At 42.0% G+C, this 138777-nt stretch overlaps 1 protein-coding gene across 3 annotated transcripts; it reads right to left on the bottom strand.

Moving 5' to 3' along the window:
* Nucleotides 1-20750: 20750 nt before the first annotated feature.
* Nucleotides 20751-106836, bottom strand: F13A1 (coagulation factor XIII A chain). Of its 3 annotated transcripts, XM_069958057.1 has the most exons (15): nt 106747-106836; nt 102616-102780; nt 100018-100206; nt 89636-89887; nt 88746-88864; nt 86630-86737; nt 83910-84084; nt 75485-75623; nt 69024-69127; nt 66036-66124; nt 58218-58371; nt 45878-46165; nt 36149-36309; nt 26673-26809; nt 20751-22951 (listed from the first exon to the last, which is right to left on the bottom strand). In XM_069958057.1, the coding sequence occupies exons 2-15, from the start codon at nt 102767-102769 to the stop codon at nt 22801-22803; spliced, it is 2220 nt and encodes a 739-aa protein (XP_069814158.1). In that variant the 5' UTR covers nt 102770-102780; nt 106747-106836; the 3' UTR covers nt 20751-22800. The 3 variants fall into 3 exon arrangements, with proteins under 3 accessions (XP_069814158.1, XP_069814159.1, XP_069814160.1); XM_069958058.1 differs by lacking the exons at nt 100018-100206; nt 102616-102780; nt 106747-106836 and adding an exon at nt 91029-91135; XM_069958059.1 differs by lacking the exons at nt 100018-100206; nt 102616-102780; nt 106747-106836 and adding an exon at nt 90310-90657.
* Nucleotides 106837-138777: the final 31941 nt, after the last annotated feature.

The raw sequence follows: 138777 nt of genomic DNA, 5'->3' as shown, positions 1-138777 counted from the left end.
TCATACATGTTCATTTTGCTGCCTGTAGATGCAATGTGCTTAAAATATTGCTTTTCAATGCTGCTCATTGCAGTCACAGGCAGGGTAATATATGTATCCTTTCCCCAAGAGCTGTGTAACACTGTCGGCACTTTGCACTTTGGTACTAAAGGGGGATTTCCAAGTCAAATATTTTTGCAAATACATTCATTTAGAAAACTTGCCTCCCACTCCTGATATGGCTTTTTTCCCTCCTATAGTTCACAGCTTGCTGTCTAAAAGTCCCTATACACTTTTAATAACTGACGAACAATCGGCTGCCATTTATTTCTTTCGTCTGTGCATTTCTCCACAATATAATGAATGTGATCTCATACTCATGGCACCAGTCTTCACACGAATGCCATCTTTTCAATGATCGTCCATACATGATTATAAAACTCAGATCCCTATGTGACTCCAGAAGACACTGGTGCTAATGAAAGATAGTAATTTGTGTACTGATCTTTTGCAGGCCTTGTAATGTGAATAGGTGGTTCTGCATCACAATGAACCTAATTGAACAGAGAAATTTCATTGATTTCCTATTCAGCTTTCTCTTGAGCCCACAGGACTTGTGCAGTGGAACTCTTCATCCTTGCTGACTAGCAGACAGAGAAAGTGGAAAACAAATGTAACCATTTTAACCTGTGTGTATCAGAACTTCACCTAATCCCTGCTGGCCAGGCAGCTGTAAATGCTCATGTCAATGTGAGGTGACTGCCGACTTCCTCTCTTGTCAATCTAGACATAGACTGCATTATTAATGTGGTTCAATGCAAACATAGCAACATTCTCACAACTGGACTAATGTGTATGTTTGCTGATAAGTGATTTATAATTAGTACATCTGTATATTAAACTGCACCTTTGTTGATTCATTGCACTTAAAAAAGGAGATGTGAGATTACCGAAACATCGTATGTTTGTGTGATTTTTGCTGTGATTAAATAAACTACACTAGAAGTCTTTGATACCAGAGTGCTGTGGAATATTTATTTACATTGGTCGTGATTCTGAAATGGATCCACTGGCACCCACCTGCAGTGGCGGATTAAATGTACCCTGGGCCCCGGGCTGTCCACCCAACCTGGGCCCCCCCACCAGTCAATTCGCCCACATTATAATCTGCTACTGTGCCCCCCCCCCCCACTGTCCCCAATAAACACTGCCTGCCTCCCCTCCCTGCTGGCCCCAATAAACATAATGTTTGGTCCCTTGCTGCTACCCCCAGTAAGCATTGCCCAACCCACCTCCACTGCCCCCAATAAACATATTGCCACCTCACCTGGTCCCCTGATGTTGCCCCAAGGTCACAGCAGCACAGAGGATGTCAGGAGAGGAGGGTGCTCATCTTATAGGAGAGGTCCGAGCAGCACAGAGGATGTCAGGAGAAGAGGGTGCTGATCTATAGGGGAGGTCACAGCAGCACAGAGGATGTCAGGAGAGGAGGGTGCTGATCTATAGGAGAGGTCCGAGCAGCACAGAGGATGTCAGGAGAGGAGGGTGCTGGTCTTTTAGGGGAGGTCGCAGCGCCCAGCAGCACAGAGGATGTCAGAAGAGGAGGGTGATGATCTATAGGGGAGGTCCCAGCAGCACAGAGGATGTCAGGAGAGGAGGGTGCTAATCCTATAGGAGATGGTCCCCCTTTATAGATGGTCCCCCTCTTTCCCCCTCTATAGATGGTCCCCCTCTTTCCCCCTTTATACATGGTCCCCTTCTTTCCCCCCTTATAGATGGTCCCCCTCTTTCCCCCTCTATAGGTGTTCCCCCTCTTTCCCCCTTATAGATGGTCCCCCTCTTTTCCCCTTATAGATGGTCCCCCTCTTTCCCCCCCTTATAGATGGTCCCCCTCTTTCCCCCTCTATAGATGGTCCCCCTCTTTTCTCTCTTTATAGATGATCCTCCTCTTTCCCCCTCTATAGATGGTCCCCCTCTTTCCCCCTTTATAGATGGTCCCCCTCTCCCCCCTCCCTTATAGATGGTCCCCCTCTTTCCCCCCTTTATAGATGGTCCCCCTCTCCCCCCTCCCTTATAGATGGTCCCCCTCTCCCCCCCTCCCTTATAGATGGTCCCCCTCTTTCCCCCCTTATAGATGTCCCCCTCTCCCCCCTCCCTTATAGATGGTCCCCCTCTTCCCGCCCCTTATAGATGGTCCCCCTCTCCCCCCTCCCTTATAGATGGTCCCCCTCTCCCCCCTCCGTTATTGATGGTCCCCCTCTGCCCCCCCTTATAGATGGTCCCCCTCCCTTATAGATGGTCCCCCTCTCCCCCTCCCTTATTGATGGTCCCCCTCTGCCCCCCCTTATAGATGGTCCCCCTCTCCCCCCCCTTATAGATGGTCCCCCTTTCCCATCTCCCTTATAGATGGTCCCCCTCTCCCCCCTCCCTTATTGATGGTCCCCCTCCCCCCTCCCTTTATAGATGGTCCCCCTCTCCCCCCTCCCTTTATAGATGGTCCCCCTCTTTCCCCCCTTTATAGATGGTCCCCCTCTCCCCCCTCCCTTTATAGATGGTCCCCCTCTTTCCCCCCTTTATAGATGGTCCCCCTCTTTCCCCCCTTTATAGATGGTCCCCCTCTCCCCCCTCCCTTATAGATGATCCCCCTCTTTCCCCCCTTTATAGATGGTCCTCCTCTTTCCCCCCTTTATAGATGGTCCCCCTCTCCCCCCTCCCTTATAGATGGTCCCCCTCTCCCCCCTCCCTTTATAGATGGTCCCCCTCTTTCCCTCCTTTATAGATGGTCCCCCTCTTTCCCTCCTTTATAGATGGTCCCCCTCTCCCCCCTCCCTTATAGATGGTCCCCCTCTTTCCCCCCTCCCTTATAGATGGTCCCCCTCTTTCCCCCCTTTATAGATGGTCCCCCTCTTTCCCCCCTCCCTTATAGATGGTCCCCCTCTTTCCCCCCTTTATAGATGGTCCCCCCAGACAGTAAATAACACAAAAATAACCAAATACAACTCACCTACCCTGCGTTCCCCCGTCGATTCTCTTTCCTTCTGCAGTCTCCGGCTGAGCGCGCCTGCCGGGGGTGTCCCGTCCTCTCCCCGGCAGCGCGCGCATCACACAGCTCCTAGTGCCGCCTGTGCGCTGACTTCCGATACGTGCGCTCCCAGTACCGGAAGTCAGGGCCCCAGGCGGCACTAGGAGCTGTGTGATGCGCGCGCTGCCGGGGAGAGGATGGGACCCCCCGGCAGCTGCGCATCAGCGTGAGGCAGCCGGAGACTCTTGTGACCGCAAGCGAAACAATGCTTGCGGTCACAAGAGTGCATTATAATGTGGGCGGCGTGGCATGGGCCCCCCCGTAGCCTCGGGCCCCGGGCGGCCGCCCAATCCACCCACATTATAATCCGCCACTGCACACCTGGACTGATTAGGTTGTGCTGCTCTTCTGGCATTTAGATAGATATAAAAGGTAAAGGTTTTTAGCACGCCAACATATGATTAAAATGTGGTTTATTTCATCCAAAGGTGTATAAAACAATTAAATCATTTGTTTTATAAACCTTCTGGATGGAATAAACCACAATTTTATCATATGTTGGTATGCTGAGTGAGGACTTTTGCTTTTTTATACTTCAGGCCGAAGGACTACTTCAATTGCCGAAGGACTTAAGGCCCTATTCCACAGGCCGACTAAACGAGTGCTGTGAGCGCGTATTTGCTCCTCTTTACCGCTGAGTGGGTGAGTGCGGGAGGGGCCGTGGGAAGCTGCGGGGGGGCTGTCCAGGTAATCGATAGATTGTTCGGGCAGCCCATAGAGGATAGTGGCGGTCTGCTGCCGCCGCTCTTATGCCACGGAGCATCAGAAGCAGATTGCTGCTATCACAGTCCTTGTTTTTCAACTTGGTTGAAAGACAAACGACTGCAACGATCAGCCGACATGAATGATGTCGGCTGATCATTGCCTTCTATTTCACGGGACGATGGAACCTACATCACCACCTGTCTAGATGTGCTGCTTTTCTCTAGATTATAGGTAGATTGATACTCTGTAGAACAGATAGATAGATAGATAGATACTAATACTAAAGATGGAGCCTGATACTAAGTCTATACACTAGGTATGCAGAATTCAGCTAGTCTCTGCTTAAATCACCCATAGGTGGGGTGCACATGCCGATTGGAGACATCCATTATAAAAAAAAAAAAAAAAATACAATAGCTGATATATTTTATTGCTATATCATTTTATTAGCTCTGTCTATCTGTCAGACCCGGACTGACAATCTGGCATACTGGACAAATTCTTGGTGGGCCGCTCAGTTTGTCATTCACTGTGCCGCTCCCTCTTTCCCAGAGTTCAAACCACAACATAGGCTTCATATTTGTTTTTATGTGTAGTGGTTGCCTAGCAATAAAACTGCTTTAAAAATATCAGACAGCCACTACAGTGCCACACACAAAGGTCTCCTGCTCACACACAATGAGTGAAAGTGGGGAGACTTTACATACGTAACCCCAGTGTCTGCAGCATCACACCGTGGCAGGTCCCAACAGTCTTTCTATGGGTGTTTCCAGTTATATTTGTGCTGTGCCCCTTTCCTCCACTAGTGAGGCCTAACTTCTCCAAACCTGTTCCTGGCTGCACACATCTTCTGTCTCACAGGAAGTGACTGTCCTGATGGCTGGAACATCTTCTATAGTCACCAGGAAGCAGAAGGAATCCCAGTACAGCGGACACAGATACAGACTTAGGCTGGGTTCACACTACGTATATTTCAGTCAGTATTGTGGTCCTCATATTGCAACCAAAACCAGGAGTGGATTGAAAACACAGAAAGGATCTGTTCACACAATGTTGAAATTGAGTGGATGGCCGCCATTTAGTGGCAAATATTTGTTGTTATTTTAGAACAACGGCTGTTATATTGAAATAATGGCAGTTAATTACTGTTATATGGCGGCCATCCACTCAATTTCACCATTGTGTGAACAGATCCTTTCTGTGTTTTCAATCCACTCCTGGTTTTGGTTGCAATATGAGGACCACAATACTGACTGAAATATACGTAGTGTGAACCCAGCCTTAGGAAAGGCTGAAGAGGGTGGGCAGTAACTTGTAAGTGAAGTACTGCAGCAGTGTATTTGCTGAGAAGGATTTGACTTGCACTATATAGGATGGGGATATGGTGTGCCCTATAAAGTCTGTATAGTGTCAGTAGCACTATTATATCCTGGTGGCACATACTGTGGCTCTACTATGTCATGGGCACATTGTGTAGCATTAAAATATCCTAGTGGCACGGTGTGTTGCACCTTAAAACCTGTATAGTGTCACTCGAACTATTATATCCTGGTGGCACAGCATGGCATTAAAGGGGTTATCCAGGGCTACAAAACATGGCCACCTTTCCTCCTCTCTTGTCTCCAGTTCAGGTGTGGTTTGAAATTAAGCTCCATTTACTTCAGTGGAGCTGATTTTCAAACCCCACCCAAGCTGGAGACAAGAGAGGGGGAAAAGTGGCCATGTTTTTGTAGTGCTGGATAACCCCTTTAATATGTCCTGGGGACAAGTGAGTGGCAGTATTACATCCTGGTGGCACAGTGTGGCAATATTTTGTTCTGTGGCTTAGTGTTTGGCTGTGTTATATGCAGAACCCAGAACAGTGTTTGACAGTCTGTGGCAGTATTATGTCCTAGAGGCACAGTTTGTTGCAATATATTGTTCTGGAAGCACAATGGGGTGCAGTATTATGTTCCTGGGAGAACAGTGTGTGCCAGTATTTTGGCCTGAGAGCAGAGTAGGTGGCAAAATTATGGTGTGGGAGAACAGTGGATGGCAGTATTTTGGCCTGAGAGCAGAGTGGGTGGCAGTATTACGGCCCAGGTGTGTGGGGCAGTATTATGTCCCAGGAGAACAGGGTTTGGCAGTGCCATGTTGTAAAACTGGGATTGTTTGCAAAAATATCAATCTGAGACTAAGAGCAGCATAGACCTATATGCTTTTAGTGCATTTTATTTTTGCATGGGATCGCCAGAGTACCCCTTTAAATTTAGGAAAGCAGAGCAAAACTGACAGATTTATTGTGAATCTACTATGTATATAGACAGTAGCCTTAACTGGGGACTGTGATTTACTAGTACATTTGTATGTAATACCTTCTGTCTGAAAATATTTCATTCTGGTAAAATTCTACTGCTGAAAAGTACTGCAGGTTTAATAAACTTGCACTGCGCAAAACTCTAAAACTCGGATGTAATGCAATAATGATTTCTTAGAGCAATCTCTTATGATCCAATAAACAATGTATTGAGAAAACTGTTAGTATAGGTATGCTCTTTGGGTTAATATATGTGTTCAGATACTGTTGGCCAATATATGAAATAAACAGTAAAAAATCAGACAGGAAATTGGCCAATAGAGTTTTAATAACTTTGTAAAAGAGAATATACTGTAGCAAGTTTATATTAACATTTATTTTTTTTCCTTTTTTCATATTTTTCTGTAGAGATATATGCATATTTCTTGTATATCAAATGTAGTGAAATAATGTATTGGTAAAAATGTTGCACCATTATATGATTCAACTAGATTCACAGCGGGGAAGACTCATATATAATAGAGCTATAATGAAATAAATACACCTTAGTCTTGATATATGGCGTGCGGAAATATAATAAAGATATTGTTAGAATAGAATTCTGAAGAATTGGTGGGAGAACGGATTCTTCAGAGTAAGACATTACACTGTTATCTTTAATAAGAGCTGAAAAGCTAGCTGCTGTGTGCAAATATATAGAACAGCTCCATGGCTGCTGTGCCTGCCCAGGGGCCATTCTATGGTTTTACATTGTTTCTGGGCAACTGCACATACTCGATATAAAATAATCAGAACTATTGATGAGCGAGTATGCTCGTCCGAGCTTGGTACTCATTCGAGTATTAGGGTACTCGATGGTACTCGTTACTCGGACGAGCATCTTGCGATACTCGAGAAAATCTCATTATCAGTTTCCTGTAAGTTTGGGCGCTATTTCTCAGCCAATAAACATGCAGGAGACTCTTTGGTACATCCTACGATCACGTGGGACCCATACATGTCGATAGCAGCGATTGTTGGCCAGATCAGATGACCCTGCCATATAAAACACGCAGCCGCCAGACGCATGCTGTGAGAGATTAGGGACAGAGCTGCTGCTTCTCAGGGAGAGTGTCAGTGTAGGATTTAGCGTTCCAGTAGGCAGGGAATACTAGCAATACAAACAAACAGCCCTGTTGCTGCAGTTCCTTAAAACTTACCTCAATGTGGCTGACTTGCTCACCAAGGTGCACCGCATCTGTGCGCATTTCCACAAGTCAACCACTTAAACTAATCACAACTGCTACAGTCAAATTCAAACTCAAAACAACAGTGGGGGGAGAAGTGGGGAGTCACATGATGCAGGGAATGTTATCCCACGCCTGCTAGAGTCAAATTCAATTTAACTTCCTTGTCTTGTCCATTTCGAACCATATTATCTGTGGATGTCATCTTATCTTAGGGGTGTCCTCTGCCATCCTTTCACCAGTACCTTCTACCTTTTTTCGATATTGTAGCCGTTTTGAAGGCAGGATTGACTAGGCCTTTCACCAGTACCGTCTAACTTCCTTGGATGTTGTAGCCTTTTCGAAGGCAGGATTAACCAGGTCTTTTTAATAGACACTTGCCCTCTCTTAGAGACTCTTTAAAGGATTGAAAGTGTTTTCATTCGTTCAAATCAAATCCCGGGGCCTCTTAAGAAGACTGTATTGTTATTCTTCGTCCCTACCTCCAAAGATATGCCTCTCACGCACAACTGCATGTGGGTGTGAGGCTAAATCTAGCCATAATTGTATTTTGGGTTTGTTCAAATGCTAACTCTGCTTTAATGAAACTCTGTGTCCTCACCACCTAATTTTTCAGGCCTAATTTTTGGGAGGCTCACTTGCTACCTCACTTTTAATGGTCCTCTGTGTCCTCACTGGCATGCTCTGACATCACACTACGTCTGCGGAGGAGTGGGACTGGTTGCCAGGGGCCCGTCGATCGCGCCCCCACCAACCAGCCAGCGTTTTTTTTTTTTGTTGTTTTTTTTTCTCTTACTCTACTGTCTCAGGCCTAATTTTTGTGAGGTTCCATGCCTGCCTCATCTAAAGGCCGGTAATGGCCACTTTATGTTTTGTTTTTTTTTTCTAACCTTCAATTTAAGTTTTAAAATCAAATAGACTTCCATTCAAGTGCTATTTTGCAGGGCTGTCTGGTCATCTATTGTATCTCCAAGATACACGCCACTGTTCAAAGGAACAGACAGTGATAATGGTGGATCCTAATTTAGCATCCTTGTGTTGTCCATTTCGTACCAGACAATCTGTGGATGTCAACTTGCGGGTGTTCTCTGCCGTCCTTTCATTTTTTAGCACTGGGCCTCTTAAGAAGACTGTATTGTAATTCTTTGTTCCTACCTCCAAAGAGATGCCTCTCACGCACAACTGCATTGAGGGTGTGAGGCTAAATCTAGCCGTAATCCGGCTATTTTAGTTTTAGGCGCAGCAGCACTGCCGTGGGTAAGCGCCAACAGGCGGTGCTCAAACTGATGAACAGCACCTTCTACCTTTCTTGGATGTTTTAGCCGTTTTGAAGGCAGGATTGACCAGGCCTTTCATCAGTAGCTTCTATCCTTCCTTGGATGTTGTTGTAGCCTTTTTGAAGGCAGGATTGACCAGGTCTTTTTAATACACAGGCTACCGCACTTGCCGTCTTAGAGACTCTTTAAAGGATTGAAAGTGTATTCGTTCAAATTCCAGGGCCTCTTAAGAAGACTGTATTGTTCTGTGTCCTCACTGCCATGCTCTGACGTCACACTACGTCTGCAGAGGAGCGGGACTGGTTGCCAGGGGCCCGCCGATCGCGCCCTCGCCAACCAGCCAGCTGTTTTATTTTGCTTATTTTTTTGTCTGGCCGGGGCCTCACCATCCCCCGGTCGAGAGGCATCAGGTGTACCCTTGATAGTGACTGACAGCTGGCCTAGCCAGTTAACTGTCAGCACCTAGGTTTGTGTCCACTAAAAATCCCAGCCCCTGGACTCACTCCAATTTTTGGGTGGGCTCCCTTGGTTTCTCACTCACTTTTAATGGTTCTCTGTGTGCTCAATGCCATGCAGTGTCTGGCCTAATTTTGGGGAGGCTCACTTGCTTACTCACTTCTAATGGTTGTCTGTGTCCTCACTGCCATGCTCTGACATCACACTACGTCTGCGGAGGAGCAGGACTGGTTGGCGGGGGCTCGCCAATCGCGCCCCTGCCAACCAGCCAGCTGTTTTATTTTTTTGTCTAGCCATGGCCGTGGCCTTACCACCCCCTGTCAAGAGGCATCAGGTGTACCCTTGATGGTGCTGACAGCTGGCCTAGCCAGTTAGCTGTCAGCACCTGGGTTTGTGTCCACAATAAATCCCAGCCCCTGGACTCACTCCAATTTTTGGGTGGGCTCACTTGCTTCCTCACTCACTTTTAATGGTTCTCTGTGTGCTCAATACCATGCTGTGTCTGGCCTAATTTTTGGGAGGCTCACTTGCTTCCTCACTCACTTTTAATGGTTCTCTGTGTGCTCAATGCCATGCTGTGTCTGGTATAATTTTTGGAAGGCTCACTGGCTACCGCTTCTAACTTATTTACTCTGTCCTTACCGCCATGCTGTGTCAGCCTAAAATTTGGGGTGTTTAATCGTATGCTACCTCTGTTTTAATGGTTCCCTGTGTTCGCACTGCCATGCTGTGTCAGACTGAGTTTTTGGGTGGTCCATTTGCCTACCTCTGTTTTAACCAGGCTGTTGGACAGAATTAGGCATAATGGTGCCATTAGGCAGCCTCAGAGGCATGCATGTTTCCATCAATTTCTGAAGTTGACAGGTTTTCACACGACCTTCCCTCTACTTGAGTCTCCTGCAAAAATACTCGAGTCTCCCATTGACTTCAATGGGGTTCGTTACTCGAACGAGCACTCGAGTATCGGGAAATACCCGTCTCGAGTTACGAGCACCCGAGCATTTTAGTACTCGCTCATCACTAATCAGAACCAATGGCGTAAGCATGGCAGCCCTGCAGGATTGTAGCAATGTTCAAAGCCATATATGGTAGAGATTATTCAAAGAGAACTTCGGAAGGATACAGGTACACCTTTGAAACAAGAATATAAAACAAATACAAATTGATTGTGTCAGGAATGTGCACTGAGCCTGGTGTGAACTTGGCCTGTTTTTACCTTTTGTCTGACACAGCTACTTTCCTTACAGCCTCCTGGCAATGCAGGAGTTACACTGCTAGCCTTGATGGCTGCACAGTGTTTTTTGACTGACAGATGTCTGTCCAGGACCGTGAAGATCAGAGCGCCGGAGATCCTCATAAATTACAGCAGAGCCAATTAGTCCCTGCTGGCTATTAGTGTATACTAGTCCCAGCTCCCCTTGTCTCTATCCCAGCGTTCCCTGCCCTCCCTTGCTGTTGTTCTGCTTGTTACTTGACCTCCTGTCTGACCACCGACTATCCGTTCTCTTTCTGAATTTGTACCTCGTTGCCCATTGTTGCTGACTTGGCTTGTTTACTTCTTTTTATTGTGTTTGTTTGTCTGTCTGCGTTTGTGTTGCGCGTATACAGAGTAGGGATTGACTATCCGTGGTAATCCGTGGCTGTTAAGGGCAGTGCGTGGCAAGTAGGCAGGAACAGTGGGTGGGTCTAGCTTCAGGGCCCACTGTCTTGTATTTTATTGCTTGAAATAAATGTTTTACTATAGAAAAACCGATCTTTATATTTGCTACAGAAACCTTTGTTTGCAAAACAGAGGTCAGACATTTCCCGTAGTTCTTGACCAAGTTTGCAGACAATGCAGCAGGGATTTTTTCCCGCTCCTCCATACAGATCACCTCCAGATCATTTAGGTTTTTGAGCTGACACTGGGCAACATTGACTTTCGGATCACTCCAAAGATTTCTATTGTGTTTAGGTCTGGAAACTGGCTAGGCCACTCCAGGACCTTAAAATGGTTCTTATGGAGCCAATTCTTAGTTGCCCTGGCTGTGTGTTTTGGGTTATTGCCATGCTGGAAAACCCAGCATCCACCCATCTTAAATTCTGTTACTAAGGAAAGGTTATTTCTCACAATACATGGCCCCCATCCATCCTCCCTTCAATACGGAGCAGTTGGCCTGTCCTCTTTGCAGAAAAGCATCCCCAAAGTATGATGTCCCCACCCCCATGCTTCATAGTTGGGACTGTGTTTGGGATTGTACTCATCCTTCTTCTTCTTCCTCAAAACACAGCAAGCTGAGTTGATTCCAAAAAGTTCTATTTGGATCATGTGACCATAATGACCTACCCCCATGCCTCCTCTGGATCATCAAGATGCTAATTGGCAAACTTTAAATAGACCTGGACATGTGCTGGCGTGTCCTGACAAAGCGTAAGCGAATCGTGCGTCGGGGTGTTTTACAGGTGTGGGGTCCGCACGGTCTCTAGTACTGTTTGTGGTATATCTGTCCTGGTGATAAATATCTGTTTCCTGTTGTGTTCATATGTAATGTGCTCGGCATTGCTTTAGACTGACTTGACATATTGGCACAGGCACTTTATGAATTCAATTGGTTCCTAAATGCCACGCACATGTTTGATGTGACCATTATATATTTTTCTTTCTATTAACTTACTAGGGTTGACATTATGCACACATCTTACGGCTGATTTATTATATACTGCACAAGCCACTTTGCTCTTTTCTATACAAAGATCAGAATGCTATATAAGTCATTAGATATATGCTCCACTTTATCGTACCGTAACCTCCCTTGCTGTCATTGTTGTTTTTTACCTCCATTATACAAGCAATCATGTTATAATTTTTATTGTCATTTGAATGAATTTTTTTTTCTGTATTAAAAAAATTAATTTTATTATAAGTTGACTTTTTTATGTTATTCTTATTTTGTGTGTTGTTAATGTGCTGGCGTGAGTAGGAGGACTTGCATGCCCTGCAAGATTTTAATCCATGATGGCGTAGTGTGTTACTAACAGTAATCTTTTAGACTATGTTCTCAGCTCTCATCAGGTTATTCATCAGGTCCTCCTGTATAGTTCTAGGTTGATTCTTGACCTTTTTCAGAATACGCCTTACCCTACAAGACGAGATTTTGCATTGAGCCCCAGCTCAAGGATGATTGCCAGTCATCTTGTGTTTCTTCCTTTTTTTAATAATTGTTATAACAGATGTTGCCTTCTCGCCAAGGTACTTGACTATTGTCCTGTATCCCGTTACAGCCTTGTGCAGGTCTATAATTTTGTCCCCGGTGCCCCTAGAGAGCTGGTACTGACAAGCTCCAGGACTTAATATTTTTTTAAAATTTTGGATAGAAACTGGAATACTGTATCTTTAGTGTACACAAACACATAGGCTATGTTCACACTTTTTTTTACATCCATTATTACAGCATTTTAATTGACCTCAATAGAATGCACTGAAGTGAATGAAATGACGTCCGTCCAATGCACACTGTGTATTAAATGATGTACGTTGTCTGCCAGACGTCAAAATAGTGCTCACGATAATTATTCCCAGAGGTACTTTACAAACAACAAATGTTATTTTTTAGTTGTTCACACACATTTTTTTTTTCCACCGTCCTTTCACCATCTTCACTATTAAATTCGATAAACATGTCATTTAACCCCTTCGTGCATTAGAACATAAATATAGGTTCTTATGTAGGTTGAGGGCTTCGGAGAGGGGTAGCCCGGCGACCCAGCTGCTGATAGAAGCCGATCCTCACTTTCTATGAAGTGAGCTCAGCTTCTGAGCACGCTTCATAGAGCCTCTGGACCTACTGGCGTACCTGTACGTCATAGGTCCTCAAGTGACAGATCTCCATGACGTGCTCCTTAAGGACTTAAAATAAAAGAAAAATAGGCTGTAATTTTGATTGAAAATAAAACAAAGTTTGAACAGTTAAACTGGACTGATTACCCTTTGGATGTGTCTTTAATTGAAAAGTCCAAAGAATTTATTAGTAAAGACGATGAAAGCACAGTGAAAAAATAAAAAACGTGTGACCAACAAAAAAATACAAAAATAGTCATGATCATTATTTTGACGTCTGCGCAAATAATGTCCATTATTTAACCCCTTCACGTCAGCAATCTGTATATATACGTTCCTATTGCACATGCCCCGTGCAGTAGGAATGTACATATATGTTCCTGACTTGAGGGGGCTTTCTGATGAGAGCGGGATCGCTGCAGGGACAGCGATCCCGCTCTCATCTGTGTACAGCACCGGAGATAATGAGGATCAGCTGCGATCCCGCAGCTGACCCCCATTAACCCTTAGTGACCGCCGAAACAGCGGTCACTAACGGGCCGGTGCCGCCGCTGTATTTCATCTCCCCCCACCGTGAATCCACTGTGGGGGGAGATGAAATAATTAAAATCAGACCCCAGACCAGTCCCCCTAGTGCCCCAGTCACTATCCCCCCTCCCCGCGGCGGCCATTGGATCCAAGATGGCCGCCACCATCACTGTGAACAGAGTAACGTCTGTTCACGGTGATCAAAAAAGAAAAATGAATGAAAGCCCCATGCTTTCCACCACCGGAGGTAGCGGAGAGCATGGGGCAGTCATCGGGGACCCCCCTGTGGGGTCCCGGTACAAGCGATCAGCGGTATATACTATATATCGCTGATCGCTTGTGCCATTTGCTCCAGGCACTTTTTATCCCGTCACCATGGATGATTGGTGACAGGGGATAAAAACAGGTTGCCCGTAATCATGCCAGATTACATGTAACCCCCCCAGATTGCACGCAACCACCGCAGGTTGCCTCTGACCACCGCACGTCGCCTCTGACCACCGCACCTTGCCTCTGACCACCGCATGTCGCCTCTGACCACCGCACCTTGCCTATGACCACCGCACCTTGCCTCTGACCACCGCACGTCGCCTATGACCACCACACCTTGCCTCTGACCACCGCACGTCACCTATAACCACCGCACGTCGCCTATGACCACCGCACCTTGCCTCTGACCACCGCACGTCGCCTCTGACCACCGCACCTTGCCTCTGACCACCGCACCTTGCCTATGACCACCGCACCTTGCCTATGACCACCGCACCTTGCCTCTGACCACTGCACCTTGCATCTGACCACCGCACCTTGCCTCTAACCACCCCAAATTGTCAGTGACCCCCTCCAGATTGCCCGTAACCACGCCAGATTACAGGTACCCACCTCAGATTACCTATTAGCACTTCAGTTTATCCGTAACCACAGCAGGTTGCCTGTAACCACCCCAGATTGTCTGTAACCACCCCAGATTGTCCGTAACCACCCCAGATTGTCCGTAACCACCCCAGATTGTCCGTAACCACCCCATGTTGCCCGTAACCACAGCAGGTTGCCTGTAACCACCCTAGATTGTCTGTAACCACAGCAGGTTGTCCGTATTCACCCCACGTTGCCCGTAACCACCCCAGGTTGCCTGTAACCACCCCAGGTTGTCCGTAACCACCCCAGGTTGTCCGTAACCACCCCAGATTGTCCGTAACCACCCCAGATTGTCCGTAACCACCCCACGTTGCCTCTAACCACAGCAGGTTGCCTGTAACCATACCAGATTGTCTGTAACCACAGCAGGTTGTCCGTATCCACCCCACATTGCCCGTAACCACCCCAAGGTTGCCTGTAACCACCCCAGGTTGCCTGTAACCACCCCAGGTTGCCTGTAACCACAGCAGGTTGCCTGTGACCACCCCATGTTGACCGTAACCACCCCAGATTACCCGGAACCACCCCAGATTACCCGGAACCACCCCAGACTGTCTGTAACCACCCCAGACTGTCTGTAACCACCCCACATTACCTGTAATCTAATTTTTTTTATTTTATTTTAGTAACTGCGCTACTCTAATAACTATTACTAGCTGCGGTTTTGCTCCAGCAAATTGGCGCTCCTTCCCTTCTGAGCCCTGCTGTGTGCCCATACAGTGGTTTATGCCCACATATGGGGCACCGTTGTACTCAGGAGAACCTGCGTTACAGATTTTGGGGTACATTTTTTCTCCTGTTCCTTGTGAAATTTAGAAATTTCAAACTAAACCAACATATTATTGGAAAAATTTAAGTTTTTCATTTTTACTAGCCAATTTTGAATACTTTCCTCTAATACCTGTGGGGCCAAAATGCTCATCCTACCCCAAGATGAATTCTTTGAGGGGTGTACTTTCCGAAATGGGGTGACTTTTGGGGGGGTTCTATTCTGTAGACATTACAGGGGCTCTGCAAACGCACCTGGTGCTCAGAAACTTCTTCAGAAAAATCTGCACAGAAAATGCTAATTGGCGCTCCTTCCCTTCTGAGCCCGGCTGTGTGCCCATGCAGTGGTTTATGCCCACATGTGCGGTACCGTTTTACTCAGGAGAACCTGCGTTACAGATTTTGTGGTGAATTTTCTCTCCTGTTCCTCGTGAAATTGAGAAATTTCAAACTAAAGGAACATATTATTGGAAAAATTCTAGTTTTTTATTTTTAGTGTCTACTTTTGAATACTTTCCTCTAATACCTGTGGGGTCAAAATGCTCACCACACACCAAGATGAATTCTTTGAGGGGTGCACTTTCCAAAATGGGGTGACTTATTGCGAGATTTTACTTCGCTGGCACTACAGCGGCACTGCAAACACACCTGGCGCTCAGAAACTTCTTCAGCAAAATCTGCATTGAAAAAGCTAATTGGCGCTCCTTCCCTTCTGAGCCCTGCTGTGTGCCCATAAAGGGGTTTATACCAACATATGAGGTACCTTTTTACTCAGGAGAACCTGCGTTACAAATTTTGGGGTTCTTTTTTTCTCTTGTTCCTCGTGAAATTGAGAAATTTCAAACTAAAGGAACATATTGGAAAAATTCGAGTTTTTCATTTTTACTGTCTACTTTTGAATACTTTCCTATAATACCTGTGGGGTCAAAATGCTCACCACACCCCAAAATGAATTCTTTGAGGGGTGCACTTTCCAAAGTGGGGTGACTTATGGGGAGATTTTGCTCAGCTGACACTACAGGGGCTCTGCAAACACACCTGGCGCTCAGAAACTTCTTCAGCAAAATCTGCATTGAAAAAGCTAATTGGCGCTCCTTTCCTTCTGAGCCCTGCTGTGTGCCCATGCAGTGGTTTATGCCCACATATGAGGTACCTTTTTACTCAGGAGAACCTGCGTTACAAATTTTGGGGTACTTTTTTTCTCTTGTGCCTTGTGAAATTGAGAAATTTCAAACTAAACGAACATATTATTGGAAAAAATTAGAGTTTTTCATTTTTACTAATTTTGAATACTTTCCTCTAACAACTGTGGGGTCAAAATGCTCATCCTACCCGAAGATGAATTCTTTGAGGGGTATACTTTCCAAAATGGGGTGACTTATGGGGGTTTTCTCTCTGCTGACACTACAGGGGCTCTGCAAATGCACCTGGCGCTCGGAAACTTCTTCAGCAAAATCTGCAATGGAAAAGCTAATTGGCGCTCCCTTCCTTCTGAGCCCCGCTGTGTGCCCATACAGTGGTTTACGCCCACATATTGGGTGCCGTAGTACTCAAGAGAACCTGCGTTACAAATTTTGGGGTGCTTTTTCTCTCATGTTCCTTTTGAAAATGAGAAACGTTAATCTAAACGTATATATTATTGGAAAATGTGAATGTCATGCTCTTGTTTCATAGCACCATCATGATGAATGTTTCCTATTTAATTTCTAGTTTTTAAAGAGTGTTTTCTATCTCTTAGTTTCCACATTAGACAATGTGTGATAGCTGTTAGTCATCCTGGCACCTAAATAAGTGTGTTAATGACTGGATTAATTGTGAGGTAATGTGTTGCATTCATATCATTTTATATAGAGAATTTATAGGCCCTTGCAGAGGTAGTAAGAAGATTTAATCTTAAAATTTTTGCAAACAAATGCATCTAACAATTGATACACGTTTGACTGTAATAAGTCTCCATACAACCTTCATGTAAATTCTAGAAGCCTATGGGCCCTGCTGTGCCCCTGCACACCTTCATTCTCATATATAAGGGTTTTTCTTTCAGATTATGCCTGAATACAAGAAGGAATTATAACATGCTTAAAGGAGAAGTCCGGCCAAAATTAATTTTTGATATGTTGTTACTTATGAAAAGTTATACAAATTTCTAATGTACATTAATTATGGGAAATGCACATATAGAGCTATTTCCCTTAATTTAGTAGATCAGGAAGTGTTAGAAATATCTCTGAAGAAGTGACGTCACGACCCAGGGTGTAATTCCAATGGAGTGTCCAGCAGGGGGCGCTCTCTATATAGAAGTCTATGGGACTTTATTGTTTCTATGGGTTTCTATGTAATGTAATGTAATGTAGTGTACAGTGCTTTATATACATTGAACTACAGCTCCCATCATCTGCTTATAGTATGAACAGGTGATGGGAGCTGTAGCTGGGTAATGGATATGACATGCCGCCGGGCGCAGGGGGGAGCCGCTCAGTACACAGGAGCGCTCCCCCCTCCTCCTCCTCCTTCCGTGATAACTTCTGCCTATACCAATGCTGAGTCCCTGCCTGGCCGCCGCTCTCCGCTCTCCCCTCCATACATACCGGCTCCCGATGCATCCTGGTGTCCGCGCTGATGCCGGGAGCCGGTATATGTGAGCGGAGAGCGGCGGCCAGGCAGGGAGTCAGCATTGGTATAGGCGGAAGTTATCACGGAAGGAGGAGGAGGAGGGGGGAGAGCTGCTGTGTACTGAGCGGCTCCCCCCTGCGCCCGGCGGCATGTCATATCCCTTACCCAACTACAGCAGATGATGGGAGCTGTAGTTCAATGTATATGGTCCGGATCGGCGGGAATGCGGCGGATCAGCGTGTGGCGGATCGGCGGGAATGCGGCGGAAATTCGGCGGAAATGCGGCGGATCGGCGGGCTTACTGTGTATTGAATGTATTGAATGAATACATTTATGCAATACTTTGGGGAGCAAGGACACTTGCTCCCCAAAGTATTCCATAGATGTATTCATTCAATAAAGCACTGTACACTACATTACATTACATTACATAGAAACCCATAGAAACAATAAAGTCCCATAGACTTCTATATAGAGAGCGCCCCCTGCTGGACACTCCATAGGAATTACACCCTGGGTCGTGACGTCACTTCTTCAGAGATATTTCTAACACTTCCTGATCTACTAAATTAAGGGAAATAGCAGTATATGTGCATTTCCCATAATTAATGTACATTAGAAATTTGTATAACTTTTCATAAGTAACAACATATCAAAAATTAATTTTGGCCGGACTTCTCCTTTAACACCTACCCTTGCCACGGCATACAGTTGTGTCATGGTGCTGGTAAGTGGGTATACTGTAGAGAGGACTCATGATGCCAGCCCTCTCTATACCAAGCGGCTCTCAGCTGATATCAGCAACTGAGGGCTGAGGATAATAGCCTTCACAGAGTGGTCTTTGTTTCTGGCAATTTTAACTGCTTAAAGGGGTACTCATTTTCAGTGTACGGCCGGGGAGGGGGTGGATATAGAAGCCGTTGGTTACTTACCTCCCTGGTTCCAGCGCCGGGTCCCGGATCGCGCCGCTCCGTTCTCCCGTCCAGCTGCCGCTTCCTGGTCTAGGCTGCGGCTTGAGATGTGACGTCTCAAGGCAGCTCAACCATTCAGTGCTCGTAGCGGAGTCCCGCCTCGGCCGCTAAATGACTAAGCTGCCTTGAGACGTCACGTCTCCAGCCGCAGTTCAGACCAGGAAGTGGCAGCCAGACGGGAGAACGGAGTGGCACATTCCGGGACCCGGCGCTGGATCTGGGGAGGTAAGTGACCGGCGGCTTCTATATGCACCCCCTCCCCGGCTGTACACTGAAAATGACCCCAACCCCAGAGTACCTCTTTAAATGCTGCTGTCAAATCGGACTGAGCCTGCTACTAATAGCAGCCAGGATCGCAGTAGTTCAGATCCCTCTCTGACCCCCCCCCCCCCCCACTTGACCCAGGACGGACAGTTATATTCTGGGTCGTGAAGGGGTTAAAATCAGCCCCCTCAACATGTTTCGGCACTAAGCCATAGTTTTTTCTTTCTGTTGGTTGTGCTCTTATACAGTGACTGTGCACCCAGCCCCCTTCCTAGGTGGCTGTGCATTCTCAGTTCTTTTCCAGTTGTATAGGGCACCTAGACTGTGAGTGTATCCGAACTGTAACGGGACACTCGGGGATGCTACTGAGCCTATTGTACAGTACATACTATCTACTATAACTACTATACTACATATGGCCATTGATTACCTCCTTCCGTTTCTGTAAGCTTTTAACACTCGGCGCATGTGTGAATGGTGTTACCAGGAACACACCCACAGAGGAAATCATGCAAACTGGCAAGTTGGTGCATGCATGCAACTACATCATGGCAACAGGGAGCAGGAGGCAGGCTAATGCGTAACTTTTTTTTACCGAATGATGTGAAGACAAAGCATGAAGGGGGTTAAATGTCATATTATAGAGGTACAGTACTCACTATTTATTATGCTGGCATAGAGAGACATCATAAGGCAGAATGTGGACCAATCTACGATTTAAAGGAAGAAAAACAAGCAGCTCTATCTAATGATATTAATGATAATATCTTTTATTATGTAAGTATTACTTTTGAGGAATAAAACCTGGTATTCTATCATATTATATTCATTCTGTGTGTTTACATTTTGGTATAATTTAGGAGCCTAACATGAATTTGTTGTAGCAGGGAAGATCAGCGTGAAGGCTGCACTATTAGCTGTCATCTGACAGCTGTTTAGATTAGTAATTTACATCAAACTGCAGCAGACATAAGGTAAATTGACATCACACCATTCCTTTTGGTTATAAGATTTCTAGCTTTAGCCATTTCTTATCTTTATTGAAGCCTTTGGCATGCTATGTTTCTCTTCCAAAAAAAAAGAGGCCCAAAGTCACAAACTTTTTCTTACTTTTTTCCCCTCAATTGGTCAAAGCTACCTCAAGTTCATCTTTATAATCGCTAAGTACTGACAAAATGTACCAATAAATAAAAGCCTCATTTTGAATTTGACGCCTGTTGTTTGTTCACACAACGTCTACATTGCGGCTGTTTTTTTGCATGTCCGTCAATTTGATGACAAAAGACAGCTGTCTTTTGATAATGACAGCCTTAAAAAATGTTCATGCTCATTATCTACAGCCATCGTTTGGCTTTTAATGACGGAGGTCTAATAAAATAGCATGATATAAATATTCCAAATATTTTTTTTATTCATGGAGTTACAACACTTGAAGGTTTCCCAATAACAGTAATTTATGGCATAACTTCTGGATATGCCATTAAAGTCTGATTGGTGGAGATCGGAAAGATGAACCCTTTCACAATTCAAATAACAGCTGAGCTGGTAAGCCTTCCTTTTGAATTAGTGGCTGTGCATGCACGGTCACTTTTTGTTATATTCTTTGGGGAATATGGAAACTGATTAGTAAGCATGCTAATGTGTAGTCATTATATTTTAGTAGATATATTGATTCCAATAACACCTAAACATACAGAAAGTCTTTACTAATTGTCTACATTTAAGACCACATGCCCTAGATTCAAGGGTTACAAGACGTTTGCTTTATTTTATAAAGAGTAAAGCTATCTGTAATGTTAAATGGTGCAAGAAATAGGCACAAAACACAAAATTAAATTGAAATATGCTTTATTACCAGTATTGACAAGCCTACAAAAAGTGAAAAGCAATAAGAAAGTCATCATAAAGTGAATAATTGGTATACATGTGTGCATTTAAAAAAGATGGTTGGGTTAAGGTTACAGAGTAAACAACTTTGCTATAACTTACTATTACAAAATCACTGCATATGATTGCGAGATACATTTATGCTGACATAAGTGATGCTATAGCATGTAAACCATTTTGGTATTTGATCATTTCTACTTGAACATTTAGAGATAAGATAGATACAGACTTAGTGACTTATTCCTCAAAGTAAGCAGGCTATGCCCTATATTTTCTGCCTGCATGCATGTCTTCTTACGTACAAGCCCCTCCCTTAAACCATGGGGATCTAATGGTATATGAATTGCATTTGACTTAATATGTATCTATCATTGTGGGAACATCTATCTCTCTATGACTATGTTCACACAATGTAATATATCAGTAAAGAACAGACACTGATTGCAATGGAATCGACGTCCGTTCTTTACTGTAGGGGCAGCATTGCATTGAAGTCAATGCAATGCTGCCCGCTATGTTTACACAGCATTATTTTAATCCCTGTTCTTTAGAAAGGCGTTAAAATTATTTTCCTGCCTAGTCTAAGAACAGCATCCGGAAATAATAGCTGTTCACACGATATAAATTGCAGCGGTGGCCGCATGTTACATTGAAGTGAATGGTTAATTGATTTGTGGGCACACTCGACAGTGCTCGCAAGTCAATTTTAAAAAAGAACGTTCCTGCAGCCGATACAGAGGTATCGCCTGCAGGAATGTCCTGAATGCAGCCTGGCGGCCGGAAGTATAGCTGTTAAACACCGTGTGAACATAGCCTATGGCTGCATTCGCATGTAACGTATCCGCAGCAGATTATAGGCTGCAAGTATGTAAGTACCGGACTCATTAACCCCCTGCTGCCGGGAAGATACTTTACCTGCTCCATGATCCGGACGCATCTGAGGCTCCCAGCTCCCGGAGGTCTTGTGCAGCCAATCAATGACTGCTGTGGGGCCATGCACATATTACTATAGAAAAACAGCCATCTGTGCATCTCTGGTCATTTTTCTATAGACTTTAATTGACACAATATTAAATAAGAAAATCAGCTGTATTTTCACCTGACTTTCTGGTCAAATTTTGCTTTTATTTTACAGTGTGTGAACCTAGTCTTAAAGGATATCTATCATATGAACATACAATGCACCAGCAAGATTTTTAAAGTGGATCCTGTTGCTGGCATGAAATGATAGGTTCCATTAAAGGGTTTTTGTGCACATTAAAGAAAAAGCCCAAATATTTGTGAGAGACACCACCTTCAGGCACTGTTCACACTACGTCAAAATGGCAGCTGTTTCTACTGTTTTGAATTAATGGACATTATTGCCCTTATGTTTACATTGTTGGAACATAGCCTAAAGAAGAAGCTGATGGGAACTAAAGGTTTTTCTATAGAACTTGCCCAATGTTAATGCAGTAAAAAATAGCAGCAGCATTGGGTCTCTTAAATAATTGTAAAATATTTCATATGTAACTGTCAGATTTGTCTGGGATTCCAGTTCGGATTTGAATGTGCCCCGATTGCCCTGCAGTTGCCTACACATGTATGCACATGAGCAGGGACTCATGTAAAAGACAGAAGTCCCTGCCCCGTACAATACATTGAGCAGATGAGCAGGGTGTCTGGCCCAGAATACTGCAATGCATACAACATTAGTGCTCACCTACAGGCCTCTCAGTGGACAAGGGCAGGGATGAAAGTAATCCACAGCAAACTAATTCTAACTAGATTCTAATTAATCTGATTTTTTTTTTCGTGTGTGAAATTTTTACCAATTTGTGTTTATCTCGCACAACACAATGGTAATGCAAGAACAAGACTTCCCTTAACCCCTGTTTGTTTCAGTGCGTCTGTACATCCTAGGATATACCACGCAGCGGGTCATGACTTTGACTAATAGTCTTTCTAATAATTTTTGTAATGTTTGGTAAATATATGGATCGGAATAACACGTGATAATACAAAATGCTTTTACTAATTGTCTCCAGGTAATATCTCCAAGTCCAGCTCTCCATATACATGACGAAGATTTTCCGAGTCAAGGGTTGCAATAAGTTTCCTCTTCCCTGCTATTCTTGGAGTGCATGTCTCTTCCCAAGTCACAGATGTATTAGGAGAGATCTCTCTGAAAAAGAATGATACATGTGAGATATTTGGTATGTGTTTCATTACATGATGACATTTTCCCTAATAGCAAATATCTTACACAGATTATATTGAGGTTTTTCACCATAACCTCTTATCCTTAAAGGTATTGTCCCACAAAGCAAAGTTGTTAAAAATCTGATATGTGTCACTTCCATAGAACAAATGTGCTGTTTTTAGTAAAGTAACTTACATTCCTGTACTATTTTTTATTTCCCATGGATCTATTTACTCCCTGGTTTCCTTTCCAATCTGTAAACCTGCTGTTGCCATGCAACAGTGCACACACTTTCCCACAATCCTCCTTGCTTGCATGTGAAGTGAAACTGCAGCTCCAACTGTCAGGACTAACATGTTCATTCTTCAGCGCGGACAGGGCAGGAGTGCGCGCCTCCCATAGACTCCCATTATGAGCGGGAGGCTAACGGCATTCCGCGGCGGACAATTCCGCCGCAGAATTCCGCTAGTTTTGCTCAGTGGGAACGGGGCCTAATGGAACAAATCTGGAGACTGCATTTGAATTGAGCATGAATGACCCAACTTAGCGGATGCCCAAAGGCGGGTCGTAACAAAGGGCAACAGGATATCAAAACATAGCAGAGACCTGGGGGATTAGTCTCAAATGATATATTTTAAGAAATACTTTTACATTTGAAATGTGTTTATTTTAACATGTAGAATCAACTTAGATCTGGTTTTCTTTGTGACACAACCCTTTTAAAGAGGATGTACCACCTGGTACATCCTCTTTAACCTAAATCCACTGATCGAACGGCGCTGGCACGTGGAAGCCGGTGCCGTGGTCCATTTTTCGGACCGAGGCCCGGTTCCCGTGCACAGCGCCGTTTTATGCACCGGAACTAGCCGGTGCTCAAGCACTGGAGGCGGGCCGGGCCGCCCCCAGTGGGAGGGAATTCCCTTCCCTGTTTGACGCGGCTCCCTTAGAATGAATGGAGCCGCGTCATACAGGGGAGGGAATTCCCTTCCAGGAGGGAGTGTCAATAAGATAGACCTCTTTAAGTGTATTTCAAGTGAAATTTCACTGAGAAGCTACCATGTGGTTGTACATGAGGAACAGCACTACATCTTGCTGTTTTTCAGAGATTTCTGTTCATTAAGCTAAGCTTTTTTGGCCACAAATTTCTCCTGTGTTAGGTAATACAAAATATCCTATGCTAGATTTAAACAAAGTATTCTGTAAGAGGACTCTTCCAGTCTTGAGTGGAAGGCATTGAAAATGCATTGTACTTCTAAGCTTTACTTATTAAGGTAATAATATTAAGAAAATATACCCATAACACATGAGGGGAAACACAAAGGGGAAATGAGTAACAGAAACATAAAGTGAAGATGTGAGAAAAAAGAGATATAGTAAAATATTTAATCTCTTTCATAAAAAGGTTTTATAAGAAAAAAAATCTTCTGCCTGGAAGAAAACATAATGATGAATACTCAGAAATAATATGCTGAGCCTTTATAAGGCAGATATTATTTATCATCTTGAATACCTAGTCACAAATGGGATTATTATTAAAATAAATTGCTACTATCCTGCTACTATCTTCCTTTGAATTGAAAGTGCTTAAAATGTACCTGTAGTGGTAGGGATCAGTTTTGTTAAAAATGTGAAACTCAGCGCCATAGTCTTACATTATGCTGGGTTTTGCGCTAGAGACAGGAGGAGAACAGGCAATCGGAAGCCTATTCAGGTGCTATATTCAAAATAGATGTACAAGTACTTTGATACTTAAAGGGGTAATGAACAGGACACTTTTCCCACAAACATTTTAAAACTGGGTTTCTAAGCTAGATAGCTTATTTAGGTATAAAGTAAAAGGTATATACTGTTGTATACATAGGTCAAATTATCAGGAGCCTTTCTAGCACTGCATTGAATGCTGGTGTTCCTATGTGGTACTGCTTCTGCCTGCATTGTTCCCTCTTGCAACCAGTGTCTGATGAAGATCTGTGCACCAAAACATTACATGTTCACACTATTAAAGTTGCATTACAGAAATATACACGTTTTGGGAATTATATTGGGAACACTGGTTCCTTCTCCAACTTTATATTTGGGTTTTCTTTGCAGTGAAGCCTTTTACACTTCATGTAAAAACTACGGCCCTCAGGGCACATGTGGCCCCCTGAGGCCATTTGTCTAGCCCCCACCACACTTCTGGAAGGGGCACCTCTTTCATTGCTGGTCAGTTTTAAATACTAATGAGTTTGTTGATTTAAATTTACTTGTTCTTTATTTTAAATCTTGTATTTGTTCCAATTCCCCCCCCCCCCCCCCCACACACACACTTTAAAATAAGATAAGTTTGGGGACCCCTGACAAAAAGCATAAAGGAGTTGTCTACTTTGCTTTTGCATCCTTTTTTGTTAGAAAATTTCCTAATTATAAAATGATCTCAGACACCCAGTGATTGACCGTAGTCTGTGAGAAAATCCCATCACAAAATTAAAATATGAAATTTTCTGCAGCCCCATCAGAAGAGACATGAAACAAGTAAATAGTAACTGTTTATAACAATGAAATTGGCTCTCCATGTAAATGCAAGATATGCAGTACATATTGGATCTCTATACCTCATAATTAGGGATGGTCCGAACCCGCCAAGGTTCGGGTTCGGATGAACCCGAACGCTCGGCATCGGATTCCCGCTGTCTGCCCGCTCCGTGCAGCGGGCGGATCCAGCGGGAAGACCGCCTGGAAAAATGGGATACAGCCTATGGCTATGGCTGTATCCCATTTTTTCAGGCGGTCCTCCCGCTGGATCCGCCCGCTGCACGGAGCGGGCAGACAGCGGGAATCATTACCGAGGGTTCAGGTTCGTACGAACCCGATCCGAACTCGGTTCGGACCTTCCCTACTCATAATGGACAGAGGTACAAATTAATAGATCTTCCCCCTTAATTTACTCAGATTTCTAAAGCTTTGTGTATGAAAATCTGTTACATGCATCTTTGGCATCCTGCTCAAAAAATAAATGTGTTGTATAGGTTTGCTCATTGAGTTGGACTCTTTGCCATTTTTGGTTGCAGAATTCAGTCAGAAACTACACCAGCTAAAAGGTGGTATAGGCATAAGAATAACGCTGCAAGTTTTCCCTTTTGCATGCATATTGGCACAGTAAACATTTATAACTGGAATATGCCATTATAAACAGCTTGGCGTAAAGAAAGCAGGGGCAGTCTAAAACCATTCAATAATTTTGTTGAGTAAGATACAATAGCAGTTAAAATTAAGATTGTTTTATGGTTAACAATTTGAAACAACAATTGATATATTGCCAGTTTTAGGACCCTATTACACCAACAGATTATCTGAAAGATTTTTTGAAGCCAAAACCAGGAATGGATTTGAAAAGAGGAGAAATCTAGGTCTTTCCTTTATTGCCTGTTCTCTGTTTATAGTCCATTCCTGGCTTTGGCTCAAAAAAATCTTCCCGATAATCTGTTGGTGTAATAGGGCCCTTAGCGTAATAGCACATTTAAAAGGCGTTTAGAAGCCATGGAGGAAAAAAGTTAAAATGCCAAACAAAAAATGGCCTGGTCATTAGGGCATTAAACAGAAATAGGCAGTACAAGTGTATTCTTCACCTGTAGGTTGCTGCTCATTCATATGTCTGAATTTTTTTTCAAGCAACAGTTTAAATTTACAAAAGTATCTACTATGCCATGGAAAATATACTTACTTGTAAACCTGAGTTTTCGTTTTCATAAGACTTGGACCTCCAATGCGTAAAATGACATTCTGGAGCTTTTTCTTCAGTGGATTAGTAAACTCTAAGATCACTGTCATTTCTTTCCCAACCATCTTCTCTCCAATTGTCTAAATTGTATATAACACAACAATATAACAATGGCAACATTTTACCTTATTTTATATAGCATCAACCTATGTTAGGTTATTAATCTCATAAATACAATAAAATCATCATGAGCATTTTTCAGCTAATAATACATACGAAATTAAAATATGTTCACCTCCTTAAAGGGGTGCTCCAGCGTGGGGGCACTTTTTTGGGGGGACCGGGGAGGAGGTGGCTGAAATGAAAGACGTCCACTTACCTCCCCGGTTCCAGCGGCGGGTCCCGCATCACTGCGCTCCGGTGCCCAGTTCCCGGCAACTTCCGGGTGTCTGACGCGGGCCCGAGACGTGACGTTTCAGGTCCGCTCAGCCACTCAGTGAAGAAGGCGGAATCCGTTTTAAGTCCGCTCGGATCCCGCCTCCTTCACTGAGTGGCTGAGCGGCCCTGAGACGTAGCGTCTCGGGCGGCGTCAGACACCCGGGGACCGGAGTGCCGAGATGCGGGACCCGCCGCTGGAACCGGGGAGGTAAGTGGACGTCCCCAAAAAAAAGTTCCCCCACGCTGGAGCACCCCTTTAACCCCTTTCTGATCCTATGGTCATTCTTAGACTCTAAGCTATAATAAATTTGGTGAGGAACCCCATTCCACATTTGGGACCCCACCTGACCCTGCTCATCAAAATCACAAATAAAAGAAGGAGCTACATGTGTGCATTTCCCTCACCACAGAGAGCTATAGGAACTACATCATCAAATAGAAATCCATCAACCCTTTCTTATGCTGTCCAAACCATGAGTCGTCAGGGCATTCTCAAGTAACTTCTCTCTGTCCCACCAGGCTAAATTGATAGGTCTTTCCCTGTTTGGATGTAATGTTAGATCTATCATAAACTAGCTTTGCTCGGACTACTGACAAATTTTTAAACCAAAATTAGTGATCCAAACATGAAGGCTTAAGGCTATAATGGGATTCATGATGTACATTGAAAATATGTGGCAGCAGTACACTTCTCTGCCACCAGGGGGTGGCATTCTTGGTATATACACACAGGATTTGGATAGGAGCATAATTGACTTTTCACCCTCAGTCACCACATTCTAGATTTTCTAGTGTGTGTTTGTTTACTTTACATTACTATTTTCTTCCACCTTTTTATTAAATCCGTCATGTAAAAATATGGATATTACAACTAAGCCCTGTTGATGAAAATATACAATCTCTGACAGTGATGTCTGAAGCTCAGCATGTCAGCAGGTACATTTCATCTAATAGAGTCTTCTGTTTTGTAATTTTAAATGTGTTGCACAATCATTTCCTAGTTTATTTGAGCCTTTGTTTTCTGCAACACTGCAGGAGAATGGAATAAACAGACAAGGTAAAGGATGTTGACTATCCTTGGAAAATCGCCTCTAACTTAATTCTGTCAAATTTTAAACTAAAGCAAAGTAATAAAAATGTACAAGTGCAGACTTTATGCTTTTTAATTTTTGCCTTAGGTAGGATGAAATCTATCCTGACCTAATTTTGTGTGTATGTGTTTTTTGTTTGTCCTGAATTTTATTATTTTTTATGGTAAACTAACAGTTTATGAATCAGCAAATAGTGGTAAATAGGCACTCACTTCATGTAGTTTTTGTTGAGACATCATCCTTGTAGCATTTGAGGTAAGTCAAGGGCATACATATGGTGTACCTGTAAAGCCTTATGCACATATTTGTAGCCGCAGCCCCACAGCTACAGACAGGACTACAGATTTGCATCCGTAACCGTCCACAACCTATCCACATTTGCACAGACCCCTTCATTCAGAATAAGTGATCTGTTTTTCTACAAAAATGTAGCACAGAATGTGAGTTGTGTTAACTGCTAAGTTGGTGACACGTATATTTCTGTATTTAAAGGGGTTGGGCACTTTATAGTAAAATTGCTTAGTGTTAGTATTAGTAAGTGTACTCACGGCACTTACTGACAGCAGCTCCCTGTGTTCCTCATAGAGCTAAAATTAGACTTTCCTCCTCTAGACTTTGCTGTCCTGTTCTGTGGTGATTCTGTCCATAAGATGGCTGACATGTGACCATGCCCCACCCCCCAGTGTCATCCATAGGAATATACAGGATCAGTGGTGGACACTTGGGACAGGGCATGGTCACCTTATGGACAGAATCACCACAGAGCAATGTTAAAGAATATGCAACAGCTTATGTCAAACTGCAGGTGACGCTGTGTTGTGTTAAATTATTTTTTCTATATCCATGACTCTGCTGCCTTTATGTTCTTTCTGTTACTTTCCCTTGTATCCTCCATGTTGTAAGTACACATATTAAGCATGTAATTGTCGTGTGTCTCTAGTAAAGAACACAATGAATATACTTCCACAAATGTTTGTGTGCTGATGATTCCACTTATTCTAATTATGATTTCAAGAGGTCTGATGCTGTTGGAAAATTCACACTTGTGTACTAGCACATGATTTTCTAGATTAACTGGCTATTTAACTGCCTTAAATATTTACAGAAAGTTTCATGGTACATAACAAGGCAGATACAGTCACCATCAAACACTTTAACCCCTTAAGGTCAAAGCCAATTTTCGTTTTTGCACTTTTGCTTTTTCCACTTTATGTTTAAAAGTCCATAGCGCTTGCATTTTTTCACATAGAGATGTATATGAGCACTTATTTTTTGCGAAACCAATTGTACTTTGCAATGACAGGCATTATTTTTCAATAACATATGCTGCGAAACCCCAAAAAAAAACATTTGCGCTTTCAAATTGAAAAAAAAAGAAATTTGTTTTGATTTCGGGGAGTTTTGCATTTACGCCGTTCACCCTATGGTAAAACTGACTGGTTATGCATGTTCCTCAAGTCGTTCCGATTACAACGATATATAACATGTATAACTTTTATATTATCTGATGGCTTGTAAAAAATTCAAACCATTGTTAACAAATATATGTTCCTTAAAATCGCTCTACTCACAGGCTTATAGCGCTTTTATCCTTTGGTCTATGGGGCTGTGTGAGGTGTCATTTTTTGCGCCATGATGCGTTCTTTCTATCGGTACCTTGATTGCGCATATACGACTTTTTGATCACTTCTTATTATATGTTTTCTGGATTTGATGCAACCAAAAATGCGCAATTTTGCACTTTGGAATTTTTTTGTGCTTACGCCGTTTACTGTACGAGATCAGGAATGTGATTAATTAATAGTTCGGGCGATTGCGTGTGCGGCGATACTAAATATGTTTATTTATTTTTTATTTATTTATATTTATAAAATGGAAAAAGGGGGGTGATTTGGACTTTTAATGGGGGAGGGGATTTTTTATTAATAAAAAATTTTTTTACTTTTATTTTTACTTTAACTAGAAGTCCCCCTAGGGGACTTGTATATAGACAGCACTGATCTCTCATAGAGATCAATGCTGTGTATATACACAGCAAAGATCGATTTGATCGGTCATAGATTGCTTTGGCCTGCTGCAAGCCATAGCAATCTATTGCCGAGCCGCGATCAGCGTCATTACGACGCTGAGGCCCAACACGGGCAGAAGAACGGATCTCCCACCCGCGATCGCATCGCTGGGGGGAGATCCGTCCCACTAGACACCAGGGATGCACGGAGGAAAGCCTCTAAGTGCAGCTATCAGGTTTGACAGCTGCACTTAGAGGCTTAATTAGCCGGCGCGGCAACGGGACCCACGCCGGCTAATAGAGGCGCTGCCCGGCTGTACATATCAGCCGGGATCAGCACCGTTCAGAGCGGGGTCCCGGCGGGACCCCTCTCTGAATACCCCACGCGGCACCATGACGTATCAGATACGTCATGGGTCGCTAAGGGGTTAATAATATTTACTTAATTTCATTACCTCATTGTTTATTGCACATTTATTGTACATTGTTATGGTGACAACCATATTGCCTGAACTTCTACTTTGCTTTGTTAACAGCATTTAGAAATATTCTTTACAGCAGCTACATGGACATAGGAAACAAAGTGGAATACATTCTATGGCTTTTATAGAAACATTGTCATTGTTCAGGGAAAATGAGAAAAATTGTGCACATCACCTCTGTAAATAGCCTATGCTGTATCATCTATATACTGGTGTCACTATATGCCTATCTTAAATGTTAATGAAGAGCTTATTAGGCTTAGTGTTCAAACTGAAAATTTCAGCATTACAGGATAGATCCTAAAATCCTACATCCTAAAATGGAAAATTAGAAACACCTCACTAAAACATCCTAAAAATATGTATTTAATATAAAAAGCTTGTTTGCTTGCATGTTGGGAATAATCTGTTTGGTACTTCCAGTTCTGTACTGCAATTGATAAATACACAAAACCCTATTTAAGAGTTAAAGGAGTATTCTCATTTCTGCAAGTTATCCCTGAATACACCAATCCCAAGAATACTAGCAGTAATAATAATAATATTTATTTGTATAGCGCCAACAGATTCCGCAGTGCTACTAGTAAACTGTCCCCCTAAATGAACCAGGCTGCATGCGTAGCTGCCACTCTATTCATGCCAAAAGAGCCTTCTAAGCATTGTCAAGTGCTGTGGATAAGGGATAGCTTGCTGAAGTCTAAACACTAAAACCAGTGAACAGGGGCGGAAATACCGCCGTAGCAGCTGTAGCAACTGCTACGGGGCCCCGCCGCATCGGGGGCCCGTGGCGCAGGCCCCCGGAGCTCACATAGCCTGCAGCACCCGGCGGCCGAGCAGGCCTCCCGGGTGCTGCAGCTGTTTGAGATGTCCCGGGGGTTCCCGGGCAGCACAGGTGACGGGCTCAGCGTCCGCCAGGGCAAGTACTTCCAGGGCAGGGAGCATCTCTAACAAGCGCTCCTGTGCCATGCCGGAAGTACAGGCTGGGGGTGGACGCTGAGCTCACTGGTACCTGTGATAGGACGGGATGTGCGAAATTGCCGTCCCGGCAGCACAGTTACCAGTGAGCTCAGCGTCCGTCCCCAGCCTGTACTCTCGGCACGGCACAGGAGCGCTTGTTAGAGATGCTCCCTGCCCCGGAAGTACTTGCCCTGGCGGACACTGAGCCACGCTGATTCCATCACCTGTGCCCGGGAGAAGACAGCCGACGGTGGAGTTAGGTGAGTTGTGTTTTGTTTATTTTCTATCTGCTTTGCAAAGGGGGATATTCAGGGGGGCATCTATGGGGGAAATACAGTGGGCATCTATTGGGGATAATACAGGGGGGCCATCTATGGGGGATATACAGGGGGGAATCTATGGGGGATAATACAGAGGGGCCATCTATGGGGGATATACAGGGGAGAATCTATGGGGGATAATACAGGGGAAATCTTTGGGGATATACAGGGGCCATCTATGGGGGATAATACAGGGGGAGCATCTATGGGAGATATATACGGGGGCATCTATGGGGGATATACAGGGGGGCCATCTATGGGGGATATACAAGGAGGGAATCTATGGGAGATATACGGGGGGCATCTATGGGGGATATACACAGGGCCATCTATGGGGGATATACAGGGGGCATCTATGGGGGATAATACAGGGGGGCCATCTATGGGGGATAATACAGGGGGGCCATCTATGGGGGATATACAGGGGGAGCATCTATGGGGGATATACAGGAGGGGCATGGACCAAGGGGGATGGACAACACACGGGGGTAATTTATAAGGGGCCAACACAGGTGGCATCGGTAAGGGGGAATACACATAGGGGCATATACTATAAGGGGGTCACGTAGTGTCAGGACTATCCACTAAACGAGGGTGTAAAGGGGCCAATACAGATGTTCAGTTTGTAGAGAGATGAGGATGGGGCCAGAGTGAGGAGCCTAATATGTCTGTCTGGCAGATTCTGTGGATTCGTGGCTCGGAGAATTTCTCATAATGACCCAGGACGGATGGAGAAGAAAATGAAAAGGAAACAACTCCGATCAGAGAAGACGTCCCCTGTGAGTCACTTAATATAACTGTACTATAATTCATATGGTTTACAAAACCTGTGTAGAGCTGAGAGGGCTGATGGCATAGTGGTCGATTGAGGGAGGAGGGGGGGGGGCCCAATCAAAAGTTTGCTATAGGGCCCAGCCATTTCTAGTTACGCCCCTGCCAGTGAATTATGATGCAGTGAGCTCCCAATTGGCCAGAGCACTACCCCATGAAATTAAGACAGACTTGTCATTTTGGTCAGTATTAAGCTATTTAGGAGCTCTGTTCATTACGATGCAGCGAGTCCCATTTGCATGGATGCTTTTCATCATGTATGCAGCATACAGACCGTGTTTCATGGACTAAACACGGTAGTGTACAATTGGCCTTACTGTGTAGAGGGGTAAGAAGGAAGTGTAGTGGTATACTGTAGCTGTAGTTGACTAAGCTTTTCATTGCGTATTATGATAATAGAGAAACAATAATGAAGAGTCCTATGAGTAAATTGAGCAATCCACTAGGGTAAATTCACTTGGTTATTTAGTGTTCAGGAATGAACTCTGTGGTCACAGGGGTTCCCATTCTCCTAGTTACTATCGATAGTGTGTACTTTTTAAAACAGATTTCAATTTTTATTTTTTAAATTCTTCCAAGATAAAAGTCCAACCTAAATCTTTACTTTGTGTTGTAACATAACTAAATTATACTTTTTTTTTTTTTTTTTTAAAGATTGGTTAATTACTCTGTTAGAGAGGTATGTTTTCTGTGTAAAATAAGTAAATGACGTTAGCAGCTGGTAAGCTAATGAGAATATAATTATTTTTCATAATATCTGTGCTAATTATAAGTGGGTAGGAATGTACATTTCTATATAATGTGCTTTGTTAGGTTGGTAATATGTGTATTAAATATCTCCTGTGCAGAGCTAAGAATGGCTTATCATTTCAATCATAATTACTGCAATAACAATCTGCTGCACTGCCTGCACCCTACTGCACTGAAATGCATTACATCTGGATTAGCAAGAGTTGATGTCCTCTTTTATTAAGTTAGTGACTGACAGATCCGTCCATCAGCCTCACATTTAAGATGCATTATTGTGCCTATAGGGACTTCACTGACTAAATGTAAAATTATGAAAATGCAGCAATAATTGTGGAGCATCTATATAGATCATAGCCATTAGAAGTGTGTGTGTGTATGTATATATATATAGAGAGAGAGAGATTTTAAAAAAATAAAAATAAAACAAAATGATGTAGACTCAAGGGGGAGATTTATCAAACTGGTGTAAAGTAGAATTGTCTTAGTTGCCCCTAGCAACCAATCAGATTCCACTTTTCATTCCTCACAGATCCTTTGAAAAATGAAAGGTGGAATCCGATTGGTTGCTAGGGGCAACTAACACAATTCTACTTTACACCAGTTTAATAAATCTCCCCCAATATCAAATTTATCAAACATGGTGTCATGTGAAACTGGCGCTGTTGCCCCTAGCAACCAAGTTGGGGTAGCGTCATCTCTTAACACCAGCTAGTTATACAATGCAAGAGTGACTGTTTCCGTTTCCTTTTTGAATTATCCTTTATTAAAAAAAAAAAAAAAAACATTTTAAATAGCTATTAAAGGGGTTTCCATTGGAATCTCATTGATGGTTTATCCTCAGGATAAGCTATCAAAATATCATCAGTGGGGTATTGATAGAGCCATGCCAACTTCTGCTAATTGTGTAATAGCCATGCTGGCTTACTGCTGCTCAGCTCCTGTTAAAGTGAATGGGAGAGGAGCCGCAATAACCCAGCAGGACCATTACACAAAGAATGGAGCAATATGCGTCCAGCTCCATTTTTTATGTAGTAAGGGTGCTTTGGAATTAGATATATGGCCTATCTTGAGGCATTTTTAAAGCGACTCTGTACCCACAATCTGACCCCCCCAAAACCGCTTGTACCTTCGGATAGCTGCTTTTAATCAAAGATCTGTCCTGGGGTCCGTTCGGCAGGTGATGCAGTTATAGTGCTAAAGAACAAATTTTAAACTTGCAACCCTGTGTTAAATTGGCGTGGCCTAGAGTACCCATGTCCTGGGATTGCGACACCCCTCCATCCCTCCTCTCTGCCCACCTCATCATTAGGAATGCCCCTGGAACTTTTTCTCCTATTCTTTTGCATTTTCATACTTTAGGCTTACAAACTTGGCATGTTCATGTATAGAGTTGACTACATAACTCAAGAATATAATGGAGAGAACTACTTAGACTCCTATGTTTGTGGGCTTATAAGAAAGGGATGCAAGAACATAGAGAGATACAAATTGCAGGTTCAGAATTAACATTGTTTAATCTATCTACTAATAATTTAGGCGTAGGGGGTGCTTTGGAGGTGACAGAGCCCCTTTAAAGAGACATAAGGTTGCTTTATGATGAGTTGTTTTAGAGCAAGGGACCAATAACCTGTTTTGTTGTTTGTGTCTGTCCCTCTGCTAAGGCAAATGAAAACATGTGACATGGGACTGTGACCGGGTCCCAACAACCATATGCTATTCATTATTGATATTTTATATGATATTTATTTATTACATTTTATAAAACAGGGCTGACTGCTCAGAGATGTAAAATATTAAAGGGGTAGTGCGGCGGTAAAGAATTATTGACAGAATAACACACATTACAAAGTTATACAACTTTGTAATGTATGTTATGTCTGTGAATGGCCCCCTTCTCCGTGTCCCACCCCCCCACCCGTGTACCCGGAAGTGTGATGCGCTATACATACCTGTCACGTGCCGACTCGTCTCCGATCTTCAGTCTGCGCTGTCGTCTTCGGACGGGCCGAATCCCTCCGAGCGCCCTGAGTGCCGGCCGCCCTCTTCAGCGTCATCGGCTGCTCAGCCACGATTGGCTGAGCACAGTTATGCTCAGCCAATGATGCTGAAGAGGGTGGCCGGCACTCAGGACGCTCGGAGGGATTCGGCCCGGCCTTCCGAAGACGACATCGCAGAGTGAAGATCGGAGACGAGTCGGCATGTGACAGGTATGTATAGCGCACCACACTTCCGGGTACACGGGTGGGGGGTGGTGGGACACAGGGAAGGGGGCCATTCACAGACATAACATACATTACAAAGTTGTATAACTTTGTAATGTGTGTTATTCTGTCAATAATTCTTTACCGCCGCACTACCCCTTTAAGCCTTCTCCAATATGCCACATTTTTATATTTGTAACTAAGCTTTAATCTCTGGCCAAGTGGAGCTTTAAAAATGGTATGCCATCATAGATTGGCAAAATAATAACATAGGTTCTATTAATATCCTTGAATTCTCCATTACAGAAACATAAATTAAAGCCCTGATACTTAAGATTGTTATAATACAGAAGTAAGTGCCATCAGATTTCTGGAGGTTTTCTTAGTGATTTGGCTCTTACCTTAATGTGTAGCTCTGGAACATGCAATACTACTATTTTCTGTTTGGCCATTATCTTCTTTGTTTCATTAATGCGAGCTGTGACAAAAAAATGTAGAGATGCCTGCTCCACGATATTGCTCATGTACTCCCCAGCTCTTATTTGAACATCCACAGTTTTGGCTAATGGGAAAATGAAATGGAAAAGAGAAAATGCAATTTACATTCTGAAGTGGTCATTTGAATTGGATTTTCCACATCATACTGTATGTACATCCATCTTGTTTGTTGCAAGTAACTAAATGGTAATTTGCACAAATTCCACCTCTTCACACTCAATACACCAACAAGGAATATATGTGCTTGACTGAAGTATCTACTGAGGCTGTATCTCTTTCCAGCCTTCAATCATATAATCTGCAGTTAATGAATAGACTTTAATGTAAATCACTTGAAAGCAGAGTTGGCAACATTACAAAGAAGTTGAACATATTACAAAGAGATATGATTTCTCCAAAATGGGAATCCAATTTCCAATTTGTGTTTTATGATATTGCAAACACATTGTTAAAATGAAATATTTTGATATAATTTTTTCTTTAGTGATCTTACATCAACTGTTTTTTTATACATTTTCTGAAGAGTGTATTAAACATACACAAAGAAAACTCTTGTTTAACTTCTCTATATATGTACAATTCATGTATTGTAGTATTACATATTAAAGGGTATTTGATAGCTCTATATCATGCTTAGAGCTGCAGATATAGGCAGGGAGATAACTATTACCTGCCTCTTACCTGTATACTATTTTATAACTGGAGAGTTATAAAATTAAATTTTCCTTTAAATTTTGAGTTTAAGAGGCTGTGGCAGGACTACATATAGCAGTAAAAAAAAAAAAACACACAGTAGACTCTGACAAGGATGTGAGTGGAAGGTCATTTAAAAAAGCTCTATATTACTTTCCAGTATCTCATGGCAAGGTCTTTCTACCCATCCACTATTAATATCATGGTTAGAAATGGACTAGAAAAAAACAGCCAAGAGGATGGATGCAGGTTCGAGGTTCAAATCTGTTTATAAGTTAGACCCTAAGGCATTTGACCTTGTAGTGGCTAAGCTTGTTAAAAAAAAGAAAAAAAAACATTTTTCAAACTGAAAACTTGTCCTTCCTGAATGATTTAATACATATAAAACAGGAGACTCCCTTGCCAAGAAAGTGAATGCCTTCTCCCTTGCATGCTGAAGTCAGGTTGCTAAAGATCTTCATAAGAGACAAAATTTTGCCCAAGTTTCATTAGAATTCTATAGACCAAGCAGTGGTCTGGTGACTTGCCTTTAAAACACAACTCCTACACTTTCTCGTTCAAGCCACAGAGTATTTTTGGCTCTCAGTTGGAACACATCTTGAGGAATAGCAATAAGAAAAAAGGAGAATCTTTTGTCCAGTCCACCAAGCTTTCAGCTGTCAGAAGTCAAGGACTTTACCTAAGTTTAAGAGAAGTTCGAAGTATGACAGATTTTGTAGTTAAGACATTATCCATCTTCTGCTACCAATCCCAGATGGCAAAATATTCACTCTTCAGCTGGTTGTAAGATTGGCAAGATTTTAAAATGACAGAAAGAAGAACCTCTGAACCGTCTAGTCTGCCCTTTATAGAAAAAAAAAAACGCAATAGGCAGCAATCAAAAAATGATAAGGCTTGTTTATTTACCCATCAATTGTGCAATGTTTTACCTCCACCATAGAGTCTTTCTCAATATGACCATCATATATATCATTAGGTACCACCCACAGTGTATACCCCCTCCTTATTGTTCAGTGCCATCTTGGAGTGGCACCAAAAGCATGCTCACTCTCCGGAGCCAATAAATGATAAATAGCAGACTGTATGTTAACATACATAGTGGGACTTTAGATCACATCCACAACAGACTAATGTGACTGCAGGGAGGAATGAGCAGGGGATCTGTGGGCACAGTATAGCAGCACTCTCTGTCCAGGGAGGGAGGGGTTACAGCTATTAAGAGATTACCTCCATAGTCCTGTCCCCTGATGCAAGCCCCAGCCCAAGTACTATGATTTAGAAGGTAAGGGGGAGACTTCCTGGGTCAGAGTACAGTTCTGTAGACCCCACTATAGAGACCATTCCTCTCCCCGACTTTCCCTCCCAGCCAGCACAGGGAGCTTTTAAACCAAAGCAATGCTCTTAAACCAAGTTACAATTTTTAAAAACTGTGAGCTCTTCTTGCAAAACGCTCTCAAACCAAGTTACTCTTAAACCAAGGTACCACTGTATATTGCACATGTCATTTGATTGCCAAACATGCATATTGTTTGGATATGCTAAGTTGATGATGTCACTAATGAGGGGGTACGCACTGTGAGTGGTACATTGTAACATTTATATACTGGTCATATTGCACATTGTATTTACTTGAGAAAGACTCTATGGTAGAGTCAAATCGTTGCACAATTGATGGGTGAATAAACAAGCCTTATCACTATTTTTGGAGTGCATCTTTTTCTATATCAGAAGTGGATCCTGGAGTCTGGCTACCTATTGGCTGAACCCCCTTCGATGGAAAGCGTTTTGACTATAAGTCTGCACAGTGCCATTAAAGCACATTGTTATTGGTATGCTCGTATAGTATTTCCTTTATTTTTCATAAGCCAGATGTTAGGGACACTGGGACCTGGATCGTAGACAGGGATAGTAAGACACGGTGAGCCCTAGCTCTAGGCCCCCCAATACTGTCCCTGCCTACTTGCCTGATTTGAGCTAGGCTGCAACGACAACTTGGCGTCGGTCCCTATGCTGGGTAACGTTAAATACAGAATGAGACAAGACAGACAAACACACTAAAGGATATACAGATACCGGTCAAACTGGAGAACAGTACAAAAACAGCAGGCAAAAATCAGAAAAGATGGGGCAGAAAAGATGTCAGAATTCCAAGTAATCCAATCCAATATATCTAATACAGCTTAACCCCTTGAGGTCAAAGCCAATTTTCGTTTTTGCGCTTTTGCTTTTTCCATTTTATGTTTAAAAGTCCATAGCGCTTGCATTTTTTCACCTAGAGACTTATATGAGTGCTTATTTTTTGCGAAACCAATTGTACTTTGCAATTACAGGCATAATTTTTCCATAAAATATGTTGTGAAACCGGAAAAAAATCATTTGCGCTGTCAAATTGGAAAAAAAACGAATTTGTTTTGATTTCGGGGAGTTTTGCATTTACGCCGTTCACCCTATGGTAAAACTGACTTGTTATACATGTTCCTCAAGTCGTTACGATTACTATGATATATAACATGTATAACTTATATTGTATCGGATGGCCTGTAAAAAATTCAAACCATTGTTAACAAATATATGTCACTTAAAATCGCTCCATTCCCAGGCTTATAGCGCTTTTATCCTTTGGTCTATGGGGCTGTGTGAGGTGTCGGTTTTTGCGCCATAATGCGTTCTTTCTACCGGTACCTTGATTGCGCATCTACGACTTTTTGATCGCTTTTTATTACATTTTTTCTGGATTTGATGCGACCAAAAATGCGCAATTTTGCACTTTGGGATTTTTTTGCGCTTACGTCGTTTACCGTGCGAGATCAGGAATGTGATTAATTAATAGCTAGGGCGATTACGTGTGCGGCGATACTAAATATGTTTATTAATTTATTTATTAATTTATATTTATAAAATGGGAAAAGGGGGGTGATTTGGACTTTTATTAGGGGAGGGGATTTTTTATTAATAAAAACACTTTTTTACTTTTTTTTTTTACATACACTAGAAGCCCCCCTGGGGGGCTTTTATATACATAGCACTGATCTCTCATAGAGATCAATGCTGTGTATATACACAGCAAAGATCCATTAGATCGGTCATAGATTACTATGGCCTGCTGCAGGCCACAGCAATCTATTGCCGAGCCGGGATCAGCGTCATTCCGACGCTGAGGCCCGGCACGGGCAGAAGAACGGATCTCCCCGCCCGCGATCGCATCGCGGGGGGGAGATCCGTGCCACTAGACACCAGGGATAGTGTGCATAAAGCACTTCAATGCAGCTGTCAGGTTTGACAGCTGCATTGAAGGGCTTAATTAGCCGGCGCGGCAACGGGACCTGCGCCGGCTAATAGAGGCACTGCCCGGCTGCAGATTGCAGCCGGGATCGGTGCCGTTCAGAGCGGGGTCCCGGCGGGACCCCGCTCTGAACACCCCCTGCGGCACCATGACGTATCAGATACGTCATGGGTCGCTAAGGGGTTAAGCTACAAGAGACAATCACAAGCAAGGCCCCAGAGCACAAGTAAAGTTCTTTTGAGATGTTAAAGGGTTTATCCAGCTCTACAAAAACATGGCTATTTTCTTCCAGAGACCACTCTTGTCTCGAGTTTAGGTGGGGTTTTGTAACTCAGTTGCATTAAAGTGAATGTGGTGCTGTCTCTGGAAGAAAGTGGCAGTGGTTTTTGTAGTGCTGAATAACCCCTTTAAGTCCGAGACCAGGGCTTGATTAGATATCAGCCCACAGACTACACACAGCAAAGACTAACAAGCAATAGAAATGAGTGGTGAAGTCAACTGCCCATCACCACTCAGTCTAAACCATCTGCAGAACAGGACTAGGCTAGCAGAAACCCAGAGGGGTGTGGTGGGAACCTGTCTCTGCCCGGATCATCCCGGCCAGTACTTAAGTGATGGCCGGATGATCCGTCCGGCCGCGGAACTCTGATGCGGGCGCATCAGCGTGCGCCCGCATCAGAGCTTCCCATAGCACACAGTGAAGAGAGCGGCCGGAGACGCTCGCTTCACTGTGTGAACTGACAGGTCGTTCTGTGGCGGAATTCATTGACATGTCAGTTTTTTGCGGCCCCGCATGGGCTCCCGGCCGGAGCGTATACGATGTGTGTACGCTCCGGCCGGGATCCCATTCATCAATAGGCATTGTTCCACCCCGCAAAACTACGGCCGTAGTTGTACGTTGTGTGAACATAGCCTTAAATTGGACACATTTTCCAGTGACAACTTTTATTTAAATTTCTGTGACAACCCTCATCTGTTCCCTCTGGTGAATGAGTTCATTCAGTCTGGCATTCTGAAATAGGTGCCTCCACACCAGATAGGTAAGGGGGTGGAACAAGGGTTTTACAGTGACAAAACACAACAAAATTAAGATTGATATTGGACCTGACCTACTTTAACAGACACATGAAGGCAAAAAAAATTAGATGGAGAATATTCCTAATTCAGTCTCAGAAGACTGGTACCTGTTTTTGTGCTGGATTCTACAACCATGACAATATCTATATCAAAGGACAGGATAAAGAGGAACAAGCAGGAAGCCTCTTGCCTCATTCAGGATCCAGTCACCTCAATCTGGACAGCGATGAGTACATAGTGGAGACTGACTTCAACAGTAGATGAAGTACATAACGATTCTTCACAATGAAATCTTCATTTCAAGAGACTAGACTCCCTAGATTAAAGGATGGTCATTCCTCATGAAACATGCCAAGATCTGAGATGGTGGGTTTTAAAGAGAAGCCTTTTCAGATGAACGTTCTTGATCCACAGTCACAAAATAGTGACCATGCTTCAGTTGGGGGTGCTCAGGAGAGACTCCTAATGATAAACATATGGCCTAAATTTATCAAAGGGTGTAAAATATACATTTGTGTAAATTGTCCACAGCAACCAATCGCAGCTCCTCTTTCATTTTACCAGAGCTGTAAGCTGAGCTGTGATTCGTTGCTGTGGACAATTTACACCAATTTATATTTTACACCCTTTGATAAATCTCCCCCTATGTCTTCTAACAGAAGAGAACTCAAATGGAGATTCTGTATTTGGTATATACACCATTGCTTGCTTTGGCTGGCAACAAGACTGAGAGTTTTTTTGCATTAGCAGCCACTTGAGGTTGTACAGGTGCCAACATGAGCTCTGTAAAGCCTAGTGCTGATGAAATGATATGACTGGTGAAGCCAGTAAAAAAAAATAAAATAAAAACATGTAACTAGAACAAGGAGACCTGAGGCCTGTACATCATGATGCAGTCAGGGAACTGGGATGTGGGTCTATGCGAAGTAGGTATGCATACGTAAAGAACTAAATTAGATTATTAGAATATTTAAACATTTAAATCAGCACTTGTTAATCATAAGGCAAAACTGCTATTTATCCAATATCTTTAACACTTATTGAAAATATTGTAATATACCATCAGTGAAATATGCTTAAAGTGTACCTATCGTGAAGGACTGTGGAAGGATTTTAATTTCTGTAATATACATCTAATTTGACTGACTATTGAGAAAAGTGCGGCACGATAGTCATTTCTGAAAAATGCAGTGGAGGAACACTGTAATAGTCGTTCTGTGCTCTAGCATAAGGGTCCTGAAAGAAGTCATTTGACATGGGGATATAAAACCTCTAAAGGGGTTACCTGGATTAAAAAAACTGTACATAGCTGCTTACTTCCGGGCACAGAAGCACTCTTATCCTCAGTTTTTGTGTGTAATGCTGGGTTTACACGGAACGATTATCGTTTGAATTTTCGTTATAATGATCGCATTTGAGCGGTAATCGTGTGGCAAACGATAAAGCGGTGAGCGAAAAATCGTTCATTTTGATCTTTGAACATGTTCTCAAATCGTCATTCGTCATTCGCTAAATATTCGCAGATTGCTTTGTGTAAATAGTCTTTCAAAGATTTACCCTATGTGAAAGGTGGGCTTAAACGATCTTAAAAACGATCGCAATAACGATTTTTATTACAAATCTTCGAACTATTCTTCTCCGTCTAAACTCCGATCGTTATAAAAACCAAATCGTTGCTTCAAAATCGTTAATCGTTCGATTGGGCGAATTATCGTTCCGTGTAAACCCAGCATAACTGCAACTCAGGTATCTTAAAATGGATGGAGCCAATTTGCAATACCACACACACAGTGGCGGATTAAATGTACCCTGGGCCCCAGGCTGTCCACCCAATCTGGCCCCCCCCCCCCAGTCAATTCGCCCACATTATAATCTGCTACTGCGTCCCCCCCCCCCCACTGTCCCCAATAAACACTGCCTGCCTGCCTCCCCTCCCTGCTGGCCCCAATAAACATAATGTTGGGTCCCTTGCTGCTACCCCCAGTAAGCATTGTCCACCCCACCTCCACTGCCCCCAATAAACATATCGCCAACCTCACCTGGTCCCCTGATGTTGCCCCCCCCCCCAAGATCACAGCAGCACAGAGGATGTCAGGAGAGGAGGGTGCTGATCTTATAGGAGAGGTCCGAGCAGCACAGAAGATGTCAGGAGAGGAGGTTGCTGGTCTTATAGGGGAGGTCGCAGCGCCCAGCAGCACAGAGGATGTCAGGAGAGGAGGGTGCTGATCTATAGGGGAGGTCCCAGCAGCACAGAGAATGTCAGGAGAGGAGGGTGCTAATCCTATAGGAGATAGTCCCCCTTTATAGATGGTCTCCCTCTTTCCCCCTCTATAGATGGTCCCCCTCTTTCCCCCCTTATAGATGGTCCCCCTCTTTCCCCCCTTATAGATGGTCCCCCCTCTTTCCCCCCTTATAGATGGTCCCCCTCTTTCCCCCCTTATAGATGGTCCCCCCTCTTTCCCCCTTTATAGATGGTCCCCCTCTTCCCCCCTTATAGATGGTCCCCCTCTATAGATGGTCCCCCTCTTTCCCCCTTTATAGATGGTCCCCCTCTTTCCCTCTTTATAGATTGTTCCCCCTCTTTCCCTCTTTATAGCTGGTCCCCCTCTTTCCCCCCTTATAGATGGTCCCCCTCTTTCCCCCCTTATAGATGGTCCCCCTCTTTCCCCCTCTATAGATGGCCCCCCTCTTTCCCCCCTTATAGATGGTCCCCCTCTTTCCCCCTCTATAGATGGTCCCCCTCTTTCCCCCTTTATAGATTGTTCCCCCTCTTTCCCTCTTTATAGCTGGTCCCCCTCTTTCCCCCCTTATAGATGGTCCCCCTCTTTCCCCCCTTATAGATGGTCCCCCTCTTTCCCCCTCTATAGATGGTCCCCCTCTTTCCCCCCTTATAGATGGTCCCCCTCTTTCCCCCTCTATAGATGGTCCCCCTCTTTCCCCCTTTATAGATGGTCCCCCTCTTTCCCTCTTTATAGCTGGTCCCCCTCTTTCCCCCTCTATAGATGGTCCCCCTCTTTCCCCCTTTATAGATGGTCCCCCTCTTTCCCTCTTTATAGCTGGTCCCCCTCTTTCCCCCCTTATAGATGGTCCCCCTCTTCCCTCTCCCCCCTTATAGCTGGTCCTCTTTTCCCCCCTTATAGATGGTCCCCCTCCCCCCCCCCTTTATAGATGGTCCCCCTCTCCCCCCCCTTTATAGATGGTCCCCCTCTCCCCCCTCCCTTTATAGCTGGTCCCCCTCTCCCCCCTCCCTTTATAGCTGGTCCCCCTCTCCCCCCTCCCTTTATAGATGTTCCCCCTCCCCCCCCTTATAGCTGGCCCCCCTTTCCCCCCCTTTATAGATGCCCCCCAGTGAGTAAATAACACAAAAATAACAAAAAACAACTCACCTACCCTGCGTTCCCCCGTCGATCCTCTCTCCGTCTGATGCGCGGCTGCCGGGGGTGTCCGGTCCTCTCCCCGGCAGCGCGCGCATCACACAGCTCCTAGTGCCGCCTGGGCCCTGACTTCCGGTACGTGCGCTCCCAGTACCGGAAGTCAGGGCCCCAGGCGGCACTAGGAGCTGTGTGATGCGCGTGCTGCCGGGGAGAGGACGGGACACCCCCGGCAGCCGCGCATCAGCTGGAGGCAGCCGGAGACTCTTGTGATCGCAAGCGAAACAATGCTTGGGCGGCAAGGCATGGGCCCCCCCGGAGCCTCGGGCCCCAGGCGGCCGCCCAAACCGCCTACATTATAATCCGCCATTGCACACACAACCTGAGGACAGGTTTGGCTCTGTTGTTGAAAAGAGGCAGATTTGTTTTTTCTTATCCTGGATAAACCCTTGATGGTGCATTCACACGTAAAGGATCTGCAGCAGATCTGCAGAAGATTTGATGGCCCAGATTTGATTTGCTTTGAATCTGCAACTTCAAATCAGTGTCATCAAATCTGCTGCAGATTCTGTACATGTGAACGCACCCTTAGGAGAGAATACTTCAGTTCTAATAAAGTTCCTAGAATACAATGCAATAGGTGATACAGTTAGATACCATGGGAAAACAACATTGTTGTATATGATTATACATTTATTTTATGTTTAGTTCTCATACTTTTTTCTATTGTCATTGATAATTTACAGCATTTATAGTACTGGCTAAAGCTGAATGATTGAAACATGCTGGGATTTGTGATAAACCCAACAAGACCTGCCAGTAACCTTGTCTCCCTGAGGTAATCAGGAAAGGGATTTTCTATGACAGAGATTGAGGGTCACAGGGGTGAACACTATTTTATCCATTCAGGGAAAAAGTCAGATGCTGTTTAGTGAAAATGTATTGTATAATATGTAATAAAAATTGATTATAGAATTGTCCTAAAATAAAACATCTGAATTTATGTTATTGGGTGATTTTACTGTGTCGGAGTGTTATTTTAATCAAAATTGTCATTCTTCGTCATATGGTTTATCAGAAAGCCGTAGAATCTACTTGTGTTATTAGGTCTGATGGTAGATGTCAGAAATAAGAAATAAAATCTGCAACAATCTACATGAAAACAGATACCAATGGAAAATTTAAAAGTATGTATCTATATATCTTACTGGATAATGGGTCCAAAATTACTTGGAGGGTCTTGTTCTTGAATTCTGCTTTCTGAACCCCAGTGTAAAACACCACATGCCCTGTTAGGAAGGCTGACACTGTATAACGGTTAGAACTTTGGTTCTTGAATGTCAAAGTGACTTTGAAGTCACTGCCAAATACTGCATTATCTTCTTGAAATTCCATTGTAGTGTCGAGACCAGAGAGAAACTGTTCCTCATCTCGGAATTCTTTTTTTACCCCATACATGAGTGCAGCCTCAAGTGCCAGTCGTTCTTCTTCAGTACCTGTAAAAGAAGAAAAGGACAAGTTTGTAAAACATAAACCTAAAACTATCCCCTTACATTACACAAATTAATCTCTGCAGCATTTATAACTTTTATTATTTCACCTAAAGGGGGACTCTTGGCTACTAAGCAAAAATTCCAGCAAAAGTTCTTCAGCATCTCAGGGGACTTTTGTTAGAACGAAATTAAGAAATCAGTTTGAAGTATGTTTCTTGTCTATGCCGAAGGCAACATCTACTTATTGTGCTTGCAGATTATTTGATTAGCACCTCATCTATATACAACATGGTCTAGTATCAATGTGCTTTGCTATTACATTTTCTTCATATGAAAAGTTTGTAAGAACATACTTCTGGCTAAAATTGACAAATTTCAACTCAGCATTATCAGCTTTTCTTGAGTATACATTTGTTACCAGTAAGCAATAGTTGGGTGATGACTGTGAAATTAAAATCTCTCCTCCACTGTTAGCAGATTACAAACATGTGGGCATTAGTACTATAAATGGCATGTAACACCTTGTATTGGGACCAGAAGTTTTAAAGGGAACCAACCAACCAAAGGGAACCAAGCGAACAATACTGTTAAAGCTATAAATATGTCCCTATAGGCCCCCAGCACTGTTTACGGGCATATAAGTAAACACTTTGACCGTTACTTATATGTCCCGAAAACTTATTTTGTAAAACAACCAATGTAGTCATGTGGGCAGTGCAGAGCGCCTAAATACTCACGGCTGGCTGGAACAAGCATATAAGAGCTGACAGCATTACAAAAGGGCTGACCCCCGACACTCCCAGGGAGGCATACATTTTTTGAACAAATTAGTACATTTTCGGGACATAAAAGTAACTCTCATAGCGCTTATTTTATGCCCAGAAACAGTGCTGAGGAGGAATATAGGAACATATCCCCCCCCCCCCCGTTCCCTCCTCCCAAAGCTTTTTAGCAGCTGCATAAACTGTCCCTATGGTGTGTACGTTATTGGGTCCATGCACTTATGAAAGTGTTAATGAAAGGTGGGTTTCCATAAGCCTGGACAACATCATAAATTTAGTGACGTTTGAACACCTTAAAGTAAGTCTGTGTTGCACCGCAATCAACTGAACACTGTTCAGGATCTTTCTAGACAGTGACAGTTGATTCCAGCTCAATGTGTGCTGCGGGATATATATTTCTTCTAACAATAGACCCTTGCCTGAACTATGTGGTATTAACCTCTACACTACCCAGGACTTAGCTCCCGGCTGCTATTAGTAGGAAGTTAGTGGGCATGGTCCTATCGCAGTGCCCGTTAATTAGCCATTTAAATGCAGCTTTCAAAGCTGACAGCTACATTTAAATGGCTATTGCCCCCATCATTGGTGATCTCATGGGCGGATCGCCCCCCATCCTCCGCACACACACAATGCAATCACGGTGGTGTGATCTGTTCAACTTAACCGGTCGGGCCTCAGCGTTGGAATGACACTGATCCTGGCTCGGTAATCTGTAGATCTCGGCTGCAGCAGCCCAAAGTAATACAGCACTGATCTAATGGATCAGTGGTGTATAATGTATACTGCACTGTTCTCTATGGGTTATATTGTCTTGCAGTTTCCCCTAAAGCATTTAGGGGAAAAAGTCAGTTAAATACTATTATACACTGGTGTAATGGTTATTAGACCCAATTGGTTTATCAATAGTGATATCACTTCACCTGGTGATATCTCCCACTGACTACAGACAAGGGTTACCTTGCTATGCAATGTCACTATTGCCCCTTATTTGGGGATCCAAGGAACCATTAGTCAAAATATGTTATCTTAAAGACAATGCCATACCTGTCCTCAGGTTTGTATTGCAGCTCAGCCCTATTAACGTCAGTGTTTAGCTGCAATATAATGCATAAACCTGTGAACAGGAGCAGCACTGTCCTGGAAGAAAACTGCCATATTTTTTTCAATCCAGTACAATCCCCTTAAATAAATTAAAGAAAAGACTGTAAGGGAATGATGAATATCCTATTTGTGAAGAAATGCATAGAGCGATTTGTACTATTAATAAAACACTTAGGGGTATTATATACTGTAATCCCCCCTAATGTTACACTGACGAAAGGATGCGGATAAATTGCAATGAGGACTGCATCTCTGCTGGATTTCACCTGCTTAGAATGACTGTTTCTTCAATATATTTCCTTTCTTCCTCTGACCAGATGCAATAGCAAAATTACACACTGTATGGTTTAGAGCTTATTAGGAACTGGGATTGTGCGTGACACTTTCAGCTTTCCTGTTGGATGTCATTGCTCCACTCTCTTGTTAAATGCTTGGTTTTCATTCTACAACCTTTCCTCACATCCATCCTCTTGGGATCCAGTAACTAAGCAACCGCACAGTACTCACACTACAAATCTCTCAGGGATTGCATGGCAAATAACCCTCCCATTAAATATTGAAAAACCTTAATGGTGATCACTGACATGCTTTCTTTTACTAGACTTTTTTCCAATTTCCTTTCCTTTTTACTTTCATTCCAAAACTGCAATAAATGCTAAAATATTTACTATACCATTCATTAACATGTTCTTTGAAATGTACACCGGCTACATCTCAATGACTCCTCCAGTGTTTGCTCTGAATTCATTTTAGTAAGAAAAGTGCATATGTTTTGTCACAGGGTTGCATTTTAGGTCTTCGAGCGATGCAGTTTTTCATCTAAAAGGCTGGTTGAATAACAATAGCCACGGTACACAACATTTCAGACAAAGAAAATGCAATGTCAGCAGTAAGTGGCTTTATGTGCTTGCGCAAAGGCACTGGTTAAAATTTCATTTGTAATTAATGTGATCAATAAAATATTAGCATAAATAATGAGATTGATTACCAGTTAAGGTTTGCTTTGCAATATATTATGTATTCAAGATATCAAATGCAGGAAGCCCACTGCCCTTAGAGACCAATCGTGGTCTGCAACTGAATTATTAAATATTGGCTTCTGTGTATTTATGGAATATGGCCAGGTCTGACAATACAGGTCTGGCTTTGGACGTGCAAGTTTGTACCAGATTTTTTGCTTGCATTCAATAGTACTAGTATTATGCTTTAAAAGGGTTCTCTGGTTTAATTAATCAACTATAGGCAATTACATACTATAGCATACTCACCTCGCCAGATCAACGTCAGCACTTTGGTACTCCCCAGTGCCTCTATTTACTCACCCTGCTGATGTGTGCTCTCTGTTGATGATGTTCAAAACACACTTCAGCCTCATTGATTGGCTGCTGTGTGTTTAAAACAACATCAGCAGAACAGGAAGAGCACATCATCAGGGTAGGTAAACAGACACCACTGCTTGATCTGACAAGGTGAGTATTTGTTTGTTTGTTAGTTAAATGGGGCATATGGACAGAATTTTTTTTTTTGTGAGATAACCCTTCAGAGCCCTTAAAGACATTTACCAAGTGTGTATGGTGTATGTGCACTAAGTTGTGCACCTGTATTGGCTCCAGAGCTTAGCCAGCTTTAAATGTGGCTGGGGGTTGCTCTGTTATACAGCTGACAACAGGCTGTCTGACCCAGCAGATGCAATGGTAAATCATCTGAGGGATCTGATTGCCCCACATCACAATTGCAGGGTGCTTTTGGTTTGTCATGGCCTCTGATGGCAGTCTAGTCTAGGAAATCAGAAAGATAATCATACACTGCAATACAGAAGTAATCAATTGATCTTAAAGGGGTACTCCGGCTGGGGTTTTTTTTGTCTATGGCCAGGAAGGAGGTGGATGAGGACAATGACGTCCCCTTACCTCCCCGGTTCCAGCGCCGTGTTCCGCATCGTGCCGCTCCGGTCAACGCTGCCCAAGCGGTGCGATCTGGGACACAGCCCTGGAACTGGGGAGGTAGGGGGACGTCATTGCCCTCATCCACCTCCTCCCCAGCCATAGGCAAAAAAGCCCCTCAGCCCGGAGTACCCCTTTAATTCCCCCAGGACTAAGAAAAAAAAATCAAGACTCTTCCTTCTCCCACTTACCATATAAAAATATATAGAATTAAAAAAATAAACATAATTATGGTCACTGCATCTAAAAATGTCCAAACTAGTAAAATATGATCTTATTTCTCTTACATGGGAAGTGTGTAAAAGAAAACAAATATTTCCTGTTTTTGGTCATTTTAAATCCCAAAAGAATAGAAAAAAAAGTGATTGACAAGTCAGATCTACCCCCAAAACTAAAGCTTGCCCTGCAGAAGCCCTCGCTTTAAATGGGAAAAAAGTTAAGCTTATTAGAATATGGTAACACAAAGCAAATATGATTCCTTAAAGAGAAAAGAAATGTTTTCTAATTGTTTTCTCTTGTATAAAAAAAACTAGATTATACATCTGAGGCTCCTCATTCCTCATTGACAGTATACGTCGGATTGTTGTAAGAGGTTCCCTGGGAGCCGGAATAAAATGTGTTGGGGTTCAGAGGTGCACATTAAAGAGCTCTAGAATTATTGATCTTTTCCACAACAATGTTTTAACAATAAAGTTGACTTAATACAGACATATTTTAAAATCCATATTATAAAACAATATTAGATTACTAGAGGTCTACGATTACAGGGGTCCATCCGAAAATGACCCCTAGAAACCCCATTTGCAGACAACATGTTTATTCTTGAAGCTTTACATCAGGTCTTACAAAGGGCAATTACAGTATGTCTTCCATTATTTACTGTGAGCAACATTTGGCTTCTGAGTGCTAAGAAATACATTTATTCAGTATACACATGATATGTGATTATCTTTAACCCCTTTAAGGACAAAACTAAATTTGAGTTAAAGGTGTTATCCAGCGAAAAGCTTTTTATTTGAAATCAGCTGGTGTATATAGACTTTGGGAGCTGCAGGGGGGGGGGGGGGCGGGGTTGGGGTTGGGGTTGGGGGTATCTGCCTGGGTGATAGCTAGATCGTCTGGGCAGCCCATAGAGGATAGCCCAGACGGCTCATCTTTGCCTTCTATTACACGCCATGATATCGGCCGAATACGGACGATAATCATTCTGTCTAATAGGGCCATAAAGGATTTGTTCTGTTTTTACCTTGCATAACTGCATGAATTGCTGGAGCACAGCCACAGGTGCTGTACACTTGCAGGTTTTCCACATGCAATTTTAAAACAACAGCAATATGGAGCAGAGTTCAAGAAATATCATCCACATGCTGTAGACAATATCTGCGTGAAATCAGTGTGAATGTAGTGTAGATTAGAAATCCCCAGCATATCAATGATTGTTATGAATACACTATCAATTTGTTACTGTTTTTTCCCAGTATTGTGGATCATGCTTTAGTAAGGCTTTAAAGGGGTATTCCAGGAAAAAATATCTTTTCCCCTATCCACAGGATAGTATGGCATGCCATTCAGTTGCCATCCTAGCATTGTAGGGGTATTGTTCATAGGTTGCATCAAGCACCGAACCACCTAAATGCCATAAAGGGCATTGACCATGACATCTAGAATTAAATATGTGGGATCTTAGCTATCAGCCACTGGTGATGGGACTCAGCTAGCGAACCAAAGTTCCCTAACTAGGATTTGTTGCAAATAGAGATAAGCGAAACAAATCTTCTAAACCCAGATTCATTTCGAATTTTGCAAAAAATTTGGTTCCTTACCAAACTGAACTTTCTGCAAAGTTCGGAGGGCAAGATGGCAGCACTCATGTAAAAATAAAATAAATAAATAAACATATTCTCACCTGTGCGCGGTCCCCAGTGTCTCCTAATGGCTCTCTGGTCCCAGAGCCTTCTATGGTGAAGGCCCGCTCAGCTAGTGAACCTGTGATTGGATGAGCGGCTTTCACTCTTGTCTTTAGCCCACTTGGTCAATCACATGCCGTGGTGCTCTCCGAGTGGACTGCATAAGACTTTGCAAAAATTTTACTCGGGAACAGGGCTGTCCGTAGGGTAGAAAGTTCTGCGAAACTTTCTTTTGGCACTCCCCCCCCCCCCCCCCCCCCCACGTCTGTTGATACCCCCTAATAGTAACATAGACTAAATCCTACATCCGACAACCCCCACAATCTGGTGGTGGGAAACTGAAGGATTTAGATATGATAGATTAAATCCTAATACAAGTGCAGCCCCTAAACCCAAGCCCCCTTAACATCCACCTCCGCGGCCATCCATGGCCTTCCTGATGGACGCTCCTGCAGACAGTTGCACACAGGGGTGTAGCTAGGGGTTCAGCCTAGGAGAGGGGCGAGCGAGTCTGAGTGGGCCCCCAACCGATTATGTTACCGATTGGGAACCTCAGCAGGTTACAATGCCTATCTATCTAGCTGGGTGACCGCATCATACTGACTATAATATGCTGGAAAGCTGGGTGACCTCCATCATACTGACTACTATACAAGATGCTGTTAAATCTGAGTGACCTCCATCATACTGAGTACAAGATACTGGAAAGCTGGGTGACCCCATTATACTGTGTACAAGATGCTAGGAAAGCTGGGTGACCTCCATTATACTGAGTACTATACAAGATGCTTTGAAAGCTAGGTGACCTCAATTAAACTGACTACTGTACGAGATGCTGGGAAAGCTTGGTGACCGCCATTATACTGACTACTATACAAGAGTCTGGGAAAGTTGGGTGACCTCCATTATACTGACTACTATACAAGATGCTAGGAAAGCTGGGTGACCGCCATTATACTGACTACTATACAGGATGCTGGGATAAGCTGGGTGACCTCCATTACACTAAGTACAATATGCTGGGAAAGCTGGGTGACCTCCTCTGCCCTGGCAGTCGGTGAAAGGTTCCCTTTAAATAAATCATTACCAATCACATCACAAATGCCATATAATGTTACTAGTCCAGGAAAGAATCCTTCCAGCCAGCAGCATAGTGCAGTGGTACATCAGTGCTGATCACAGGCTGCTGCTGCTGATGGATCTGAGTTCCCCATAGAATGAGCAATAGTCTGTTCCAGCACACTGAGGGATGTGGCTGTTGCTATTTCCCTGCTTTACTATTCCCACTTTAAGCCCAACTACCTATCCTTGCTTGCTGCTCCTCTGCAGGATAATAGATAAACACACTGTGCACTCTGCAAGGTGGGAGCCAGTATCCCACCCGCGGTCGGCGCTGGTGGCGGGGCTTGTTTGCAGGGGGCGGAGCTTCCCAGGACGTACCCGTAACATTAATTTGCCGGGTTCTGAGCCTTAGTGGGCCAGGGAGCGCTTGCTACAGCCTACACATCTAGTAGGAGGAGGGCAGGCAGCCAGCTGGGGGGCGCTGGGACAGACAGCACCTCTAACTTACAGATTCCTACTTTTAAGTTAGGTGTACAGTTCAGGGCCGTTTCTAGGGTCGGGCGAGCCGAGCCACCGCACGGGGAGCCCACAGCTGCGGCACCCGACAGTAGCCGGCCCGCAGCCGCTGCATCCTCAGTGCTTGCCAGGGGATCTGGAATCTAAGTTCCAAATCCCCTGGCCAGAGCGACCTTTAGCTGTGTGTACAGCACGCACAGCTAAAGGAAACAGCAGCCGGGGCAGAGACACAGAGGCTTCCTGTGCAGGCGGCCTCTGTATGACAGGTGGCTGCCTGCACCGGAAGCCAGAAGAGGACGGAGAGACCAGAAGAGGAGCTGGAGGCTGCAGGGGGAGAGGTGAGTATCTGATGGGGGCTATGAGGAGGGGGTGGGGGGAATCCTGCACAGAGGGAGCCCCAGATATGTCCCGATAAGCCCGCCCCCCGTGATAAGCCCCGCCCCGGCACCAATGTTCACAGTTTACCCAGCTCTCCCAGCATCCTGTATGTCAGTGTAATGGAGGTCACACAGCTCTCCAAGCATCCTGTATGTCAGTGTAATGGAGGTCACCCAGCTTTCCCAGCATCCTGTATGTCAGTGTGTAATGGAGGTCACACAGCTTTCCCAGCATCCTGTATGTCAGTGTAATGGAGGTCACACAGCTTTCCCAGCATCCTGTATGTCAGTGTAATGGAGGTCATCCAGCTTTCCCAGCATCTTGTATGTCAGTGTAATGGAGGTCATCCAGCTATCCCAGCATCCTGTATGTCAGTGTAATGGAGGTCATCCAGCTTTCCCAGCATCCTCTATGTCAGTGTAATGGAGGTCATCCAGCTTTCCCAGCATCCTGTATGTCAGTGTAATGGAGGTCACCCAGCTTTCCCAGTATATTGTATGTCAGTGTAATGGAGGTCATCCAGCTTTCCCAGCACCCTGTATGTCAGTATAATGGAGGTCATCCAGCTTTCCCAGCATCCTGTATGTCAGTGTAATGGAGGTCATCCAGCTTTCACAGCATCCTGTATGTCAGTGTAATGGAGGTCACCCAGCTTTCCCAGCATCCTGTATGTCAGTGTAATGGAGGTCACCCAGCTTTCCCAGTATCCTTTATGTCAGTGTAATGGAGGTCACCCAGCTTTCCCAGTATACTGTATGTCAGTGTAATGGAGGTCACCCAGCTTTCCCAGTATCCTGTATGTCAGTGTAATGGAGGTCACACTATGCAGACTTTACTGCACCAAACAGCAGAATTACTACAGTTTGGGACCTTATAGGTGGGAAATGGGAAGGAAGTTTCTGTAAGTGAACTGAGGGGGGGGGGGGGGGGGCGCTCTTTTATCTAGATTCACCCTGTTACCAAAATGACCTAGAAACTTCCCTGGTACAGTTGTCAGTCTGCCAAAGCACCCCCTAGCTGGCCAGGTGTGATGCGCTCTGTGCAATTGCACAGGTAACACACCCCAAAGGCCGGCCCTGCTCAGAAATCTATCAAATATTTTGAATATTTGCCCCAAAGTTCATAGAAAATGGCGGCCACATAGTACATTACATTACAGCAAAAGCAAGGGTGCAAGGGGTTATTATTATAATTATTTTTAAAGCGCCCTTGATTCCAGAGCGCAATACAAGTGATAGGGGGGGACAAACCGAGACATTATTAAATCAAAACACATTACATGAATAAAGTAAATGGCAGACTGGTAAGTGGGTATAGAGGACCCTGCCCACGCCATAATCCCTTGCACCCAGGCAATGGGGAGACATCACACTTTTTCCATATATATATATATATATATATATATATATATATGAAGTCAACTCCTGTACAGTGGACTGAACTTATACTTTTACACTAGCTAAAGGGAGATAGGTAGAAGCTGGGTTATAGAGGCTTATAGAAGGTTGATTAGTATCACTGACAGCTAGGAGATAATGGGATGGTAGTTGTGTGAGCTGTATAGCTGTCAAATAATATAGTTCCTGTCCTGACACTTTGTGTGTAAGTACACACTGTTCACAGCTCTCCTGGGTAAAGTTAACTGGGACTGGGTAAAGTGAGTCACCTGTCAGATGGCCTGTTCTAAAACAGTGTCTAACAGCAGCATATATGTCTTTGCCACTAAAGAAGAAGATGAGACGGTGTCTGCCGACTTGGGAACTGGCTCAGAAGTAGAAAGGACTGTCAAGGTGGATCGCTGGATGGATTACTTCTGCTTCTGGTGAAGGTGTCAAACACAGACCATCAAGCATCTTTAGCAAGGCCTGCACAGGTTGTTGTGGCTTCTCTTCCTCCCACACCTTAGATTATTTTTCTGATGAAAGAGGTACCCCAGGCAACACACCTGGCCAGGTGATGGCAGCAGCCCACCATCCTCGTACCCCCCTGCATAGGGGTGCACTCCACCTCCTCACCGGGTTCAAGGTTGTGCATATAGCCCAGGAGGTAATTCCTCTTGGCAGAGTGGTGACTCACAAAAAAAGAAACAAATCAAACGAATAGCCAGAACCCCACTCAAACTTGTTCACACTATGCAGTTTGCACGCTGCCGTGGCTAACAAACAGACAAAAATAGAAAACTGCCGCAGCAAACTGCATGTGTCTGGACTCATCGTACATACTGCCCCCAGCGTACATACGATTTTTTCATTAAAAAAGGTTCTTAGTAAACCATTTGATCAAATAGAATGTATCAACTCACCACGTTAAGGTGACCCCACAAAAAGCTGGACTCTATACTTAGCTACTGGCCTCTCGGATTATAAATCTTATGGTCCAAGAGAACAAGTAGCTAAGTAGGGTCCAACTATTTGTGGGGTCACCTTAACATGGTTAGTTGGTACATTCTAATTGATCAAATGGTTTGCTGAGAACCTCATTTTTTTTTAAATAAAAAACTAAAAATTCTAGGTCAGGTTTTTATTGTGTGTATGCTGGGGGGAGTATATAAGCCTTGAAAATTGCAGTTTGCTGCAGCAATTTTATATTGTCACAAAAAATGTCCATTTTTGCGTCCCCTCACAGTCATGAACCATGGCTTCTCTCCATAAAAAACACTTTTCTCCTTCTTTGGACCGTTCTGTGGCCCTGGCTTCTCCTGCTCTTCCTTTTCTCTAAACCAAGAGAGGTTGTCCGGTCTCTGTGACAACATTTTGGGATTAAGGCACTTGGAGGGGGCTCAGGAAAGCTTGATTGCCTCTCTGAGACAGCTGCATGCTTAGTATGGCTTAATGGCCTTGGTACTGCTACACACTCCGTATGGCTTGATGGCCTCTTTGAGACACCTGCATGCTTAGTATGGCTTAAAGGCCTCAGTGAGACTGCTGCATGCTCAAGCACGCTTGATGGCCTCTCTGGGACAACTGCATGCCCAGTATGGCTTGACACTCTCAGTGGGACAGCTGCATGCTAAATATAGCTTGACAGCCTCTCTGAGACTTTTAGACTCCAGTCATTTATTTGTGTATCCGGGCCCGATACAGCTTCCCAGTAGGATGGTGGTGGACTGTGTGAAACTGGCTGCTCCTTCCAGCAAGAGTTGACAATGCCGGTGGTGATGTCAAGGGAACCGCTTGCCATTACACCATGTCTTCTTCCTCCACCTCAGGCCAGCCCCTAAAAACTCGTGGACACCGGGGCTCCTCATCCACAACCAACCCCGAAGAATCAGTGGATGCCAGGGCTCCTCACCTTTTTTAGGCTATGTAATAAACACTCATGGACGGCTGGACTCCTGGGATGCACCTCACTCACGATCACGCTGCCAATGTCCTTCCATGCTTGCTTCTGCTGTGGTTTGTCTTACAGGGCTGAAGCACAGGGGTGGAGATGCAGCTTTCTATTATTGTTTAGCAGGCTTTTCTTGTGCCTGTTTTGATGCATTTTTTTGGGGGGGGGGGGGGGAAGGGGCGGTTATGCTGCAAAATTGCATACAGAAACTCTCAATACAGCCACTTCACCCATAGAAAGCAATGTAACAATGAAAAATTCCTAGTGTACCACTAATGTACCTGCCATAGTTTTGTTGCTTTAGTGCGATTTATTTAAGGTTCAGTTTGTACAAACCCTAATTTTATGCCCAAAGTTTGCAAACCAGCCAAAAAGTTTGCTTATCTCTACTGTCAGATGTAGATAACTTGTATAGAGCTATAATGTATTTATAAGAAGCTTCCTCTAAAGATAAGCTGGTAGATACAAATAAGATTTAAAGGGGTTGTCCGACCTAAACTACAAAACACTGCTGGTGCCAGGGCTGCGGGGGACACATTAGTGTGGTATACTTACAGTTGCGGCAAAGTGGGATTGGTAAGTATACCACACTGTTGTGTCCCCTGGACCCCAGCAGAGTTTTGTAGTTTAGGCCAGACAATCCCTATAAAAATGTTCATCCAGTCCAATCTGTTAGCTGCTGTGCACTGATTGGCTGATGGGGACCGACAGGAGCCTCACACAGCCGCGGCGCCGAGCAGCTAATGTCGGGTCGGGGCTGTGGACGGCGGGATGCAGGGGGTTAAAGGGGCTGGGTCACATACTGGCAGCGGAATGAAAATTCCACTGCGGGTATGTGACCACATAAACCTTCAGTATACTAGGATCCGCAGCAAACTGCAAACTTGCAGCGTAAAATCCGATGCGGATCCGGTACGTGTGAAGCTACCCTTAGAACGGGTAGGCTCTGGGTATGAATTAGATATTTGGTCCTTGAGATACATGAGAACAACAATCTGATATTATCTACCAAAAAGTTAGGAAAACTTGCAATTACCTTCTGAAAACTTGTAAAGGTCAGTTATATCAAGTGGTCCATCTCCTCCTATTTCTTTGGTTAATATTTTCTTCCCCACATGAGTTTTGTCAATATACTGAACTTCTTTTGTTCCATCTTTCATTATCTTGGAATATACAATGTCACTGTTAACCTACAAAAAAATAGTATTGGGTTATCTCTCCAAGACTAATGGCTCTACAAATGCAAATGCATATACTATTAATACATGCAGTTGTAGATCACTGTGCATGTAGTAATATTCCACAGCACTGGACAGCGACTGTTGTTACTTCTCAGTCCCAGAACACTACAGTGCATAAAAGGACCAATTTCATAGTGTGGGAGGAAAGCAGAGCAACCCGGAAGAAACCCACATACAAACTTCAAGCAGATGCTGTCCTTGGTTGGATTTAAACCAAGGCCCCAGAGCCACAAGATTACAGACTACTACATTTCTTCAGTTTTGTAACATGCATTAACTTACGAAATTACATCAAACACAATGTTGGTATAGCACCCACAATGCAAAAATTGCAACATCAGAGAAAGTGCGTCACCTGAAGTTACTAGTTTTACTTAAAGTGTACCTACAGTTCGAAACAACAAATAATTACAGTGCAGGAGAGGGCAATGCAATGATTTTTCTAAACTGGTCTTGTACTGGATATAGGTGTCTATGAGATGGAGCAGGATGTTCGTTCTCCTAATGCTTAGCTATGGGCACGAAGGAGCCAAAGGCAGGTCATCCGGTATTTAGATGACAAATCAAAAGTAAAAGTAATTTAGAAAAATAATTACAGTGCAGGGTCCTGCGGTATCAATATTTTTTGTTTCCAACTGGATGTACACTTTATTATTTAGATATGAGAACAAGGATGTACTGGGAGAGGGGTAAAGAATTGGTCTTGAACACTATGGGGAAGATTTATGAAAGGGAGTAAATATACACCGGGTGTAAAATGCCCACAGCAACCAATCACAGCTCAGCTTTCAGCTCTAGCAAAAAATAAGAGGAGCTGTGATTGGTTGCAGTGGGCAGTTTACACCAGGTGTATATTTACACCCTTTCATAAATTTTCCCCATGTCTATCTCAATAAGACACTTCTTTCTATTAGCATTGTATTAAAATATTATTTTATTTTGTCGAGGTTTTTCAAGTATAACAGTACAGGTCATGGTACAAAAATAAAGTAAGGCATTTCGTAGTGCAATATGCAATAAATTGTAAGTACAAGTATATAACACCTATAGGGCACAAAGAACCTATAGTAACTGGAATCACACTGTAATATAGAGGAATAAATCACAAACTTTATTGAATCTATCACAAAAACAACACTAAAAACAAGGACCCGGGAGGTGGGAGACCTCACTACTGGGACATGTAATGGTATAAAGTGCATGTGCATGTAATAAATATTAGGTAGACCTGTCAGCATAAATGCATAATAAACAATAAAGTGCCAGTGCTGCCACAAAAATGCTGTAGTATGCTGAACAGAATAAATACAAAGTGCCCATCAAAATACCACACATGCAGGATTGCACAATCATATAGGTCCCAGTCCGCTGGCCCCCCACCTCACTCCTACGCCGTTCCGCTGCCGCTTCGTTGAGGTCGGGGGCCAGCGGACTGGGACCTATATGATTGTGCAATCCTGCATGTGTGGTATTTTGATGGGCACTTTGTATTTATTCTGTTCAGCATACTACAGCATTTTTGTGGCAGCAATGGCACTTTATTGTTTATTAAGCATTATACCTAATATTTATTACATGCACATCAGGCCCGGATTGGTAATCTGGCGGGCCGGGCAAATGCCAGCTGGGCCGCCAGATTACCAGTCAGTGGGGCCGATGGTCCTGCTGTAAACTTCCATCGGCCCCCTGCAGTGGCTAAGAGAACAGTGTGGCCGGCCGCCGCGCTGTTCTCTCAGCCTCTGCCAGTGTGACTGGGCCGGAATATTCCTCCCCTGCTCCCCTCTGCCTATTTCCCTAAACCTCGCATAACGGAGGTGCCGCACAGGCCGTCTGCTACAGGAAATGACGTCAGCTGTGAGAGAGGAAGTTGTAGCCTACAACTTCCTCTCTCACAGCTGACGTCATTTCCTGCAGAGGATCATCTTCCTGGAGGAGAGAGAGGAGAAGAAGTTGCCCGATGCTGCAGCACTGAGAGGCTGCTGCTGACTGAGGTGTCAGTCAGAGGGGGGCCCGGCACAGCTTGGTGATCAGACAGGACCCTTCTCCCCACCAAGCTACAGCCCGAGCCTGTCATCTGCCCCCTGCTGTGCTGTGTGAGGAGGCAACCAAGTCTCCCTCCCCCTCACAGTGTTTTCATCATCTCAGGGCCGGGACAAAGAGTAGGCAGGGGTAGGCGATGGCCTAGGGCGCCAAACAGCAGGGGGCGCCACCAGGCCGAACCCGGAAGCAGCATACAGGAGCTGATTACATCAGCCCCCTGCCGGGAGATACACAGGTCTGTGAGTCTTCTGCTGCTGCTCCACAGGGTCGGGGGGAGGGGCGGCCTCCGGCTGAAGACATTGCTCTGGCCGAGCTCCCTTTGACAGGAGGCGTCTGACCTGGTGCAGGAGGCCAGCATGGGGGAATGTGCAGCATTATAGGCTCTGGGAGCTGCTCAGCTGTCGGGCCAGAGAGGAGGAGGAGTAGGTGAAGAACGGCAGCCTGCAGACACAGCACATGATGACCAGGAAGTGTCTGCCTGGGCCTCTCCTGTCAGCTGCTCATCACTGCATCATTATCATCATCACCAGCAGACCCCTCCATGACAGTCCCAGGACGGAGAGGAGAGAAAATGCAAGCAACCTAGCTGAGAGGTAGCTATTTTGTGCCTGTGTATGTGTACAGCGACAACATGAGTGTGTGTGTGTACATAAGAGTGTGTGTGTATACATAAGTGTGTGTGTGTGTGTATACATAAGAGTGTGTGTGTGTGTGTGTGTGTATATATATATATAAGTGTGTGTGTGTGTGTATACATAAGTGTGTGTGTGTGTGTGTATACATAAGAGTGTGTGTGTATACATAAGTGTGTGTGTGTGTGTGTGTATACATAAGAGTGTGTGTGTGTGTGTGTATATATATATATAAGTGTGTGTGTGTGTGTGTGTGTGTATACATAAGTGTGTGTGTGTGTGTATACATAAGAGTGTGTGTATACATAAGTGTGTGTGTGTATACATAAGAGTGTGTGTGTGTGTCACACTGAGAGGTAGCTGTTTTGTGTCTGTGTGTATGTGTACATAAGAGTGTGTGTGAGAGTGTGTGTATACATAAGAGTGTGTGTGTGTATTCAAAAGAGTGTGTGTGTGTATTCATAAGAGTGTGTGTGTATTCATAAGAGTGTGTGTATACATAAGAGTGTGTGTGTGTATTCATAAGAGTGTGTGTATACATAAGAGTGTGTGAGTCACACTGAGAGGTAGCTGTTTTATGTCTGTGTGCGTACATGTGTGAGAGTGTGTGTGTCACTCAGAGGTAGCTGTTTTGTGTCTGTGTGTGTGTGTGTGTGTGTTTACATGTGTGAGAGTGTGAGTGTGTGTATACATAAGAGTGTGTGTATTCATAAGAGTGTGTGTGTGTATTCATAAGAGTGTGTGTGTGTATACATAAGAGTGTGTGTGTGTGTGTGTGTGTGTATACATAAGTGTATATACTGTACATAAATGTGTGTGTGTGTGTGTGTATATGCATAAATGTGTGTCTGTGTGTATATGCATAAATATATATACATAAAAATATATGCAACTGGGGGCAGCACACAGGGGATATATATACAACTGGGGGAAGCACACAGGGGATATATATACAACTGGGGAAGCAAACAGGGGATCTATATACTACTGGGGGAAGCAAACAGGGGATATATATTCATATGGGGGGGCGCCATTTGCCTTCTCTGCCTAGGGCACCAAAATTCCTTGTCCCAGCCCTGCATCATCTCCTTCCTGCTCTGCAGTCGGAGGGGCAGGGGAGCACCATGCTGGCTGTGAGGGAGGAGGGCCTGTCAGGACCAGAGAACTAAGGAGCTTAGTGATGAGAAGTAAGTGATTGTATGTGTATGTGTAAGTGTGTTACTATATGGAGTGTTTTCAAGTGTGTAATGTACACAGTATGTGTGTGTACAGTATATAGTGTATGCATGCCTCTAGTATGTTTATGATGTATGTATATGTGTGTACAGTATATAGTGTATGCATGCCTCTAGTATGTTTATGATGTATGCATATATGTATGTAAAGTGTGTGTGGGTTTGTATGTGATATATGTACAGTATATATGTGTGTATACATAATGTATGTACAGTATATGTGTGTGTGTGTGTGTGTGTGTATATATATATATATATATATATGTGTGTGTGTACAGTATATAGTATACAGTATATAGTGTATCATGCCTCTGTAGTATGTTTATGATGTATGAATATATGTATAGTGTGGGTGTGTGGGTGTAGATGTGTGTATAGTGTATACATGCCTCTGTAGTATGTTTATGATGTATGAATATATGTATAGTGTGTTTGTGTATTTGTATGTACAGTTTATAGTGTATACATGCTTCTGTAGTATGCTTATGATATATTGTATGCATGTATGTGCAGTAGGCATATGTGTATATAATTTTATGTTTGTACAGAATGTTCTCATATATGATATGCATGTGTTAAAAAAAAATTGTGTCTTCTTATTCTAACATTGCACATATATTTTGTATATGCAATATGGCAGAATATGAAAAACATTTTTTGTATGAAGGAGATGTCCTAGTTTATAGTCTCCATTGTGTGACAGGGATGCCATGGGTTGGTTGTAGTGTGCCCAGCCCAGGGAATCTGCAGTACACAGCGCTATGCAAAGTGTATACTGCCAGTGTTAGACACATTGCACTGATATGTGACCATACCTGAACTGTAGCATCAGCACAATCTGTTTAATGCCGGCTACACGTATATGTACGTATGTATATATATATATATATATATATATATATATATATATATGTATATGTATGTATATGTATGTATGCACAGTGTGTGCTGGGTGTTTACACCACTGGAATAATCTGTAATAATCTGTAGTTAAAGGGGTAGTGCGGCGGTAAACAATTATTCACAGAATAACACACATTACAAAGTTATACAACTTTGTAATGTATGTTATGTCTGTGAATGGCCCCCTTCCCTGTGTCCCACCACCCCCACCCGTGTACCAGGAAGTGTGGTGCGCTATACATACCGGTCACATGCCGACTCGTCTCCGATCTTCAGTCTGCGATGTCGTCTGACGAATCCCTCCGACCGTCCTGAGTGCCGGCCGCCCTCTTCAGCGTCATCAGATGCTCAGCCGCAATTGGCTGAGCCAAACTGTGCTCAGCCAATCGCAGCTGAGCATCTGATGACGCTGAAGAGGGCGGGCAGCACTCAGGACGGTCGGAGGGATTCGGCCCGGCCGTCTGAAGACGACATCGCTGACTGAAGATCGGAGACGAGTCGGCACGTGACAGGTATGTATAGCGCACCACACTTCCGGGTACACGGGTGGGGGTGGTGGGACACGGGGAAGGGGGCCATTCACAGACATAACATACATTACAAAGTTGTATAACTTTGTAATGTGTGTTATTCTGTGAATAATTGTTTACCGCCGCACTACCCCTTTAAATGTGACTGTAAATATATGTAGGATTCCATAGACAAAAGTCCAGCACTTTCTTCCTATGTAATTATATTCACATCTTTATTGTAAATCCCTGATACAAGACGACATCACCATCACATGTTGCAGTTGTTGGTAACAATGGTGTCTTACATTATGGATCTGTTATAAAGCTGTGAATTCTAATACACCAGAACGAGGTGCTGGACTTTTTTCTGTCAGGCTATGTTCACACACACTTTTTTGAGCCATAGGCCGCATTCACACGTTCTGTGTTCTGCACGGAACATGGATGTGGAATGCCTGTAACAGACTTTCCCCCGCCCGGACAGCATCTGTGACAAGATGCTGGGAGCGGGGGAACTGTACAGATATGCGCCGCACGGCTGCTTCATTACAGCATATCTGTACAGTTCCCCCGCTCCCAGCATCTTATCACAGATGCTGTCCGGGCGGGGGAGAGTCCGTTACAGGCATTTCACGTCCGTGTTCTGTGCAGAACATGGAACGTGTGAATGCGACCATACAGTAGCTGCTCATAAAGTCCTAAAAGGTCCATAACAGTTTATTATGTTCAATTAAACTTGATATTAAAATGGCTGTTTGCGCACACATGTAGTGACTTTACGGTCATAATCATCACTACAGAATTTAGAAGGATAATCCAGAATTAAAAAAACATGGTTGTTTTCTTCCAAAAACAGCGCCACCCTGTCCTCAGGTTGTATGTGTTATTGTATTAGAACTCGGCTCCATCCACTTCCCTGGAAATAAGCTGCAGTACAGCTCCCTCTTTGCAAAGTGACACTAGGGCTATGCAGCTTTTAATATATCATCCGGTCATCAGTATTGTTCTATGGATAGTCGTCTGCAGCTACTACAGTATAGGCAAAGCCCATGTGGGACCTTGAGTGTATTTTTAATAGTGTCACCTTCATCTTCATGTTTAAATTTATTCTTTTATTGGGTATTAACAAACACTAATTTTTAATAATAGGGTCACGACCAAGGTGTGAGTGGGGCATTGGCCCTTTTGTTAGAGGGGCCCCAGACACTTTGGCAAAGGTTACTGTGTGAAGCAATACACTTGGGTATGATGCTGGAGCAAGGATCCTAAAATGTTTGTCTGGTAGATCCTACTGAGGGGAGTCACGGCCGGAGAAGTCTTCATGATAGGCGAGCAAGAAAAAGAGAACAAGAGAAGACGCCTCCTGTAAGTCACTGGATGTAATTGCACTATAAGCACTCCTTTTATAATCATCCTTTTTATTACCAGCTGAAGTGTCACAGTGACAGCCGCAGCACCACCATGTATGTAAATCAGTCAGAGCAGGAAGGCTCCACCTCTGTCACACTTTAGCTGGTAAAGAAAAAGGATGATTATGAAAGTTTACACTGGACTAAAAATCCTGTCACTTATACTGTATCTCCCCCGCACCTTTCTACAGCTCTGTACCTAGTATGGACCTCACAGATTCCCGTACATACCTAATTCCCATACATACCTAATCTATTGCAGATTTGGTGCTGCTGAAATACATAAATATGCACAAAAGTTTTTTTTTTAAATGTGTTGATGGAAGGAAGTAGTGAGTAGAATTCGCTACAGCATGTATAGTACAACGCTATCTCTAATTTATAAGGAAGGATATGGTATGTGGGCTGCTGAGGTTTGAGTGCCAGGGCTGATTTTAAGTCCCAGTCTGGCCCTGATGCACATGCACTTTATACCATTACATGTCCCAGTAGTGAGGTCTCCCACCTCCCGGGTCCTTGTTTTTAGTGTTGTTTTTGTGATAGATTCAATAAAGTTTGTGATTTATTCCTCTATATATACTGTGTGATTCCAGTTACTATAGGTTCTTTGTGCCCTATAGGTGTTATATAATTTGATGCAGCATTTTGAACAGCCACATCCTCATATTCATGTATTAGGTTTTCTCCTAAAGATAGGTGTTCTTATTGTAAGTACAAGTATGCCTGCAAAATAAGTCCAATATATGTTACATCACTTGGCTGGTTAATGAGAGGTGCGCCTTTAAGGGAAGTGGGGTGTATTGCTATTTTTAGACTTTGGAATGGGATGAAAGCACTATTTCAAGAAACTGAGGAAGATAAAAGGGCAAAATGAAATCTTACCTCAGCAAAGAGGAAGGGTGTATCAAACTGGAAGCAAACATGGCCATGCTTAATAGCCTGCACAGAAGCAGGGCCGCATCTATACATCCCTGTAATGACAGCCAATATTAAATGTTAGTGGTCTTAACCCATAACTACAAGCTTAATGCAATATAAAGTCTCATTCATTATATATAGATAGATATAATATAAATAGATAGATAGATAGATAGATAGATAGATAGATAGATAGATAGATAAAAGATGACAGGACCACTGCACAAGCATGTCTGCTTTGTATATCACTCCTGTTTTCTTATGGGCAGGGTTCTCACTCTTGGTTCAATTGGCTGTGGAATATATCAGTGCTATATAAATATATGTAATGTTCATCCATTCACTTTGGAGACAATCTTCCTTTGTTTTTATCATCCTTTGGGGTCCAAGCTGTGATACCTCAACTGATCAGCTTGTTACCTCCTATCCTGTGGATAGTATAAACCCCTTTAATGAGCATATGTACATAGGACTGTCTGTTTTAAAGAACCTCTTTAAGACAAAATGACACAACTAGAGATGAGCGAGTACTAAAATGCTTGAATGCTTCAGCCAAATAGGAGGCCCCTGAAAAAAATGCTCAATTCTCCCATTGACATTAATGGGATTCCTTACTCAAGCATCGGAAAATACACAACTCAAGTAAGGAATCCCATTAATGTCAATGGGAGAATTGAGCATTTTTTCAGGGGCCTCCTATTTGGCTGAAGGGAGTGTTGGAAGTGATAGAAACACCATGTAAATGGAACTAGGACAGCAGGGGGGACCATGCATGAATGCATTAAAGACTTCCAGCTCCCTGAATTTTTACAGCCTGACAATATTGCACACCAACCCCAAGATAAAGTCGAATTTAAAGTGGGGAGGGGGAAACTTAGAAAACACTCTTTCCAGTACATTTACTTGTAGAGAAATCAAAAAGGAAAAGAAAAAAAAATAATTTTACACCCATTAAAAGCTTGCCCATTTCTCACTTTAGTTCCCGTCATCTCTGCAAACCATATACGCCATAGACAAGGGTGGACTCAAGCTACACACATCTGTCATTTGTGTGACATGGTCAGACTCTTCATGTTTACATTTTGATGGCTTGTTTCATAGACTCACTAAGCCATGTGGTGACCCTCCTTTTAATTGAGGTTGACTGCCTGGTAGTGAACCCCGTGAAAATTGTGGGCTAGAGCCTGTTGTGACCCACCTTATAATTGTTGGTACAAGCCTGTTGTGACCCCCATTATAATTTTAGATAAGAGGGGTTTGTAAAACTCATTCTAATTGTCAAGAGATGGTTATGAATCTGATTACAATTGTCAATAAGAGCAGTTAAGAACCTCATTATAATTGTTGATAAAAGCGAGTTGTGACCCTCATTATAATTGTTGATAAAAGCCAGTTGTGACCCTCATTATAATTGTTGGGAAGAGCCAGTTGTGACCCTCTGAAAAGTTGTTGGCAAGAGATGGGTGTAACCCTCTAAAAAAATTGTGGGTGAGAGCCGGTTGAGACCCTCTAAAAAAACGTTGAAAAGGGGGCGGGTGCAAGGCAGGAGGCAGTGGTGTTACCCGCAGTTGCTCATTGAGGCTTGCAGCCTTCGTCCCAACTTTGCTAACATGTGCTGGCACATGCTGGTGGTGTTCAGCCTGATGGTGGTGGCTCCCCTGCTGATTCGCTTGGCACAGTTTGCAAAACATAAATGAGTTTTCTTCTGGAATCTCAGCAAAATAATGTCACACTGCAGAGGACCTGCCTCTCCCTAACCGGGTGCTTCAGGGAACACTTGTGGGACCATTTTCTATTGCCCGGCTTCTCCCTCTGCCCACACCACTTAGTCTTGCAGCTGGTGCTGCAGATCTCTTCCGCTCTGAGGGGTGGCCAGGGATGCCCACGTCCTCACTAGAGATGATCGAACATCGGGAAATCTTAGGTTCGATCGAACTCGAACCTTTTGTATCCCTGTTTTCCAGGTGGTACTCCGGCAGTCTCCACCTTCCCCAAGGAACGGAAGGCATCTGGAATCAAATACTGCAAGTTCAAGAAGGTTCGAGTTCGAGTCACCACTACTGGACTGTTGCACAATTACACTGTTTACACTTAAAAAAAACTGTATGCAAAATGTTTTTTTTTTCTTCTTTTCTCTAGTTCTGATGAGGACTTTAGTGGTCCTTTAGTAGTATATACAAAAGCCTATACACAGTCACTATCACTAGAGTGTTGTACTGTAATGTACTATAATTGTGAAGGTACCAAGTAGTTTCAAGTACAGCGATACTCAAGCGAATAGTAAGCATGTTCACTCATCTCTAAACACAACACATTTCCTTAATCTTGTCAACAAAGTAATTTTCCCTCTCTACATTTCTACTCTATAAAGATTTCCATCTGGACAGACCCTAATTTAATATATTGTAGCCAAAATGCCAATAGTGTCAATTAACTATGGCATAATAAGAACATAATTAAACCATATTCAGAATAGACAGCAATACCTTATGACTAGAATTTATGTAAGACTGAGGTAAAGCTTGCAGATTTTAATTACTTTTCATTATGTCTTTGCTTAAGAATTCAGTAATTGACCTCCTAATAACTTGTACCATTTCCTTCCATACCGTAGCAAAGTAAATTGTCATAAAACAGTCAGAGATTCAAGGGGAAGATTGTTCTCAGTGTAACCTAAAAGTCTATTGGGAGCACAATATTACATAATAACCTAGAAAAAACTTCAATGAAAACATCTTAAAGGTTAAATGTCTGTGTTGCCCATGGCCACCAATCACAGTACAGCACATCTTTCCTTTCTTGAAAAATTAAAGCTATGCTGTAATTGATTGCTATGGGCAGACGGTTTTTATAGATCTGCTCATTAGTTTCTAATTACATATTGTATATTTGCCAATATACCTAGTATTCAGCACAAAACCTTGCTTGTTGTCATTAGAAAGTAATAATTACCATCACTGGTTTCCTGAGGTGTGGCATCTACTGCTTGCCATCCCCCAAATCCAACTGGAAGATCTGGTCGCGTCATCCAAGCCTCATTCCAGCAATGATAGTTCCTTGGAGAAAAAACAAATCTCACTTAGTTTTTTGCATTCAGAGCCCCCTTACACAGTATTTTAGTATTGATTTAAATTTGGCATTTGTTATCAAGAAATTCTTTTTTAACCTTTCCACATTGCGATTGCTGAACCATCTTTTAATGTCAGTGACATAAAGGGGGTAAATAAGCTAAACAGCTTGCCCCATACACAGCAGATATTGGCTATCTACAGCTAAAACCCACTATTAATGACTGACACAAGCGATCACACTGATGTTGACCATTTCACTATTTAAAACATATAAAAATGATTTTATAATACAGTAAAAAGAGTCTTTCCCAAGCCCCTGATCTGCTGCAAGCTGGAATCCCACTTTACTACCTCTCCCATACCTGACCCTGCTTCACTGACAGTCAGCTGCAAGTCGAGCTCTCAGCAGGGTAAGGGGTGGGAGGGGCAGAGGTGTTACAGCTGTCAGCAAATCAGGAGCTTGGAAAAGCTTCTCTGACAGTTTTCACTGGAGAATAAAAGTGTATTTTCTTAATCGTGGAAGCAAAACTGGATATATGAAAGGTACTATGTGTCTCCTTGACCTAATCTCAACCCTGCAGCTGACAAATTTACTTTAAAGCGACTCTGTACCCACAATCTGACCCCCCCAAACCACTTGTACCTTCGGATAGCTGCTTTTAATCCAAGATCTGTCCTGCGGTCCATTCGGCAGGTGATGCAGTTATTGTTATAAAAAACAAGTTTTAAACTTGCAGCCCGTGACCAACAGGAGTATCTGTGCCCTAGCTTTGCACCACCCCTCTGTCCCTCTTCCCCACCCTCTTCATCATTAGGAATGCTCCAGGCAGATTGTCTCCTATTCGTCAGCTCTGTGAATACTGAGCATGGGCTGGATCGTTAAGCACCTGTGCAATGTTCAGCAAGGAGAAAATGTTTCAGTGGCATTCCTAATGATGAAGAGGGTGGGGAGGAGGGACGGAGGGGTGGTGCAAAGTTAGGGCACAGATACTCCCGGCTGCAAGTTTAAAAGTTGTTTTTTAGGACAATAACTGCATCACCTGCCAAACGAACCCCAGGACAGATCTTGGATTAAAAGCAGCTATCTAAAGGTACAAGTGGTTAAGGGGGGTCAGATTGTGGGTGCAGAGTCGCTTTAATGCAAGCCCTTTAGGCATGCCTGGGTTTTATATTAGTTTAGTGAAGATTATTAGTTGACAATAGGAACCCACCAATGTGGTTTAACCCTTTCTTGACCTGACAGATTTAGATTTTTGGTGTACCTTTTCTTAATCCTTGTCATAAACGTTTTTATTCTTGTTTTTTGTGATGGACCTATGGAGATTAGAGATGAGCGAACCTCGAGCATGCTCGAGTCGATCCGAACCCGAACTTTCAGCATTTGATTAGCGGTGGCTGCTGAAGTTGGATAAAGCCCTAAGGCTATGTGGAACACATGGCTATAGTCATTGGCTGTATCCATGTTTTCCAGACAACCTTAGAGCTTTATCCAAGTTCAGCAGCCATCACTAATCAAATGCCGATCGTTCGGGTTCGGATCGACTCGAACCCAAACCCAGTTTGCTCATCTCTAATGGAGATGTTTACAAATGGATTGCATGCCTCGCCAATGGCCAGACTTCATGACAGGCGCTTTAAGTAAACGTTACCTGTCTTACATAGCTATCTGCCGAAAAACAACTATACAATAAACAAACTGTATATTTACAGTACATCTAACTTCACCTCACGGATTCATACATCTTTTAGCCCAATATGCAAACCATTCATTTTACAAGTTATGTGTATAAAAGTCCCCTACAAGTTGGTTAGGTAAACAGGTCTGTGATTTGTGTTCATATGGGTAAGTAAGAAATAACAACAGCTGCTGTAAAAACACTAGAAAAGAGGATATTAAAGATGTGTGTTTTGTTTGTCTAATGTACACTCCCAAGATGTCTTCATTTGAATTATTTAGAATACCTCAAACATATGAAAGATTCCATTACAAGTTCTGGAAATTGTACTTTATAAATGATGTGCATCCTGCCAAGTGTGAAGAAACTAATTCATTCAAGTAGCCACTTATGCATTCCTGATCTGTAAAATTTGCCAGCAATAAAATGTCAGTAAAAAAAAAAAAAAGAACAGAATAGTTAAACTCTGACCATTTCATTAATAATGGGCAAAAACAGAAACTAAAAGAAGCCGAAAGGATCTAAAGCTTGTCTAACAAGCCATTTCAAAGCAAGAATAAAATCTCGGATCAAGGAAAACTTGTCAATGGAGAAATATAATGAGGCACAAGCATACGAAAAGAATTATTCAAGGAAACCTATCTACAAATCTTGCATTTTTTAAACAGTGCAAGAACACTACTTTAGTCAGAAACGAGTCTTCAGAATGCTTAAGATGGAATATAATAAGATGTTACCAATTGAAGGATAAAACAATTCAATAGTAGGAAAGGTATATAGTCAGGTTTAATTGATGCAGATGACATGTATCCTGCATCTTCAAAAATACTACTGAGAAGCCTGTTAAGTAAACAAACAAGTCATACTATACTGTGGGCTACGTAAAAAAGGCTTAGAGCTCTGTTCATATGGGACTGTAAGCAGTCCCATGAGTTTTGATGGAACCCGATGGACTTTATTGTTACATGATGGGGTCTGTTGGGTGCTAGTGGTAATCAGTATACAGTTGATCCAGCAGTGCTTTGTGGTTTCCATTATAAAATAAAACTAGTGTGGTCAAAGCCTAATGCAGATCATAATTTTCTGCTTCTGTGCCAAGTAAAATTTCTACATTTTTAATATAGTAGAATAAAAAAACAATATTTTTAAAAAATAAGGAAACAAAAAACAGTTTGGTTGGAATAAAATAAACTCATCAGTTATGTGGATAATCATTTTTTTTTTTTTTTTTGAAAGCCAATGAGTATTGCAGGGGCAGAGTATAACCTTGAAGGCAAGGTGGCTTTCACTCCACCCATGTACCAAGGGTACTATAAAAAGAAATCATTTAGATCCTTTCTGCCCAGTTTTAGGCTTGTTCAGCCCAGGAGAGGCCATTGCAAGTGTGAAAATGCTAGAGCTAACGTGGTGACATGGTCCACTCTGTTTGATCAAATAGTTTGCTAAGATCTTCATTTTTTAATATCTACAGAGAAGGTTTGTATTGTGTACACTGGGAGGAGTATATACGGTAAGATCTCGCACCTGTGGGTTGCTGTTGCACTTTTTGTATTTTTGCTTGGAGGCAAGGTGATCAGCTAATCACAAGTGTGGGTTGAAACTGAAAGAAGGGCCTTAATATGGCAACCCCATTCGATTGCAATACCAAAAAAACTGTACTTTATTCTTTCCTCCTTGAAAGTATTTCTTCAAAAATAAACTCTTCAACACTCCGAGAGAAAAAAGTTTGTGGATCCAAACCCAATTAAAATCAGTGGGGACCTAAATTTATGGTCCCAAAAATGGCTATAAAATGGGTGTAAGAATGGGTTGAGGGCTGAAATGGTAAGCTTTTTTTTTTTTTTATACATTAACAGAGCTGCAACGGCACAGTCCTTTTTTGATCGATTGGTTCCTGGGCACAGCACCGGTCTATTCCCAAGCATTGACCCACCCCAGAGCACTGGGGGGAAAAATCTCCCCTCGTGGGTCCATTGATTCTAATGGAGCCACGTCATAGAGGGGAGATGGTCACACTGGGGGACCCATGGGCTTACCTCCAGTGCTTTGGGGTGGGCCGGCGCTCGAGAATAGACCGGGGCCCTGCGTGGGCACTGATCTGTTAAAGGGGTTATCCAGTGCTACAAAACATGGCCATTTCCTTTTAGAGACAACACGACTCTTGTTTTCAGTTCAGGTGTGGTTTGCAATTAAGCTCCATTCACTTCAATGGAACTGAGCAGCAGAACCTCGTCCAAGCTGAAGGCAAGAGTGGGTCTGTCTCTGGGAGAAAGTGGCCATGTTTTTGTAGCAGTAGATAACCCCTTTAAGGTTAAAAAAAAAACCAAAGAAATGTACCTGATGGTACATTTACTTTAAAGTGCCACAGTCATTATAACTTTCAAAATCTAAATCAACAGGTGATTTAAAATCAAGTTTGAAAGTTACATTCTTTTTTTTTTGTTTTGTTTTTAGTTATCACGCTTAAAAACAAAGCTCTGCTTATCTGAAATCCAGGTCTATTTTCCAGAAGGTGGCATTTTAGTGCCGGTTTTGTGCTGGTTCAAAAAAACAGACTAAACACAGGAATTCCGGCCAGTACAGAGAGTCACGGCTTAATGTGTCCATCAAACAAATGAAAGCCAAGCCTTCTCTGTGAGTGCTCAGATGACCTGTGTTTAGGCTCTTTAAAAAAAATCTAAATACAGGAAGTGGCGTTTTTTCAATGATAAATAAATTAATTCATAATTTGGAAAGAGGACGCAGAGGTCCAAGTGGAGGAGGTAGCTGTGGAGGTGGCGGAGGAAGAGGATGAGGTAGCTAACAATGTAGATTTGTACAGTATGCTGTCTCTTCAATCGGGCACTGGGACCGACAAGTAATAAAGGGATACATGCCTGGTTCATTTTTATAAATGTCAGCTTGTCCATGTAACTGCAGTGAAGGCTAGCACCCTTCAAGGCATAAAAGGCAAGCTCTGGCTAGGTGCCTTATTTAGAAATCCAGAAGTTGAACAGATAAGAGCCTTTGCTTAGTACCAGGAGACATGTTGCCACATATTGTCCACCATATACCAAAAATTCTGCCTAATACTGGTAATACTTGCCGTATCAGAGAGTGGTGGTGAATGCTGTGGAGTACTAATGAAGGTGCTCCATATTTCGGCCATGCTCACCCTCTCTTCCAATGTGGCAGTGCTCTCCCAGCTGCATTGGGGACTTTTTGCTCCTCTGACTTGTGCTCCCACTGAGCCCTCTCTGTCAGATGGGAACTCCACCAGTAGTGCATTTACTAGCTTGTGCTTGTATTCCTACATCTTTTTCCACACTCTACTGAATTAAGGATGCAATGTTGTCGTTTGCCGCGGGGATCCAGCAATCAGCACTGGTATATATTGGCCATTTGCATGAATTTGTATATATTAGCCATGCACTGATGGACTATCTGCAACAACACCTGTATATATTAGCCACACAATGATGGTCGAACTGCAGCAACACTTGTATATATTAGCAACACACTGACTGCATAACTGAGGCGACACTTGTATATACTGTATAAGCCACCAACTGGTGGCCTGAGGCAACACTTGTATATATTATCCACCAGGGCCCATTCTGGGGTCCGTGCCGCCTGAGGCAAATCTCAGGCCGCCGCCCCCCTCACTGGCACCCGACCCCCCCCCCCCCCCCGCGCGCGCGCACGGCAAGCCCGACAATCATCATACATTACCAGCCCCACTCGCGCCCCCACCTCCCTGGAACACCCAGGGGCTGCTCTGCCCCTTTAAAAGCAGGGGGCTCCGCTACCACTAGCTGTTCTAACCAGTCCACTGAGCTTCTGGGACCGGTCACCTGATGCACGCTGGCCCCGGAAGCTACAGCCCCGCGCACCACATCAGGTGACTTGTCCCGGAAGCTCAGTGGACTGGTTAGAACAGCTAATGATAGCGCAGCCCCTTGCTTTTAAAGGGGCAGAGCGGCCTTGAAGAGCTCCAGCGGCCGTGGCCCCTGGGTGTTAAAGGGAGGTGGGGGCGCGAGTGTATGTTCCGGAGGGGCCCAGGTTGGCAGAGTGGTAAGCGGCCCTTCAACTGAGAATCTGGGCGGCCCAGCGAGTATTTGCCTGGACCGTCAGATTATCAGTCTGGGCATGATTATGCCGCCCCCTGCAGGACCGCAAAATCTGCCGCCTGAGGCGGAATACAGAAGCAGGCCTGTTATCCACGCAAAATTAGCTCTGTTTGAACATGGAAAGTATCAGCAGATTAGACGAATCTAATCTGCTATTGCGCACAGGGTGCTGAAGATAAAGGTAAGTCTCTTACCTTCATCCTTGGTGCCATTTCTTTGCAGTTTGTAGTGTAATCTTGCATTCAGTAAGGCCGTTGCAGCACCGTGGACAGGGCTATCTCCCCCAGAGCACTGGTCTACCCCCGGTTGGCCTGCTTCACTGATAATCATTAGAAGGAGCAGGCTGGCTGGGGGCAGGTTGGTACTCATATGCAGGACATTACATTACAAACTGCACAGGAACAGCGCCATGGATGAAGGTAAGACCTACCCTCTTCATCAGCACCTTGTGTGCGCAATACAGAGCTATCAGCAGGTTAGAATTGTCTAACCTGCTGATAGGTTCGCTTTTATAGTGTAAAACTAATCATAAACTAAAGTTCCTTCACCTGACCTACCAGATACTGTCCTTGGTAAGTACAGTATTAGTTTTACCATCGTCATCCAGATAGACATCAGTTTGCACGTTGGCATCCTTGTCATGGGCAGAAAAATAATTGGTAACAAGTCGTGCAGGAATTCCAAGGCATCGAAGGACTGTAAGGAAAAATCAAAGATTTGTGACTAATGAATTAGCTATTCGGAGCTGTCACATTTACTAATATCTTCAAAGGTAGTCAGACAATTGGGCTATTTATTGGAAAAGCTTATTCTAATTCATACTACATTTTAGAGACAAGCTCTATAATAAATACTAAGCTATTATGAGAATCAAGAGGACGGCAATAGTTTGCTTCTAATTACATGCACTAAAACCTGACTTTAGCATTTACAACAGTGAGATGGCAGGTGATGGGCCTAATCGAAAATATGTCATGTGAACAGAAATTGTAGGAATAGGAATTGTAGTTTTACAACAGCTGGATAGCCAAAGGTTGCCCATCTCTGGTGTGGATATTCCCTAATTGCCCCCATGCAAGTCAGGGGTCTAGGAGCTTTTGGGGTGTCGCCTGTCAGCAAGGAGCACCTGCTTGTGCCGCACAGCCTGTCCCCTCCTGTCCGGCCTACTGTGCATATTCATATATTCATATTGGCCTCTACTTACAGCGCATATGCGAGGAAGATGTCCCGTTGGAGATGGAACAAGCAGGTTTCCGGACTGATGAGCGACGCCCCAAAGTAAGCAAGTTAGGGCCCTATTACACGGGACGATTATCGTGCGAAAAATCATTATATCGTTCGAATTTAAAAGAATTTGTCCTGTGTAATTGCAGGCAACAATCGAAAAATTGATAGTTGATTTAGATCTTAACCTAAAATTATTGTTAATCGTTCGCTAATCGTCCGCTTTAATTCCACATTCGTTCCCTTAAGTTCAGCATTTTTTCACTAATTGTTCAGTGTAATTGCACATTGTTCATTGTTTCGCTGGGTTCAGAAGGAATAAACAATCATAGTAATGATCGCAATAATGATCGTAACTAACGACCATCGCTCTGTGTAATATGGTGAACGATTTCAGATTAGCGATAAACACAAATCTCGTTTGTGATTATTGTTAGTCATTAATCGTTAAAAATCGCTCTGTGTAATAGGACCCTAAGAGGCAGATTTTTGAAAGGGTGTAAATATACACCTGGTGTAAACTGCCCACAGCAACCAATCACAGCTCAGCTTTCAGCTCTGGTAAAATAATAAAAGAGGAGCTGTGATTGGTTGCTGTGGGCAGCTTATACCAGGTGTATATTTACACCCTTTCATAAATCTCCCGCTAAGTGTGTGGTACTAAAATAAAAAAACAACTACTGGAACAACTAAGTAACTAAGTCAGATCCACAGCAGATTTGATGGTGCAGATTTGATGCTGTGTTCAGTTAATTAAATGAAATCTGCTGCGGATCCGGTAAGTGTGAACGTACCCTATGGGTGGAAATTGAACAGGGCCAAAGTGTCACTGTTGTTTGGGAAAACTTTTGACATGACATTGAAATTAGACAGTAAATGGCTAATCAACAATTCAAAGAATACATAAATCTGCTTGAACCAGTCGCCAGATCGTATCTGTATAGTCAAGGGTAAAGAGGGGGGATTTTTCAAGACTGACGTGTACTGCGTGATCTGTGCCCCAGACCTGCCTAAATTCCCACCCTACATTCCATCCCATTATAATAATAGCTAAAACTGGTACACCAGTTGTATGGATGGGCAGTGGTCGTACATCTTAGACCCTGAGCTGTTACCCAAACCTGCAAAAATATGTCATATCTATAATTATCACATCACCATCACACTTCAAACTGCATCTTATCTTATTTAATGACTTCACATATATTTTTATGAACAGGTTTTAGGGTTTGTTTTTTTTAATGATAGAAGAACAACCGTATGGTTAAAAATAGGATATTTAGGCAAAATAGGCTGTTTCCACAACATCATTTATTGATGTGAAAAAACTTTTTCATGATAATGACGACCATTGTTAGCTGTTTTTCACCCAAAAAGACGTTATAGAAACATAGCCATATTATGGTGTAACTTTTTTTTATGACCATTAGGGATGGTTCGAACCGGCTGAGGTTCGGGTTTGTACAAACCCGAACTCTCGGCAAAGATTCCCGCTGTCTGCCCGCTCCGTGGAGAGGGTGGATACAGCGGGAGGACCGCCTGGAAAACTGGGATACAGCCATAGCCATAGGCTGTATACCAGTTTTCCAGGTGGTCCTCCCGCTGTATCCACCCGCTGCACAGAGTGGGCAGACAGCGGTAATCTGATGCCGAGCGTTCGGGTTCATACAAACCCGAACCTCGGCAGGTTCGGACCATCCTTAATGACCATCTTCACATCCAGCATATTTATTATGCATTTCCATCAGTTTTGCGTGCATTCACACTTTGCTTGACCGTTTTGTTTTATGACAGTTGTTGGGAACATGGCTTAGATGGGTTAGGGTTTTTTTGACTGATACTGTGCGAGATACAAAATGATAAAATGGTAAATGTGAAAAGTGCCTGGCAATGTCCAAGTAAGAGACATATGAAATATACATGCAAATGATTTAAGAAGTACTTTTATGGGTAGAAAGACAGGGAGATAAGTTTAAATGTTAAATCTTAAATCTAGTCCATTATTAAAGATACTAGGAACAGTGGTCAGAACGGAAGAGAAATGGTATCAATTAATTTTCAGTTTACATTAAGAAGACTATATGTGGCTCCACACCACAGCTCCCTCTGCTGGTTCCAGTTCTAGTTACATCATTTTCCCACAGATAATGTCAAGGTTATATTATCATCATGTCTCTCTTTGGCCAGTTATCTGCTGTCTTTTTGGGCGGCCGTCATTTGAAGCAAAAATAAGACTGTCTGTATTATGCAAATTACAGCCACATTTTTGCATCAAAATTACAGCTGTAAAAAAAAACAGCTGAAATATGGCCAAAAAAAAGACATAGTGGGAACATAGCCAAAAACAAATATGGACGTGATATTTGCAATAAACTAGTGAAATTCACTATTTACCTTCTTCCAGGAATTGTTAACAGTAAAAAAAGTAGAGGATTAAAACACCAAGGTAATGCAATTATATTATGTCTTTGCTTTTCCCTCAGTAGCATTTTTGTTAGCATTTTTTTTATTCCCTAAAAAGTTATTCTGGATAAATAAAATGCTATTTCTTTGAAATCATATTAGAAATACAATAAATACATTGCAGGTTGCCATTTAATGTTATCAGTGCATTTATGTCAGGACAGTGCTGCAGATCACATGATCACATTGGGACTTATCTACAGTAGCAGACACAGAGCATAGACAGTCTACAGAGTGTCGCTGTCTTCCGGAAGAAAAGGTAAATTCACATTCGGCATTTTTTAAGCCAATTAAACCTCAAAAAAGTTTCACTGCATTGCTTTTTTGGCTCTAAATACTGAAATGTGACTTTTTTCATTTTTTACACTCATACACAGGCTATGTTCACACTGCGTATGAGTCCGGCCGTAGTGCGAACCGCGAATATACGCACGTAGTTTTGAGGTTGATGCGTTCGCTTGAAAGTATACGATTTACGTCCGCACAGTGCACACTACGTATGAGCTTAAGGCCGGATAATATGTGGCGCCGTGAAAAATGAACAAGACCATTGTTTGAGGACGGAAATGTTGAAACTCACGCCCGTGGATTTCCATGCGGTCCCGTACGAAGTACTTATTTCAGCCAAATTAAACTTGATTTTTCGATCCAAAAGGTTCTGTGAGTTTTATTGGGCTGGGTGAAGATTTCCAAGTAAATGACCTGCCTCAGATCACTTCCAAACAAGCTAGGGAAGCATAACTGTACTACGGGCATATGTTCGCAATTCGTACGCATCCGGCAGCATGGTAATGTATGGTAATGTATGCTGGTAATGTATGCTTGGGGCAGCCGGCCGGGGGGCCGGGGCTGTGGGTGGGCAGGCTTTTGGCCAGCGGCGTAGGGGTTAAAAGGGCCGAGTCCCATACCCACAGCGGATCTATTGCGTGCATGGGACCCATTCAAATTCACAGTACTGGATCCGCAGCGGATTTCGCTGCGGATCCGGTAGGTGTGAACGTACCCTAAGGCTATGTTCACACAACGTAAGAGACCGTCCGTTCCGTGAGATAATAAAAAACAATTAATTGCATACATGTCATTACCTTATCTGTCTCCTTCTCTCAGTTTCGAGCTGCTGCTTTCTGCTAAGGACAAAAAACTGTGTGAGAGCTGTTCAGTCCATTTCTGTTCTTAACGCCCTCCTCCCTCCCTTCCCTGGCAGGCTTTTTCTGCATTTTTGTAGCTTCCTTGTATTGCTGGGGGTTAATCTGAGGTCAAGTTGCTGATAAACTCAGTGATAGCTCTCAATTCTTTACAAAGTTATTTACATCAGCTATCTGGAAAGGAGGGGGTCGGGGGTCAGAAGCAGAGATGGACTCAGTAGCTCTCACTTAGTTTTTGTATCTGTAGCAGAAAGCAGCAGCTCAAACTGAGAGAAGAAGACAGATAAGGTAATGACATGTATGAAATTAATCGTTTGTCTCCAGGAGGGGGGATGATTCAACCTACAACCCCTTTAACTTTTAATATGTTGCTGCCCTTAGTGTGAACTATTTGTACCTTTCCGCACTTCCCGGTTGTCCTCAAATGTCATCTTAGGGTCCCAACTGAGTGATCCCACCTACACTTCTGACAGTGACAGACAAGTAATTGACTGAGCAGGCCGTTACTGGCAGACAAGTACATCTTTAGGCTGGGTTCACACTACATATATTTTAGTCAGTATTGTGGTCCTCATATTGCAACCAAAACCAGGAGTGGATTGAAAGCACAGAAAGGATCTGTTCACACAATGTTGAAATGGAGTGGATGGCCGCCATTTAATGGCAAATATTTGCTGTTATTTTAAAACAACGGCTGTTATATTGAAATAATGGCAGTTATTTACCGTTATATGGCGGCCATCCACTCAATTTCAACATTGTGTGAACAGATCCTTTCTGTGTTTTTAATCCACTCCTGGTTTTGGTTGCAATATGAGGACCACAATACTGACTGAAATATACGTAGTGTGAACCCAGCCTGGAAGTGGAGGCTGAATCGTTCAGCCAGGACCCAAATATGACGTTGGGGCGCATGAAATGCCTATTAAATCCCATCATGAAGGAACTAAAGATAAATTGATGGAAAATTGCAGCAGTTTTTACAGTATATTGTTTTTCCGCCATTATTCTGTTATTTATTTATTTTATTATTATTATTTCAAATTAGTTTGCTTTGCAACAATATGTCTGAAGGATACCTTCTAGCGTTAAATATTCCCTTTAACTCTTGTGTAAACCACGTGCCATGCAAATTATAACTGTCAATCGTTTTTGAATGCGCATTGCACACTTTTCTAATAAATTCAGCTGCACATCTACATTATATCACCCTGACTAGATTTCTGAAGTGATAGAAATGTAATCTATTGTATTCAGGATAATGTCATAACACTTTACATTCCTATGTTTTCCTGTATACAAATAAAAGATAACTATGTTATTCAATAACCCAAACACACATGAAGCTAATGATTCTTCCCAGGGTCAACAGTCAGGCAGAGCAGTAAATTTATAGGGAAGCTTGAAGATGACTTGAAGAGCGAGTGGGCGGATATACTGCTCAATAAATTGAGTATTGTTTACTTGTGTTGCACTCACAGATTGAAATGTGCTGTGAGGTCACTTGGTAGCTGTTGTATCACATTGTGCCTAGTCTGTTGACAGTTCCAAGTCAGCTCCAGTGGCCTCACAGCAGGTTACAAATGAGAGTGAACACTGAAGTTTCATATAGCTAATAATAAGATCTCTTGGGAAAACGCTTCATGTAAAAGAGGAAGAAAGTTGAAGCTCATTGCCTGCACTTTTTCTGGGAGATAAATCATTTAGCCATGCTGCTGTGTTGACAAAAAGAAATTAGTGTGTTCGGTAGATAATGTAGACTTTCTTAGATCTTTTTACATCTATGTGTTTGCTTCTGTAATTCCTTGTTTTCTAACTATAAACAATGTTCATATTTTTTTCATACATTTTGGAAAACAGCAACTAATGTGAAGAACTCAGGGGGGAGATTTATCAAACTGGTGTAAAGTAGAATTGGCTTAGTTGCCCCCAGCAACCAATCAGATTCCACCTTTCATTTTTCAAATAATCTGAGAAATGAAAGGTGAAATCTGATTGGTTGCTAGGGGCAACTAAGCCAATTCTACTTCACACCAGTTTGATAAATCTCCCCCACAGTTTTTTTTAGCCTTCAAACTTGTGAACCATGGACATGGGAAAGATACTGCAAAAAACACTGGACTTCAAACACATAACTTCCATATACTGTATGCTGCCTCCGGTCCTGGTCATTTTGCTATAGAAGTTGACTAACTTTGTAAAAAACATTATTGACAGAAGAGTCTGACTTGTTAGCATAAGAAAACCAGATTCATTTCTGCTATTCATCTGGGGATTATCTACCTTTAGAAAGGTTAACTGCATTGCTTCAGCAGAAATGTGAAGACTATTGTGTTCTTATACCAGTAAAATAAATTATGGAGTAGGTTATGATTGTCTGAGGAATCCTTAAAGGCGACCTGCTCCAGTCATTCTCTATCGGACTCATCTCCGGTGAGCGCGTGCACGGCTTCTGACGGGGATTTCTCGCCGGCGGGACGGAGTTAGGGACTGGGACTTTGAGCAAGGGGAAAGTATAAGGGGCTCCACTAGGGGGTCGGGCTGGCTTCACCTCGGCAGTCGGGGTGACAGGTCCCCTTTAACAGAAAATTTTAAGGGGTACTCCTAGATTTTGTTTTTAATATAATGGTGTCAATAAGTTATACAGATTTGTAAATTACTTTTATTTAAAATGTTTATGTCTTCCAGTACTTATCAGCTGCTGTATGTCCTACAGGAAGAGGTGTATTTTTTCTAGTCTGACACAATGCTACCAACTCTGTTCGTGTCCAAAGCAGGAGAGGTTTTCTGTGGGGATCTGCTACTGCTTTGGACAGTTCCTGACATAGACAGAGGCGGCAGACTTGAGATTTTTTTGGGGAGACAGTAATGTGTGCAGGGCCAATTGCATTGAAACAGCCCTGCACACATTAAAAGCCCTTTTAAAGTCAGGAACTTTTATATACGTTCTTGCTGCATGGGGTATGTGCAGCAGAAACCTATAAAGTTGTATGGCTGACATGAAGGGGTTAAGGAAACTGTCATGTTCCGAACTGATGACATTCATATTTTGCTGCTAGTCAAAGGAGACACATGGTACCTTTGATAAATCTATCTCAGCTTCCAGAACATGAAACAGTGCTTTAATACTCTGGGAAGCGGTGCCATAGAGACATTCCCATGCTCCTAAAGTGCTGAAGGCTATAACTCCTCCTCGCTCCCCTGCTTATCTTTGATTGACAGGGGCTTTGGAGCACCTCTTTGACACTTTGCACTAGCGAACATAAATATTTTCTATGTTACTGAGGCACAGACAAATATTTTAAAGATACTATGTGTCTCCTTGCACTAATATCTCTTTAACAATGATAGCAGTTTGGCCCATGAATTGCAGCTGACAGATTCCTTATAAATATCTTCTATTCTATACTTCTAAACATCCCATCTCCCTACCTTATCTTTACCCAACAGTATCAAATATTCTACTATAATACTAAATTACTTGATTTTGAACTTAAGATGAGGTGACTCTTAAACCTGGATTTTGGATGCAACACAGGTTCTTCAACCAAATATTGCAGCATTGCTTTGCCTGAATTGCTGCTAATAAAAACAACAGTGGTCCTGGCATGACCCGCAAGTTGGCACATCACAACCCGTGTTCCATCCTGGATGAATTTGTGGTGTCTATCAGGTCACTTATGTCCCACAATGTGACCATATTCACTTTCATTTGGTGTAATGCAGAAAGACTGAAACTTTGATCTTTCATTGTGTGAAGTGTTACAGCCATAGAGGAGTGCTGTAACCAGAAAAAAGACTTGACCTCTCTATAAAGGTCCAAACTTTACTGAAAAGTCCCATTATCGAGTATAACAGTATTTCCACTACATCATTGATTTACTTGGACCTCGATTCACTGATCCTTTTTCTGTTCACATAGGTTTTTTGCATTGAGTATTTTTTAACTAGTAATTAATCTTCATTTTCATGTTCTAATTTATAAATTTTGCACACTTTTTGCAAATTTAAAGGTGAAAGTAACTAAGGTCTGCATATGGCAGTCTCCACTAAATATTAATTGCAAACTCACCAATCTGCCTGAACATTTTATTTACAGTCAGATTTACTAAATCAAAAATATATATATATTTTTGCATGTAATACTTACATGTGGTAAACACACCGGCAAAGACCCAGCACTGCCCATATTTTACCGGCATCTTGGAGCTATAATATTCCAGCAGGATCTCTACACTTCCAGTCCAAGCAGATGGTGATACCCCATACGTATAATCGTTATTCCAGCTTCCTGCCACAACACCATCATCATCTTTGCCATTTATCTATAAATATAGAAAAGCAAGTCATGAACTCCTTCTTTTGTAACATATAAAACATGCCAAAGAGAATTCCAGCTAGATAGTGTAAGTTTGTCAAAAGGTTATGGGAATCAATGTAGAAAGTGTCAACCATGGGAGACTTGTAAGACTGATGATCACAAGGAACAAAAAAAGCTCAGTATTTCTCAACCTGACTGTGCGGCATTCCATCGCCATTCCAACTAGCTTCATGCCTTAGTAAGTATCTGACCCACTTTTATGCATCATATTAATATAAGATCACTGTATTATTGTTATACTGTACTATAGTGACCCACTAGAGGGGTGGATCTTCTATAACATTATCAGGGATGTGATAGGTGGTCTATAACTTAAATACAAATCAGGCATTGCAACTATTAACCCAGGAAAAAGCCATTATGTGTGAAATGTACATCAGGTTTGGCTGGGTTCCTTTCCTTCCTTGTTCTGTTCTTACATGGTTCTCTACTTTGTTACACTATTGCAATTTTGCTCATATCTGTCCCATATGGTTGGTTGCCCATGTAGGCCTTGTTCTAGCAAGCATTAGGTATTACAGTTCACCTTTTATTTTATTTTCTCTGCTGTCAGGTGTGCAGACCCATTCAAGGCATTGATTGTTTTGTGCTGGTCTTGGCTTTACATTTGTAGGATTTCTACTCCCTATTATACTTACTTTTGTGCCAGTGCACTTACCACTTGTATACTTACACGTATGTCTGCATTAGGAAGGTAAAGGGGCCTCTCCCTTTAATCTGTTGTGACCCTGTTGTCTATATACAGTTTACCTTTTTAATCTCATGCTTTTATGCTGTTTTTAATGTCTCAATAAAATTTTATGCCTTTACATCTGTGTTTTTGTTTTGTTTTTTAATTTTGTTTTTGATGTTATTGTGACATGAGGGTCCATTATGTAAGGTCTTGGTAGGATTCACTAGATAAATAGATGTAATATTAAAAAGTAAGGCCATCCATGCTATCATGTATCTCTGAAGTCTTCTATAAGAGGCAGTCTACTCAATTAGTTTAATCATTTTACATTCTCTCCTACTATTACACTCTACCATTTTACATGCGTTTGAAACAATGTTAAGATGCTCCCCTCAATTAGGTCTCAAGTCAAGTTGTATGGCTTCCCCAGAGCTTCGCAGGATCTTTGATGCCATGGGCAATTATACTCTCTTATTACTCAGTCAATGAATATAAATGACTTAATGCTGAGCATCAAATATTGGCCTGCCACTTTCCATCACACCGAACTAAAGGCATAATAACACATTTCTTCTCATAATCTATTCCTCATTCTTTTTCAACAACAGAAGAAAGGTATAGGAGCAAATTTAAAGTTTTATACTTTTTAATTTAAAAGTATGGAAGAATAATATGGCTTCTTATAGTACGGGAATTGCTTTGACACCCTTTCTAGCCTAATCTGGAATGGGAAGTGTTCTACGAATGAGGCAAGGTTGTACAAGGAGCTTTCAGAGAAATGTCTTATGTAGCTTGAGTTCTCTTAGAATCTTACATTGATTAAATATACTAGGTGTAGGCGGATCACATCCTTGTGGGAGTCACATTAATGTCTAGCTGTCATTCAGGAGCCTCAGTCATAGAACCACAAAAGCCAATGCCGCAGCTATTATATATATAGTAAGGTTGAAAGAAGACAAGAGTCCATTAAGTGTAGCTCTACTATGGAAGCTCTACTGTGTTGATTCAGGAAGGCAAAACCCATTTTGAGGCAGATGCCAGATAATCCCTAGATCAACATATCACCAGAAATCTAGTAATACAAATGATTTCCCTAATTTGTGCCAAGTGGTGGTATTTATAGTAGTTAGCACACTAGAGCCATAGAGCAGCTGCATAAAGAGCCACTGATCGTCTGCCACTATTGTACCCATTAAAGGGGTTATCCAGTGCTACAAAAACATGGCCACTTTCCCCCTACTGTTGTCTCCAGTTTGGGTGGGGTTTTGAAACTCAGTTCCATTGAAGTAAATGGAGCTTAATTGCAAACTGCACCTGAACTGGAGACAACAGTAGGGGGTAAAGTGGCCATGTTTTTGTAGCACTGGATAACCCGTTTAAGGTGTGCAAACTATGATGTATTCCAGTACTAACATCATCACAAAATATACTCTTATTCGCCATATAACATTGTACATAAAATCGCATCAAATAGAAAGGAGGCTACTTATTGCTTCAACAATGCCCATGCAAAGGAATATTCAAAGTCATCATATACTCTAGCGATATCTTCCATGGTACTGCACTTATGCTTACCCCTCCAGCCAGATCATAGATTTCTATGAGCCGAACATACATTAAAAAAGACTTTTAAGCTACTGGATACTTTGACAGAGTTGAATAAAGAGGTCTGCCATACTGTTCTGTCAAAGGAAAAGAGAGGACCGAGGCAGATATTTTTGGCAGATAGATCCAGATGTATGGAGATGACAGATAATAACAGGAATTGTGATCTGTGATGTGTGAAGCATTTTAATATATAAATGAATGCACGTACCACCGCTGATCCAATACGGCTGATCTTTATAGGATTTCCCCTGCCGGAAAGATCAAGTTCAGCTTTGTCCATTAAAAACAGGCAAGTATCAAGTATCTGTTCTTCAAACTGTAATGACATGAAAGGAAAGGACATGAAGTTATAGTCATGTAGAGTTGTGAATTACAGCAACAAATAATAGAGCATCCAGGGTAATCCTCTTTTGGTACTTAATGTACAGTATGCCTTGAACAAACTAGATGAAATGTTTTGTTTGCACTTGTGGTTCTCCATTTTACCATGGAAAATGAATGTTTTAATAAAAGAGATAAAGTCTATGATCTAAAGATCTAAATGACTACCATTAATTAGACTATTAATATATCTGACGTGTGTCAATTTCACTGCACCTGACAAATGAATTATCCGTAGTTTTTTTTTTTATTAAAAAGCTGTTGTTAAACCTCCAGGGTCTATAAGATGCTAAAATATGGCCTGAAAAAGCCTGAACAAAGGCATAACTTTAAGCTTCTGGGTCCCAATACAAAATCTCTCAAAAGGTCCTCTACCCACTATGTGCCATTCATAATACTGATGTCATCTTATGTAAAAGTGGCTGGAGGAACTATGGGCCTAACTTTGACATCTGCCCCCTTATTGCTATATGCCTGCGACATGACCCTTATTAATAAGGTTTTATATCATATCAAGGGGTATATTATAATAAAGACATCAAGCCTACTAACCAATGATGATATATGTAAGTGATTACAAAAGTAGAGCAAATGCATATTTATTGGGTAAAACTGTACAATTTAAAGAGGCACTAGTACCCTGTTGGGTCTCTGCTAGCCTAGAGACGAGATATGATTAGGCTTGAAGGCATAAAGTTTAAACATGACATCCTGCAGCACATTTGCTGACAGGTTTTGCAGCTGGGCCTATAGATTCTATATACATTTAGAGTGGCAATAAATGTGGCAACTGGACAGGCCAATGAAGTGTTGTAATTTGGCATTCTTGGAAATCCCTTGCTGTGTGTACAAAAGCACTAAGCTGAAAAATGCCCAGTTAGAACTCCTGCCATTGAAGGCAAAACATGTGGTCATAGAATGTCTTAAACATATCGCTGAGGTGTGATATTCCCCCTATATCACTTCTGGGGGTTACCGATTTTTGTATATGACAGCTCCCCAAATCGTCAACCCCAGCTGTCATTGGATCCCAAACAGAACCCAGGCTTGTTGCTAAAGACAATACTGTCCCAGTCTGTAACAATCAAGGATTCTCAACAGAAAACAAAAGAGTGTAACAACCCGCAATAGCTAAGACATTCAGTTTTCATAATATAGATATTATGGTATGGTATTATAGAATGGTAAAACGGCTATAAAACAAATAGAGAAATTAGGTTCTTAGCAAACCGTTTGATCAAATAGCATGTAACAGCTCACCACGTCAAGGTGACCTTTAGAGGGGTGATCCTACACTGACACTGGCCTCTCTAGGGCCAATACAAAGTCTACACACTGGGAATGCAGGATCCATCTAGTCTCTCCATGCCCAGTGTTTAGGCTTACAAGTAAAGAATTTTAGGGCCTAGTTTGGAAAGACCCAGTGTCTAATCAGACCACAGCTCTAATATTCTACTAGATATAACTGCATGGCCAGTTTTGCTGCAATTGATCATTTCAGCAGGTGCATTATTTTTCTTTTTGTCAATAGGTGTGTTTTAGCCTAAAAACTCCAGGAACCCCCTTTTTTCTATGTACAGATTAGTTGACTAATACAAAAAAGCATCAGTTGTGGAAGCCCATCTACAAATAAAAATATATAGATTCCATAACATTAGTATGAACAGTGTGAATGCACCATAAGGACAAGGCCATATAGCAATGTTTTTGTCAATTTTGGATTAGTCTACAGCATTTATCTGCCCGGCATTCCCGCTAATAGATGAAAGTCCTCTATTTTAACAGCAGAATTCCCTATATCGATATTTTAAAATGAGTTTTCTAAACCAAACAACTTTCATATATAAGTATACATTCTGCAATTATAAGTCAGCAACCCCTTTCCCTACTAGCATTGTCTATATTATGAAATCAGGAAAACAAATTTGCAAAGATATTCTCACCTGTCCATATTCCCAGCTCCTTGTCTTCATATTGGTAACTTCTCCATGAAAAATCACACCAACATCATTCATGACATATTCTTCTATCTCTTTTTCGTCATCCATGTACACAGCATCCTCTGTTTATGGTAGCAGAAATGTTAAAAACTTAATATAAAAATATAATGGAACAGAAAAACAGGAAGGCACAGATGTAAATGTAGGCTATGGTCCAACTGTGTTCACACTGTTTTTTTGTGGCAAAAATACAGCAGTATTTTCATAATTACGAGCGTAAATAATAATCATAAACATTACTTCTGGCCACATTTTCTTTAAAAAAAACATTTTGTGAACATACCCTAAAACTGTTGAAAAACTGTCATTTTTTTGTTTCTTTAGGCTATGTTCACACTACGTATCTTTCCGGCCGTAGTGCGAACTGAGAATATACGCACGTAGTTTTGAGGTTGATGCGTTCGTTTGAAAGTATACGATATACGGCCACACAATGCACACTACGTATGAGCTTACGGCCGGATCGTATACGGCGCCGTGAAAAATGAACAAGACCATTGTTTGAGGCAGGGCCGTTTCTAGAGACTGGCGCTGGTGGTTCCACTGAGCTGCGCGTACCCCCGGCCACCCGAATTGAATTTACATCTACCACTAAGTGATATGTGTCTTATCATTTACCCTGAAAATACAGTTTAGTGCAAGCCATTGTGTCTTGTTTTCGAAATGAGTTTTCATGAATAGAGAACAATGTCTCCCTCCATCACCTATGGAAACACTTGCTTCCTGGCTCATATTTTGTTACACTCTGTTGAGCTTCTCTTGACACTTTTATTCCTATTTCATGGTCCAAATTATATTTAAGGTGGGTTTATGTGAAACAGCTTGTAGCCTACCTTTACACCAAGGGTTGAAGAGAATGTATGTGTCTGTGTCAGACCTTCGGGGGGTCCGCAGTATTCCATAAGGGGTTAACACAGCAATATACATGCGGAATTTGCCTATGATGCAGTTTGGAGCAGACAATATTCTTAAAGTGACAGAGTTGTAATCATTCAAAATCATTTTTGCTCCCCATTTTCCTACTTCCAGTTCCTCCACAATAGGGATTGGTATATATGTGCCTTTGCTCTGCTGAGGGTATCGACCTGAAAAAGAAAATCAGATATTTAAAAAAATAATACAGCTGTAGAGGCCACACATAGCGCTGGTGTGCTACGTTATTGGTGTGGTTCAGGCTATGCCAATAGTGCCCCATACAGGCTCTATACAGAGCCATACTACACTAATAATATAGCATGCATAACATAATAAAGAAGAAATAAATGAAATAATGTTCTGTATTACATTAGTCGTCCTGAGTGGGCCTATAGACATCTCTGTAACAGAGAGCAGAATGTATAAAAGTAATATAAACACTTTAAACAGTACCTACAGTACTCCACATAATTTACAGTACCAGTCTCTGTATGGTCAGTGGGCCTTTTGTGCTCCCTATATTCAAGAACCCAGGTAAATTTATAACCTATGTACTGCTTACAGGTATATCCCTGGACAGACTAAAGATTACCTTATGTTTGTAACATAGTAAAATGTTACACAGCATAATTGCAAATGAGGACGAGGGGCCTAAAAGTTTCAATCCCTATCAACTTCAATGAGTCGTTTGGGTCTATTGGGGTTCCCTTTTGGTTTATTCCATAAGTTGTATGGCAACAATAGCCCTGCATGCTTGCCATTAAATGTGGTGGAATTGTGGAGGGAAATTTCAACACAAAATAGTGCTAGTAGGACAAAATGGAATTGTAGTTCAGTTAACTATGATAGAAATTAGTTAATATTGGGATAAGGGAATTTTCCAGAGTAATATTTTTGTTAGGCCAGATTAAAAGACATTGGGGGATATTTTCAAACTGGTGTAAAGTGAAACTGGCTCAGTTGCCCCTAGCAACCAATCAGATTCCACCTTTCATTTTCCAAAGAGCCTGTGAGGAATGAAAGGTGGAATTTGATTGGTTGCTAGGGGCAACTCAGCCAGTTTCACTTTATACCATATTTGATAAATCTCCCCCATTGCGTACATCATTGCATACATCAGTCTAGTGCAACCACACTGAAGGGCAACTATGTTGGATCATATAAGTCCAGTGTCATGTCCCACTTCAGCTTGTGGTGCATTGAATGGGAGCAGGTTTCTTTCTTAAAGGGAATCTGTCACTAGGTGTATGTTGCCTTAAGTGATTGCAGCATAAACTAGTGATATAAATGCTAAACAGATTGGTGTATTACTTGTATAATTCTGATCAGCCATTCTCCTAATATGCAGGAGAATAGGATTCTTGACACACCCCTCCCCCCACCATCCAGCTGCTGAATGACATCTGCCTGCCTATACACAGAATGGATAGATAACTGCCAATCAGCAGCTGGTGGGTGAAGTTTTCTGCTTCTCATGAATATCTAGGACTACTGGGCTCACGCTCATAATGAAGAGGACTTATTGTCCATGTTATTCAGGAGGATATCTCTGAATCAGCTGCACAGAACAATGTAAGTGATACACCATCCTGTTCAGCTTCTCTGTCACTAGGTTATGCTACCCTTAGATAGGACAGCATAAACCTACTGACAGAGTCTCTTTAAGGTGCCTTAATACTTGCAATAACTGTCGTCTGAACGATTTTTCGGCCGACAGTTTTCTCTCCTTTCCTCCCTATACACATAAACTGTCATCCAATCACTGTATTCTTTATGTATTCATGTATAAGAAATCTGAAAATGTCCGACATATTTAAAGCTGGGTAGCAGTTGATCGAGGCTCCAAACAGGTCCTCCAACTGCAGTGTTAGATCAGCCTAAGCATTGTCATCCTAAAATCAATGCATTCTAGACAGGATACTTTTCTATGACTCTGCATTAGAAGCTGCTATTTAAAGTAAATACAGTATCTATACTATTACAGTATGAGTTACGGTCAATACTCAAGTATATTTAGAAACACATTTACAGGATTTCTTCATGGTTAGTTGTTATTTCATTCATGATTATATTTGGTGCATTAAGAAATGCACATGACTCTGATCAATAACAATGGATTTTTAAAATTCCTGTTACACAATGTTACCTAAAATAGCTAACCCCATTGTATATATCCACTTCCTCCCAGCACCATCAATATGAATTAGATTAAAGAGACAATTTGTGGATATAAGAGAAATAAATCATCTCTCATGGATGTGAAAGAAATATGAGATTGTGGGATAAAATAGCAGTGACTGTATGGAAGATGCTTTATCAAAAGACAAACACAAACTGACTTCAGAAGATAGATGCTGGCAAAAATATAACCTGTCGTCTGAGCGTTTTTAAGGCAGTGAAGAAACAAACTGTGTAAGATTCAATAAAATGTGCAAATCATGAAAAATAGGTTGCATGTAATACATATGCAATACACTCAGGTTATGACCATGACACACATCTAATAGCTGAAAATAAACAGAAACATTGGTTTTCTCCTAGCTAATTGCTTGGTGCTAGATACTTGGCACATTGCAATCTGTTCTATAGCCTCTTTACATCATATTAGTGGTCTGATTGTCTTGTCTTGGGTATTGAACTATACATTTCGTTCTTTTTTAGACACTATTTGTGTTAATATTGTTGGTAAATTATATTGTAATAGCAATTTAAAAACTATGGTGGACTACAAAAAAATTCAAGTCATCAGTAGGTCATAGAAAGAACAATAAAGGCTCTTTTATGTGACCCAACACTGCTACAATAATGATCGCTGACTTTGGTGGTCGACGCTTGTTTGCTGAGCTTGCACAAGGCTCAATCAATTGTATGGCGGCATGAGTATTGATCAGCCGCTGATCAGGCATTTTCTATCCACACAGAACATAAGTAGAAATATTAAAGGATACATATCACTTTGTCAATGCGAAAGTATACGCTGTGAAAATGCTGACAGGTAGGCTGTCTCTCCTGACACAAGTGAGGTAGGGGAACTCCCAGAAGTGCCATAGACTGCATTATAATGCATTTACAATACAGTCAATGGCACTTTCAGAAGTTCCTGTACCTTACTAGCATCAAGGGAGACTTGTTGGCATTTTCATGGTGTATCCCGCCATGCCAGTAAAGTGATAGATAATCTTTAAAGAAGAGGACTTTAGCATAGAATTGCCACTCTGTAAACTGACAAAGGCAGGGGAGTGGGCTGGGTAAGTATACCTCTTTGTTATGTTCCCCGCAGCCCCATTTATTGATAATATATTTCTGAAAGCTCATCAGGTTAGTTTACAAATAAAATAGGATGAAGGGCCCCTATGCTCCAAAAGTTTGCAACTATAAAAAAAAAATTGAATACAATCTTATTCTAGATTTTTAAATAGATTTTTCTGGGTCACACCGTGTTGTACACATTTTTTTTAATTTATTTTTTACAAATTATCAAAAACAGCTAAATTGCTAAGAGTACATTTATTACATGTGCAAATGCAGTGCAAAGTATTATAACTAGAGATGAGCGAACCGAGTTCGGGTTCAAGACGATCTGAACCAGATCGTTTGGCATTTGATTAGCGGTGGCTGCTGAACTTGGATAAAGCTCTAAGGTTGTCTGGAAAACATGGATACAGCCAATGACTATATCCATGTTTTCCAACATTTCGCTAATCAAATGCCGAAAGTTCGGGTTCGGATCGACTCGAGCATGCTCGAGGTTCGCTCATCTCTAATTATAACCTATTCGCAAAGTGTGTTCTAGGAGCACTATTTTACCAAGAAAGATTACAATCTGCTGCTCCTCCTCGAAAATATGCATCCTACTGGTTTTATTATTTTAACATTCCAGGGTTGTATCACAAGAAGAGAATAATCTGAGCATGGATAGTATGGATAGTACAAAGAGAGAAAGCAGAAAATGGAAATGAATAATACAACATCACGGGGCAAGATAAATATAATATCCAGAGTTCTGAGGAACTGAGTAATCCATAACCTTATGAACGTATTGACTATCATTTATGTAAATATGTATATAGGATTCTGATTTTTGTGGTATACCTATTTGTCTGTTTGTTTATAATTTTCTCCTGAGCACCTTATCTAGAGTAGGGATTGACACCCTGGTTGGGGCCACCCTATTAAGGAGGTGGGCACCCCAAAAGGCAGGGGAAGACCACAGTCCAATAAGAGCAGGGTACACATCCCCTGTGTCCTGTCCTTGCCACATGACCCATCCATCCATAATCTGGCCATTTATTTCCCTACTCTATATGTAATATAGCACAATATTTTGTAGTAATTTGATGTGATGTGTTTTGGTGCGAACGATTGTTGAAGCATGCGCCTTTTAAACAAATCAATAAACGTTATGTTTTAGAGTTCATTTGACCTACGGTGGTCTCTTCTCCTTGGTGAATATAATATAAAATAATCCTGAGATTTGAAAACTGAATAATCTTGCAGTTTTCATTCTCACTGATGGAACTAAAACCAAGCTAAGACTTTCCATTGTTTCTGTGTCACGTTTAGTAATGTTTCACATTCATCTCAAGGGGAGAGACTGTGTCTATTGTCATCTGTGTTCATGGGTCTTGCTTTAAAACATGTCACTAAATGCAGTTAAGAAGAGCCCAGGCAATATGGCAGCCCCCATAACATTGTGAAATAAAGAAAATTACAGTCAGAAAATAGATACAGATTAGAATAAAAGAACAAATTTTTAGTATCTGACTCTAATCAATCAGTAAAAGAAAATTTCGGTGACACAGACCCTTTAATATACTGCACCTCCTTAATAAGGTATACTTCACTGTTCCCCTTAATACACTGTGCCCACCTCTGTGAGTGGAGAAGAGAGTGCATAGAAGAGAAAAGAATAACAAAATACAATACAGTAACCCTTGGATGACTACAGCTGTGCAATATATACAGAAAAAAATACATAATACGGACATCTAGTGGCAAAACTTATACATAACTTCATCACCACTTTACTTTCGAAATACAAGGCTTTCGCGAGGGGTGTTCAAAGCAGAAACACCCGTGGTGGGACACCACATGTTAACCCCTCCTTAATAAGATATAACATACTGTGACTACCTGTCTGGGGCAAAGAAACCCAGCATTTCATAAACACAGCATCTCTGTCAGAACAAAGCTGCTGACAGAGATGCTGTGTATCAGGCAAGACCACTCCCCCCCCCCCACCACCACCGCCTTGCACCCAGGTAAAATTTAGGGGTGCACTCTAACTTGTCAAGGTTCTTTCACTCTGTATTTTATAGGTTGTAACTTGAAACCAGATTTTTTTTTTTTTTTTTGTCCTTCCAGTTTTTGTGGTTTTATGAAGGTATGTGCATGTAGACATAGGTCTAAGTAATATATATGACCATCTATGTATGCAGATTCACTTTGGTGCTTGGAACTTTCTGCTTGGGTCACACAACGTACATTTTATAACAAGAATGGCCATTACTTTCAATTAAAACAATGGCCGTTCTTTTCATAGTGAAATGGGTTGCATTGAAGTCAATGCAAACAACAGCAGTTATCAACACAATGTATTGAACAATAGCCGTTGTTTCATATGGCCGTTGAACTAATGAGCATGTAAATTATTTCCAGCCTTTGCGCATTGATTTGTTTTGAGTGCCAAATAACGGCCGTTGTTTATACGTTGTTTGAACATAGCCTTAGCCTCAATTATGTGTTTTTATAAAATTTTTATAACCTTTTCGAAAACTCTCTGGATCAGTGAAAATATTTTAATCCAGGCTTACATATGACTGTGTAACTGTCATCTCCGCAATGCAAATTTCTATTTTTTTTGTTTATTCAACACATCATGTTAACTTACAACTGCTACAGCATATTTACTATTACGCATAACTTATAATTTTTGATTATTTGGAATTTCTTCTCTTTTGTTCTTGCTCTTTTATTATTTCTACTATTGAAAAGGAAAAATAAAGGTTATTGGTGGAATAATACAATTGGTAAAGGGTATTGAATAGGAACCATGTAACCAGAAAAGGATTTTAGCTGCCAACTTCCCTTTAAGTATATTTTTAAGCACTGGTAAATATGAAATATATTTTATTGTTCACTGGTCCATGGCACCTGATCAAATCTTTAAAGCATGTACAAGCCTTAAAGGGAAGAAACACGCAATGTGGACAAAAAACATTATGAGAAGGTCTGAATTCATATCTGAACTAAGCTGACATCCTAAAGCACTTTTTATGAATTGTTTACCAAGCCTACTGCATCATAAACCAAGCACTGATGTGTAAATCTAGGAATATTGGAGAATTAAACTTAGATAAGTATTGTGTCAAGCCAGAAGCCTGGGAACCTTCTCATTTATTATTAAGCATAGAGGAAAACTGTACAAATTGGTAAAATAAGTGAAGCATTCTGGTATTCCATCAAAGTTAATTTATTATGCTAACAGCAATAACTGAAATATTGATGAGAAATTTTTAATTTTGGTTCAATACTAGACGACCTTTGTTTTGCATTTGCATTTTTTTCTGATCTTAATGCTATAGATTAATATGTGTTGTAATGAGAAAACCAATGCAGAGTTCTAGAATGTATGATTATTTAATCTCACATTTATCCTCATGCTAGCAATGATCTTGAGAGGTAATCAGGGGTAAATTTACCTATAGGCACAGGTGACCTGACCTGTGCCAATAAGCAGTGCTGCTAAAGAAAGAAATTACTGTACATATGACTACAATGAATAGTGTGTATTCACAATCCTACCTTATGTCTCTATATGTTCATTAGGCACTCAGGATTAGAACACTAAGGAGGGGTAAAATAAGAGCAAGTAAGAATGTTATATGTTGTGCACCCCAAAGTTATGGTCCCGTGAGAACAATTATAGGCATAATTTAGAATAAACCACTATTTGTATTGATGAGAAGCAGAACTATTCCTAGCCATAATATAACTCATATACAACATTTTTTCTCGAGATTCCTGCTCTGCAGCCCTATCTTCTTAATTTACAGTTGATCCTGATCTAGTGGGAGGAGAGTAGCTGCTATGATGGCTGCTATACATGGCGTACACAGAAGACAAAAATTCTCTACCCTGGTTACCCTGGTTAAGCTGTTGGACTCTGGGCTGCCATTTTGCACCTGCACCTACACACCAGGTTACACTTGTGCTATCCAAACCCTGAGTGCGGTGCCCATTTGTCCGGGGGTGGGTTTCAATGCCACTCCAGGCTAAGTGCCCAAGTAATCAAACACCCACAGAGCTGCGTCAACACAGCATAGGTTACCCTGGCATACTGCACCCACAAGTAGCCCCAGAACGAGCATGGACGATGGCAAAGAAGCATACAGAGCAACGATAGAGAGCAGGTGCAGAACCAGGATGGTACAGCTGGTGGTGGGTATCATCCGGTGGTGTTACAAAAGCCTTGGTTTGCTGTTGAGTGTATACTTGTAAAAGCCTCATCCTCAATGCTATTGGGCCTTCTCTCCCATAAAATGAATTTGCGGGCCTGCCATCAATTTAGACAGTGTCCTCTATACATTCCCTCTACAGCGATGCAGAGAAGACTGAAGGCTGTTTAACTGTGGCCAATTGAAAAGCTACAGGAAATCCATAAGGACTTTAAAGTTGTTAACAGCCTTTGACAATCCATTTTTGAATGATCCTGTGAAAATAGGCTGATTGTAGCTTTCTATTCTTGAGTGTGCCTCCACGCATACCGGATCCGCAGCTGATTTCACGCTGCGGGTTTGCAGTGAAATCCGCTGCGGATCCATGTAGTGTGAAGGCCTATGGGTTACATATCTGCAGCAGAATTTTCATTCCGCTGCGGATATGTAACCTGGCCCCTTTAAAACCCGCAGCCTGCAGCCTCCCAGCATCTCCTGGCGGTCAGTAGAGATGAGCGAACCTGCCGAGGTTCGGGTTTGTATGAACCTGAACTCTCGGCTTCTGACTGCCACTGTCTGCCCGCTCCGTAGAGAGTGTGAATACAGCCGGAGGACCGCCTGGAAAACTGGGAAACAGCCGATGGCTATGGCTGTATCCCAGTTTTCCAGCGGGCAGACAGCGGCAGTCAGAAGCCGAGAGTTCAGGTTCATACAAACCCGAACTTCGGCAGGTTCGCTCATCTCAATAGGTCATTCCTATAAATCAATAGGTCATTCATATATCACTTGGACATGCAGGGTCCTCCACAGACAGAGACGCCTCGTGTAGGTTATGGAGGCCACAGTGGGGAAACCCCTCTATTATTTTAGAGTTCCCTTCCACAGCTTTTAAAAATAGAGAACCTATTTACGTACCATGTGGCAGCACATCGCTTCAAATTTTCAATATGGATAACTACTAATTAATTTTGCATAGCAATTTGAAGCCTTAACAGGTTCATTTAGTCTTTTTTTTTAGACAGGGTCTAGAATATGGCAGGCTGGTCAGTATTGATGAAGTTAAGATGGACAGTTCTAAAACATCACTAAGGATATTTATTTACCGAAGCTCCAAGTGCAATGCATTTCCTCTGGCCACAAGAATCATATTACAAAGTATTGCTTCAGTCAAAACACAAGAAAAAAAGACAACCACGGAATCTTCTCTTTTCGGAAAATCCTATTGCATTTTGGGTGTCTACCAATGACTAAGTGGTTCATAATGATTTTCTTCTGGCTAAGATAATACATACATTCTTTATAAATCAGCTGTGTTGTCTTCTGCCATTTTTAAGATTTATGCAGATACTGAGTGTACCATTAACTCTAGACTAGAGCAGAGGAACACTAGCGATGGGATTATTTATGGATGTTTGTACCATCCCGCCATTCGAACAAAGATTGATGATTACATTATCAGATCTAATCACACAATTTCCTTGTTGTCATTATTAGGACTATTATATTCAACAGGGATATTATTACTAATCTTTAGCTCTGTACGAATAGGCTGTTGGACTGCATTAGTCACTTGTATAACCTAATTTAATATGTTTAACTTTACTGCCTTGATACCAAACATAATTTTATATATAGATTTTGCAATTCAATACATGACAGCTCTGCACTCAAGACAGAGTAATCACTAGTGATTAAACAAAAATGTACTTGTAGAAATAGTATCGGGTCTGCTGATTTATGATAACACATATTATGGGAATTAGAAAAAGAGCTAAAAGAGGTCAGGCTTCCTGAAGTCATTGTGCAGGCAAATGAACAAGCAGTCGAGTAAGTAGAAAGTAAATGGACAAGAAATGAGAACTAGACTTGGACGTTTTAATAGTTTATTAAGGCATCTTTGAACACTAGTCTATTAGATGCTTTAGCTACAGCCAATGTTAGGCCACGTCTGGTCATACATACATAGGTAATCAAGGTGCACCTATTAAATAGGAGGTTGACAGATACCTTTTATATCACAGGGAAAAAAGGATTGGGCATGTTGAAATCTTCCTTTCCTGTTGGACTGCTGGGCATTCCCGTGCCAGAAGTCATCAGCTGTACTCACACAAGTTGGTGGATTTGGCTGACAGTAGATAGCAGAACCGCCCCAATGATTTATTACCATAATTAGCATACAGGAAGTGGCATTTTTATAAACCTTTCCCTATCTGTTTCAATACCATGGTTGTAATTTAGGGTCTTGAAAATTTGTGACAGATTTTATTTATTTATTTTTTTGTACAAAATCTTTTTAAAATTTTGTAGTGTAGATGGGTTGACAACACTACATCACCAATAGCATGTGGTACCATTATGTTGAGCACGTAGAATAGTTCTAGAAAATGTGTGAGATCACTTTTTCCATGCCTGAGGATCTGACAGTCATGTGGCAGTTTATATGAAATACTTGACCATCATGTGTATGGCCAAATTATAAGAAGCTCAGTCATCCAGCTGGTTAGGCTAATTGAGATTAATGGAAACAGATGTAAACAGCAATCCTTTCTTATGCATAAGCAATAACTGAGACAAGTGATGTTTGTTCTCATATGAATGCCATCACACACACCAAGCAGTACTTTTGCTCTCCTAGTGTGTTTTGATTCTATTAAAGGATTTCCCCCTGCATTAATGGTATACTGATTCATTTAATGTCTTATTCTTACAACAAAGACGTCTCTATCAGTGGTAAAGTGCTCCTGCCTTTGTGACTTCTCTCAATAACATTACTATTCCTTATACAATTGACTTTAATAGTATTAAACCGATATTAGAAATGAAATGACTACATATGAACACATATCCTCTTATTGGTTACTTACCAATAACATATTCCACCCAAAACTGATCCTTCTCTGGATTATATGGTCGATTAAAGTCAATCCTTATATCAAAGGTCTGTCCACGTCGTATGATGAGTTTGTTGTTGAAATATCTATCCGTGTGATGTTCTTTCTTAGTTTTTGCATACTGCTGCTTGAATAGCTCTATGTTCTCTACTTCTAGGTAATCTATGAAAATATAATGGATTATTGTTATCTGAAACTCTTCATGGATCATTTACACTAGACAACCTACGTCAGAAATTTTTTTACAATAGTTGAAATGTGTTATTTATACTGTAAATTAAACTATTATTGGATATTATATATTCTATTGTTCGAACTGGAGGGGTTTTGGCATGGATTCATTGTTATTTTATCTATTTATCACGTTTATTGAGCTATGCAATACACTAAACCTGCATTTCCAGCTGTGGTTACATGTTTATAGTGTCTTCTGTATGTATATATAGGACACAGTCAAAGATCCATTTCCAGGATCATATTGTAGGTTCAAGAAAAGTCATGTACAGTACAAAAGGTCAGTATCCCAACATTTTGCAGCCATGGCTGTTGATCTCTCCCACTCAATGTAACCATTACTAGGGACCGTGGGGACTGAATCTCCTAGTATTTACATGCTCAAATTCACTACAAGAAGGAGGCTGTAGAATAGTGCTCTTGTGATGCTGATGAAGCTTGGGCAACTCAAAAATATTTGGTAATTGGGGAGTCCTGCCTTGGAAGATCATGGAATCCAACTGTATTTTCAAGCCATCTGTAGAGTTCTGCCTATTGATAGCACACCTAGTATATGCAATTGTAAGTTGTTTATGGTGTGCCAACATCACGCTAGGAAACATTTTTTCCCTCCTGTATTAGCAAATTTATGGAATTTGTTTTTAAAAGTAGTCAAAAGTGAAAAGAAGACAAATCAATGGCCCAGAATTAATAAAACTGTGTAATTCTTTGACAATGCCAACTTAGGCTATGTTCACACTACGTATATTTGAGGCTGTATGTTTGAGGCTGTATAGCAACCAAAACAAGGAGTGGATTGAAAACACAGAAAGGCTCTGTAATGTTGTAATTGAGTGGATGGCCGTCATTTAATGGCAAATATTTGCTGTTATTTTAAAACAACGGCTGTTGTATTGAAATAATGGAAGTTATTTACCGTTATATGGTGGCCATCCACTCAATTTCAACATTGTGTGGATAGAGCCTTTCTGTGTTTTCAATCCACTCCTGGTTTTGGTTGCTATGAGGACCTGACATGAGGACCAAATACAGCCTCAAATATACATAGTGTGAACCCAGCCTTAAAGTAGATAGCCTTAAAATGTGCCAGTTTTATTAACTTTTTTCACAGGCTGATTGATAATTGTGGTGTACCTGTACACTGTCTACTTAAAATTTATACCAACTATTAGACTCAAGTCAGCCATCAGTACAGCTGTCCACAGCTGCAGCTCCGCAGCTCCAGATAGCACTACAGATGCACATACATAGCTATCCACATTTGCATCAACCCATTCAATGGATCATCTGTGCTGCAAATATGGGCAGCCCAATGGCTTAGCTGTGTTTTGTACAGCATGGATCACTGCCCCAACACAGACTCATAACACCTAAGGGTGTGTGTATAGGGCTATAGACACGGGCATACAGTGGGTAGCAACGATCGTTTCGTGTGGACTAGGTTAGATAGATGAAGTGTGGCTAGTCCACACGAAACAATCGCTATCCAAAGTTTGTCCATGTGTACGTCCTCCCATTCACCCCCTTGATGCCTTTTTGTACAAGGCTGTTTCATCAATAAAGAAGAATTTGCTACAGAATGGTGCAGTTTCTCCTTTACTTCACTGCCTTTCGTTAAAACCACACTGATTTTACTTGTGCCACAAACCTTTTTTTCAAATCTAAAGGAACTGTATCAAAAAAGTAGGTGAATCTCACAATAAATAAATATTGTGTAAGTCATGAGTGCCATATTTTGATGCAAATTGTTGCATTGTCAACATTGAAATAGTAAGCCTAAAGTCACCCTTTTACTTCAGAAACAAAAAAGGAAAATGGCATATCTGAAGACTCCAGCATGTAATGGGTGAGGAAGCCTATCTTTTAGGCTATGTCCGGAGCATGACCGCCATCTTGAAAGCCAACATATTGGATCTAGAGCATGTTTTTTCCCATAGGAAGGTGGTCATGCTCAGTGTGCTCTTCATGGTACTGAACACAGAGTTAAAGCCAAAAACAAAGCAACTTTCTGTGTTGATAACTTTTGATCCAAAGAAGATATTGCAAATTTGATAATTCTGTACTTCTTGTATGTTACATTTCCCATTGGTTAAACGGGCCCAATATAGAAGCTTTCAAGATGGCAGTCATGTTTGAGCCAGTGCCTAGAAGACAGACCCCCTCACTTCTGGTGACACTGTTCACATGTGAATGGTAGTTAGAATTCATCAGAAAAACACATTTTTATAGGCAAATCATCTTAATAAATACATATTAATCGCTGTGTTTCTGTATGGATTCTTTAATGTCCTAAAGAATGTTCTGCTCCAAAGTTCAAATATCGACTTTCTTTTTTACCTTTCTTATCAAAAGTTCTTGGCAGAACACCAAATGTTTCCATGATGGGGATTTCATCTTCATCTGCATTAGTTACATTTCGCGGAACTGACAATCGACCTTTATAGGTTTCAGCTTTCAACTTTGCCTCATTAGTTTGTGTTGGTGCTGACATTATGACAAACACTAAAATAGGGGAAAAAAATCAGATTTTAAAAACAATCATACAATTAATGAAAGTTCTCATTGATATACACTGTATTTTATGGACACTAGTGAAAAGCTTGGACACAACTTTATGGGGGACATGTATCATTTGGCGTATCTTTGATTTTCGGCGGAAAGTGCCGTTTTGCGAATATTTTATTCGCAAAACGGCCATTTTGCGAATAAAATATTCGCAAAACGACACTTTCCACCGGGTACGCCGGGGGGGGCGGGGGTGTGGAGGGAGCGGAACGGGGGAGCGGACTCAGAGTCCGCGCGATTCATTATCTTTTTCTGTTAAAGTTACGCCGAAAACCTACTCCAGTTCTCAGCTGGCGTAGGTTCTCAGCTGTGCGCACTGGCGCGCACAGGATTTATGTAGATGCAGTCCGCCTCTACATAAATCTCCGTAGCGCCGGAGCTGCGGGGGCATTTTTAAGTCCGGTGCAGAAAATGCCGGACTTAATAAATGTCCCCCTATGTTTTTTTTTTTTTCTTCCTACATTCTAGGTAGATATTAAAGACATTGAAATTATAAAGAAAAACATAGGGAATTAAGTAGTAAATAGAAAGGGTTTAATAAACAAGAATATATTTTATATTTTTGACTTCTCAGCCTAGCCCACTTTTGCTTTGATGACAGCTTTGCACACTCTTGGCATTCTCTCAATCAGCTTCAGGAAGTAGTCTCCTTGAAGGTATTCTGAAGTGCAGTCATAAAAAACATTAAAATCTATGATAAAATCAGCTCTCGTTTCGAGTAATGAACCCCATTAAAGTCAATGGGAAACTTGAGCATTTTTGCAGGGGACCAAAGCACTGCACAGGGAAGGTTGCCTGAAAACCTGGAAACCTCAGAAAATGATGGAAACAACAAGAAAATGGACAGGAATTGACTACTGACATCGGATTTGGGGGTAGTCATATAGAGTGTGTGTGTAACTGGTGCTTTTTTTTTTTTTTAAAGGTACCACATGTACAGGACACAGCACAGTGATGATAGGCATAGCTGAGCTACAGATCCCAGCCAGCCAAGAGAATGTCAGCAACAAGATAAATTGGCTGCTGACAGCTGCACTACAAGTCCAAGCCAGCAGCCATGAGTAGCAAAAAAAAAATGTTTAAAAAATTTTAAGCCCTTAGAAGGACTGTTGGGTTCTTTTTGTCGGATTCTTGCCTAACCACACACTAATTACCTACCTAACACTCTCCCTGACAGACAGCAGCTCTCTCCCTATTCTCATATAGCGAGCACCGCGGGACCTGATTCTTATTTGCCCAGGTCATCTGATCTGGCCAGCCAATCACTGCTTTCGACATGTAGGGTTAACACGTGATGCTACGAGCTCCCAAAGACTCTCCTGCATAATGATTGGCTGAGAAAAAGCTGCCAAACATGCAGAAAGAGGAAGATGCCATTATCTCGAGTATCGCGAGATGCTCGTCCGAATAATGAGCACCATCAAGTACCCTAATACTCGAACGAGTACCAAGCTTGGACGAGCATGCTCCCTTTATTCTGCGTCCAACTCATCCCAAACAGTTGATTGTGAAGGACTCTCCTTCCTGGTCAGACAGCTAACACTGCTATTTGGTGTTGGCATGTGCACTGTCCTCTTAGCCAGTTAGTGGCCGTAGTGGTGCCCTGCCACTAATTGTCCAAGTAGGAAGCGCAGGTGCTGACCCTAAACAGAAGAAGCACTTTAAAACAGGACTGCCTCAAGGAGAACAGTGGTTGCAGGAGCTAGGAAACTAGGTATAGTTGTGAACCAGTCCAAGCACATTTCTAGAATAGTAATACAAGTGATAGTAAAATAGAAAAATAGAAAAGTAATATAGAATAGTAAAATAGAATAGTAATACTGAGAACACCTCTTTAATAGTGTTCTTAAAGTGGCAAAGCTTTTAATTATAGCAAAACAACATGCTCTATACATAGGTTTACATTTAGAAACCCTGGGGTGATATTTACCATATAGCACAGTGGTCATTTTGTGGTGCAGAGGACCCACTTAGAAATAAGTCTGTTGCCAAATGCTTGTTTTGCAAATAATTTATTCACATCTGTGGTCTCTGCACCACTCACACCAGAGAGGCGGGGAGAGGGCGAGATGGTGGCTGCGGTCACTGGCACAGAGGTCACTGACTTTGCATGGGCCTGTTTTAAGATTTTCTTTCCCTGAGAAATTTCTGAACGGGAGCATTACCATGGGCATGGGATTTATGTAGAGGCATCGTGCAGGGTATCAACAGGCCATTTTTAAGGCCAGTGCACAAAATGCTGGTCTTAATAAATTTCCCCCCTAGACTTTAAAATTCTAGCAGCAAAGTACCAAACATATACAGACACAGAGTGAGAACTGCATGAGGATTTGGAGAAGGAAAACCAGGTGCTTGGCCTGAAAAGCACCAGTTCTTCACAGTAGTTTTAAATTAGCCGGCAATAAGCCTGAAGGAATACCACCTTCTTAAGGATAAAATGCTTACTGTCATCAGCTGTTGTCGTATTGTGTAAGGTAAATGCTAGAACATTTACCACTACTGATTTTTTAATATTTACTGAACCCTATGCAAAAAGTTCCCTACTCATAAAGTTACCATAGTACAAAATATGCCGCTGGATTCTGACACATCAGTTTCTTGCAAAAATTACAAAATGCAGATCCCTTTATATTCTTTTTTCATATAACTGTTCCTCATCCTTTTCATCTTAAACATGTGAGCTGAAACGGGAAAAGTATGTTCCTATAATAAAAGGCAGTAACTATATGCTAATAAATTTAAAGGATTCAAACTACAGTCGACTTCTTAGTAGAACTGAATAAAACTTTACTGGAACATCCATGCTTAAAGTTATTTGAAATATTTTCCTTAAAATGGAATTGTAGAGAAGACATTGAAACTGATAGGCTTGTAAAAGTTATAGGCTAGGAAAACTATTTACTGCATGGATCAATAAAAAAGGTAAAGTTAAAGTTATTTATATAAATAAAAAATAATCAAGAGAATCAATAAACAAGAAAAGTTCTACAACTTTCTGATATAGTGTGTGTTCATTGCTCACCATTACCAAACTTTGAGTTTTCTGTTTGTGAATAAGAATGCATTTCTAGACAGCAAACTGCAGCTGAGAAGTGGACACAATTGTTTTTAGTTTAGGCAATGCTCTGCGAGTTAAAGAGCCTGGTCTCCAGACTGTTTGTTAATATTCTGCTGATATATTTATCTCACATGATATTGCATTGACTGGATACATGTGTAACCACATATTTATCCATCTGTTACATGGCTGTTGATAATCTTTGTATTAACATCCTCTGATGTTAGTCCTTGATGATTATACAGAGATAAGTGGCCCTACATAGGCAGAAGAGGTCTGCCACAGATCCCCTTCCTATGTGCCACCAACTAACACTTTATGCTCCTATTTTCTTCATCTAAAATAGGGTCCTAGAAAACTGTGGTGTGTAAAAGCTCTGTGTCCCTCTTGATTCAGAACAACATAAAGTACTGTAGATTTCAGATGCTACAGGCATTTTAGAAAGGATTGAAGATATTACATACAGTATCATGGTGGACAGGAATATTGACTTTTTACAAACAGGTTGTGCAGTACTGGAAATTTATGTTATAAGGATGAATGTGCCAACTTCTATAAATGATAGAGACCAGGAAAGGTCAACTCTGACTTCTATAACCTTTATAATGCACTCTGTCTGTGGCCTTCTGGCTTTTATGGACCTGTAGCTGCTTAGTGACAATAATGCAGTAATAAAAATGATCATAATAATCTTTATTTATATAGTGACCAGGTTATAGTCTTAAAATATACTATAGAATGTACATTTTTCCATCTATATTAGTCAGTACTAATAGTGGTAGTTAAGGAACCTGGAAGATATTCAGGTTTGTAAGATTAAGTATATAGTAAAAGCATGGTCATACCTCGTCTTCTACTGGGTGCTTTCCCTTTTTTCTCCCATAAGAATTAACACTGTCTTGTAAAATTCTCTTTTTAGTGAAGTCTCCCTTTGCCACCCCTCCTCCCACCATGGCATCATTGGTTGCTCATCTCCGGGATCTCCACCCATTCCAGCTGACTAATTATTTTCACATTTCTCAGCTGCTTTCAAAATAGCCCGACTCTGAATAATATGGTCATTGCCTGCAAAGAGGAAACAGATGACAATTAGTGGGACACAAACAGAGGAACTGTTGTCTTACTTGTGAATACTTCAAGGCTTTCTGGTTAATAGGACACATGCAATACTCTGACATTGAATATGGTTTAAAAGTACCCAATGTGCTGTTTTTTAATGTAGTATGATATATATATATATATATATATATAGAGAGAGAGAGAGAGAGAGAGAGAGAGAGAAAAGAAAGAAAGAAAGAAAGAGAGAGAGAGAGAGAGAAAAGAAAGAAAGAAAGAAAGAAAGAAAGAATAAGAAAGAAAAAAAGAATAAGAAAGAAAGAAGGAAGAAGCTATGTGAGATGGATGGATACATAGATAAGCTTAGAGAAAAAGAAGGAAGGACGGAGAGAACAGCTGTACTCTGGTGCTTGAGGGTGCCCGAAAACCCCTGTATCCCATAACAACAAGTATTTTACAAGGAAAATAACGGATGGGGTCTTTTACATATTTTGCATAGGGGCCCAGTAAATTCAAGTTTTAAAGTGAACCTGTCACCAGGGACACGGGCACAGAGCACACCTGACCCCCCCCCCCGGTGCAGCCCCCGGATACTTACCCTTTCCGGTGAGTCCTGCTCCTGGAGCCAGTCCCCGGATGAAGATATCAGCGCCCGATGCCCATAGAGAATGAATGGAGCTGTCATTCTCTATGGGCATCGGACTCATCTCTGCAGCATGCACGCACGGCTTTGGGCGCTGATATCTTCGTCCCGGGACCAGCTCCAGGAGCAGGACTCGCCGGAAAGGGTAAGTATCCGGGGGCTGCACCGGGGGATCGGGCGGGCTCTGTGCCCGCGTCCGCAGTGACAGGTTCCCTTTAACTAATACTTTGAGGCTATGTTCCCACATTGTCCTTTTAATGCCAGCTTTTTGGACGGATGTCATTTTGACGGCCGTAATTATCAAAAGCCTAATAGCCTAATGGTTTTTTGGGTTACATAATAAGCAATAACAAATTTTTTATATCTTTTACTGAGAATTAGCTTTAATATTACGTGTCTTTTGTCCTGAGTTGTAACAACAATGTATATAGTAACCATTTTTCTAGCATTAAGAAACCTTAATTTGGATTCCAATGTACTGCCCTTATTTCCATGTCTATCTGATGACCAGGGTGAGAGAATTCTCACTGCTAATCTTTGTTTCTCCAGCAGAAATGATGGAGCTATTAGGAAATTTCACAACTAGAGTAAGGAGACATAAATTCTGCGGCAGGACAATTTAACACATGGCTGCTACTTTCCACAATAATATTAGCTAACTGTCTGCTACTATGTATGCTGCTGTAGGTTTCTAGTTACACAGCCTGCTGGTGCGCACCAATGTATTCATTGTATGTAGGAAAGGTAATGCAGAATACAATTACATTTGGGTTTTTATTTTACATTACGGTTGGCTAAAGGAAAAAGGTAACAGCTAATAGGAGAATGGTCACCCAGTCGGGAAAGGTTTAAGTTAAATTTCTAGTATTTAAAAGCAATCTTTGTCAATCATGGTATTCTTTGGAAATATCTTGCCATATTTTCAGCATTTCAGCAATTGTGTAATAAGGAAACATTGAGTAATATGTCCGGAGGTTATTTATCAAATGAGCTTTTCCTCTTGAAATGACTCTGCCCATGTTGAAACATTGTTGGAGTTTTCTAGTAACAATACTATATGGACAATATATTCCAATGCAGCTATTACCTATAGTTATTGTAAATTTGGATGGTAATATCCACCACTGCCACTATGGAATATCTTTACCATAAAGAGGATTACCTATTCTACAACAATACTAAGGCAGGTAGTATGTGTAAAAAAAAAAAAAACACCCATATTAAAAGGGAACTCCAGCAAAAAAAAAATTTTCTCCAAATGAACTGGGGTCAGAAAGTTATATAGATTTGTCATTTTACTTCTGACACAGTGCTCTCTGCTGCCACGTCTGTTTGTGACAGGAACTGACCAGAGCAGGAAAGGTTTTCTATAAGGATTTGCTCCTGCCCTGGACAGTTCCTGTCATGAACAGAGGTGGCAGCAGAGAGCACTGTGTCAGATTAGAAAGAAAGTGTAGGGACTCATGTGGGCCAGAAGACCTGCACGCGGTACATGAGGCAATATGATTTGATCAAATTACATACCAACATTGTTTTTTAAATGTAGCCAAGAGGCATTAGTGTCAGCCATGGATGTGAGGTGCAGCCATTTCTCTTTCTCTCTAGGTTTGCAGATTGAAAAGAAAACACCACTTCCTGCAGGACATACAACAGCTGATAAGTACTGGAAGGTTTGAGGTTTTTTTTTTTTATAGAAACACTTTACAATTCTGTATAACTTTCCGGCCCCAATTTTATTTAAAAATAAAGATTCTGGAGTACCTCTTTAATGCTAAGACCCAGAGTTTCTTAGCCGAAGATTACCCAGAAAAGAAGTGTGATACAGCATTTTGCCAGCTTGTGCTGTCACATTTTTAACACTTCTTTGAGAGGTATTCTGGTTTGTCATTCGCTTTAACTATATTTAACTCAGGAAAGGGATTAAACTTCATTATCTTTACAGTCTACACAAGGAAATGGATTACATTGTGGTATTGCATATCACATATAATATTGGAATCCATAGGAGCAAAGGAAGTGACAAGTGAAAATGTAGTGGAAATGATAGTACAAGCTTTGCAATCTAGAAGAAACAGTCACCTCTGAAATTGGACCAAAAAGAAAGCAATGTGCAGAGGCAGATATCAAGCAAAACCACACAAAGGGGTGGGGGTGGGGGTAGTTAGAGGGAAACGCACTCTGACATACCTAAAGAAAATATATATTTAACGCTTACTAGGGAACTTGTCGTATCTAATATGTTCTTATTACAGTGGCCACTGTATTCTTATAAAAGATATTGCTACTTTAGTTACCCTCATCGGGCATGCCTGCTTGTTGAAATACAGCACTGCTACAGGGTCACATTTAATTTCATGGGGACTATTTCACAATTCATGATCAGGCCTATGTTGAGGCATAAAGAACTTTACAGAAGACCTAACATTTCTCCTGCTGGCCACCAATCTACATGATCAGAGGTCAGGCAGAGGTAGCTGGATTTGGACATAGTTTCCAGCTTTCTACAACCAAGCGACCCCAAAAACAACATACCCTGTCAGAAGACTCATGTCCTGCATAAGTGTGTGGCATTGTCTCTCCTTGTGTCAAACTGAGTATGAATATGTGCAAGCTGTAAAGATGTACAGGATACATTCATATATAATATACCATGGACTTCACACAGCAAATTTGCTTCAGGAAACCCACTGTAGATTTTGCCTCCCATGAATCATTGACTTCAATGGCACAGCAGTAAAGATTGGTACAACTCTAACATGGTCGAGTTCAATCATTTAGCATTTAAATACCAGTGGCTGAAAAAGGGAAAATGAAAACATGGATCCAGCCATATGGCAAGAACGTCATTTTCTCTATAGCAGTTTTGCAATTCTAATATCTATATTACCACACGTCTTAGCATTTGCAGCGTGCTGTTGCACTTTTCTGTTTTTGTGTATGCGTGGTGTCCCACTGTGGGTGTTGCTATTTTTTACGCCCCTCGTAAAAGTCTGTACTTATCTGTGATTTTACTATAGCTGTTGTTTTATTGAAGGTGACCACTAGATGAAGTAAACAAAAGGGTTATTGTTTCTGTATGTACCAGATTCTGTTGTCCAGTAGGATTTCTTCTTTCTTTTGCCCTATTCTCTCTTGTCTATACCGTTCTCTTATTGCACTCTTTCCACCCAACCACAACACAGCACATACGCTGGTTAGGAAGTTAGTACCTTGGGTGAGGGGTGGTCTTAGCTGAGCTATGGAGGAGAAAGGACACAGCTTATTTCTTAGTCAGTACCCCACATGGGAAGGACACAGAACACCCAGCTCTCACAACCATTTTTCTTGAAGCATCAGACACACTGTATGATGCGCTGCTAAGCCCTTCAGGAGAGGACTAGCCTACAGATAACCTGAACCCACGCAGAGGACTAGGAGTCACTACAGTGCAGGACAGAAAAGCCAAAGAGCTAGGAACTGATCCGGGTGAAGCAAAGTTACATAAAGTCGATGAACTCCGTGTTGCAACGCAGGTGTACTTAGAAACTCTAACCATTCCGCTCAACCCAGGTAACAGGGTCTGGGGCCAAGGTCAAGCCGCAGGCACAGGTTATTTCTTCTTCTCCTTCTTTTTATTATTATTATACAAATATTCTAAGCACTCCAACCTCCTGGCAGAGCACATTACTAATTGGGTTGAGACTCTTACTGCACCCTCCTCTCTACTACCTCAGTACAACCTTATCAACTCTACTACATCATACTCAGCACTTATCTCGCAGATCTGGTGGTCTGGCCATCTGTGACATAATCCCAAGTGACCGGCCGTCCTACTGCTTTAACATCATTCGGGGGCTCACCACATATGTATTTCAGCCATTGCAGCAGTGGCACTTAGAAGTGATGGACAATTTATTATTATTTTTTTTTTTGCCTATGTCTTAATGACTATTCCAAATCCAGGTCTGTCTGTGGGTTTAATGACTCAAACTGAAAGTTTCATATAGATCTAATATAGGGATCTAGGATACTGTCAGCTTGGGTGCAAAGGAGCAAAGGAAAATATGAAAATATATTCAATGCATGCCAGGACTGGACCCCACAGAAATTCACAAAATTATGAGTTGAGACAGCACTTCTGGTAAAGGGTTGACTATTTATTCACACCAGCCTGCTTGAGAAAGGCTTAGGATAAGCCAATATGTAAATAAGCAGGCCTCTTTTTCTTTAGAAATGCAGTCAGGCCAGGAGTCAGACACTTTAATGCCCTCATAATATTTTATGTGAATCCAGCCTAAAAGGAGACGTTCAGGCAAAAGCTATTTTTTAACAAGAGCTGGGAAGGATAAAAGTAATTTCCTTCCCCACTCCATACCTACATGCACCATGACCGTTTCTTTCAGTGGTCAGAAGAAGATGATACTAAGCTAACAGACCTTTCTTACCCCTCCAAGGAATATAAATTAGAGTAAAATATTTTTTCCTATTTTCAGTAGCCTAAACCAAGGGTGCCTCTTATAGTTTGAAAAATATGATAATTGTTTAGACTGTAGAGGGCACTGTGGCCCACATTTACCAGCTGGGAGGTGAGGATCGAGGGAGAACAATGCAGCACGCTGTGCAGGTCTGGCGACAGTTTGGTTTGCACACAGCAGATCAGCACTATAACTGTATAGCGTATGGCCTATACACAAGAAGAAGTTCTAGTTCTAGTGAGGCCTAACCTATTTTGGCTGAAAATGCCAGTTGAAAGCCCTGCAGTAAGAGATAACATGTGGCCGCAGGTTGTTCTGCATATATTGCTGAGCTGTTAGAGTCCCAACTAATATCAAATTGTTAATGGCAGGACATGGAAGGGGCACTGAGACACCAAATTTCCTTCTGCTATATGCCTGCAAATAGTCTGGCCGGGGTAAGTAATAAAGGAACTACCTATGTCTGGATGGTGCACAAGGAAGCTGTGGGAGCTGCTTGTATTTGTCAGAAGGTCAAATGATCCTGTGAGTTGTCTGTTTCATCTGAGGCCTCTTCTCCATGTGTACAGGCACTCACAGAACTATTGCTCTAAACACCTCCTAACAGCTTGGTCAGAACAGCCCAGATGGTGGGTAGTTTATCTAAACAACCATCCTGTTTCTTTCAGTCTAATGATGCTTCCCCTCTCAAAGTCTGTCAACTGGACCAAATGTTAGCAGTCAATGATCCCTCACAAAGCCATACACTAACCAAAAGGAGCCTCTGAGAGCCTTTTTATGGAGCAATGGGGAAGCAATTCTACACCCCCTTGTGGTAAGACGCAGCGTCTAATCAGGCTACAACTGTAGTTATTACCTATATTATGTATGTGACATAACTGTATGCGTTTGATGTCAACTGGACGTTTGGAGAATGGAGATATTTCTAAATTTAAGTCTATGTAAAGGAAAAAGGGTATAAAAAGTTATGTATTATTAAATACTGAGATAGTCTAAAGCAGATTGATGAAGACAATAACAACACATATTTTAAAATCTCCTTCCGCTTAACAGCCAAGATATATTCATGGTCTTGCTGTCATTTCTCATGGACATTTTTAAGATCTTTAGAACATGCTCCCAAAATTGCCTTATAAATCTTAAATAAACCACGATTTGCCTTAGAATACAGGACTCTGTAAGGATTGAATCCATTCTCTTTAGCCACCAGTAATGCAAAACAGAGAATTCAGGTTCAGACAAAATCGAATGTGGCCGAAGTTCATTCATATATAATAGGTGATCAAAGTAGTAAATATTCGGGGAAAAACTAACATTTTTGATATTTGGATTAACAGAAAGCTGATCAAAGGACTTAAAGGGATATTCCCATCTTGCATAATAATGGCTTTCCAAATTCCTCCAGTCTGTCAGAGGAAGCCTGAGGTGGTCACAAAGCTAAAAAAAACAAACAGCTGAAGCGGTGAGTTACTTAATTTACGTAACTACTTTTGGTGTCAATGGGAGTTGCATAAAACAGCCCTGCAAGCTGTTTTCTTAACTTACTGAATTAACTAAACAGCATAACTGACAGGGCTTCAGCATTTACGCAACTCCTGTTAACATTAATGGGAGTTAAACAAATTGGATAATTCACCTGCTTTGGCAGTAGTTGGTTTCCTGACCACCTCAGGCCACTGCAAATAGACTAAAGGGGGCTGCAAAATACCCCTTTAAGAACAAAATACCCCTTTAAAACATTAACTCTTAATTATACACCTGAGAAATGACAAGCAAACTAGCTGGAATTTATAAAGCAGCAACTGAACTCTCATTTCTTGAAGTTGAAGTATTGGGTGTATAAGGATTGGAGATGAGCGAACCTCTAGCATGCTCGAGTCCATCTGAACCCGATCGTTCGGCATTTGATTAGCGGTGGCTGCTGAACTTGGATAAAGCCCTAAGGCTATGTAGAAAACATGGATATAGTCATTGGCTGTATCCATGTTTTCCAGAGCTTTATCCAACTTCAGCAGCCACCGCTAATCAAATGCCCAACGATCGGGTTCGGATGGACTCGAGCATGCTCGAGGTTCGCTCATCTCTAATAAGGATATAAATTACTCTGAGGAGGGCCAAACTGTGATGCCTCAAAGAATGGGTCATAGCATCTCCAAAATGGTAGGTCTTGTATGATGTTCCTGGTATGTGGTGAATGTCTCAAAGAAAGAGCCACTAGTGAACTAGTGACAGGGTCCTGGGCCCCCAGGGCTCATTGATGCATGTGAGCAGCAAAGGTTACACAATTTATCCAGAAGGGCTATGCCAACACAAATGGCTTGAAAAACTTTGATAGCGAGGTGTCAGAACATACAGTGAAGTGTAATTTACTGTCTATGGAATTGAATAGCCTTATGCTACGTTTACACGAAACGATAATTTGGCCGATCGTACGATTAACGATGTTGGAGTAACGATTTTTTTTTTCATAATAATCAGCGTTTAGACGGTACGCTATATCGTACGGAAAATTAGTTTTGCGATCGCTTAAGCCTATCTCAAACATTGGTTAAATCGGCGAACAACTGTTCACACGGAACCATCTGTGAATTTTTTGCGAACGATCAACGACGATTTGAGAAGTTGGTGAAAGATCAAAATGAACGATTTCTCGCTCGTCGTTTGATCATTCGCTGCGTTTACACGTACGATTATCGTTCGAACTCAACCGTTATCGTGTGAATTCGCACGATAATCGTTCCGTGTAAACGCAGCATTAGAGTCATTAGCGTGCCGTTTCAGTACCTTTCTCTAATCTGTTTAAAAAAATTGAGGTGAAACATTACCGTTAGGCTATGTTCCCACACAGTATTTTTGGTCAGTATTTTGCAACCAAAACCAGGAGTGAATTGAAAACACAGAAAGGCTATGTTCACACATTGTTGAAATTGAATGAATGACCGCTATTTAATAGCAAAAAAATTGCTCTTAATTTAAAACAACAGCCATTGTTTTAAAATATGAACGCTTACAATTAATCAGGAAAGATAAACACTTGTCTATATGATTCCTGTATGGAAGGAAAACGTCTTAAGAGTACACTTATAAACCTCCAAACAGTATGAATAACAAAATATTTTTTTCAATAGAAAAAAATACATATAAACACATAAGTGTGGAGTAGCACCAATTTAACACAAATTAAAATTGTTTACAATAGTAATAGTGCGAGCAATCCATCATATACAGTACATACATATGTAAATGTACAGTAAAAGCCAAGTATGTAAATAACCTAAACCTAGCTGAGACACCTATCAAAGCAGTAGAGTAAATAATTATATACAAATGGTCAAAAGTAAATGCCCCCAATTATATTGAGTGAGAAGCAGTATGTATATACATACACAATGAAGGCTAAATAGCTCAATTAAAAAAAATCCTGCTACTAAAACCTCCTGCATATATATGTCCCCCATATAATATACACCTAAAGCATAAGTGTAAGTATAAAATAGGAGAAGTACAAATGTCACAGTTTGCTGGCAACACCATGTAACTAGTTAAAGAATAGGGGACCCCACCTTAGACCCCGATGCACGTTTCGCCTTCTGGCTTCCTCGAAAGGCAAAACCAGGGAGGAAATCAGGAGGCAAAACTATAACTATTTACATAATGCTGCCAGCAAACTGAGATATTTGTACCTCTGACTGTGTGTGAACATAACCTTAAATAGATGACATAATAATGTATAGATAATGGATGACACTACATAGTATTCGCTCAAGGCATCTATTGAACTTATAATTCATAAGTTTGATGTCATGTAGGGCATATGCAATTGCATTTGTGTCGAGAACCTTTACTATATATACTAAATGGTGGCAAAAAAATGAGAAAAGGAGATCCTAGCGCCCTATTACAAGAAGCAATTCAGTCCAAACAGGCCGCTATCATCCTGTGTAAAAGGGCTAGTGATCAGCCAATGAACACATGCTTATTCATCAGTTGATCGAGTAATTTTTCAATTGAAAAACTCTTTGGTCACAAATCTCTCAGTGTAACAGGAAGTGCATAGTGGCAGCAGACACTAAGTAAAAGGTAAAGGGGCCGAGGCATCAAAGTATAATTTTATTGCAGTCCAACTATATTCCTTCCAATGACTTATTATGCCATTTAGAATGAAAATATTCTTAATGTACCCTCTACATCAATTTGTCAAGAAGCATTCTTATGTGTTGAATCACAAAGTATGGTTCTAATTGTTTCTTTATAATTTAGAATCATTCTGTAGTGATGGCTATAAAGTAAGGATCATTTCTCATTTTCTGTGTTCCACAGAGACTTATACTTGTGAAATTAATTCAGTCCTGGAGATATATACGTCAGCAGCAGCAGCAGAAGTTACATAATTGAGAGGCCGTTCTCTCTTCAAGTAGTTTATAAGCTGGTGATTTGCAGTGTGCAGAGCAGATAGTGTAACAGATAGTGGCTCCACCAGAGTCTCTTATCGGCTGGGCCGGCTGACTCTGAACAAGTCTATTCAACCTCTGCCTACCCTTAGGAGTGATACCTTAGGGCCCTGTTACATCGAGTGATAACCTGCCAAATCAGGCCAATTCAGCAGATTATCTTTCTGTGTAATAAAGACAACGATCAGCTGATGAAATGATCATCGACTGATACTCTTGTAATAAGAAACAGCACCGGCACAGCAGAAATACCTTCCAATGAAACACACTCTTACTGCCAGTATGTAATGAGTGAGTGTTTGCAGGTAGATGGAATAGGTTGGCAGCTACATGGGGTGCTCAGCTGTAAATACATAGGGGGAGATTTATCAAAGGGTGTAAAATTTAGACTGGTGCAAACTACCCCAAGAAACCAATCACAGCTCAGCTTTAGGCAGTGCTGAAAGGAAAGCTGAGCTGTGATTGGTTGCTGTGGGCAGTTTGCACCAATCTAAATTTTACACCCTTTGATAAATCTCCCCCATAGTCTTTAGCTTCAAAATATCTCCAAAAAAAGAAAATTTGCAGCACTCACCACTTTAGTAGCAATTCCATTGTTTCATTAAAACCGCAGGTGAGACGCCAGTGCACGCCAAACTGTGTTGCCAGTTACAGCTGTGTCACACCCCTTTCGGTGCTTCTACAGACCGGCACCTTCTTCTTACATCACAAGTTAAATACCCTTGAGGCTCCTCCTAATTCAGTGACGTTCGGGAGGGGGCTTGGCAATCGTTACAAAGTGCAAGAGTGAAACTTATTAAAAACACATTAACCCACAAAGACACTATAGTCCAACTTATCATTTAACTCTGTCCTAATAATCCAGCGTGCTTCAGCTTGTTGTAAACGTTTTTATCTGAACACGGTCTTATAGGTTCCAGTCCACAGAGGGTAAGTACTTTTTGATTGTTATTATGATCTTCTTGTATATGCTTTATTAGTCTAGTAGAACCAACTCCTGTGCGTAAAGAACGCACATGTTCCCTGAACCTTGTGTGAATGGGCCGTATAGTATTGCCTATGTAGAACTGACCACATTCACACAAGATTGCATATACCACAAAATTTGTGTGACAGCAAATGAAATCGTTAACTTTCCAGGGTATTTAACTTGTGAAGCGCTGAAAGGGGCGTGACCCAGCTGTAACCTGCAACACAGTTTTTCGTGCACTGGCGTCTCACCTGCGGTTTTCATGTACTGGTTTTGTCAATAAAGGAACTATGGAATTGCTACTAAAGTGCTGAATGCCACAAATTTTCGTTTTTTGGTGATCATCGACTAATAGTTGTTGTTTATTCCAAACTAAAAATCATCAGCTGCCGGACGCGCTTTGCACCATGTAATAGTGATGTGTGGCCAACAGTTGTGTAAAAAAAGAATAAAGTTTATACATACTTGTTCACGCAAGTCAGGGAGCAATTGACAATACTCATTTTGTAGTTCTTCTATTTTCAACTTCCTGTTAGGGGTAAATTATGCAATTTTCTGGATACTGGAATACCTCTTTAATGTTGCAGCAGGTGTATAAATTAGAAAACAAATCATATGTCAAGGAATATATTTGTATTTATACATTTGTCTAAGATCAATTGTTTTATATACTACACATATAATTTTTGTGTTTTTCCTAGAACTGGGTTTATTTTTATTTATTTATCTTTTTAATGTATTTTGTGACTGCAGTACAGTATGTCCAGGGAAAAAATACATAAGGAGCAGGAGACAGAATATACAAAGTAAATCTATGGGGAGAAAAAAAAAGACAAGGCAGCACATCTATAAACTTATGACTGATCATCTGCTTCTCAGCACTATTGTAACTAACGCCTGATGTTAGTAGTATATAGTGCTGAGAAGCAGATGTGCAGCCATAAGTTTATGGATGTGCTGCCTTGTCTTTTTTTCTCCCCATAGAACTATTCTGTATATTCTATGCCCTCTTTGTTTCCTTTAGTCCAAAACCCCTCCCCCACCCAGATGGTTTTAATTAGTAAGTGCAAATAATGGCCAGAGCCTGGCTTTCCACGGCACACTGGTTGAAAATCACTGTCTTAGATGCACAGTGGGTAGAGGGGCATGCATCGTTCCCTGATTTTTCTAATGTTCAAAAAACACAAACCCCAACTTATAAAGATTTTTCACATTCTCCTAAGTCATGTCAGAGTTTTTGTTTTACTGCCATGTATGCTTTCAATAGACTGTTACCATATGTCATTTGGGATCAGTCATGTCTCAGGATTGTAAGGTCAGGCTCAAAGCCAGAAGTGACATAACAAATGCCTTTGCCTAAGTAAAATCTGTCACCACTTTTACACTGCCTGAACAACAATTCATTAGGGTGGTAATAGATTTGGAAGCTATGGGAAAGGTCTTCCTGATCTCGCAGGATGAGATCTGTCATTGGCTTTACATATATCTGCATGATAATACAGACAAGTGCATGAGTTATCATAAATGGTGCTACTGGTAAAACTTAGAGATTTATTTTGTGTAGTCACAAACAGTTCTTTGGGTTCTGGCACATACACGAGGGAACACGAGTAGAAGCGCTCTGAGCTGTGACTCTCAAAAATTACATATTACCACTCACATACCTCTTCCACGGGGTACTCCAACTGTTCACCTGTTCACTGAGGTGTCCCACCACAAGCGTTGCTAGTTTAAACACCCCTCGCAAAAGCCTCTAACTCAAAAGTAAAGTGGTAAGGAAGTCATGTATAAGTGTTGCACCTAGATGTCAGTAGTATGTGTATTTCTATATGTATGTTGCACAGCTGTAGTAAACTAAGGGTTATTGTTTGTTTTTGATCTGCACACCAATGAGAGCTGTTCTTCTCTTCTGCCAATCTCTATCTTCTCCACCACTCACATGAGCTGTTACACACCCTGTAGGAAGCTGTCACATGAGGAGAGGAAGTGTAGACCCACACTTAGTCAGTTCTCTTCTGTTTCTCAGAAAAGCAGGACACACAAATCAGGAATCCCTGCTGAGTTAGCCACGGACCTGGCTCTGCCAGGTTCCTTGTCTGGGACAGACCAGCTGTAGTGTACAGACGCTTATGGAGAACACAGAGACTTTCTTGTTTAAAGCAACACTTCTACCTAAGATACAGTGCTAAACACTAAAGAGAGGACAAGTCAGAGATCACTCCAACCCATGCCGTGAACATTTTTACAGAGTGCAGGACAGTATCCTAACAGTAGAGGAACTGATCCGGATAGAGCAAAGCAGGCAAGAGCCTACGTACTCTATCTCGCAGCGCAGGTGAAACCAGATAGCTTTGGATACCTTGCTCAACTCAGGTACCAAGATCTGGGGCTTGTGTCAACCTGATAGGACGGTAACTCGACACTGCAGGGCAAAAGGTGGTATAGCGACCAAGGTTGAAACACAACTTCTTTTAAGTCTTCTCAAATATTCTTCTTCTTAGAAAGTTCCTGCAAAGCACAGTACTACATTGGGTTGGGACTCTCACAACCTACTCCTCACCATTCCTCTTAACTCTCTCTACTCTTCTCAGCACGCAACCAAGTCAGCACTGCTACACTGCTCTACCCTCCCTTTACAGCTCTCAGTACAGGTCTAGTGAAATCAAGTCTGTATCAGTCAAGTACTATTCGCCTGTCTCAGAGATTTATAAGTAAAAGAAAAGTTAATTTATTCTATTAGCACTGGCGTTATGACAACATACCACCTGGCTGAGCTATACTCCACCGACCAACCACCACAGTAGTGGAGTCACACAGTACTATTTAGCAGGTGACCAGTCGCAGCTGCAACACCACACGACCACACAATTACCATACCCCAGAAATTAAACATCCTATTGAGAAGTTCTTTTACAAGAGAAGTAACCTGCTAACTGTAACTTCACAGCCACAATGAGAGAAGCACATAGCCAAAATGGCAACAGCAACAACAGCAGCAGTAGACACAAACTTGATGGAATCACAGGTACTTTCACTTGCCTCTTCTCAACCAGACTCTACACAGACTCAAGGCACACCAACAAGTGATTAAACAAGTGTTTCTAGTCTGGACACCTGTCGTAAAAGCCTTGCACTCTGGGGCTGGGTTCACACTATGTATATTTCAGGCTGTATTTGGTCCTCATGTCAGGTCCTCATAGCAACCAAAACCAGGAGTGGATTGAAAACCCAGAAAGGATCTGTTCACACAATGTTGAAATTGAGTGGATGGCCGCCATATAACGGTAAATAACTTCCATTATTTCAATATAACAGCCGTTGTTTTAAAATAACAGCAAATATTTGCCATTAAATGACGGCCATCCACTCAATTACAACATTATGTGAACATAGCCTTTCTGTGTTTTCAATCCACTCCTTGTTTTGGTTGCTATACAGCCTCAAACATACAGCCTCAAATATACGTAGTGTGAACCCAGCCTAAAGCAAAGTGGTGATGAAGTTGTATATGAGTTTTACTAATAGATGTCACTATGTATAGTTTTGTATGTGTTGCACAGCTGTAGTCACTATAGGGTTACTGTCATGTTATGTGATTCTGTGGACCAATGAGAGATGTTCTTTCCCTTCTACCTATCTCTATCCTCTTTCCTCAACACGCTCTCTTCTCCACCACTTACAGGGACTTTTACACACCCTGTAGGAGGTAGTCACATGGGGAGAGGAAGTGTAATGCCACTTTAGTGAGTAGTTTCTCTCTGATTCTCTGAGGAGTAGCACAGACAGATCAGGCATTCCTGCTGAACTTTGCAAGAGCCTGGCTCTGCCAGGTGCCCTGTCCGAGACAGAACAGCTTTAGAGACTTTCCTTTCTAAAGCTATTACTATAGACAAGATGCAGTGCTAAACAGCTAAAGAGGACAAGTCAGAGAACATCCCAGCCTACGCTAAGAACCTCTCTATACAGAGCAGGGCGGTATACTAGACAGAGGAACTGACCCAGATAGAGCAAAGCAGCCGTAACCAAGGCCTTCGTACTCTATCTTGCAACGCAGGTTAAACCGGGATACGCTCAGACACTTAGCAACACTCAGGTAACCAAGACTGGGGCTTGTGCCATCCTCGTTGGACAGGTAACTCGAAACTGCAGGGCAGAGGGTGTTTATAGCGACATTCTATTCTTCTGAAGTATCTTCAGGTGTTTCTTCTCACCAGTTCCAGCAGAGCACATTACTAAACTGGGTTAGGGCTCTCCAGACAAACTTCTCTCTACCTTTCTGAACTCTTCTACTCTACTCTGCACTCAACTGAACCAGCACTGTTTCTCTACCTCAGTATTAAGCTTCTCTCAACACAGATTCACAAAGTTGTATCTCAGAAGTCACTTGTTACACCTTTAGGCTCGATTCACACGTTGTAAGAGTGCGGCTGTATTTGCGGCTGTAACTGTGCGGCGGTATTTTTGGTGGTTCGTGTGTATGCTTGGAAGTATAGGATATGCGGCTGCACAGTGCACACTATGTATGAATCTACGGCCCTATCGTAAACGGACCCGTAAAAAATGAACAAGACCATTGTTTGCGGCTGAATATGCGGCCGTGGATTGACAGGCGGTCCGTACGGAGTACTTCAAAAATAGCCGGCAATGATGCCGAATGCCGATGCCTCTAATAGTTAATATATTAAATTAATCAAACACATTTTCTTTGTAATCAAGACACTTTCGTTGATCAATAATTTATTTCTAACGAATCCATCATTTTGCAATTAAATATACTGTTAAAAAAAATAGATATATAAATAAATGTATATTTATCTATATATTTATTTTTTGACAGTATATTGAATTGCACAATGATGGATTCGTTAGAAATAAATTATTGACCAACGAAACTGTATTTATTTCAACGAAAATGTGTTTTTTTAATTAAATATTAATTAGTACAGGAAGCTCTATAAGCCGTTAATTCATATGCCGGCAATAGAGCATTCTGTACTAATCATCACTTTACTTTAATGAAAACATCAAATGTTTCTTCTAATTATGTTATCACAATAGCATTATTAGAAGAAACATTTAGAATTATATGTGCGCTCAGCTGATTGGCTGTTCGGCTGAACGCACATATAATAAGCCGGTCCGCAGCACAGTGACTTCATTGTGCTGCGGACCAGCGAAGAGGACACATCAGGGTGAGTATAGAGCTCTCCACACCCCCTCCCCAGCACTGCACCCCTCCCAGCAAGGAAGGGGGGGTCAGTTAACCCCTTCCTTGCTGGGATGGGTGCAGTCTGACATCAGTCTGGCCCCCAGGGGGTTAAGGGGGATGCAATACATCCTCCCTTAACCCCTTGGGGGTCAGACTGTAAGCAGCGATCTGTAAAGATGCTGCATACTGTAAGGTGCACAACACCGCTCACAATGATGGGTGTTGTGCTCCTGTTTGTGTGTTTTTGTGTGTTTCTCCCTTTTTGTTTTTCAGATATCGGTATCCTGGGGATTACGTCGAATTCCATGGACTACGTCGATGACCAGCGTTTTTTTAATGTTTTTTTTAATAAAATGGTCAATGAGGGGTGTGGGGGTGTTTTTATTTGAATAAAAAAATTTGTAAACTTGTGTCTTGTCTTTATTTCTTTACTTTATAGACTTAGTAGTGGAAGCCGTCTAATAGACGGAATCCATTACTAAGTCGGGGCCTAGTGTTAGCCGGTATAAAATGGCTAACACTAACCCCCTATTATTACCCCAGTACCCAATGCCACCAGGGGTACTGGGAAGAGCCGGGTGCCAGTGGTCCTGGAGCGTCAAAATTGGCGCTCCTGGACCGGGCGGCAGCAGGCTGGTAAGATTTAGGCTGGGGAGGGCCTAAACCAATGGCTCTTCCCACCCTGGTGTTACCAGGCTGCTGTCGTTTGGTTTTTAACCCGGCTGGTTATAAAAATAGGGGGGACCCTATGCGTTTTTTTTTAATTATTTATTTATTTAAAAAAAAAAAACGCATAGGGTCCCCCCTATTTTTATAACCAGCCGGGTTAAAAACCAAACGACAGCAGCCTGGTAACACCAGGGTGGGAAGAGCCATTGGTTTAGGCCCTCCCCAGCCTAAATCTTACCAGCCTGCTGCCGCCCGGTCCAGGAGCGCCAATTTTGACGCTCCAGGACCACTGGCACCCGGCTCTTCCCAGTACCCCTGGTGGCATTGGGTACTGGGGTAATAATAGGGGGTTAGTGTTAGCCATTTTATACCGGCTAACACTAGGCCCCAACTTAGTAATGGATTCCGTCTATTAGACGGCTTCCACTACTAAGTCTATAAAGTAAAGAAATAAAGACAAGACACAAGTTTACAAATTTTTTTATTCAAATAAAAACACCCCCACACCCCTCATTGACCATTTTATTAAAAAAAAACATTAAAAAAACGCTGGTCATCGACGTAGTCCATGGAATCCGACGTAATCCCCAGGATACCGATATCTGAAAAACAAAAAGGGAGAAACACACAAAAACACACAAACAGGAGCACAACACCCATCATTGTGAGCGGTGTTGTGCACCTTACAGTATGCAGCATCTTTACAGATCGCTGCTTACAGTCTGACCCCCAAGGGGTTAAGGGAGGATGTATTGCATCCCCCTTAACCCCTTGGGGGCCAGACTGATGTCAGACTGCACCCATCCCAGCAAGGAAGGGGTTAAGTGACCCCCCTTCCTTGCTGGGAGGGGAGCAGTGCAGGGGAGGGGGTGGGGAGAGCTCTATACTCACCCCGATGCGTCCTCTTCGCTGGTCCGCAGCACAATGAAGTCACTGTGCTGCGGACCGGCTCTTTATATGTGCGCTCAGCCGATCAGCCAATCAGCTGAGCGCACATATAATTCTAAATGTTTCTTCTAATAATGCTATTGTGATAACGTAATTAGAAGAAACATTTGATGTTTTCATTAAAGTTAAGTGATGATTAGTACAGAATGCTCTATTGCCGGCATATGAATTACCGGCTTATAGAGTTTCCTGTACTAATTAATATTTAATTAAGAAAACACATTTTCGTTTAAATAAATTCAGTTTCGTTGGTCAATAATTTAATTCTAACGAATCCATCATTGTGCAATTAAATATACTGTCAAAAAATAAATATATATATAAATATACATTTATTTATATATATATTTATTTTAACAGTATATTTAATTGCAAAATGATGGAATCGTTTACATTTAATTATTGAACAATAAAAGGGACTTTATTAGACAGAAAATGTGTTTTATTAATTCAATATATTAACCATGAGAGACATCGGCTATAGTGCAGAGGATCGCAAACCCCGGTAATAGTGATTCATGTAAACTGTGTTCCCTGCTTTCCCAGATGCATCCAGAGGTGTTTCCATCACTTTCTTAACATTTTATTTATTTTTAGTTGAACCAGATTTCCAAGTAAATGACCGTATGTTTTGAGCCGCATGTCTATTTTTTCCCACGGCCGGAGTTTCACCCGCACATTTACAGCCGCATAAAAAATACAGCCGCACAGTTACAGCGTGTGAATCCAGCCTTAGGCTGCGTTCACACTACGTATACTTCAGTCAGTATATTTCAGTCAGCATTGCAACCAAAACCAGGAGTGGATTAAAAACACAGAAAGGATCTGTTCACACAATGATGAAATTGAGTGGATGGCCGCCATATAACAGTAAATAACGGCCATTATTTCAATATAACAGCCGTTGTTTTAAAATAACAGCAAATATTTGCCATTAAATGGCGGCCATCCACTCAATTTCAACATTGTGTGAACAGATCCTTTCTGTGTTTTTAATCCACTCCTCGTTTTGGTTGCAATACTGACGGAAATATACTGACTGAAATATACATATACTGACTGAAATATACGTAGTGTGAACGCAGCCTAATCCTGTATTGAAGAGACTTTTCAGTAAAGATCACTATATTTATTTTACTGTGATAATTGCACCAGCACCTATACACATGGACTACACCATCCTTGGGTCAATTTCTCCTTTCTGTGGGTGGTGGTACCGACTGTCCAGGTGGGTTATCTCTCCACTCTGGACCACCGTGATAAGAGCCCAAGGGACCCATCACAACCCAGCAGGTTACCCACCATTGGGGAGCAATATAGCCAGCCACCAAACAAAAGCAGGTACGTATATCATCCCACCTGTGTGCTGAGTTAGCACTGGCGTCACAACCGTACTATTACTGGCTGAACTATATACCAACCACCAACATAACATCATCCAAGCGGATGGGCACTGAAAGGTGCCATCAACATACACTACCGAGCAACACCACACATATGTCATACAAAACTGAAAATAGAGGTAGCAAAAATACTTTCTCTGGACATTAAAGCAGCATTAAAAAATGAAAATTGCTGCGTCTTTCCAACAACTGCAGCATAATATTTCTGTGCATACTATGCAGATTTCTGAGCTAGAAATGTGCATCTCCATCTTAAAGGACAAGATTATGCACCCTAAGCCAAACTACAGCAAATTCTTAGATCGAACCAGGTACTAAAAAAAAGGGCATCTGGAAAGCATTCACATACTCCATAATCCAGCACCCGGCATCATGTATCAATATGATGCTGGGAGAGCCCAAAGTATTTAAATCTACATAGGACTGTTCTAATACAGCCACACTGTGACATGGTAGGCACCTCTTCCAATCCCCCTGCGATGCCCTGGCCCCTAGGGGCCACTCCGCAGTATAGATGGTGCTAACAGGCAGGAACCGGGGCAGCTGTAGGATAATGTGGTCACGGTGTAGGCACGAGGGTGATACAGCTGGAAACCGGGCTCCTGACCCTGCGGGAATACTGGGCATGTGATTCTTCGTTGTCCTTAGTCAGGGCACCAATTATCACACCAATGCCAAGGTTCAGAAACAACGGTAGTTGTATATTTATTGTAACGGTGGTAACTAGTAGCAACAGTCTCTTCGGATGCAACCGGGAATAATGCAGACTTGAATAAAGCAGAGTAATGGGTGATGCTGCAATAGGCTGTAAGAGTAGCGTGCTGAATGATGGGAGTAGCAGTGATACCGAGGATAAGCTGCTGGGCGGAATGAGACCTGAATGAAATACTTGCTGTTGATGATTTGAGAAGATGATGATGAGAGGAACTGAGGAATGACTGAAGAATCGACACCCAGATGAGAATCTTGAGACTTGAGACAGGAACACAGCCAGTGGACTGGAGCAGCAGAGCACACGCAGGCCTCTCTCTTAGCAGGGAGAGAGGACAAAACCACAACCTATTCCCTTGATGGTAGGGACTAGACTCAGGTAGCACAGGAAGTCACATGGTATCCCCAGCCAAAAGCTCGATGACCATTGGTGTTACCATGGAAGCAGGGCACAGTCACGTGACATCCAGCCATTGCATCATCACACCATTAGGCATATACAGAGAAATATAAATGAGAAGCACCATCCTTGAACACTAGGAGGCGACACAATACCTTTAGACACTAATACCTGAATACACATGCAATAAATGAATGAAATAGCAGACCTGAATACTGAGAAGGGTAACGCAATACACGCAGTTTGCAGTGGACCATAGCTTTCCAGAACAGAACCAGTTATAATAAAAATATGAGCATAAGAAGGGCTGTTCTGGGACACTGCACCCCCTAAATCACACAGGGGCTTCCAACTACTAACGCCTAGACTGTAAAATCTTTTTTCCGCAATGTCCAAGACTGAATATACAGTAGAATGCAACTCACCTTTCTAACTTGAAAAGTAGCCTGGCCTCCCCTGGGTTTTGCACGCTCTTTCTTTCATAGCTAAAGACAATAGGAGAAAGAAAAAAAGGTCTGGATTGTATCCTGGCGCTACCACAGAGAATTCTCTAGAGTAGAATTGTAGAAAAAAATATGGTTTTATTGGCATATAAAACCAGTGTTAAAACAGATTAGTTAAAACAATAAAATAATAGTGGAAAAAACTATTACGCATTTCGGGAAGAACCCATCTATACTGATTAGCTATACAGGATGCACCATCCAAACTAAGAACAGGTCTCCACCTAGTTCACCAATCTATTGCTAATGAAAACTTGAGGGAAATGCATTTTCACAAACTTTGTAGAGCTATATATGCCTTTAATTTATTCTCTGCCAAGGGACCCAGTCACTACGACTCTTTGTCCAAGGTGGACCTTCATTTCTTAAAGGGATATTCCGGCCCAGGTTTTTTTTCAAAGCTATGGCTGGGGAGGGGGTGGTTATGGACGGCGGAGGTCACTTACCTTCCCAGTTCCAGTGCCGGGTCCCAGATGGCACCGCCCGGTACACCCGTCCCGCGGCCACTTCCTGGTGTGAGCTGCCGCACGAGGAATGACGTTTCAAGGCAGCTTAGCCATTCAGCGGCCTAGGCGGGAATCCGGATGTACCGGGCGGAGCAATCCAGGACCCGGCACTGGAACCAGAAAGGTAAGTGACCTCTGCCGTCCATAACCTCCCCCTCCCCAGCCATAGCTTAAAAATACCTGCGGACCGGAGTACCCCTTTAAGGTTTTATGGACATTCTGGTCAAATACCAAGCGCATTAGGAATGCATGGTGAATAGACATAGATCTTACCTCGCTGATTCTGTATTCTATTATATACCTACCTGCCTACCCAACCCCACACCAGGGGCTCTTACAACCAAAGGTGTCCTTTTGTTGATTGAGAATCTTTTACACAGATATGTGACAAAACTTAATGTTATTCACTTAGTAAATTGCGAGTACTTGTTCTAACTCCTCTGGCCACATGGAGTTTTTGTTAATGTTTAATGCTCCCCTCTTTCTATTTTGACTGCTCTCTATTACCACCTCCCGTCTTCGGATTTATTTCCACATTTATGAATATGGACTGCAGTGGTCTATTGTATATCTACTAATACTGTGCCAGGTTTTATGACCAGATATCCTGATGACTGGTTGTCAGTAGTACTTCTTGCTTCAGTAGGTTATTGTCCGTGACCCTTTTTTTTTTCTTTATCCACCTACCATTGTCATATGCTCACATTATCAAATCACTAATTTTCCTGTACCTAAAGCTTTATGTATTGTTTCAAAATCACTGGCAATAAAAAATGTTTTTAAACATAATTCAGTTGGGGACAAACAATACTGTGACCAAAGGCATGTATTGTCCCTCGAAATCTATACCTCTTACTTTTTGTTACTACTACCTTTCTGCTACCTGCTCAATAGACTACAGTACGCTCTCTGTTACTAGTCTGCAGCTTATTACCAGGCACCATTACATCTGCAATGAGCTCTATAATTGCAGGCAGTTATTTAATAGGCACTCAGTCTCTGCAGCTCACGAGAAGGATGAAGGATTGCAGGCAGTTGGAGCTTTATCACAGCAAACTACTACAGCTAACATCTATTCCTCCTACAAACAATATTATGTCATTTCTTTCTTATTTTTTCTTTCTGAAACCCAAAATTTGTATCTAAGTTTTGATCAAAGAACATGTTCACAATAGAATATCATGTGTAAACATATACATTTTCTTGTAAATTTTTTGTATCATTTTCTATTTCTATGGACTTTAATGTACATGGAACTTATGGAAAATATAGGGGACATTTATGAAGTCCCGGGCTTACAAATGTCCCCTCAGCTCCGGAGCTCAGGGGATTTATGTAGAGGCGCATTGCCTCTACATAAATCCCTATCGCAAAGAGCCCATCCATGCAAAAGTTTTAAAACCTACACAAGCTCAGAGCTGACGTAGGTTTCAGTATAATTTTTCCACGGAAAAAATGATAAATGCAGCCCACGCAAAGGCCGTGCCCCCTCTGCATGCTGCCACACCCCGCGTAACGCCCCGTCTCCACCCCACTGGTAAAGGTAGCGCAGATGGGGCAGATGCTAAAAAAAAAAACATGTAAAAATACTGTACCATTTGCGAATATTTTTACGCTGATCTGCCCCATCTGTGCCTAAAAAAGGAACAATTATGCAAAAGCATGTTTTGGTTACTTTTTTGTTTTGGATGCATGGCGTTGCTGCAACATTTCATCGATATAATCCACCGCATGCAGCCTCCTAGTGCCTCCTAACATGCCTAAGACATGATGGATTAGGCAGTGCTATCTGGTTGGTGTGTCAATGGTGGTAGAACTCACTTTTTGGTGCCAGCAAGGCCTTCCCCTCTCCTTTTGCTTTCAAGCCTACTGTTATTAACTGTGACAGAGATGCTGCGAGCATGACAGACACACACCTGCTATTCGGGACTTCTATCAGAGACTATGGAAGAACCAAATGTAGATTTCTAGAAGGCTGACTTTTAAAGACTGATAGTGGGTTTGCTGTGGAACTGCTACTGAGATGCTGGTGCGATGGGGGTGCCCGCTGGGAGTAGTAGTTGTCAGGGGTGGTAGGTCGGACCCGGGTTGCCAGTTGCCAGATGTTAGGTCATGGTTATGGCACGAGGGGAGCTGACTAACCCACGGGAACCTGACCATGTGGGGCCCCAACAATTCTTCGTTGCCCTTAGTCAAGGCACCAATAACTAGACCAATGCCAGGGTTCAGAAACAACGGTGGTTGTGCGTTTATTAACATGGTGATTGTCAATAGCAACAGTCTCTCTGGGTGCAACCAGGAATAGGTAAACTTGTATATAGCTAAGCAGGTGGGTGATGCTGCAATAGGCCGTGGTGTGACAGAGTTACTTTGGATGAGAGGAATCTTAACGGAGAATGAGGGTAGTAGTTCCCTGAGAATGATGCTGGGCGGAATAGACTGAATAGAATACTTGCTGTTGGTGATGATGAGAGAAGTAGTGACTGAAGAACGACACCCAGATCTTTGAATATAATGAAGAATCTTGAAGAGGAGACTGGTCAGGACTGGACCTGAATCTGTCTCTGGAACAGGGGAGCGAATCACCCTGAGCTGCGGCCTTGCTTGGAAGCAGCAGAGCACGTTCTCCCTCCTGAAAGTGGAGGAGAGAACAACATGCAGTGTCCCAGAACATGCAGACTACTACTCCTATTATGGCCATTTCTCTTGCTGTGTCAATGCCTGTTCTGGTGAGTGTTTGCACTGCAGCTGCTGCTGGTTTTCCCCTGGTATTCTCTGGTAATGTGCATTCTCATGTGTATTCTCATGTATTCCTGTGTATTATTGCATTGTACAGTGGTATGCAAGGCTGTTGATCACGTGACCTGTAACCCTGGTTCCTCCAATGGCCGACTAGCTCTGGCCAGGAGCAACCATGTGACCTCCCACTTCCTCCTAACAAGTGAGTCTTCCCCCTGCTTCCAAGCAAGGAGGATGTGTGTCGTCCCTCTCCTGCCTCAGAGGAGTTGGGCTTCTTCTCTGCAGCTCCCACTTCACCACTAGAAGTGTGGATCAGGTGCTCTGCTATATTCAAGTCTTCGGCTGTATCTGCCTGCTCAAGTGTCCGGAGTCTTCTCTCTCATCTGGGTGTCATTCCGTTATCTCTCATCATCGCTATAAGGATTCACAGCAAGTATTATTCTCAAGCTAATCCACCCAGCAACGCTATTTCTCTCATACTCCTACTCCCATCATCCGGCACGTATTCTCACAGCCTATGCAGCACCACTCCTGCTTTATTTGTCAAAGCCTGCTATATACCCGGTTGCATCCGGACAGAACTGTTGCTACTAGTTACCTCATCTATAATAAAACCGCTGTTACTGAACCCTGGCATTGGTGTCCACTAACTGGTGCCCTGACTAGGTGCAGCGAAGAATCGCATGCCCATCATCACCCGCAGATTCCACAGACCGGCTCTACAGCTGTGCCGCCCTCAGGCCATTACCGTGACAAGTATAACCCCTGCAGCTGCCCCGGTCATTGCCCGCTCATAACACCTGCACTGCGGAAGTGGCCCCCAGGGGCCAGGGCATCGCAAACACTACCTCCTCTCTTGAGGGTAGAGAGAAGACGACTCCACCTCCTCCCTTGAGGGTAGAGAGAAGACTACCCCACCTCCTCCTTTGAGGGTAGAGAGAAGACTACTCAGGTAGAGAGGAAGTGACAAACTGACCCCAGCCAAAAGCTCGACAGCTATTAGGGTTACTATGGCAGCCGGGGAAGTCACATGACACTGGCCAGTTGCATCATCACACCATTAAATAACAGGCAAATGAATATGCATAGAGAAATATGAGAAATACCAGACTCGAACACTGGGGGCAGTACAATACAACCAGTTTGCAGTGGCCATTAACTCTTTCCAGTACAGGCAAAAGTGAAATACTGATATACACAGAGACACGCAGATAGATGGAGAAACACAAAGAGAAATCTTCTGTACTGGGACACTGCACTGGTTTCTGAGCCCACCTACAAGGACAAAGGGAAATTCTGCCAATGTGAATTGCTAAGAGATTTAAGGCCAATCCAACATTTTCCCAATTCTAGACTTCTTGGTAAAGTGCAAGGTCTGATTTGTAGAAGGTAGCCACTGCAAGACTCTGCATTGTGTGTCCACTATGAGTTGAACTGTAGACACCTAGTGCAACCACAACCTATAGCTGTGGTATTCTTCACTGGTACATAGCATAGCAAATAGACAGACCACATGGGATCTCCCAAGGAGGTCAAGGTCCCCAGAGGTGAGGGTTGGGGTCTCTGCAGTAAAAAAAGGATCAGAGTTCCTGCCTCCATCTACCTAATAACTTGGCACAGACTTTGTGTCCGTGTGTCATTGCCTGCATATTACAACACTGCAGCATCACGCTGAAAGGTTTATGTGCCTAATAGATAACTAAGTCAGTATATGACACTTTGAGTAATGACAACATTATCACAAAATAAATAATGTAGAAAGCATTTACTGATGAATCAGTAAGACTACAGTATATAAATCCTTGGTTTTGAGAAGTAAAATAAAAACTTAAATAACAGTAAAGTAAAAAGGAAAAAGGTATACTAGTATTTTATACCAATCTGCTTAGAAAACACTGTTTTCCTACAGGTTCATGTCATGCTATGGCTTTCAGGGACCTGTTCCCACATTTTGGCCTGAAGCAAATGGCAATTCCAATAAAATTTAAATTTAGTTTTGAGTTTGTACATTGTATAGTACTGCTGCAGCGGGCTTTACCACAACCAGAGGCAACTGGCAGTAAAGGTAGCATTAGAATATTTTCCAGAACTAATCATTCATAGGTAATCATGGTTTTATACAGTATATATGTAGTTCATTCTGCATTGAAAGTCAAATTGGGAACAAAAGACTAGTACTACACTGCAACTTTTTGTAGTGCTTTTAGTTGATTTTAAGGCCCCGTTCACACTATGGAATCGGCGCCAAGATTCTGTGCGGAAACCCCCCGTACGGACTTAGTGCTGAATCCTGCCTTCAATGTGTTTGAGTGGGAGGGCTTGCATGCCTCTGCTCTCCACGCCTCTACGCTTAAAGAACTGACATGTAATTTTTTTTAAACGGAGAGGCGCGAGAGAGGAGACGCACAAGCCCTTCTGTTCAAAGAGATTGAAGGCAGAATTCGCGCAGGGGGTTCCATTTGGAATCTCGGCACCGATTCCGTATTGTAAAAGGGGCCTAACTATGGAAAATAGCTTAACTATCCACATATACCAAAAATAGTCCTTGACACTATCTGGTTATAATTACGACACACTATGGAGACTCCAGACACTATTCACCTGTTCCTCTAATGACCATGTGGTGCTCTGTGCACAGAATAAAGACAATCCAAAAGTTTGCACTGTAGAATAGTCATCACGACACTCACGAATATTCCATCTTCTTTTATTCCAAATAAAGGTCACAGATACAGATAACATGCGACAATCATTTCGCGCTACAAGCGCATCATCTTGGCATAAACATCAAATCCTTTACACCTCTTATATATTCAAGGACTTCTTAAAAGGTACAGACAAACATATATAACATAAACATTAAAAACTATTTTCATGCATTTTAGCATATAACAACGGCGTATGAACATATAATCATTACAGAGCAACATTTGTAGGTCTGAACAGTCATTTAGACTTAATGGGCCCAATACTTCAGTAGGTAATATAAACTCCATTTCCTTCTTTAATAGTACTTTGTGTCAGTCTCTTCCCCTTATCGTGTTTTCTACATGACAAAGACCCATGAATTTAAGATTTGTCACATTTCTGTTTAATTTTGTATGCATATGGTCTATTAACCTTGGACATCCTTTTCCATTTTTAATTGACCGTAGATGTTCTGTAAACCTATTCCATAGGGGTCTGATAGTTTTGCTTATATTAAAATAGACCACAATCACATATTATAGCATACACCATTACTATGGGGGCACAACAGGGCATATTATTACTATGGGGGAACAGCAGGGGGCATTATTACTATTAAGGCACAGCACAGGGGACCATTATTACAATAGAGGCATAGCACAGGGGGACATTATTACTATGGGGGCACATCAGGGGACATTATTACTATATGTAGGTCATAGCAGGGCGCATTATTACTATACGGAGGGCACAGCAGGGGGCATTGTTACTATAACGGGACACAGCAGGAGACATTATTATTATTATTATTATATGGGGAAAAGCAGGAGACAATATTATTAAATGAGGGCACAGCAGGAGATCCTACATGCATGAGGCAACCCACATACCTAATCACTTTACTGCTCATTACACCATAAAAAGGGGAATTACTACAGTCTGGGAGCCTATGGGTAGGAAAAAGGGAAGAAAGTTGCTGTAAAAGTGCGGATCCTAAGATGTTTGTCTGGCACGTTCTAAAGAGATGAATTGTAGCTGCAAGAAATCATCATTAATCAAAGAAGACATCACCTGTGAGTCACTGAATACCTGATTTTTTTTGCATTTTGCAAAACATTATTTGGTAGGGGTGCCCACCTGGATAGGCCACCAGCCTGGATAGGTGATGTAAATCTTCAGTTGCCGGCCGCGCACCGCTATTACACGTAGCGATGTGAGGTCAGCGCCCGACAATTATAGGTTCAAACCTATATCAACGATCAGCCGAAATCGTTGTCATCGGCTGATCGTTGTACTTTTTACATGGAGTGATAATCGGCCGAATCGGTGTAATAGTACTAGAGATGAGCGAACCTGGAGCATGCTCGAGTCAATGCAAAACCGAACTTTCGGCATTTGATTAGCGGTGGCTGCTGAACTTGGATAAAGACCTAAGGCTATGTGGAAATCATGGATATAGTCATTGGGTGTATCCATGTTTTCCAGACAACCTTAGAGCTTTATCCAAGTTCAGCAGCCCCCGCTAATCAAATGCTGATCGTTCGGGTTCGGATCGACTCGAACCCGAACCCGGTTCACTCATCTCTAAATAGTACCCTTACAACATTTTTTTTTTACATCTACAGAGCTGGTTTGGGGCTCAATTTTTGCACCATGATCAGTAGTTTTGATCTATATCACTTTAGTGTACATGACATGTTTTTATCCATTTTTATTCAATGTTATCTTAAATGTGATAACGTAATTGTGAGGTTTAGTATTTCCCCCCCGCCCCCCTTTATGGCATTCACTGTAAGAAAAGGTGGGGATTTAAACTTTTATTAAAGGATGTATTTATTTATATTTATAAAACAAAGTTTCATCAATGCAGTACATATGTACTCATGTGTATTGATCCATAATCTAGGAACTTCATTGCTTCACCCTGCTGCAGACAGGCTGAAACAATCGCCAATGTCAAAAAGACCGGGAGGCCTTGAAGAACCTTTGGCTGCCCTGACAATGGATCGGTTCCCCATGATCTTGCAGTGGGGAGCGGACCCGGGCCACTGAACACCAATGAGGTAAGTTTTGACAATAGAATCTAATTGACTAAATAGCGTGAACCCTCAGCTACGGATAGCAGCCTTAAGGCGATCTGTATGGAGCAGGGTCGAGTCCGGAGCTCACTCTATACTATGTTGATGACATTGGGAGGAGCATGTCCTGTGTCATCAACAGATTAAGGAGAGTTGAAAGGACAGATAAACCACCTATTTAGTTTAGTAGAAGATGCCATAGTTGGTGTAGGTAGAACTCACAAGTTAAAAAGTAATGGGGTTTTACCATATTCAATGTATAACATTAGATTTAAAATTTGTGAAATTTTATCTGGAAAAATGGTTTCCAACAAAGGGATAATGGAAGTGACAAGGACACCAGAGCATACATTTTTCTTTATAGCTGTTGAACTCCAGACCTCTAAAATCACTTTGATTGTACGGTAGTTATAGTGGGAAAACCAACCGTTTTCTAGTTAAAGCAGAGAGAGTATCTGAGATTTGCCTATAATGAAGAAAGAATTTTTCCATGCTTGCCCAACTCTTTGAGGTTTCACCATGCCAAAGTGATTTTAGCTGGTCTAGTACAACTGCTGTATAATACTGTAGAATAGTACAGTTAACTTTACCCAGGTGTATCAGATTATATCTCCTGGTTAAAGATTTCTTATTATCGCATATGTTGGGAATTATTAGCATTTTAATTGTACCAAGCCAAAAAGATTACTTGATTTCACCCACACTGATGCTGCTCTGTCCTGAGAAATGGTTATCTTCCCAACCAACCCCTTACTCCCGCAATAAGCAGCGGACTGTAGCCAAAGAGGACTATTCTTCTTGAAAGATAAAAAATTAGAGGGAATCTGGCCTCAGCATATTCTAGTGACTACAATGCCGAACAGAATGATTTATTAGTTAGACTGTTCTGTTCAGCCATTTTCCTGATAAGTCAGAGAATGAGAACAGGTACTGTGTCCTGATTCTTAGATGATGGAGAGGACTAGTGCACAGTGTCCTTACTGGTCAGGAGAATATCCCCACTATGGCTTCACAGAACCATGTATGTAAACTTATTTATAATACCCTCGGTATTTCGGCCAGCCTAGTCACCTGATATGAATATTATTCAGCCTATGTGGAACACTCATGGGAACAAAATTAGGAGTAAATTTCCATTGCTTGCTTCTGTCAAGGTATCAGCATATGTATTAGTTTAATAATGGACACAGATACAGATGAATCCAGGATGGGAGTCAGTATGTCAATTCTGACTGGTTCTTCATTTCTGGCCCCCAGGATCCGCTTGTGGACCCTAGGTACCCCAGTCTAACACTGACCAGATGGGCCAGTGTTCAGTGGGTAGGATTAAGCCTGTTTTAGTAAACAGCTTACCCCTAAGGGTACTATTACACCAAGCAATTTTCAGACGACTAACGATTAACGATAAACGATCTTAAACGACCGCTAAGGCAAACGACCCGAAATCGTTCGCCCAAGTACACGAAACGATGATCGTTATTTATGATCGTTCTTGCGGTCGTTTAGTCGTCGCTATTGCGTACGTTTCAGCTGTGAATTTTTATTCCACCGAACGATGTGCGAACGATGAGCGAACGATCAAACGCTAAAAATAGGTCCAGATCCTATTAAACGATCAACGATTTCTCGTTGGTCGTTTAATCGTTGCCTGCTATTACACGAAATGATTATCGTTCAAATCCAAACGATTTAACGATTTTTCGAACGATAATCGTTCCGTGTAATACCACCCTAACACTTGATACCCAGACTTTTCATGTAATTGATTTCCTGAATTTATAAAGTTTGAACAGTATGTTTGTAGATAAGAAATTCGGGATTACCGAGAGGTTGTTTTGTCAGTAGAAAGAGGCGACAATAATGTATGCAAATCCCCTTTCTTGGATGTTGTAAACTGTACAGAGAAACAATAGAAGAGGATATTTTAGGTGGTGAGGAACATTACATATTAATGTATTAACAAACGCGTATGCCTCAAGTGTGCCATTCAGTTTCAGTGTCATGCTGCTTACTGTTTCACGCTAGAGGCGTCTGGTTTTAGCATCACGATGAGTGTCTTAGCTGTGTGTCACAATGAGCTTCGGTAAGTTTTATACACACAGTAAGATCCTAGCATGTACCCATAATTCCTGAGTACTCAGCAAAACTGGAGTTCTTGAAGTATGTCCAGAAGGAATCCATTAAACTGCATTTTGGATGAATCACGCTCTTGTTAAAATAAATTGATTTCAGATATAATTATGTAACATTTCAATAGCATCAGTGAACTCAGAGGTTGTTAAACATCATAGTAACAATTCTATGGGGTGTAAAGGTAGAAGACTTTTTCATACTTTAAATTCCCTTATAAGCATTGAAGAAGAAAATTAGGTAATTACATAGACTTCTAAAGGGAGGGTTCTGAAGCAATGTGAGATCAGCGATTACTACAGTAACTGCCTATTAAGGGCAATCCTAATTGTCCTGGTTGTTTGTATTATTAATTATGCTTCACTAAAATAAGGGAACATTGCTAACTCACAGATCTAATTGCAGGGTAGCAGGCAGTTCTGCAGGAAGATATAAGTGGAGACTAAGAGGGTTATTTATAGAATTAAAAAATTTTACACCACTTAAAACGTGTTATTTTACTTATTTGTAAATTGGAAACTGTGCATTACAGTTGCTTAAGGGCCCTATTCCACAGTAACGATAATCGGCCGTATCGGCCCCATTTGGCCCGATTCGGCCGATTATCGTTTAGTGAAATAGAGAGAATGATCAGCCGATGATCGTGTCATCGGCTGATCGTTCATTTAGGGCCAGACCTAAAATCATCGTTCCCCCACCGCGCATCGCTACGGTTGAATAGTGGTGCGCGGCGGGCGACCGACGATTTGACAAGCAGCAGCATCATACATTACCTGTCAGGTCTTCTCCGCTCTGTCTTCATCCCCGGGTCCTGCGCGCTCTATCTTCAGACCGGCCATTCTGAAGATAGAGCGCGCGGGACCCGGGGATTAAGACAGCACGGAGAAGACCTGACAGGTAATGTATGATGCTGCAAGGGCTGCAAGGACAACGGTAACGATGTCCTTGCAGCCCTCGCTCAACGATCATCGGGCCGTGGAATAGGCCCAGTAAACAAGCGGCGATCTAGCAGATCACCGCTCGTTTACATTGTTGATCAGGCCCTCCTCGGCCCGTGGAATAGGACCCTAACACTTCTTTAGTTTTAAAGTTCTAGGAAGAACAAATATCTGTTGCTTGCCTTATGTGCAACCCATGGGGATCGTGCTCTACCAATAAATTGAAAAAAGACCCAAAGACAAAAGTAATGTCCTTTCCACTCTGAGGTCACGTCAAAATCCAATTCAGCAACAAAGGGTAAACAGAGTCCGTTCCAAGGTCAAGCACAGGAAGTAACGCAGTACAGAGGATAAGGCAGAGGCGAAGTCCAAGTCCAAAT

This window comes from Dendropsophus ebraccatus, chromosome 2, assembly GCF_027789765.1.
Source record: "Dendropsophus ebraccatus isolate aDenEbr1 chromosome 2, aDenEbr1.pat, whole genome shotgun sequence".
Lineage (NCBI taxonomy): Eukaryota > Metazoa > Chordata > Amphibia > Anura > Hylidae > Dendropsophus > Dendropsophus ebraccatus.
This window is presented reverse-complemented; position numbering and strand designations above follow the sequence as displayed.

Excerpts from the sequence above, each read along its gene's own strand:
- F13A1 (XM_069958057.1), bottom strand. The coding sequence starts at position 102,769 with ATGTCAGCACCAACACAAACTAATGAGGCAAAGTTGAAAGCTGAAACC. Across the intron at positions 75,624-83,909 it reads TGCCGGTGTGTTTACCACAT|TCCTTCGATGCCTTGGAATT; the intron begins GTAAGTATTACA and ends TTTTCCTTACAG. Across the intron at positions 69,128-75,484 it reads CTTACCAAGGACAGTATCTG|GAACTATCATTGCTGGAATG; the intron begins GTAGGTCAGGTG and ends TTTTTCTCCAAG.